Source organism: Gossypium hirsutum, chromosome A12 (assembly GCF_007990345.1).
Source record: "Gossypium hirsutum isolate 1008001.06 chromosome A12, Gossypium_hirsutum_v2.1, whole genome shotgun sequence".
NCBI classification, from domain to species: Eukaryota; Viridiplantae; Streptophyta; class Magnoliopsida; order Malvales; family Malvaceae; genus Gossypium; species Gossypium hirsutum.
Window position 1 is genome coordinate 106,631,299 of NC_053435.1, and position 143,646 is coordinate 106,774,944.

General features: G+C 30.9%; 13 protein-coding genes, 1 long non-coding RNA gene and 2 pseudogenes across 32 annotated transcripts in view; 6 read left to right on the plus strand and 10 right to left on the minus strand.

Annotated features, from left to right (window-relative positions):
* LOC107929551 (protein PLASTID TRANSCRIPTIONALLY ACTIVE 7) overlaps positions 1-455 on the minus strand; it is a 3,263-nt gene extending 2,808 nt beyond the window's left edge. For 3 of the 4 annotated variants that reach the window (XM_016861003.2, XM_016861002.2, XM_041083652.1), the window contains exon 1: positions 291-455. The gene's annotated coding sequence lies outside the window, so the exon portion shown is untranslated. The remainder of the gene's footprint in view (positions 1-290) is intronic. The other variant, XM_041083651.1, reaches the window with a different exon arrangement.
* LOC107929548 (RNA-binding KH domain-containing protein RCF3) lies at positions 342-5,184 on the minus strand. Of its 2 annotated transcripts, XM_016860998.2 has the most exons (8): positions 4,099-5,182; positions 2,486-2,959; positions 1,961-2,209; positions 1,597-1,830; positions 1,272-1,357; positions 985-1,093; positions 755-881; positions 342-672 (listed from the first exon to the last, which is right to left on the minus strand). In XM_016860998.2, the coding sequence occupies exons 1-8, from the start codon at positions 4,831-4,833 to the stop codon at positions 653-655; spliced, it is 2,034 nt and encodes a 677-aa protein (XP_016716487.2). In that variant the 5' UTR covers positions 4,834-5,182; the 3' UTR covers positions 342-652. The 2 variants fall into 2 exon arrangements, with proteins under 2 accessions (XP_016716487.2, XP_040939584.1); XM_041083650.1 differs by lacking the exons at positions 342-672; positions 755-881; positions 985-1,093; ... (2 more) ...; positions 1,961-2,209; positions 2,486-2,959 and adding an exon at positions 3,062-3,235 and having other exon boundaries at positions 4,099-5,184.
* A 3,276-nt stretch (positions 5,185-8,460) lies between these two features.
* On the plus strand, positions 8,461-13,827 carry LOC107929500 (putative aminoacrylate hydrolase RutD). The gene is made up of 11 exons (XM_016860935.2): positions 8,461-8,726; positions 8,823-9,021; positions 9,292-9,374; positions 9,518-9,618; positions 10,163-10,258; positions 10,733-10,786; positions 11,376-11,524; positions 12,419-12,536; positions 12,874-12,961; positions 13,317-13,500; positions 13,581-13,827. Exons 1-10 carry the CDS (start codon positions 8,609-8,611, stop codon positions 13,481-13,483), a joined length of 1,173 nt encoding a protein of 390 aa, XP_016716424.2. The 5' UTR covers positions 8,461-8,608; the 3' UTR covers positions 13,484-13,500; positions 13,581-13,827.
* A 952-nt stretch (positions 13,828-14,779) lies between these two features.
* On the minus strand, positions 14,780-18,523 carry LOC107929501 (protein ABIL2). Of its 2 annotated transcripts, none has more exons than XM_016860936.2 (10): positions 18,184-18,523; positions 17,577-17,707; positions 17,041-17,123; positions 16,808-16,958; positions 16,469-16,568; positions 16,291-16,383; positions 16,131-16,197; positions 15,596-15,690; positions 15,389-15,507; positions 14,780-15,298 (listed from the first exon to the last, which is right to left on the minus strand). In XM_016860936.2, exons 2-10 carry the CDS (start codon positions 17,670-17,672, stop codon positions 15,140-15,142), a joined length of 963 nt encoding a protein of 320 aa, XP_016716425.1. In that variant the 5' UTR covers positions 17,673-17,707; positions 18,184-18,523; the 3' UTR covers positions 14,780-15,139. The 2 variants fall into 2 exon arrangements, with proteins under 2 accessions (XP_016716425.1, XP_016716426.1); XM_016860937.2 differs by lacking the exon at positions 18,184-18,523 and adding an exon at positions 18,033-18,160.
* An 8,186-nt stretch (positions 18,524-26,709) lies between these two features.
* LOC107929541 (uncharacterized) lies at positions 26,710-27,757 on the plus strand. Its single transcript, XR_001692844.2, has 2 exons — positions 26,710-27,068; positions 27,430-27,757. It is a non-coding gene; the product is annotated as an uncharacterized lncRNA (long non-coding RNA).
* A 3,210-nt stretch (positions 27,758-30,967) lies between these two features.
* On the minus strand, positions 30,968-32,971 carry LOC107929504 (uncharacterized protein At4g00950). The gene is made up of 2 exons (XM_016860941.2): positions 32,212-32,971; positions 30,968-31,321 (listed from the first exon to the last, which is right to left on the minus strand). Exons 1-2 carry the CDS (start codon positions 32,794-32,796, stop codon positions 31,244-31,246), a joined length of 663 nt encoding a protein of 220 aa, XP_016716430.2. The 5' UTR covers positions 32,797-32,971; the 3' UTR covers positions 30,968-31,243.
* A 7,192-nt stretch (positions 32,972-40,163) lies between these two features.
* LOC107929589 (golgin subfamily A member 4-like) lies at positions 40,164-44,435 on the minus strand (annotated as a pseudogene).
* A 607-nt stretch (positions 44,436-45,042) lies between these two features.
* Positions 45,043-48,885, plus strand: LOC107929590 (PP2A regulatory subunit TAP46-like; annotated as a pseudogene).
* Positions 48,886-56,897: 8,012 nt separating this feature from the next.
* Positions 56,898-58,222, minus strand: LOC107929618 (phytolongin Phyl2.2). The gene has a single exon (XM_016861108.2). It carries the CDS (start codon positions 57,974-57,976, stop codon positions 57,215-57,217), a length of 762 nt encoding a protein of 253 aa, XP_016716597.2. The 5' UTR covers positions 57,977-58,222; the 3' UTR covers positions 56,898-57,214.
* Positions 58,223-62,057: 3,835 nt separating this feature from the next.
* Positions 62,058-65,327, minus strand: LOC107929576 (protein IQ-DOMAIN 1). 5 transcript variants are annotated; one of them, XM_041083657.1, is made up of 6 exons: positions 65,205-65,327; positions 64,931-65,058; positions 64,646-64,749; positions 63,434-63,727; positions 62,957-63,325; positions 62,058-62,863 (listed from the first exon to the last, which is right to left on the minus strand). In XM_041083657.1, exons 3-6 carry the CDS (start codon positions 64,724-64,726, stop codon positions 62,255-62,257), a joined length of 1,353 nt encoding a protein of 450 aa, XP_040939591.1. In that variant the 5' UTR covers positions 64,727-64,749; positions 64,931-65,058; positions 65,205-65,327; the 3' UTR covers positions 62,058-62,254. The 5 variants fall into 5 exon arrangements, with proteins under 5 accessions (XP_040939591.1, XP_040939587.1, XP_040939589.1 ...); XM_041083653.1 differs by having other exon boundaries at positions 62,058-62,866; positions 65,205-65,285; XM_041083655.1 differs by having other exon boundaries at positions 62,058-62,866; positions 65,195-65,225.
* Positions 65,328-73,513: 8,186 nt separating this feature from the next.
* LOC107929614 (protein DEFECTIVE IN MERISTEM SILENCING 3) lies at positions 73,514-78,186 on the plus strand. Of its 2 annotated transcripts, none has more exons than XM_016861102.2 (8): positions 73,514-74,157; positions 74,900-75,046; positions 75,212-75,326; positions 76,093-76,327; positions 76,684-76,875; positions 76,971-77,291; positions 77,637-77,862; positions 77,946-78,186. In XM_016861102.2, the coding sequence occupies exons 1-8, from the start codon at positions 74,137-74,139 to the stop codon at positions 77,970-77,972; spliced, it is 1,284 nt and encodes a 427-aa protein (XP_016716591.2). In that variant the 5' UTR covers positions 73,514-74,136; the 3' UTR covers positions 77,973-78,186. The 2 variants fall into 2 exon arrangements, with proteins under 2 accessions (XP_016716591.2, XP_016716593.2); XM_016861104.2 differs by having other exon boundaries at positions 73,953-74,157; positions 77,952-78,186.
* A 3,626-nt stretch (positions 78,187-81,812) lies between these two features.
* Positions 81,813-98,458, plus strand: LOC107929544 (CLP protease regulatory subunit CLPX1, mitochondrial). 9 transcript variants are annotated; one of them, XM_041083659.1, is made up of 15 exons: positions 81,813-81,949; positions 82,405-84,570; positions 85,056-85,198; positions 85,394-85,493; positions 85,839-85,971; positions 86,069-86,183; positions 86,644-87,349; positions 87,483-87,809; positions 88,666-89,127; positions 89,215-89,287; positions 89,368-89,453; positions 89,680-89,799; positions 90,360-90,430; positions 93,545-93,606; positions 94,101-94,202. In XM_041083659.1, exons 2-14 carry the CDS (start codon positions 82,453-82,455, stop codon positions 93,576-93,578), a joined length of 4,488 nt encoding a protein of 1,495 aa, XP_040939593.1. In that variant the 5' UTR covers positions 81,813-81,949; positions 82,405-82,452; the 3' UTR covers positions 93,579-93,606; positions 94,101-94,202. The 9 variants fall into 9 exon arrangements, 7 of the variants coding, with proteins under 7 accessions (XP_040939593.1, XP_040939592.1, XP_040939594.1 ...); XM_041083658.1 differs by lacking the exon at positions 81,813-81,949 and adding an exon at positions 81,997-82,208; XR_005906535.1 differs by lacking the exon at positions 81,813-81,949 and adding an exon at positions 94,564-94,609 and having other exon boundaries at positions 82,232-84,570; positions 94,101-94,201.
* A 1,202-nt stretch (positions 98,459-99,660) lies between these two features.
* Positions 99,661-102,703, minus strand: LOC107929581 (probable pectinesterase/pectinesterase inhibitor 34). The gene is made up of 3 exons (XM_016861050.2): positions 101,372-102,703; positions 101,013-101,149; positions 99,661-100,547 (listed from the first exon to the last, which is right to left on the minus strand). The coding sequence occupies exons 1-3, from the start codon at positions 102,337-102,339 to the stop codon at positions 99,850-99,852; spliced, it is 1,803 nt and encodes a 600-aa protein (XP_016716539.2). The 5' UTR covers positions 102,340-102,703; the 3' UTR covers positions 99,661-99,849.
* A 21,762-nt stretch (positions 102,704-124,465) lies between these two features.
* On the minus strand, positions 124,466-125,605 carry LOC107929617 (F-box protein CPR1). Its single transcript, XM_016861107.2, has one exon. The coding sequence runs from the start codon at positions 125,603-125,605 to the stop codon at positions 124,466-124,468; it is 1,140 nt and encodes a 379-aa protein (XP_016716596.2).
* Positions 125,606-126,647: 1,042 nt separating this feature from the next.
* Positions 126,648-129,050, minus strand: LOC107929493 (GDSL esterase/lipase At4g10955). Its single transcript, XM_016860928.2, has 3 exons — positions 128,889-129,050; positions 128,503-128,602; positions 126,648-127,798 (listed from the first exon to the last, which is right to left on the minus strand). Exons 2-3 carry the CDS (start codon positions 128,574-128,576, stop codon positions 126,805-126,807), a joined length of 1,068 nt encoding a protein of 355 aa, XP_016716417.1. The 5' UTR covers positions 128,577-128,602; positions 128,889-129,050; the 3' UTR covers positions 126,648-126,804.
* A 1,122-nt stretch (positions 129,051-130,172) lies between these two features.
* On the plus strand, positions 130,173-134,192 carry LOC107929622 (protein BOBBER 1). Its single transcript, XM_016861117.2, has 6 exons — positions 130,173-130,850; positions 132,492-132,664; positions 132,743-132,791; positions 133,136-133,302; positions 133,771-133,854; positions 133,984-134,192. Exons 1-6 carry the CDS (start codon positions 130,472-130,474, stop codon positions 134,020-134,022), a joined length of 891 nt encoding a protein of 296 aa, XP_016716606.1. The 5' UTR covers positions 130,173-130,471; the 3' UTR covers positions 134,023-134,192.
* The last annotated feature ends 9,454 nt before the right edge of the window (positions 134,193-143,646 follow it).

Below are 143,646 nucleotides of genomic sequence, written 5' to 3' on the forward strand. Positions count from 1 at the left end.
ATAATTACAATTTATAATATTAAAAAAATTAAAAAAACGAAAGAATTAAAAGGAAAATTCAGACTTTTCCATTAATATAAGAAGCTATTGGTAAATGGAGACTTTCAGACATTGCCAAAGGTTTTTTTCAGCTTCTACATGTGATGAAGTCAAAACAATGTCAATACATTGATTGCCTTGTCTGCCACATCAAACTTCATACGACAGTCTAAAGAGTGTTCATTTAATAACCGAACTAAACTACTAATAATCAAGTTAACCGAAATTATATGTATATAAGAGAAACTTACTGGTAGATGATGCAGTGGGCAAGTTCCTGTAAAAGTTTTGAGCAACGAAAATAACTGCAGTCTTTCTTCTTCATTCAGGAAAAAATTGAAGCATTGCAGGGAAAAAACCAAGACAGAGAGAACCCCTCATGTTCTAATTTACAATGGAGCACTCTCACCCTTCTCACAGTTCTTAATCTAAAACACCGATTTTAAAGACAAGACATATTCGTTTGTTTTTTATGCCCTACGTGACACTGAACAAATCCTCATTATAACTCCAGAACCATACATCTGGAGATAATCGGATAATGTACGAGAAAAAATTTTTAACATGCCATCCCCCATACAGACAAGACAGCTCCGAGTTCCAGCATTTATCTTTACGGTCCATCTTCTTGTGCTGAATCAAATATGGAAAGAGCCGAATGAGACATCAGTTTACAAGGAGGAAATGGGAGACATTGATATGAAGAGAGACTTACTGCTTAAAATGAAGCCTTGAAGCAGGCTTTGGGCTCTCTCAGACTGTTCCAGAGTACCTGATATTTGAATGATCTTTTGTGTCTCGTTTGGTCTGTCTTCGACCAGAGTCACATTGGCACCAGACAACTATACCGCAAAGTCATAAACCGAGAGATAAATATTACTTGAGAACTAGATTGAACCAAAGAGAACATAAATGAAATAGGTAGTAGAAAGCTATGTTGGTTACCTCACTGATCTGGGCCAGTTTGGTTTTCGATTTTGCTATGAGCTTGGGAACAGCGTAGTCAGGTATGACAACTTCGAGTGTACTCCTAGTAACAAGTGGTACGGCGATTCTAATAGAAAATTACAAGCAAGAGAGGTATTATTGATTAGAAAGAAGAGCCTTCATTCTTTATATGGAAATATTACCTAACAGCAAAAAGAGAGAGAGATTATGATGCAACCTTCCTTTTATACATATATATATTAAAAAGGACCAAATAAGAGTAAGATTACACAAAACTTAGTCACCTGCTAATTGCAATTGCACTTGGTACATCTTCTCGGCGTTCAGATTCAGTCTTCTTCACTGTTTCAGCACCAGATTTCACAACTTCCTATAAAAAATAATGAACTTTTATTATAATCATATTCTTAGAATCAGTAGAGGACCGCATATATCACATTCAAGATGTTCACCTTGTGCACTACATATAACAGTTAAAGAAGAAAATTTTGATGTTTTCGAGAACCATTTTCTCTTACAACTACATAAGCAACACAGAAGAAAACAAATGCCCACAAAGAAGCAGTGAAAGGAAAGTCAAAATTAAAAGAAAAGCAGCATAAGTTCAACCTTTGATGATGATGGTGTTGCTGGCGTTGGCATATTTTGATAGGTTCCGGGACTGGCAGTTTGACCATCACGAGCTGGAGTTAAGTTTGGAGAAACATTCCCCATGGACGCCGTTGCAATGATAGATGGTGCTGAAGGTGGAGGGTCCAGAGAGAAGTCCCTATACAAGTAACTGCGTAATCGTGATGTGATCTCAACAAGAGCATCTCGAGCTGCCTTTATCTCCCCCACAATCTGCAGAGTAAATCAATGTACTATTCAGAATATACAAGGTAAATTCATCCTATCATCTCACCCCTCATTCAGGATATACAAGAAGCTAAGCTCTCAATGCTTCGAAAGAATAGGAATCTAAGTAGCAAACCTGCACAATCTCATTGGGTCGTGATACACAAGACGGTAGTTCTTCCCCTGACAATATCTGTATGTTTGCACCAGTTAATCTTTTCAGTTCAGATAACGATCCATCTCTTCCCTCTAAACATCCAATTTCGGTAGATGGAACAAGTAGCCTAGTAGTTACTATGTTATCTTTATCAGGAACAAGGTCGACAATCTGAGTTTGGATATGCAACAAAGCCTCTTGAGCTGGAAACAACTCATCATCAGGACCCTAAGGACAAATGAAAACCAAAGATATGTTAGAAACCTCTGAATATGTAGAAATGAAAATTCAAAAGGAGATGAGCGATTTTATTTTATTTTTTTTAAATGTCTTTCAAGTTTTAAATATAGTTAATGACAATATCTCATCCAAAAAGCTGAAGTCAGATGGAATTTATCACCCGAAAAAAGCAGAAAACAAGATAAAAAAAGAGTGTAGGCTAAAGAAACAACTATCCACCCAAGTGATGGGATATCATTAAATAAACGGAGAGATGGTAAGTACCTCCTCGGAAGAAATGGTAATTATCTGCTCATCTGACCCGGCCATGGGATCAGCAACCTTGACATCCACACCGATTTCATTTTGAAGTAAATCTACTATGCCATCTGGCTCTCCAAAAACACTATCCACCTTGTCAATAGGGCAAAGTATTCTAAACACAAGCTCCTCACCATAAAGAGGCTGTCCATTGTCAGACATAGGAGCAGCCCCAGCTTCAATGAAGCCAGATGGACGTGAGGAATAATTGTTGCCTCTGTAATTCATAGTAGACATCCGAGAACCAAAAGAACCTTCCATAGATGATCTACGTGAAGCACTGTTTATGTTTGGTATATAATCATCATCAGGGAAAAACTGCTCTGGTGAATGCATTCGTCCGTGGAAATGACCACTGCGGTCACGATGCTGGCTCTCCCTTAAGCGTGATGAAATAATTGCTATAGCATTTTTTACAGCATTTACATCACCTACAACCTGCACGATAAACAACATTAGACAAATATCATAAGACCATTTCAACATTAGACAAATATCATAAAACCAGTTCAAACTTAATATGCATAAATAGATGTAAACCAATAAAGCTTTCCAGAATAGCCATGTACGGTAGGCAAACCACCCCTAATAGATAGCACCATAGAAGAATTATTCTTTGCACTGCAGTATTGACAGTGGGACACTATTCAAGATGCATGGATCTGAACTATCCAACTATTTTGACCCACTTGCAGCCTCAGCTGCATAGAATACCTAGATTCAAACTGCTTTGTCAGCAACCATTAAAATATGGTTCAGTAGAAAAATAAGATTAAGTGGAAGATGATAATAATTATGCAGCATTCATAGGAATGATTGATACTCAAAAATATTCAAATAACAGAGAAGCATGATGTTGAGAATGTCAAGATGGCATTATAGCATACGAATACATATCACTTAGCTATTTTTAGAGAAAAAAAACTACATTGCACACATTTTCAATGCCCAAGACTCCAAGTATCAACAAAAACAGAAAGAAGATAAATTTGAACCATGAATGAAGCAAAAACTTGAAGACAATTGAAAGCACAACAGATGACCAAAATAACAGGAATGCGATTGGAGCAGGGCAAAAAGTCTGAAATTTTGAAAAAATATACCAGCAAAAAACTCCATAATAAAACCTTCTGAAACCTTAAGCCTCTTTAGTTTAACAGCAGAGGATAAGCTATTAGTTTCAGCAAAGAGTAAATTGTTTAAAATGATCGAAAAATCAGAGCAGAAATCCGGCAATGCCAATGGCATCTACTAGTATTAGATTCTTAATAGAGGTTTCTCTAAGGGGAAAAGCAATGAAAGGAAACCACATTAGTAACTCCTATAATCCAGGGGTAGCATTCATTCAGATCAAGATTTTGGGTTCTGCTCCATAATCCCAAATCCGAGACCTAAAAATCCTTTAATCAGTACATAAACATTCAACCGCCCAAATCATTCCATTAAGCCATTGCGTTTAAACATATTATCATCAATCAAATATTGAAAACCCCAAGCTTAGTATTAGCATTTTGTAACTAATCCCCTTTTTAGTGTGTGTGCATTAAATGCAAATCCAAATGCAATCGGTCGCAGACCTGAACAATCTCCTCAGACATGGAAACGCAACGGGGCAAAGTATGGTCTCTAGGCAGAATCCTAATCTGAGTCTTTGTTTCGATTCTCATTTGCTCAATAATCTTTCCTCCTTTCCCCAATAAAGAACCCACATGCATCCTCGAAACAACCAACCTCGTCGCTACCCTGTTCCCTCCTCCTCCTCTCGCCACCGCTCCGTATTCCTCCTCCTCCTCTCCTCCGCCACCACCAAACCCAAACTGTGAATCACTCTCCAGAATCCTCTCATGTACAAGTAATAACGCCTCCTGAGCAGGCGAGAACGACGGCATTCTCCCTTCAGGGTCACGGCGACGAGTGTCAGATATCTCGATGATGCGTTCGTCATCACCAGGAATCAGCTCGTGTACGTTGATCCACGCGCCGGTATGCTGTCTTATAGACTTGATAATACTACCCGACTTACCGATTACACCCCCAGCTTTCATATCGTGACAAAGAATGCGGTAGCTAGTAGTGACCATAAGGGAAGAGTCTTGTCCCCCTCCGCCGGCGCCGCTACCACCACCGCTCTTATTCGGAGGTCGACCGTTGTTGCCTCCGTTGTTGTTGTTGTTGTTCGGATTGTTTCCACGGTGACGATGACTATTAGGTAGGTAGTGATGGTTGTTGTACCGAGGTTTCGTCCTACCCATGGTCTCCCCATCATAGTCTTGGTCATAGTAATAGTTCCTCTTGGATCTAGATCTGTCCATCTACACACACACTACTAAACTTTTCCTTTTTCCCCTTTTTTTAAGGTTCTCAAGCTTTCGAATCAAAAAGATTTCAGTTCTTTCCTTTCGTCAATGTTTTCTTTTGGGACGATTGATGGCTCAGCTCCTTGTCAAGGATCGGGTCTAGGGTTTTCAAAAGAAGCAAAGCTTTGCTCTTTACGCTGATGTCTTCGTCCCTCTGACTGTGCCTTCTTCAGTTACCTTCCGTTTGTTTCTCGAGAAAATGCAAGTCTTGGTGAGAAACCTAGCAAGAGACGAAGAATCTGAAAATGAGCACAGAGAGCTTCTTATGTTAGCAGTCATACGGAATTTGAGCTGCAAAGGTTTTTATGCACCTCGTCCAGTTAAGATACTTTACTTGTGGACAAATCACTAATTGGGCTTCAACGGCATCGTTTTCTTAATTTTCACTTATTTTATATTTTGGGAAGGCTTAATTTCACAAAACATCTCTAAACTATCGCCTAGATTCTAAATTAGTCCCTATATTGCTGCGTATTATAATCGAATCCTCAAGGCAGTATTGCATCAAACACGTTTTTCCATTAACCCAACCATCAATTTAGGTGTTAATTAAATGTAATATAAAACATATTTACAAACATGCAAGGGCGAAAGCAAAAAAAAGAAAAAAAGAAGAGGGGACAAAATTAAATTATAAATTCTTGAAAGGTCAAAAGATAATTTTACCATTATACTAATTTATAATTTTATAGATTTTCAAGAGACCTGAAAAACAATTTTAGCATTTAGGGCTAAGGCCATATCCATCCCTTTAGATTTGAATAATATCAATAAATTTATTTTTAATACGTAAAATTAATGTTGTTGGAAATAAATAAAATCAATCGATAAAATCAAATAATATATTAATCTGGATAAAACTATTTAACTTCCATTCAACCAACAGACCAAAAATCTGCAAACGACAATTGAATCATTTAAACTGAATTATAATTTTCTAATAAATAAATAAATGTTATTTGATGGGCAGTCAAATCACGTACCGATTTAATTAAAATACTGATTGAACCATTTATCTGAATTCTAAAAATATTACTTAAGATCTAAATTGTTATACAATAATTTACCATTTTTGAGGTAATGAATGACTAACCAATGTAAAGTAATGATGGAAGTCATAGCGGAATTAATTTACTACAGTCATAACGTCAGTCTCCCAGGTCACTTGGTTGGAAACTAGGGACACCCATTAATTAAAAACTTGACTATTTTTTTTTTGTGGTCCCTTATAAAAATTATTATTTTTAAACTATAAAATTAAATGTTTAATCTGGTGATTACTTTTTAAAAATTTTAATCTTATAAAAACTATTTTTTAATAATTTAAAATTATTTATTAATAAAAGGGGAACGAGTCTTAAAAGAAATAGTTATTGATGTCGTAAACTTTTCACGTAAGTTTACATGTTTGTTTTTTTTAATTAATCAATTAATGTAATTTTATTTCATGGAGTTAATATAAAATAATACTATTCAAGTATTAAAAAATATTTTGATAATTAAAATATTATCAATTTTAAAAACAAATCATAATTAAAGTCTAAATGGAAACATTAAGTGTTGTATGTTGCTTATTGAGTCTTTAGCTCGATTGGTATAGGTATTGTTATCAATATAGGAGCAGATAGGTTTAAGTGCGGTGAAGCACATTATCCTCCTATTTATGAGTTAAAGTGTAGAGACGAGTATCAAATGTGACACATAACAAGTTAAAAAAATACACTATCAATATATCAAATACTAACTTTACTATAAAATTTATCACATGCATATATATGTAGAAATTATATATTTAGAACACATATTTAAACTTACACAAATGTTTAAATAATATTATATATTTTATTCTATAAAAAAATAAATATTTTAACCAAAACTTCATCCCAAATATTTATGTAATTGAAAGTTGTATATTAATAGTATAATGATAAATTTAACTTTTAATGTTTACATATTTCGTAAATTGTCTTTGTTTTATATTTTAACCAAATTTGTCTAATAACATTTCAACAAAAGGTCAAATAATGTTAACTAAAATATTAAATTTTCAACAATGTTGATATGACGACTTGTGTGCTAAAGTGTACTTCATGTTGACTTTTCACTATTTATCTTATACTCTACATAATAAATAAATTAAAAATTATAAAAATATTCAGAAAAATAAAAAAAAGCATGAAATTCGCATAGATTGTCATGTTTAAAATTTAATGTTTTAGTCAATAATTTCCTTAAAAATATAACAATTAAACTATTTTTGAAAGGTCAATGATCAAATTCGATTCTTTTTAAAAGTGTTAACGGTCAAATTTAGCTCTAAAAGAGAATAAGGGCTAAATTGACAAAAAATATAAACATTAAAGACTAAATTTATCAATATGCCTCTATTAATCATAGAAAACATAAAATGCATTGTTTTATTTTTGGGTAAACTACACCATTAGTCACTAAACTACGGGTAAGTTTTCATTTTTGGTTATTTAACTAAAAAAATTACAATTTTGTTTTTGAACTATTCGAAAGTTTTCATTTAAGTCACTGAATTATTCAAACTTTTTTATTTAAGTCACTGGGCTGTTAAGTTTCTTTTCAAAGTTCAGCTAACGAGCTCCAAGTGACGATTTGATAATCGGTATGATGAATCAATTCCCATCAACGAGTAAAAAAATATATCTTAGATCCAAGTTATTGAAGCCGAAGATTTTTATACCTTTAGTTATAACCTCGAAGTGCCTCACGTTTAGTCCTTATTAGTGGATTAGAGACAAATGGTTAAGTGGTTTGCTATCATAGACTTGGGTAGGATGACGACTAGATGTGCTTTTAATCACTTCAAACGAAACGCGATAATTAAGGTTAGAAATGATGATTAATGAGTTGAGTATACACGAACATTAAATGAAAAAGTATTTTTTAAAAGAAAAGAAAATTCTTGCAATGAGTAAATCTAAAAAATTTACTCAAAAACTTATCTCCAAAAATCGAAAATATAACATAGTTGGATAAATAACAAGTATTAATGTTGTATCTAAACTTAACCAAATTAAAAGATTAAATTTAATATATATGAATTAAACTTTAATAATTATCGAAACATTAATGAAGATGGAGTCAATTCAATCACATTATTCAAACGTATAGATTTTAAAATCATCAATATCAACAACTCAAAATAATAAATGATTAAAAATTTTGTGTTAACGTATCAAGACCCAAATTTTGAGCCTTAGTATTAAGATCCCAATAAAAATTCTTATACTGCTGTGTTGGATAAAAATATATACACTGCCCCAAAGCATGTGTAATTCGTGGCTAAATTCATATATACTGATTTGATGAAACTGCGCAATAAAAAAAACCTATCCAAAAGCCTCCCACGTGTACGGCTCGACGAGCTTTAGTTTATGATGCCCGCGATCGGTGCGTTGCAATTGTAATTAGGAAAGGGATCTAAATTATGACCTTTGACCGATTTCGCGCCAATCAACTATCCAACGTGGCAACAACCAATAGACACTAACCACGTGGTGCAATCCAACAGCCAATACCCGTATAAGTATTCATCGTCCTTCTGCTCGTCTTCCCTCTTTATCTTCTTTTCATATTCTGGAACAGCAGAAATCTGAATAATCTCAGATTATACTTAAAAAAAAAAAACTGAAAATTATAATCTCTATCAATTACTTTTTTAATCCTCAGAGCATAAATTGTGAATCCAATCTACGAAACGATGCCGTATTGCGAGGTGGGAAAAACGCAGAACGCCGTCGACGCTGCTCTAAACAATGGGATCCAGATTTATTATCGGACTTACGGTCACGGCCCTATCAAAGTCCTCTTAATCACAGGTGATTTTTAATTTTTTTTAATTTTACTTTCAAATGTTCGTTGAATGTATCCTTCTTTTTGGGCGGTAGTTGATAATTTGGTGAATGAATGGTCAGGATTGGCGGGTACACATGATTCGTGGGGCCCACAAATCAGGGGACTGGCCGGAACCGATAGGGCCAACGACGATGAAACTATGGCGGTTGATCGGGAATCCGACGGAGCTAATAATGAGGTCGGCGGCATCGAGGTTTGTTCCCTCGATAATCGTGGGATGGGCCGGAGTTCCATTCCCACAAAAAAATCAGACTATTCGTGAGTCTCTTTTGTTTTTAGCGGTTTATTAGCATTCAATTTTTATTATGCTTTGACTTTCTTTTTCCTGTTTATAGTTATTTAATAAAGGCGCTTTTTCCTGCTTTTTACAGTGAACTGTAGCTTGTTATTTATTTAAAAATAAAGAAAGTCAATCAAATTTTTGTAATGTGTTTAATACTGTAAGTGACTTAAAAATTACTAACCCCGGTTGAAGAAGAAGAGCGAGGAAAGTGATTTTTCTTTCTTATTTCTGGATGTTGAGTGCAGGACGAGAATTATGGCAAAAGATGCAATTGCCTTATTGGATCATCTGGGCTGGAAGAAAGCCCATGTTTTTGGGCATTCAATGGGTGAGTGAATTCATTCGGATTTTCATTGCAAGAATGAAAAAAATCCAGGAAAAAGAAACTTTAACCTTCTTAGTTTGTATTAATGAAGAAATGGTAATCTTGTTTTTAATATAAAGCTTGCTTGAATTTGTTATCCGAAACAGGGGCTATGATTGCTTGTAAGATGGCGGCATTGGTGCCTGATAGAATTCTTTCTTTAGCATTACTTAATGTAACAGGTGGAGGTTTTGAATGTTGCCCGAAGGTAATTCTTTATTTTCTATTTGTGTTTCTGGGCATTTGGTTGCCTTGAATTGAGTTCTCTTCATTTTTTCATAAATTTGATGAGTTTTATGCATATCCATTATTAACTCAGCTTAAGAGACTTTAATGATAACTGTAGAGATTATGACACACTTTGGAATCATTTGCTAAACTGTAGAACACAGAGGATAGATTTTACTAATTTACAGTGGATTTCAGTATCCGAAAAGTTAAAGTTTATCATAGCCTGCCATTCTGCCAAGCACTTTCTCTCTCAGTTTAGAAAGACTCCTTGATCTGCTAAGTCTCCCCAGATATCACTTCTCACTGTTGTATCTTTGTTGCTGAGAAAGAAACATGACAGTTAATTTCCTGGTCATCATCCAATATGATGTCAGCAGTAGTACTGTTTATAATTATGTTCTCATACTGATATATAGTTAACTAGTTCTCATGAGCTGAAAACCAGATTCACTTTCATACTTTTGGAACTTATATTAGGATTTAGGAGCAGCTAGTAAGTAACTTGTTTTACTCTGTTGCAGCTTGACCGGAAAACATTATCCATTGCAATTCGATTTTTAAAGGCAAAGACTCCTGAGCAAAGAGCAGCGGTTGACTTAGACACGCACTACTCAGAGGTAATGTTGTTCTTTGTTAACAAAATCCTTTTCCTTTTTATTTGGTGATTGTGAACTATGTTGTTTCCAACTTTTTATTTTTTCATGAAATACCAATGTCTTATATTCAGATATGGTTATGGGCATGGCAATATGACTTTTCAGAAAAAAAGAAACCCTACTAGTATAGCAGTATCCAGTAATCACCCCATTATTTATATAGCTTAGAATGTGAAACTGAGGAAAGAGGATGATTAAATTGGCTTATGACAATGAGGTTTAATTTAGCATATATTTCATAACCCTCAGAACTAATGGCCAGCCATTCTGAATTAAGTGTTTCCTGAGTTCAACAAGGTCAAATTCAGCATCCAGTTGAAGTTATATCAAAGATACACTTTGGTTCTTTTTCTAAAACAAATGAGTAAATATAACCCTTTTTTTTTTCCATGCACAAAGGCAACTCACAGAGTTTCATGTTACATATGATTGCAGGAATATCTTGAGGAGTTTGTCGGTTCTGACACTAGAAGAGTAATTTTGTATCAAGTAAGTTACACTGAAGCTGATAGTTGCTGGATTTGAATGACAACCATATTAATCACTTAAGCCCTGATAAAAGTTACTTCTTGTTCACTATAAGTCCATAACCTAATAATTTCGAGTGGATGTTCTGATTTTCTTGGTGATGGATACATCATTCTGCACCATACCATTAGATGGGCAGCGTATTGAAGAGTAGCAAATTTTTTCGGCACACTGAAGCTGCAATTATCTGTTTGCTTTTGATTAATTTTGTTTTTTGAGCAAGTTTGCTTTTGATTGAATACTCTTTGAAATATACTTCATTTAAATTTTATAGTTCCTGGAAACCATAATGGTTTTTCCAATCGGAAATGCCTCTGATGAAATGTACTCATCCTGTTTATCTCAAGGATGATACCATGCCTCTGAAAATCGTTGTCAAATGTTTACATAGTCAACGATCTGTTATCATTGTTTATCAGAAGCTTTGATGTGAGCTTTTTGGCTCATAAGAAGATAATTCTATGAAGTTTTTGCAACAATATTACTGTTTATATAAACTGTAGATTAACTCTAAGATGCTAACTGCCAGATGCTTGCTTGTCCTTGGCAGGAATATGTAAAAGGCATAACAGCAAGTGGCATGCAATCCAATCATGGGTTTGAAGGGCAAATCAATGCATGCTGGAGACATAAAATGACCCGAGCAGAAATTGATTTAATCCGTTCAGGTGGATTTCTTGTATCAGTCATTCATGGCAGGTACTACATTTCATGACCCTGAAAATAGTTTTTATTATGCAAATACTTTCAAACTCCCATAGGATGTATCTATGCTTTTAGCCAAATATAATAATTTCTAGTTAATCGAGTTTTTAGATTTCAGTTACACTTAACATATTCTAGAATGTTCTCTTTTTCTTTTCCCAATGTAAGCATGTGGTGAGAGAGAAACTAGAGCCATCTTCTTGATAAACTTTTTATCCTCTATCAATATGGCAGATTATTTGTGGTTATGTTAATACATTGCCAGTGCTTCTTGTTCATGCAGAAATCAACTTGTTGGGGTTTCATCTGGTTGCTACTGATATGAGAATTAGATAATGTAATTACTAGGCCTAGTAACGATTCTCTTTCTTTAAAATGGGGTATAAGCCAGGCTAGTTAATCTCCAGGCATTCCCCTTTTTTGGATTTCCATGTAATGGGCTTGTTTAGATTTTTCGTCTTTGAAATAACAAAAAGTTATGGGAACTTCCTCTTAAAATTTTATTCTCAGTGTGCTGTATGGTTGTTCTGCTGTGCATGCTAGTGCAAGTTAAATAAACGATCTTAAAAATAATGTGCTATTTAGAAAGCTCACTTCTGATCTTAACAGCTCCAACTTCCAAGTTGAAGTTTGAAATAAATTCTCTCTTTTTCAGTTTTTCTTTAAATAATAATAATACATAAAAGAAGAAAAAGAAGCTACAAGAAGTTAGCAGATTTGGTATTTGTTGCATACTACTTGTATAAGAATATCTAGTTGCTATAGTTTGATAAGGATTATAGTGTGTTTTATGTATCATAAACAGCAACACGCTAATGTCTTTTATGTATCATAATAATTATCTCTTGAGATGACACTCAACTAATTTAACATTTTTGCAATGTGTAGGCAAGATGTCATTGCTCAAATAAATCATGCAAGGAGGCTAGCAGAGAAGCTACAACCTGTTGCAAGAATGGTAGAGTTTCATGGGGGGCATCTAGTAACTCATGAGAGAACAGAAGAGGTAATTTTTCTTCATCCGTTTGGAATAGGCATCGGGGGTTTTTTCCCCGAGAAGCTTTCTGTGATGGAAGGGCACTAAAATGGCACTTACGAAGGTTGAAAATGTTTGTAAGAATGAATTTTATTGGAAAAACGGTAACAAAACATGTTGAGCTTTTAGAATTGTGTAGAGAAGAATATCTGACTTGTGAAGTAATGGTTTCTTGATATCGAATACAAACTTGACAAAGTTGGTGCTCTTCCATCATTAGTAGATATTTAAAAGTATATAGGTTTTATTTGATTGTATTTGCCTGTGGAAAGAACCTTACAAGACTGAATTATTCACTAATTTTCAGGTTAATCAAGCTCTTCTCGAGTTGATAAAGGCTTCCGAAATGAAGATGAGCCCACATGACTGGAACAATTTCCCCAAGAAAAGATCGGGTGTGTACTTATCTGTAGTTAAAAGCCTTTTCTCCTGCATTGTATCATCAAAATGACTTTTTTTTGGTACAATGATTATTCAAACCCAGACTCCACAACTTGGGGTTCATCATCAAAATGACTTTAATGCAGTAAATATTTATTATTTCTATCTAATCTATCAACTAAATGCTTGGATATAAGAATGGTGCATATTCACTACGACTAGAGATCAATCTTCTAGGTGTTATTACAGATAAATGGATTATCTTATCTGATCAAACAGATATAGAAATGCTAGAATTCTCTTGAAACCTGTAGAATTCTACTTCTGTTTTTAATCTATAATTTTGCTCACTTCATTGAGCTGTAACAGAAGCGTCAAACAGAGCAACCGTAGAAAGAGAAACCAACATAATCATCGCAAAGATCCACGTGTTCCTAGTATGTCTAATCAGTCTATTTATGACGGTATTTAAGTATGGAAGAAGTTCTCTACAGAGACTAAAACCCGTTAGAGTTGGAGCCTCTTCCCCAAAATAGTCTCCATTTTTAAACTGGTAAATACTGCGTATATCTTTCCTTGTATTTAAACCAGGTCCGGTTAATTTGCTCAAATCATCTTCTTTTTTTTTTGCAGGTTTTATAAATTTGTCGCCATTGTGACACGACCCCATTTGGCTTTTTAACTGATTTTCATGTTATATCATGCAAAACCTACTGTAAATGGAAGGACATCAATATAGCCAAAACCAACAGGCCAGATAACACAGTGGAGCTGGAAGAGAGCTAAAAACTTTCCTTTGATTTTGTATACCAAGATAAAGCTGAGGAGATGCATTTTTATCAACCAACAAAGTATAAATAATAAATATGGCCATAAAACTATTAAAGTTGTCTCATGCATGCAAATATGCTGCCATGATTTCCGTTGATAATTTTTCCTGTTTTCTCTAGATTTAGTGCTCTTGTTTTTTTTTTTTTACAGTACTAAACAACTAGAAAGGTTTTAATACAGTAACACTGACTATACAAAGAAATTATGAATATAACATAAAAAGAGAGAGAAAGAGAACATGCCTGGCTGTTGTTTTCAGGTTGCCATGCAAAAGAACCTGAAGCATTTTAGCTTCTGTTCTTAAATTGCTATTTGCGTTCGCAATTCTTCTTTTCTTCTCTTATTTTCAAATAATGATTTCTTTTACAAAAAAAGGTTATGTATAAATATCATTACAATCACAAAGCCAATATAGGGGGATGCAAAATAAAGGAAAGATGGGATCATAATATTATGCCAAAAAAATATACCTTATGCCCCTGGAATATCCTTATAATATATGCTTGGAAGGCTTTATTTTTTTATTTATTTTATATAAGTTCTCGGTCTGCGTTGAGGGTCAAACTAAAAATTGTGCCAAAAGAAGTGGGCCTATGTAATTCTCTCACCACTCGCAGCAGCCCAAAACCAATGTATTCTGTTTTTGGTTAAAATTTGCTTCAGTTCCCAGTACTTTTTGCACATTTGAAATTTAGTCTCTCTTTTTTATTTTAAGAAATTTGATCTCTCTACCTTTCAGATTTGTTGATACACTTAAATTCAGATTTATTTATTTTCTTTTTCAAGTTATTACACTAATAATTTGAACTTTAATTTTAAAATTTAAAAAGTAAGAAATCAACCTCTGTTTTTCTTTCCTTTGCTTCTTTGCAAATTTCATGGCTTAACCAACATTTGTTGATATAGTTACTTTATTATAATCTTTTTATATAAAAAAAAAGTGTTTCACTTACGGCCCTTGGGGAACATCGGATAAAATTAGAACAATACACAAACTACGATACGAAACTGTTAATTTATAATGCACGATGAAATAATTGTAAAAGAGTTACATCATCCCTTTCATACAAAGTTACAAACTTCAAATAGATGCTCCACCAATGTCAACAAACGACATACATCTTTGCATTTTGCAGGAAAACTGTGAAATAAAAAAAATTATACATAGCTCGTAGGATGAAATATGATAGTAACATCGATACATTGTGAAATACATTTATAGGAAGAAAAAAAACCCAAAAATAAAAATGAAAAATAGAAAAACGTAAATGAAAACTGAAAGAAAAAAAGAAACCTCTTATCATTTGGCCATTTTTTTGGCCACCTATCATCCATATGTGGTTTGTTTGTTCGTTTGTTTCTCAGTATTCATCTAAATAAGTATATAACATCTCATCTTTCTTCGATTTCCGACGACTAAGCAATGCTTTCAGCAGTCTTTTACTTTTGCTTGGAACTTGTTCGATGTCTTTCTCTGTTTGAAGTCTCATCGAAGCTGATTTCCGGGGCTCCGAGGGATACTGCCAATGATAAAACAACAGCAAATTATATCAGCATCATTAACATCAAATGAATCATTTCCGGCATTAACAAAACTATTTTATGCTCACCCGCCGCCTTGCACCGGCTGAATTTGGAGTAGTCGGGCGGCTCTTATTTGGGGTCGTAGGCCTGCTCATTGATCCCGTACGTAAAAGCGGGAATCGATGCGGTGATACTGTTCGCTTCTCTGATTATGTATATAAACATCATTAGTGACTATAAACATGCATAGGATTGCAGTTCAAAAATATAATTTAGTAAAACATGCATCCGACCTAGTTCTTTTTTGGGGACCGTGGAAGTAAAAGAAAAGGTTGAAGATCGTTGCGGAGGCCGTGGAGAAGGTGACGGAGATCGCCCTTTTCTGAAACTGTCATTACAAGGATAAATATCAGTGTCTTCTAATTACACAATTAAGTACATATGGTTTATTTATGGTTAAAATTTGCCTATAGTCCCTATACTTTTCAAAAGTTAGGAATTTAATCCTATTACTTTTCAAATTTCAAGTCCAAATGTTAATACTGTCGAAGTTTTTTTTTTTTTGTTAACTTCAAGTTATTACAACATCTTTTTTAAATTACATAGCTACTAAGTGAGTAAGTTTTTTTTTTTTTTCAAAATACCACAAAAATAAATTTAAACAAAAAAAATGCAGTGTTAATAGCTGGACTTGAATTTGAAATCTGAATATTAGAGGACTAAACTCCTAGAAATACAATTTCAGGAACTAAATTCCTAATTTTCGAAAAGTACAAGGACTATAGGCACATTTTAACCTTTATTTATTAATGCAAATTTAAGCCTTACCTGGCCGATGATGTCGGAGTTTCCCGGACTGAAGATGTTGGTGTTTCTCGAATCGTAGCTCGAACGGCTTAGAGGAGTCATTACAAGTACGATCAAGTTAGATTATGATCTTGTCCAACATATAAAAAAATCGATAAACAAGGTTCGATAGAGCAAGTACCATTCTTGAACTGATGCCAGTCATCTTCGTCATCTAGACTACATCCTACGTATTTCGACATTGTAAGGTTTGCACCATGCATGGTCTCCCCGACTGAAAATTAATCAAAGACGTTGAAAACATTACCGCATATCATTGTCTCCGTAATTGCTAGAAGGAACAGAGAAGGGTACATTACCTGGCAAGATGTATCGTTTATTGTACTTTGGCGTATTAATCACCGATGACTGTTGTGAAATCCCTTCGTGATCAATATACTCGTGGCATGTTCGTAGTCTCTACAATACGGTACGTAAAATTTCAGTACTTCATGAACCATCGCATGATGAAGCAAAGCAAAGGGTGGTGTTTTTTACTCAATTTTGGGATCATGCATGCATGATACCCCATGCTTCTTCAGGGATATTTCCCTCTACAAGCATACTTTCACCAGCAACCAACAAGAAAGGGTCGTAAAATAGACTTGTAGTTATCATAGTTATCTCACTATTCAATGAAAATAATCTGAGCTGCTAACCTGTTCAATACAAGAGACTCGGAGCTCAGTTCCTGAAACCTCTTCGACTTTTTCGTCTAAAAGATCGTTAACCTTGTATGTCACAGAACCCAAATGGTCTATAGTATTCACAAGTGCTTTGATGGTATAATCTTTCAATGTTTCTACCACTCTGCATATACATGAGGATTTTATACTTTTTAGACAACAATGGCAACAATTTAAGGTATGAAACAGGAATTAAAGCAACTCACATCTGTTTTTGGTCATCATTGGTGTAGGAAAGTTCAAAATACTCAGCTGCTGTGTAGAGCTGTGATCTCAGATTTTTCAAATCCTGAAACAAAGAAACCGTGTCATAAAAACCACGGCATACAAAGCCAACAGTAATCGGACTCGCGCATGAATGTTGGAAACCAGTATATGTTCCCACCAGTATGTTCATTTTTTCTAATGTTTTCCATATATTTCGAGGCCCTTGTCTGAAAGTGTCAGACACGAGTAGTTTCACACTTGACTGACACGGATAGGGACTTAGCACCTTGAGAAACAAGAAACATCCACCACTAGAAATATTAAACACAAAAAAGAAATCACCCAAATTAGGCAATGTTTCAGCAACTTTACAGTAAAGGCGTAAAATTTCAAACATGATTATATGTAATCATGAGATAATTAAAGCTTGAAACCATTGTAATCAGCTTATAGCACAAAGCTAATGAACCTTTAAGATGCTTAACTTTGGCTAAGGGCTAAACACAAACAAAATACAAGCACTGTAACTAGGTACCTTAAGACTATCAGAGAACAACAAGCTCTGCTGCATAGAAATCTCATCATAATTCGATGGTTGTCGGGACATGGGAATTGCAGCAGCTGCAGCCATTAAACCGAGATCGGACCGACGGAGTACGCCTTGACCTGCATCATTTGAAATAATCAGAACATTAAAATCTCTTTGAGCATTTTAAGCTCAAGACACCATCAAGATAATCCATGACCAAAGGCTGCTTATAGACACTGTGAGACACTTCAAAATTAAGTTTCAGTTAATAAAATCAATCAAAGCAATTATTCCAACCAAACATTACTAAGTTAGGGAAATTAAAAAACAAAAATAACAAATCCAGACGGAACTTCAGGTACTAAAACAAGAAAACCCCATTTTTGTCTGAATCTTCAACAATACTAGAACACCATATTGAACATTTTAAGAACCCCCCAAAAAGCTTGAAATGTTCCATACCCTTTAGCTTAATTAACTAAGCCAAATAGACAAATGGGTCTAGATCAAAGCTCAGATGATTAAAACAAGCAATACCCTTGTTTTTTTTGTACAAAAACTTGAAGCTAAACCCGAAAAAAAAAAGAGTGGAGTAGAAATTGCAGAGACTAACCTCGTCTATAAACAAGCTTGTTCTTTTGCTTTCCCACTTGTAGTACAACTGAACTTAAAAGAAGCAAATAGCTTTAGACCCACTTCGCATTTAACCTTAAAAATCACCAGAAATTTAAAAAACCAAAGGCATAATGGGGACACAAACAGGGACTAAATGATTGAAGGAGACTAATAATATATATAAAATAAAAAATAAAATTTACTAAACATTAGAAAACGACAACGTCAACAGGCGTCTACAGGCTTTAAAAGAGAGAGAATGAACGGGGTTTGTTCCTTTTTCTTTTTTTGCTTTTTGGTCCTTGTTTGAACTTTGAGGGACTATAGAGGGAAACAAACAGGCAGGAAACAGAATTAGCACGCCTTTATATATACTTGATTTTTATGGAGTAAAACCTGGGAAATTTTAAAGTGTTCAAACCCCATTTTAGTGGGGACAAAACTTGCTTTTTTGCAGCAGTAATCAAGTTCTTATCTGATCTTAAGTATTTTCTGAACCATAACTACAATGACCAAACATGGTTTCATCACTTGTTTAAGAAAGGTCAAATTCTGCTATTGGTCCCTGTACTCCGTATAAATTATAGATTTAATCTCTATACTTTACTTTGGTCAAGTTAAGTCATTGCAATTTTCAAATATGTCAACTTTAGTCATTAGACTTCTCAAATTTTGAAATCCTAGTCTTGACCCAATGGTAGCAGTTAAATCTATTTAGTTAAATTTTACTATTAGTTTTGTATTATGTCTAAAGTTATAGATTAAGTCTCTATATTCTTCAATTATATCATTATTAGTCCCTACAATTTTTCAAATTTCAAAAATTCAAATTTGACACAAAAAAAAGGGCAACAATAGTTAAATCCATAACTAACTTTTGTGTAATAGGCGAAAATAGCAAGCTATTAAGTCATTATATATGCGATAATATGTTACCACATCAGAATTTATAAATAGTAAAACTTAATAAATTTAATAATTATTATTTAATTATATATAAAATTTTAAAATTCATAAAATATAGGGACTAAATTCATAACTTACATATACATATAGTACAAGTAGTAATGTCAAATTCTTAACCTTTAATAAAAAAATCTTTAAATCAGCCTTTTATATTTGGTTATGCTTGGACTTTTTTGAGTGTTATGACAGCTTCAAGCAGTAGGAAACACATGCATTTATTTGCAACAGGTCCCTGTCTGATATATATATAAAATATTATGACCTAAAATTCCATTGTTGACGTCTCTTGGTTTTGGAGATTATTTTAAATAATCAAATTTCTATGCTAATATTTGATTTGAAATGGAACTTCCAAGGACTTAAAAACAAAAGTTTGTTTAGTAAGGAAAAACAAAGTAAAGTTTGCAGCTTTCAAAGGAGCCGGTAAAGGACGTTGACTTGCTCCAATCATATCAAGGATTGCACTCCTAGTCTAGCTAGTCCTACATGTATGATGATTTGATTTTGGGTTATTTTAGTTTTTGGTACTGAATTTAGTAATTATATTCATTTTGGTCCATATATGTTTTTAAGCCACTTTAATATTTGAATTTGATAACTAAATCCAGTTTGAATCTTGAACTTGGATTTTGTCAATGTGTGATGATGCGGTACAACTGAAAAATAAAAAAGATTAAAACATAAGTCTTTGTACTCTTTGAAAGTTTAGAATTTAGTCATTATATTTTTTTTTCAAGGAAATTAGTCATTTGGCTTTTCAATTTTCAAAATTATATTGTTAAATCTAGATTCATTACAATGACATTTTTATAGTTACATGACTATTAAATGAGTAATTTTTTTCATTTCAAAATGTCAAACCAACGAGTTTTAAAAAAAACAGTGTTAACTGTTGAATCTAAATTTTTAATTTTAAAAATAGAGGGACAAAATTCCTAAATAAAAAAGTATAGGAACTCAATTTCAAAATTTATAAAGAGTACAGAAACTTATAACATGTTTTAACCAAATAAATATATTTATGGGTTTTTTTATTTTCAAGCGATAATTTTTATGAAATCCAAAGTCAAGTACCAATATAAACCTAGTTAGCAAGTTAAAGTACCAAATTGAACTTAATTAAAAATATTGGGGGCCAGATTTTACATTTGCCCTTTTGAGTTTTACCTCTCTCCCTTAATTTCCTTTGTTTAGTTGTTGAAATTGAAAGAGACTGTGTTTGGTTTGGGCCATTAATTGGGGGACCCCATCTCAACTTCTTCCTTTTTTTTTTTTTTTTTAGAGATATCAGTCTTTTCTCCTCTTGTTGCGGAGGAACTGATGGTTTAATTTCCATTGCCCTGATTTAAATTTATCTCATTTTAAAGGTCTATTTCTACCCTTAGTCCTTCAAAAAAAAAATGCCCTGGAAATATACTTTTAATTTTTTTATTTATCTAAATAAAAAATTAAAATCTAATTGATTTTTTTATTAATTATGAATATAGGTTATCAATTAATCTTAAAAATTTAAATCAAAGCTTTATATGTTAATAAATTATATTTCAAATTTAATATATATTTTTTTAGACCAATACAATATAGAATCAAATCAGTACAAACAGATGAAAAATTAGTCAAAACTCACACATGGTGAGACAAAAATCCATAAATCACAATTGTATATAATGAAACTCGAATCTAAGTAAAAAAAAATATAAAACCTTTATTTTTTTATTTATATATCTTTTAATCAAATTTACCCTTAAATTATAATAATCAGTATGTTTTAATAAAAAAATATATTTTCTCACTTTGATGAAAAGAAAAGTCGTAAGTACTTGTTGTTGTTCTAAAAATAAAATTAATTTACTAAAAAAATAAATTAATTTATTAATATAATAAAATATTATAAAATTAAACTACTGCATAATGTGTGATAAAAAGTATTTAATAAAATATATTTTTAAATAATCTTATATTAAATCAATCAAAACATTATATATTAACCGTACAAACCAAGCCAGACAATACAACATAACACTCAGATACCTCTTGAAAGAAAAATCTCAAAATAGATATTAATACTACACCTCTCAATGAATCATGAAAATGGATTCCATCTCAGCCTATTCTAAATTCCAACGAACAATCATTTCGTTCCCCATATGAATAATGGAAGCTGCAGTCTAAAAACAGAGAGAGAGAAAAATTGGAGAAATTAAAACTTCAAAGTTATTGTGATTTTTAAATGGTGGATTAAAAAATAATTTGAATTTGAATTAAAAATTGGAATTTTATGATTTGCAAAAGACGTGGCCTTAGTGATGTTTAATTTTTAAATAGGAATTAGACATTCATGGTTTGGTCGTGCATTTCAGCTACAACTAAACCAAGCTTATCATGACGATCCCAATTTTTATATTAATTTTTGGGTATGTTAATATTATAATTTTATTGTCATTATTGTATTAATATTACGAACTTGAAAAGTAGAACTATTCATAACTCTTTCTAATTTATAAATAGGAATAATGCATTTTGGGATACTCGAACTCACATTCTTTTACATTAACAATAATACTTAGCTTTAACAATAGATAATTAACTAATCAAGGCAATTTATAAAAATTTATTCTAAAACTTTTTAGTTTTGCAATACTAACAAATTGGCTTTTTTATTTTATTGGATTATTTTTAAAGATAAAAATATTTTTTGAACATTAATATCATTGTACGTTTTTATTATATCGACTTTATTTTATATAATGCTTAGAACTATCCATAAACTCTTCTCAACTTTTAAATAAGAAAATAATGTGCTTCAACGCACTCAAACTATTGTCCTCCTATATTGACAATAATAACAATATTAGTCGAACTAAAATTCAATAGATTATATTTATGCAAACTTTAACAATCTATGATTTTGTGTGTGTGGTACGTATGCATCTTTTATTAAAGGAATATTTCCTTCTTATAATGTGGAAATAGACTTGGTATTTTATAGAAATCGTGATTTATAGTGGCCATAATAATATAAATATTTTTAAAAGTGTATTTATCGAGTCGTGCATTAGTGGACCAATCAGTGGCGTGATTGGTGGGAAATGGGAATTGTATGTGCCCCCCCTCCCACTATGGCTGGAAAATGATTGTTTATTTATTTATTTCTTTTAATTTTCCCGCTTCTCAATTTCTCTATCTTATCTTCTTTCCGAAAAAGTCATTTTCCTGCCCCTAAGTCTAACTTCAGTTTTATATATTTATCTGCTTACACTAGTTTAAAATTTAAATAATTTTATATTTTTTTTCTAACTTTTTATATTATTAATATTTTAATAATTTAACTATTATATTTTATATTCGATTAATATAGACTATACATATTAAATTTGATATAAATTTAAAATTTTTTATTAAGTAAAAATATTTAAACGTTAAATATATTAATATATACAATATTTTAAATTAATATAATAGAGATATTATATTAATTAAAAAATTTACATTCATGATTAATACTAAAATATTAATAAATTTAACGATTAAATTATTAAAATATTAATTATATAAAAAATATTAAAATTATATAAAACAACTTAAATTTTAGACCATATATTATATTATTTATCGTGTAATTTGTATTCGATGAACAAATCTAGTTCATCATTGTACAATATCTAGTGGGTTGAACCAATTTGTTAGTCCCAAATCTCTTATGGACTTCCTTCAGCGGCTTGGTGAATTTTCACATTTAAGCTTTAAACCTTGTTATTTCTCGCTCTTCTCAATATTGCAATGAATAATTACTTAAAAAATATAAAAGTTATAAGTTGCAGTTGCAAAAGAAAATTTTGTCACCCTTTAATTGAATCGAGTGAATTATTTAAATTAGTCTAGCTGATAAGTTTTATTTTAACATATTAACTCATACAATAATAGGAGAATATCAATGTGGGAAGTTAGAGGTGATTATTCGATTGTTGATGAGTCTTATTTTATAATCCTAACTTAATTTAAAAGTTTTATAAAATAAGTTGAGTCAAGACAAGTAAATTTGTTCAAGTTAAATTTAAATATTAAATAAGTTAAAATTAAAATCTTGTTGACATGACTAATTTTCAAGTTAGAGCAAATGAATTTGATATTTGTATATATTTGAAAACTCTTTCAAGCAAAAACAAGAGAAAATAAGTTAATTTAGTATAGTAAACTTGATTTCATGATTTACTCAGGATGGAGCCTAAACTTTCTTTTTATTGACGTTGGGTCTTGAATTTGGCAATTGCTCCCACACTGGGGCTCAAACTTAGCAATTGTTCCCCAATTTGAGTCTAAATTTTAGGGTTTTCTAGTACCTTAGATAAAAAAAAAATTCAAGTCCTAATGTTGGAACGTTTTCCAAGTTCAGGGACTAACTTGAGCTAAAAAAAAGTTCAAGCCCTAATATGAGAACAATTATCAAGTTCAAGTCCCAATGAGAGAAAAATTACCAAATTTAAGCCAAAATATGATTTAATCCATTCTTTTTAGATGAATCAATTTATTTTAATTTTTAAAATTGATAGGAATGGCATGGATATTTATACTAATTTATTTTTCGATCTATTTAAAATTTTCATATTGTAAAAATTATACTCCATTTAAACTTGAAAATCTATTTAAATAAATTTAGAAAACTGACTCGGAATTATGGATTGAGATGATATATATTTTGGCTATTTGTTTTATCTTTCTTATCTTCTTTGGACCCAATGTGTCTTGAGTTATTACAAGTGGCCTTAAGGCCTTACTTACAATTGGCCCATTGCTCTGAAATTAGAAAAAAAAATGGCAATAGAATTGGTAAAAGATTTTAATCTTTTTCGTTAAGATTAAAGTAATTCACGTGTGAATCCTTAAAAAATGGAGCATAATGCAGATAAAAAAAGATGGATAAGCAAAATCCTTGGTATAATGCACAACCAATGAATACTTCATTATATGTAATAATTCTTAATCAAGGAAGAGAACGAGGAGAATTCACAATACAGTCGAAAAATAATTTGATTATTATATAGGATTAGATTGTATCTATTACTAATTGTTTAATATCATCTCGATATCTTTTTTTATGTTGTTGACACATAATCATTTAAGTAATTTTTTAACCTAAACCTTGGACCTTAAACCCTGAGTCATAGGTTTAAATATTCAAGGTTTCAAGGTCCAGGAATCAGGTTCAGGCCCAAGTGAAAAACAATTATCAAAGTGATGTGCTAATGACATGGAAAAAGATGTTGAAATGATATTAAATAATTGATAAAGGAGACAACATGATGTGGCATCTTTGTTTCTTACCATCTTTTTCCAATGAAGGAAAGGCTAAAACTTTTTATCAAGATCTATCTCTTATATGTGTAGTAATTAAATCACATCAAAGTCCACGTCGTCACTTCATAACAGGACTAAATCTTTTAATGATACATATATTTACCTTAAACTGATTGAAGAAAAAATACTTATTACCTATTGAGTCTTAACTTGGTTAGTATTGACATTATTGTCAGCGTAAAAGGATGTAAGTTCAATCATGTTGAAACACGCTTATTTCCTATTTAAAGGTTAGATAAGTTATGGGTAGTTCTAAATATTATGTCAATTTAAAAACTTTCAAAAAATTCATTATTATATTTATTTATTGTTCGGATTACATCCCAATATAATAATTTATTTCAATAATTGTAAGTGTCGAAACCATTTTCAAATCTAGTTTTGGAAAATGGGAATCGATTTTAAAAACGCAAACGGGAGTCGCCACCAATCTTTTTAGATGTGATTGGATCACCTTTAAAACATTTGGTTTTAAAATCATTAGTTTTGGTCCATGAAATAAAAGAACGGGTTCGGGAGTCGGTTACATACGAGGAAGGATTAGCACCCTCGTAACGCCCAAAAATTGGTACCTAATTGATTATCAAATGTCTTTAATGTCGAAAGAAAAAAAATTTTAAGATGTAGTCCTCCTTAAAATATTTTAACTTTGAAAATTGGGATTCACTAGCGTCAAAGTATTGACATTAAGTTATCCCTTTTTTGAAATTCCTATCTCGAAACAGTAAAACGCTATATCCAATAAGTTAGGACATATTGCTTTGAAATTCCAAGATAGTGGCTTGCATTTTGAAAACCTCTAAAAAAACTTAGAAGGGTACTTAATTATTCGAATTCAACGAGAAAAGAGGCAACCCAATAAGTTAGGGGCACTGCTTTCTCGAAATTTCCAAACACCAAGCATTGCCTTATTTGCAAAAAAATTTATTTCGAGGTAACAAATAAATGAATAAAACGAATAAAAAGATAATAACGAATAAGCTAGGAAATATTCGAGATTAAAAAAACTAGAAATAAACAAACAATCATTATGTAAGACTAAAGAATGATAGTATAGTGAAGATAATAATAATATTAATAGTAATAATACAAGTAAAAATTTTGGAATGATGTGTGAAATTATATATATGTATGTGAATATATAGATAAGTAAACAATATATATAGTGAGCAAAGAGTAAAAGGTAAAATAAGTGTATTTAAAGAGTAATGGGTAAAAATATAATAATAATATAATAGTAGTAATAACGTAATAGTATTAGAAATATACGATATATAATATTGAAGGTAAATACATAATATATACATATTAGAAATAATCATAATATTAGAAACAACTATTAATAATACTACATAAATAGATATATAGTAGTAGCATATACATGATATAATTAAAAATATATAAAGTAAGATAATATGGGAAATAAAAAAAAATATAAACGATATAATATTAGGGCATATGCAAAACAATAAAAATACAATATTAAAAGATATATATATAATGTATACATAATATAATATTAAAATATTTACATGGTATATACATAATAATGTAAAAAATAAACTATTAGTAATATTATAAATATATACATATAGTAGTAATAATAATATAAAGGTATTTCATATAAACAGGTATGCACGTAAAAAAAAGAAAAGAGAAAAATAATAATTACAAAAGTATGAAATCAAAATAATATGTAGAAACATGTTTATTCTAAAAAGAATAACTAAAACTTAATTGAGAGAAGAAACAAAATCCAAGAGATAACTTGCAAATAAAACAAATTATTGAAACAAAATTTTGGGCTAAAATTAATTGCGTATAAATGTCCGAGATCTAAAATTAAAAATGCCCCAAATCTTAAAATACCGCGCAAAAGGGGCAAATTGAAATAGCACACAGACTGCAGGGCCAATTTAAAATAATATAAAAAACTTAAATATGGCCAGATTGAAGGCTAGCACAAAGGAGGGGACCAATTGCGTAAATTACCCAATTAAAGGTAATATGCATGGTCCCAAGCAAAAAGCTGATTCCAACCCCCATGCTACTTTGTTTTATTATTAATCAAAAGCATTCCCCATGCTATTTTGTTTTATTGTTAATTAAAATTATTTCCCCATACTATTTTGTTTTATTATTAATTAAAACCATACTTTATTTTCTTTTTTTTTATCATAAAAAAAACCCTTTTAAAAAAAAAACAACAAAAAAAAGTTAAAACATCACCCTACCACCCTACATTCATTTTTCAAAATAGAGAGAAGGCTCTCAACTCTCTCAACCCTTCCCCTCCTCCGGTCATCGGACCGGCCATCAACCGTCACGCCGGTCACCGACCACCGACGGCGGCGCCGCCGTCCACGGTGGCCGAAAAAATCTTTCGAGGTATTTTTTCGCTTCTCTTCTCGAGTAGAGCCCAGATTTTGGGTTAAAACGACCCAAAAACCTTCAAAAATTAATGAGAAGCACCCTAGAACTCAAGAATCCATTCGGTTTCCGGTCACCGATCTTCGGCGGTGGCTTCCTCGGTCGTCCACGATGTTGGAAAACTGAACACCGGTAACTTCTTCCCTCTTTCCCTTTTTTATATTTTTTTTGCAAGTTTTTTTTGTTAAAAATATTTGTAAAATAGATAAAACGAACGAATAGAAAGAATATAAAAAATAAATAAATAAATAAATAAAAATAATGACAAACACCTTTTGAACTTATTTTCTCCTTTTGATTTCTCCCAAAAATCTCTGTAATACAACTCCCTCTAATACAATTTCTTCTCTCCAAAATACAATCGATTCCCCCCTCTCCCATGGCACAAGGAACATAGGGCTTTTATATAGCCCAAAATCGAAAGAAAAAATACAAAGAATTTTATTTTTTGGTGTTTTTCTTTGCTGTCCTTTTTTTTTGTCTTCTTTTGCAGGTATAGAGTGGTGGAGGCAAGTGAGTGTGCTGGTGGCAGACAACTGGTAGTGGCGTAGGTGGCCAAGGTGGGGTGACGGCTAGGGTTCATCACCACTTTTCTTTGCTGAAAATTGCTTAGGTTTGGGTAGTTCTAATTTGGGCTGGTTTTGGGTATTGAGTTTGGATAGGTTTAGTTATTGTAATTGGGTAGTTTTGATTTTTGGGCTGTTTAACATTGTAAATGAACTTAGAATTTGGTTATGTGAATTTTATTTTTTGCTTGTTTGTTTGGGCCAAAAATTGGCCATTACAGTTATATTATCTCAATTCAAGCTAATTCTTTTGCACATAACATTTTAAACCAAAATCTAAAATTTATAAAGTCTATGTTTGGAATATCAAATCAGTAAAGTTAAATAAAAAATATACCACCTTTTCAAATTCCCATATCCTTAGACCTTATCACGGATGATAATGGATATCCTACGCATCTTCAATTTTTTCCTAAAGTTAGGAGAAAAGGCAGCTGAATTTGACTGCTTTTTACTTTGAACAAAACCCCAATATTGCAAAGTTATTAAGATGCTTCCATTTATGTTATCTTCATAAAATTCCGGCTATATAATACTATTATTATACTTTATACAGTATATACTGCTATTTCTTTTGAACATTCAGGTTTCCATTCAATTCTTTCAACTTTACAATGCTTTTAAAAAGAATGTTTAAAAGCAGATTGAGTTTTAATATTGTTATCAGTATTAGAGGATGTGGGTTTAAGTATACTGAAACACATTATCCTCTTATTTAAGGGTTGAGGAGTGACTATGAATAGTTTTATACATTATATAAAAATAAAAATAAAAAATTGTTGATACTACACTCATATAAAAAAAAGTAATAATTTTTTTTAAATGTGCAAATTGTTAGATTTGATTATATAAGTGACTTTGCCGATCAGATTTTTGAGGAAGAAATATTGGCTAATGAAAAGTAGCTAAAGTTGATTTGGAGGGGTGAAATTGATAATAAGATTTAATATATTATTTGGTATTTTAGTTCGACATATTTTTAATGAGTTACTTGTGTTATTTTTTATTCAATTTGGCATTTATGTTTGACAAAAGTTATATATTTTGATACTAAAAGATAACAGTATTAACTTTTTAGCATTTAATTTAGATTTTAGGGTTAATCTGGTGAAATTTAATTATTAATATTATTAGGCTTGATTTTTTTCATTATTTGTTAATAGAATAAAATTAGTGTCAATTGTCAATTTGTTTAATTTTACATTTAATTTGTCAAATACGATTCAATTAATGTGATTTAATTTGGGTTTTAGAGTTGATTTAATAACTAATTATGAATTTTTATCAAATTTACTCTAAAACCTGAATTAAACACTAAAAAATTAATATTATTACCTTCAAGTACTAAAATGTATAACTTTTGTTAAATCTAAGGACCACATTGAACCAAAAAAAAAAGTACCATATTAAAAATATGTGTCAAATTTAGGTACCAAATTATGTCCATTAAGAAGCTTAAAATTAATGATAGGGTGAAATTAACCATTGTATCAGTCAGATTTAATATGGAAAAACAAGAATAATAAATTATGTATATATATAATTCTATTGGAGTAGGGTGAATTTTATCATTATATAATTTTATATAAAAATATATAATTGATAACATAATCAATCAAGTGTTGTCGTTATTGGTTTGTTTCTTTTTCTTTTTTCACATTAATCTTATTATAAATTTTTATCATATTTGTTTTTTTGATACAATACTTAGAATTGTCCATAATCCCTCCTTTATCCTTAAATAGGAGGATAATGTGCTTTAGCGTATTCGAACCCACGTTCTCCTGCACTAGTAACAATACCGATATCAATTAAATTAAGACTTAATCGGCTTTATTTATTTTTTTAACATCAATATCAAATGATTTTTAGCATATTGCGACCTTCAAGGGTTTCCATTATTGCATGAAGAAATAGACAATATATATTATATGAGGATAATAAGTATAAGAAGACTGCTCCAATGTGATAAATATGCATGGGATAATTAAGAAAATAAAATGATAAAGAGACAAGGGTTGGTTCGTTGTGCATGCTCCAATATACACTCATGGCATGAAGTATTGGTAGCCATTATATGTATAGGTATATATGTTTTTGCGTGTATACTTTATGAAACTATTCATGTCTTTGTACTTTATCATGGAGCTTGCTTTTAACTAATAAAAGATAGTGATGAAGGTGGAAGAGAAGGAGAGGAGTTGAACTGCTGCTACTTCTGGATTTGACTGAGATGTCCACCAAAGCTAAAGGCTGCCTTTGAGTGTCAAAGTCGATTACTAAGAATTTTTATTTTGTGTCATTATTCCACTCACCATAGCTACCTTTCCCTCTATGTATACGTCGAGTCCCAACCATTGTTGAAAATAAATGTGATTGGGCTGAAAATTTTAAAAATGTTTTTTTTTTCAAAAACGGAAATGTTGAAAATAAATGTATAATTATTTTATTTTATTTCTTATGTATTTATTATATAAAAAAATAACCAAACATGTTTTCATTATTAAAAATAAAATTTTATTTCTATTTGATAAATGTATTCTTCAATTTTAAAAAAATAATAAAAAATGAAAATAAAAATATTTTTCAAAAATCAAACGAAATAATTCTTAGACTTTTGAGAATAGTCACGTACTAAATTCAAAGTCTCATATTAATTACGAGTTTAGATTATTCGATTATTTTTTAAAATTATTTCTCAATTAAATTAATGTTTAATTAACTCGTGACATCAACTAAATCAGATTAATAGCCTAAATCATCAATTCTCTCAAACAAAAGCATAGGTAGGGGCTTGACCTTGCTTAGCGTTAATGGATATATTTGTTTTATAGCTCCTCTCAAATACTAAAATATTCAATTTATTTCTTTTCAACTTTGATTAAATGAAAAGAAATGTATTTTTAATACATTTAAAAAATTAATATAATTTCATTTAGAAAAAATGTTAAATTTAACTTTTAATGTTTACATTTTTTGTTAATTTGTTCATTATTCTTTTTGAGTTAAATTTAGCTTTCAACTTTTTAGAAAAGACTGAAATCACTTTTTTAAACTAAAATATGAATTAAAACACGCATGATAGTCCACGTGTATTTTATATTGACATGATATTTAGCTTATATATCATGCCAACCAAGAACTTAAAAATTAAAAAAAAAAAAGCTTTAAGTATATGTTGATTGCTATGTGAATTGTCATATTAACAATTCAACTATTTCTTAAATGTTGACGTCAAATATGACTTTTTCTTGAAGGTTGAAGATCAAATTTAACTGAAAAAATAAATATTAATGGTTAAATTTGAAAATTATGCCTTCAATTTTAAATTTTTTAACACATTTTTATCTTTACCCTTAAAATTTTATAATTTTTATGTTGATCCCTAAACAAAATTCTCAACTTGGTCCTGCTCTCGAAATTTCATATATATATATATATATACGCACACCAAAACCTTAAATATTTGTCGTAACAAATTGTTTCCATTAATGCTTTATATCAAATGATTTATGAGGAACAGAACAGCCAAATGAACCTCACACTGTACTGTGTGAAGAAGGCTTAGCCGCTTAGGGTTCTAAACTATTCATTATTACATGAAATTTGACCAAACAGAATATATTGTAAAATACCCTGAAATATAATATAATATAATATAACGTATATGTTCTTTGTTTTTTTCCCTATACAAGAGTTAGACTGATCTAATCTCACAAGATCAAACGGTGGGTAATGAGTTCAGGAGCCCTTCTTCTTCATTTTCCCTTCTCCACGTCTCCATGGGACCACTTGCTTAAAGCTTTCATAAATGCTTGCCTGCAGTTATTACATAACAGTGTCTTGCACAATTAGAGAACGTGTAATAATGAACATCATGTATGTAGTATAGAAAATAAGAAGTCAATGTATAATAAAAAGTATATCTATTAGCATAATTTCCTACCCTAAGACTGCATATTTTCAAAACTCATGTGGGAATATTGTTTTTAATAGTTTTTTTTTTAGACAGATTCTAGCCACTAATTTTTTAGAGGTAATCGATGAAGGAATTTATTACAGGTTTGGTAATAATATTAAAAATTTTAAATTTAATTCATGTATTCAAATAGATATATTAATCGATTCTTAATTTAATTGTTAATCTAATTCAATAATAGTAAAATTTTATTTTTAATATAATTTTTTACTACTAATTATTACCCCAAATCTTTAAATCGAAAATTATTTTATCGAGAAAAGTTTTAAACCTAATATAAGAGTAATAACTAATCTTGTCCGAAGAACATTCCTTTGAATTACGTTGGGGTTGAAAATGGCTTCTTAAATGCTTATTAATTAATTTGGTAGATAATGGCAATAAGTAGTACTATTGTGAATAGCATGATCAAATTATCAGTTTCAACAGTAACAGGTAACAATCTAAATGCATTATATGATAAGTTTATCTATGGATTCTTAGGGTTTTTTTAGACAATATTTAATGTATTTAAATATTCACAATCATTGCAATTTCAATTTTTCACTTTTTAAACATGAATATAAAATATGAAATGATCTAAAATTATATAAAAATTCGATTTGGTTTAGTTATATTTTATGTTTAATTTAATGTGGATTTTTTAAATATTAAAATATTGCATAAAACGTAATTTTATTTCAAGGATATTCATTAATCAGTGAATGAAGTACTGGTTTCGGGTACTTACCAATACGTGTGACCTAGCTTGAGTAAGGCTCAACAGGCTCCCTTTCCGCCTAACTCTCGTGATCTTCACCTGCGTACCGCCGCCACTTCCGCCACCATCACGGCCGTTAACCATCGGAGGATCTGAAGAGTCAAAACTACTTCCCTGAACAACTCGTCCAGCTTTTCTAAAACTCCCCCACCGACTCGACCCGAACAGAACTTTCTCCTTACTCAACCTCTTGTTATCAGGGCTCCTAAAAGACCCGCCTTTCCGAAACGACAAGGTACGAGACACAACCCGACCCGAATCAGGCCCGTCCAAGACAGTCGTTGGAGACGGCATGTTAGCAACCTTAGCCTCGGCTAACAACCTCGGAGGCAGTTCCAAGCATCTTGCAGTATGTGGCTTTGGTTGACTTTCAGCGGCGGGACAAGACCTAGGCTTCCCTGGCGCTTCCTCCCACTGGAATGGAATCGAAGCTGAGGTATGGATCGGCGGCGTCGCGATACCTGGAGGCTCTTCCGCCGCCTTACTTGGAAACGAATATAGTAAAAGCTTTGGTGTATGGGTTGTTTCACTTTCGAACTCTGCCACTGACCCCATTTTTTCCTCTAAAAAACTGATCAAATCAAAAAAGGTTTTCAAACACAGTAAAATAGTAACAAGTTCTTTAGATTTATAAAATGGGTTTCAAAGTTTATAGAGAGAACAAAAAAAAAAAAAAAAGAGTGGGTAAAGTAGATGCCGATGAATGTGAGTTAACGCTCCTGGCGCTTCATATACACGAGAAAATGCCAAGGTTCTATTTTTACCGGTTCGGATGTTGTGAAAACAGGTTTAATTCTGCTCTTAGCCTCTGTAGGTTTTGGATATTTGAAATTAGTCCCTACTTTTTCTTCCTCGAATTTAGTAACATGTTTGATTTAAAAATTAATATTCAATTTAATGACAGGATGTGCCACTAAGTTTTGAGGCACCTCATTAAAATTTTCGAAAAAATTAGAGAGTCTAACTAAAATTATTTGACTTATTGAAATATTAAAAACAAATTGTGGGTTTTAATTTTTTTTTTTTAATTTGAGAGGATTAAAGAGGATTTTTAATTTTCTTGGATGATCTAATTAAAAATTCTAAAAATTTTGAAAGACTTAATTAAAATATTCAAAAATTTGAAGAGCACAATGAAAATTTTCCATAATGTTCTGGCTTCAATGAGGCTGATAATAATGATAATTTATTTTCATTAAATTTTAATATATTCTATCAATCTTTAGTTTTTAAATAACACCTTTAAATATTAAATAGATGTTATTAATTCAACTTTGATTAAATAAAAGAAAAGGAAAAAAATTGAAATTAGAAAAGATTGATTAAATTTCAAAAATTGGAAAAGAAATAAATCAAAAGTATAATTTAACCAAGAAAATATAGCGAAAATCCCTTTGGTTCCACATATAGAAAAATCTTGGGGGGCTTTGATTGATGGAATGGGTAAAATCATTAGTCATTGATTAGTTTAAGAAATTGAGATCGATATCTTTGGAAAAGTCACCTTAGCTTAAGCTAGTTGTTAAAGTAAGTTTAAGGCATAAGGTCAAGTTATAATACACGTCATTCAAATCACAAAACGGTCCAAAAACTCCCCTTTATTCCTTTATATAAATATAATAAATATAAGTAATAATGTCATTAAAAGAATAAATATAATTAATAAAATAAATTAAAAGCAAAATGTTGGGGGGGTCAAAAGGTGTGCAAAAACTATAAAGAGCCGGATATTTTGAATATTCCGAACTATTTTCTTTCCTAAAGAAGACAAAAAAGATTTTTAAAAAATTAATTAAGGCATGTAGTTGATATGATGGCGACTTTACTGCGTCAGAGAATAAATTTTCGACTCAACTTTACCTAACGACGACAGTATTTTGTTCATAAAAAAAAAAACAATATTATGTGAAGATGTGTCAGGTCGTTCCTCGATATAATTTTAAGTTTGGATTTGAGTTAAAAATACATTTAAAATTTTGTCCGTAACTGATTTGAATAGAAGTGTTAAAATTTAAGTTAGATCTGATTTTTTCTATTAATTAAATATATTTAAAAATATAAATTAAAAATAAATTAATAAAATTATTTATAATTAAATAATATCAAAATAAATATAATTTAATAAGTAAATATTTTTAAAATAGAAATAAAATTAACAATAAAATAATAGTTATATAATATCTAAAATAATAACAATAAAATAGTAGTAATATAATAGTGAAACAAAACAACAGCAAAACAAGGAAAATAACAGGAAAAAGCAGCAGTTTTTTTTTGTAAATTCAAGTCGAGCTAGGGCTGGGCTAAAAAAATTTACATGAGACTCGACCTGTTTAGAAAACAAGTTTTATTTTTTAGCCCAAATCTAATTTTTGAGCCTCTATTTTTACCTAAATCATTTTACTTTTTAAATGGGTTGAGTCACCTGACCGGAATGTAAATTATTTTTTATTTAAAGAAAAAGTGATTATTAAATTACTAACGTGATCTTTACCCTACATGAAAGCAATTTTTTTGGGGGGGTGGGGGGTTTATTGTGAGTCAGCAGACTTTAGGGCCTTCTTTTAGAATTTTGCAAATTGGTAGTTCAAGGTGGCTTGGCAAATTTAGACTTTTGATAATCATGTACTTAATGGATACAATATCTTGAGAAATAATTAAAAAATCGATAGAAAAATGACATTACATGAAAAACAATTATGAATATTGGTAGAAATATTCGAATGTCTAATGACATAAATAAAATAATGGTTAAACCCGTTGTAAGCATCAGGTCTGAAATATTTTCTTTCACATTAGTCCTTGATCTTGATAATTTTTCACGGTTTCGACTCATATAATAATATCGACATCTAAAAAAATATTAAATTTATATTAACAAAAAGTTGATAAAGTGATATAATTTTTTGATAAAGTGATATAATTTTAGAGTGTCACGTTATCACATAGATTAAAATTAGAAAAGTTGTTAAATTCTAGAACTAATATGGATAAAAAATACTTTAGGGACCCAAGTTAGGAAATGTTGCCAAGTTCAGGTGCCAAAAACTTGAACGTTTAAAAACTATTAGGTCTTATTATTTTTCAAGTCCCTAAGCTTTTCACATATTTAAAATTTAGTAATTTTATTTTTCAATACTAGTAATTTAATTCGTTTATTCTTTTAATTTAATAATTGAAATCCAATGGATAATATTGTAAAAAAGATCCATTAAATTCCTGAATTATATAAAACTACAAACACTAAATTTCAGAAGTGCGATGAGTGAAGGGACTGAGAGAAGAAATAGACCAAATTTCTATTAACACCAATACGTACGTGGTACTGGTATTTATCTTGAAATGCGAGTGAGACATTGATCTCACCATCAGAGGGTCAAACAGCTACAGTTATGATCTTTTTGGTATATCACATCTTGTAGTATTTGCCTTTTAGTCCATGCCATGCATGCATGGGTTTATAATTTTTGGGGTCCAATATTTATGTATATTTCTTTTTCGCCCATACCTTTCTACAGATGACCATATTTATTCTTATTCTCTTATAAATATATCCCTCTCATATCAACATTGAATTAGGTTGGCATGTTGGTCCCCCCTACATTAACCTCTAGCGGTGCTATACACCCATCAAATCTAATTTAATTTTTAGGGAATTTACAAGTATAAATATAATACAATTATAAATATAAATATAAATATATGTATGAATAATAATAAAGTACTAATCAGATTAAGAATCAGAATAATTTAAATTAATCTCATACATGACATGACAACGATACATAGGGGATTGGAGATCCACACAAGGCGACAACTGCGGAATGTGCCATTAAATTTTGAGAGGACTTATCTAAAAATTTCAAAAAAAATTAGGAGTCTAATTTAAAATTCCAAAAATTTTAGGGTCAATTTTCAAAATATTTGGAACGTTTAATTAAATTTTTTAATTAAAAATCTTAAATAATATGAGAGGCATAATTAAAATTTCCCAAAATTTTGCCAATGAAATACCGACCATGTGTGGCAATCATCCATATTAAATTTTAAATTTGAATACTCAAAGACTCAAAACATGAATTTTTGTCAATAATGTTGAGATTTTATTAACAAATTTAATTTAAATTCAAACATTCGAATAATTAATTAAATTAAACTCAACTTAACTTGATTTCATCGGTTAAATTTCAACTCGATTAAACTTAAAGGGAACAATGGGTTCCTCGATTAAACTTAAAGGGAACAATTGGTGATGGAACATAATTAACAAGTAACGACTTTTTAAGTAGGAATTAGTTAAAGCCTTGTGGTTGAAGCATTGGGAGATTTAGTGAAATTAATGTGAGCTTGATGGAATAACTAAAAACGAGATTTTATTTGATTTTATGTTAAATTCTGGATTGGAACTCAAAACTTGTGATATTGGCAATAATCAAAGATGGCAAAGATCTATTTTATTTTATGAAGATGGTCCAAATGGTAACTACCTATGTAATTATATTACTTACTAATATAGGAAGATGTGAGTTTGAGTATGTTGAAATATATTATTTTTATTTTTATGGGTTAGGAATGGGCTACAGTGTAACAGCCTAATTTTCAGTGGTGTCGGAACAGTAATTTGAGATCATTAAATCCAACAAATGAGTAGAAAATATTATTAATTTAGTGAGTATAAGTTAAATGTGAAGTTAGGAAAATTTTTGACATAGTGAAATGTACAAATATATATATATTAAAATAATTAGAATTGAAAACGAAGTATCGAGACCTCGGGAATTTTAAATCGAGCCATAAATATTTTTATAAATATTTATGGAGTGTTAATAAGTTAGTATTAAAGTTTCGTCAAGAAATTTTAAAGTACTGATAGCTAATTGAACAAAAAGGACTAAATTGTATCAAATGCAAATTTGTGGGAAATGATTAAATAGCTTAAATGATAAAAGAAAGAGGGTTTAAGAGGGAAATAGACCCAAGGTCTATTTGGGCTGGACGGCAAGAGCATGAAATCACCAAGAAAATAAGGGCAAAATTAGAAAATTGCAAAATTTACTTAATAAAGCTAGGACTAAAGTGGAATTATCTAGATTTCTCTTTATTTTTCTGCAGTCTCATCAGCAAAAACACCATGGAAGAGTTCCCTTAAGCTGGTTTTTCATATTTTTACTGCAATTAAGTTCAATTCTTGACTAATTCTTGAAATTTTTGTGTTTTTTTTTACTTTTACAACTTGGTCCATTTGTTGAATTCATTAGTTTTTGATTCTATGAAAGAAATTGAAAGTTTCTATGAATATGTGCTAGAAGTATATGATGATTTGACATAGAATTAGAGCTTTAAATTGTTTATATGCTGATTTTATTGAAAGAATTGAATAGAAAGTGAATGTTTGGGACCTAAATTGTAAAAGAGTTTGAAGTTAGAGTTTTATGTGGAAATTCTAAATTTCAATAGTTATGAAATAACTTATAATGTCTAGAAAAAGTATTAATTGAGAAAATTATCTTAATTAAGAGGTTAATTGAGCAATGACTGAATTGTATGAATTGTGAAATTTGGGGTAAAATGGAAATCTACATTTTGCACTAAAACTGTTTTGGGCAGCAGCAGTAGTTTAACTTTGAAAAATCACAAAAAATTGTATAAATCGAATTAGAGGATGAATAAAATATGAAATTAAAGCTTATTGAGTCTAGTTTCTTATAAAATAAATTATGTAAGCAATGGAATTGTAAATCATGAGATACAATAACTTTTGTGAGACAAGGTCAGAATGATTTCGGGTTCCCCTGTTCTGACTTTGTAAAATCATAAAAAAATTGGAAAAAAATAATTAAGGGATTAAATTTATATGTTTAAAATCCTTAAAGAGTATATTTTCAATAGAAATAAGCGGGAACATCATCTGAATCTCGTACGATGAGATAATTAATTCTTAGTGAAGAAGGGTCGGAACTGTCAGACAGCAGAACAGGGGCAACTTTAAAGAATAAACTGTATTTATTGGCTAAACCAAAAATTCTGAAAATTTTATGGTAATAAGATAAGTAAGTCTAGTTTTAGGGAAAATTAGCGGATCTTAATTTTGAGTTCTGTAACTTAAGATATAAATAATTTAGTGACTATGATGCAAATGGACAGTTTTGAATATGCATAAGTAAATAGTAAAATTATTGATAATGTTACTTGTTGCATGTTATATAAATTAAGGATGTGGAATGGAGAGGAGGAGGAGGAAAATATGTATGAATATTCAGCTAGCATGGCTAATTTGTATGTTTTAGGTTCATGGACTAAATTGAATAAAAGTAAAATTTTATGGGTAATTTTGTAAAAAAAATGTTAAAAATGACCAATTTGCATGAAATGGATTATTTTATTATTTAAATTACAAAATTGAATGAAATTATTAATTTAGCTCAAGATCAGGGAAAAACATGTTTTAAGGATTAAATTGAAAAGTGTTGAAATTATGGAAAATTCTGACATTTTATAGAATTCATAGGTTGTTATCAAATTGTGTGAGAATAACGGCTGGAAATAAGGATTAAGTTGAAATAATTTTATTTTATTTTAACCTAAAGATGAAATCGTCATTAATTAAAAGTTTAGGGGTAAAATGATAATTTTGTTTAGAGCATTAGTTGAATGTATTATAACATGAAATAAATGAAAACGACGATCAAATTTCTTTATAAAGATCCGGATGGCTTGAATACGAGACTTGAGCGTGGAAAAGAAAAGATATCGGATTAATAAAATATCTGATAAATGAATCGGTAACTCCGGTAATGCTCCGTAACTCTATTCCGGTGACGGATTCGGGTTAGGGGCGTTACATACAGATAGTTATAAGCATTGTGTAAAAAAAATATCAAAACCTATAATGAGATTGTTTATATATATATATATGGAATCACACTATAATTTATTTTATTCCCTTTTCCAATTATAAATTTATTTTGGGATTCAAATTTTAATGTTACTGAATAATATTTCAATACTTATTAGATTAAGAGGTTATTGGTTTAATTATACATATATATATATATCAACCGTTTCAATAAAGTCAATCATTATAAGTATTAATTATAGTAAATTTTGGAAGAGAATATATTTATATAGGAGGTTTAAAAACATAAATTTGATAATAAAAACATGTATTTTTTATGATAAAAAATTTAAACATTTAGATTTTATTATTCAATAAAAATCTATAAATCTATAAAATTTTGTAATATTATGGTCAAAATCTTAAACTTTCTAACAACAAAGTAAATTTTGTTAAGTATCCTTAATCGGTTTAACAAAGTAATTTTAATTTTAAATATTTTATTTAATTAAAAATGACACATGTCATCATTTGATAAATTTCGGAGGTTTTTTTTAAAAAAAACCTAAATAGAAAAAATTGCATAATTTGAATACCTATTTTTCATATAAGCACTTTTAAATATATTAAAAATGATTTATTTGATATAATAACCTTAAAAATTTTCGGCCATCAACAGAGAAATGTCTCCTTTTATATGTATGTGTTGAGGGCTGAGCCCATATTTGTTGTTTTATGATTATCCAACAGTTTAGTGGGCTTTTTGCATATTTCTTTGTGAAGTGCTTTTAGCTTTACAAAGATTTTGTTAATTTAATAATTAAATTAATAATGTTTTTCTTCTTTAAAAATTTCCATCATTCTATCAAACCAAGCCTAAAACTTTAACTCCAACACAAGCAAAAAAAAAAAAAAAAAAGGACACAAGAGATTCATTTATCTGATTTCTTCAGAAAAACAACTACATATATTATACAGCGTTTTCTTTTGGCAAAATCATAAACTTCTAGAATTGAACTATTAAACTAATGCCATTTTGAAGTATATTAACAAATTTTTTATCATTTGGGAGGTCGAAAAAATTAAGTAAAATTCAAAATTATTCATGTTGCAGTAAATTGTATTGACTAACTTGTATATGTTGGAATACAGAGTTCAAGGAAGAACTTGGTATTATAGCTCTTACATGATATGATATGATATTACCTTCTAAAACGTATCATTCCGTCACAAGCCAATGTCCCTTCAAGATCTCCGATGATTCAAGCTATACGAACCTCGAGACCTCTTTGAACTTCCTGAAACAAAGATCTTACATTATCGGAGAACCGTTTCATGTCAATGGTATGTACCTTATCTAGCTCCACCCCGATGAACCCAGAGACTATTTTGGGTTGAATTTCCATTAACTTTTGGCCTGTTGCAACCATGTATCTCTGCAGTTGGAATGTCTCCTCAAGGTAATGTTCTAGTTTTCTAGTATCTCCTTTGCTTTTTTTAGTACTACTACAATCTCCTTGGTTCACGTCTATGTCATTGTCGTGCTGAAAATTGAAATCGGTAAAAATGATAAGAAAACAGGAATTACCATTGTATTGGCTATAAGCAGAAAAGTATAAGCTTTCTTACCATCCGTTTACAGAGATCATCGGTCTTCCCTTGAAGGGACTGATAGCGGCCGACTTGTTTGTTTAGCAAAGATATAGACAATAGAAAGCCTTTCATCCCATTGTCGCTGCTTCCTTCCGTGTCCTCTCCAGTTTCTTGCTTTCCTGTTAACCTCTCGAGCAAGAGAAGTTGTTGCTTCAGCCTTTTGATCTTGTAGGAAACTCCAAGAGCTTGAAGATCCATCCTCCATAGGGTACTTTTGGTTTTACTCAATGACTGCCTAGGTAATTCAACTGAACCGGCTAGTGCCGAACTATTAGTTTCTTTCTCGACTGGATCTGGTTTAGGAGTTTCTTTCTGTTCTTTGAATTCCTTTTCGGGTACTTGGACTATCAATCTGATGTTTTTGGTCTCCTTGTTTGATGGGATTTCTTGAGACTCATCAAGCAATGTTGTGTTTGTTTCTTGCTCCTTGTCGGTTGATTTTTTCTTTATAATCTTCACATTGGGCCAAACTGTATCATGTGTTAATAATGCTGGATCATGCAGAGATAAGTTTATTAGGTTGTTCTTGTGACAACTCAAAGGCTGTTCCTTCAAGGAGTCCAATTCTTCTTCTTTTTCCAGTAGCAAGGCTTCTAATTTCATATTGTCCTGTCTCAGTTGTGACATGTCCTGGTTCAATCCTTCAGCATGGGACTGCATCCGCTTTGATTCTAGTTCCATGCTCAGTAGCCGCCAACGAAAAGCCTCTAACTTCTCATCTTTCAGTCTCATTTGTTCTGCAAAGGCATCCAGTTCCAAATGATGCCTCTTCTCAATGACAGCTGCATACTTTTCTGCTTCATCTCGAACCCAATGTTCCAACCTTTTGACATCAGTTGTCATCACTGCTTCAATGCAAGAACAGAAAAACAAAAAGGGGGAATAAAAGCACAGAACAAACAAAGAAAATGATCTTAAGTTCATGACAAGTTAAGCATTTGACTGGATCTTGTTCTTACCCCAATCCTCACTCATTTCTGGGGAGTTACAATCCATAAGAGGAGAACAGATCGCTGGGTCTGTTTTTAGCTCTGAAAGGTCATATTCAAAACCAGCATCAGTCGGCAGTGATCTGGTTTTGGCAGAGTTAGAAACCTCTTTGGCACCAAAGGAAGCATCTAATTTTGCACTGGCTTGGTTAGCAAACATGGCCTTCAATGAATGTCTCTCATGTCTAGACTCAGATACTGCCCTCCACCTTTCTGTTTCTAGTTCAGCTTGTTTCTTCTTTGTCTTTGATACTTTAACCTCCTTCAAAAGCAATTGCTTCTCTGCGGTATCCAACTTAGTTTTCCTCAGCATTGCAGACAAGACCTTATCTTTCTGTTCCAAGTCCTTCCGCATTTTCGCGATTTCCATGGACAAATTTTGAGCCAACAAAACTGACTCCTCTTTTTGCTCTAGGACTGCATCAAGCTCCAGCTTTGTAGCTTCAACTTCTCTAAAGGCTCGCCCCATCTCTGCTTCAAGTCGCCGTTGGTTTGAAACGATCTCGATAAAGGCAGTTTTGTGCTTCCAAAGCTCATTAGAATGCTCTTGAGCTTCCCATTTTGCAGCTTCCTTCAACTCTTCCGCAATACTTTCAAATTCCATTACCTTTTCTTCTAATTCCTTCCCCTTTTGCTCCATTTCTTCAATTACCTTATCCTTAGACTCCACCACCATCTCCATTTCATTCAACTTTTTGTTCAAGTCATCGATTTCTTGGTCTTTCTTTTTCTCAAGGACTCTTAATTCATTTAAAAGAGCTCAATTTGCTGCCTAAGTGACTTTCTTTCCATTAACCATCCTTGCTCTTGAGATGCAAAGATGCTCACAACCTTTTCATTTGCCTTTGCATCTTCATGTCTCCTTTTCTTTAACTCCTCGATCTCTATCTTAGCAATCTCGAGCTTTCGGAGAAGCTCGCACTGTGCTTCATTGGCTTCTTCTCTCTGGATTCTCCATATAAGCAATCCCAAGAGTTGAGCACTTCCATGAAGCATTTTATCTCGGGATTCAGACCATTTCTCATCTTCCTTTTCGGGTCCTGTAAGGAGTCTGAGAGCAAAAAAGGCACAAGAAACACCAATATACATTGGATACAAGCTATCCTTTTTGTCTTCGGAGAAAATTGGATATGAACCAGAGATTCCCTTCTCATCCATAGCTGAGGAACTTGTTTCTTTCTTTACCTCTGGAACTGAAATTCCAGGCATTCACTGTTTTGATTCAGACCCATAAAAGAAAACATATGATATATTCATGGCAATATAGTCACTCAGAAAAGGACAAATAATTGAGCACAAAAAGGGATAACAATAATGGAGGAACAATAATATCCTACACAGTAAGCAGCACAAGGACACCTTATAAAAACAGGACAATCCATGACAAGAATAATGTAAAACTTACAAGAATAAAAGGTTGAAAGATGTCTTCAATTCAAAACTAGACAAAATGCTAGAAAGTAGAGCCCCCAATGCTGGTTTTCCATGGAAATCATGTAAGGGATAGCCAAAGAAAAAAAAAAACCCAAAGTCGCAATTTATCCTTTTTATAAAATGATCAGGGAATACCAAAAGCATGAACTTTTACATGTGAAAAACTCTGCGAAATCTGTTAAACAAAAGGGCAAACCTTTTACAGAATGGAAGGGCTTGTTCCCTGGTTTTCAGTGACCTGATAACCCACATGCTATCCCATCAACTTTTTTTAAATAATTCTTCTGATGGTTTGTCACCAATACTAACAAGGAAAAAAGTTTGAAGACCTTAAATAAATGTTTCCTTGAACAATCCTGGAAATATTTTATTGTTTCCAAAGTGTCTTTCAGTTTTAAATGCATGAACTTATTAGTTGAAAATTAAAACTGTAATAATAATCTGGAAAAGGAAAAGAATTGAAAATTTATTATGAAACTACTTTTCAGTTAAAATATAAATGTGTAATTTAATTCCATTTTTAATGATTTAGGACCATATGGAAAATTATGTTGTAGACTTTAGAGTACAACTCTTACCAGACCTATAATAAATCAAGCCAATACCTAAAGATTATATTGAAAATATCAACCATATAAGTATTAAGGTTGGACCGCATTATTTTGTTAGAATTGGACTAGATAAATTGGTTGGAATGAAAATAAGTTAGTATATTAGTTGGACAAAAAATTAAATTAATTTGTAAACAAATTACTCCGAACCGGACAAAAAATCAGCAGTTAAACCGATTTATAAAATTTTTTAATTTTATAACATTTTAATTATTATTAAATGGACGAATAAATTAATTAAACTGAAAAATCACCTAAAACATTGTTTCGGTTTTTAAAACACTGTTAAGCAAACAAAAAAACCTTAGACCAATGCATTTATCATTTATCGGATAATCAAAACTCATGAAAAGTTAAAGTCAAAGAAAAAAAAAAACCAATTCTATGTGGTTCAATTGCTTCCCTAAAAGCCTAACAATATCCCAATTCCCAACAATTAATACTCAAATCGAACCCTAATGCTTGACAATGTTAATGAAGACTCAATTTACTTAAACAGGATGGCAATTTGATACAATTTATTACCTGCGAAAGCTCCTTGGTTGACCAAAAATGGTGGCGAAGAGCATTATCTGTAAACAAAGAGAGGAAATCTTCAATGGGTCCAGAACTATTAGGGTGTTTCGATTTGCTTCCTTGGTTGAGGAAATGATATGCAAATCAATGGTATTAAATCAGTTTTGTTTTGTTTACATGATAAAAAAAGAAGTATATAAATGGAAAAGAGAAGAGCACTCACAGCTCCATGATTGTAATTTATATATGTATATTCCGAGATCTGCTTTTGGAATTTGGATTAACCCAGCACTTGATTATACTCAAAGCAATCAATAAAAAATAAATTATTTTAAAAAAATGTGAAGAATATGAGCTAAGTGTGACCCTACTGTGGATGTTGCATTGAATAATAATTAGAAGGCTTCCATTTCCATCAAAAGATTCTTCCTCTTGCATTTCTTATATGTATTTTTTTGTATATTCTTCGATCTAAATGATAATAAAGAAAATGTGAATTGACTTTTAAAATATCCATCAAACATGGCGAAATGTTTTTGAATGATTATAATATTTGGTGGAGTGACGTGGCATTCCGGTGAAGTCGCGGGGATTCCAGAAATTTTTTTCCATGAAAGGTTTGAGAACATGGAGCACTAGTGCAGAGGAAAATTACGGTAAAATTACTCTAAAACCCTTGTATTAATAGTTAGATTATATTTTTAATTTATTTTTAATATTAAAAATTAGTCCATGTATATTACACATGTACACATGGTACATTCAAATCAAAATCATCGCAAATTGTTAAATTCAAAATTTTGTCTCGATGAATTTGCGAAATTTCTAGGTTTTTGGATATAGATCCATGTGTGAGAGCAAAATGGAGGACATGCCATTGCCTGCTCTCTTCGAACAAACGAGTAAGATCCATCTGACGGCCACGGAGTCCGGTGCTGATCAGGTACGCTCCCTTCTCATGCTTGATTCAATGTCCCTTTACTACCTTCTTATCTGATAAAATTTGCACTCCGTGGATTCATAGGATCTGGTAAAGAAAGGATGCGAGGCACTGGGTAAGTGCGAGGACATGATAAGCAAGCTAGGACTTTTTTCATCAATGAGACCATTGATGACATTAGCACCACCAATCTCAAGTATATTCTGGTAATCTTCAATATTATAATTCCCTTTCCTTTTTTGATAAATCAGTTGTCCGTAGTATCTACATTAAGTTTCAAAAAAGAAAAAGCTCCATTTGAAATTTGGATTTCTAATTATTTCATAATGTTTCTGGAATTACTTATTTTTGTATTATGCTGTAGTTATGTCATAGCGTCAAGGTTTTAACGTTTTTTTTCATTTCAGGTGCCATTTTATCTTGCAGAGCTGACTGAAAATATTGTGCAGGACGATAGGATACAGATTCTCAAAACTTCACAGGCAAAATTGAAAGTAAGTTTAGTTCATAACATGAAGTGTAGTTGAAAGATTAGTCATAATACTGAATAGTGTTGCTTGATAGCTGTTTACTTTTTAATCTGTTTCAACTTGTAGTCTATAGTCCATCTAGTATGTAAATTGGAACTTATAGAAAGTGTGGTGTCTTCTAGGAGCTCATGTCTTTTTGCGAGGCAATGGAGCTTGTACCACAGGAAGAGTTGGAAGTCGCCGTACAAGGAGCATCAAATTCTTTTGCTGATCAAAGGGCCTTAAAGGTAGTTATGTATACTCCTGCTAACAGCATGATTTGTATTTTTTTGGGGAGGAATACATAGATTCGAATGGAAATTCTGTTGTGGTGTACGTGCTTTTTTGTGCCTGCAATCAGATTGCTCGGTTCAAACGCCAAAGAGCAGCAGAAGCAAAGCTGACAGAAATAAAGGAACAGAAGGAACGACGCGAGCGTTCAACAAAAGCTGCTGCCATATCCACTCCTGTTGAGCATGGAGAGGAGGATGTGCTGTATGACGACAGGGAGGAGGAACGAGAGGTTAGTCCTATCCGTACAATGGTTTTTAAACTCTTCTCTAGATGTGACATTATTGTTAAGACTTTCCTGTTTATGTTGTTATCATCTGAAAATCTGCAAAATCATGGAACTTATAGAAGCTATTGCATGAAATGTTGCACAAGAACCTCTAGCAACTCTTTTATATCAACTATATCAGAAAACCAGGATTTAGGGAGGTTTTAGTTAAGGTACTATAAGAAGATTTCTTTTGAATTTGTTTGTCGTTTGAATTACTTTTTGTGCTACTGCTCATGAAACCAGAGATCAGGGAAAGTTTAGTTAGGGCTACTACAGAATAAGATCCCCCCTGAACTGTTTCTCTGTTTGTTTCTAATTCTTGTACGATTTTCATAAGCAATTTCTAGCAAGAATTGTAATTGTGTTCTGGTTGACTATGGTGCCTAGCAGTTTGAAATGTCATGTGAGGTAATACATTGCTAAGTTATAATTTGAAGCTTTGTGACTTGAGTTTTACTTTATATGATGTGTGTAAGTGTTAGCATTTTTTTCCTTCCTTTTATCTGATCTACTATTACTAGGACTGAATTGGGATGGCCCTTCTTATTTCATGAAGTCTCTAGCTGATGCTAAAAATTATTTTGGTTATTTAGTTGTCAGAATAAATCTATTATGCGTTAAAGTTGGAACTGAAATATTATACCTAATGCTTATTGTTGAAAATATTATTTGTGCTTGTTTTGGTTCCACAAAACTTTCTGCTTTCTCTAAAAGAATGATATTCCCCTTGTGCAGGCTTGGCTTACCACCATCTCATTGGCTATTTGTAAGGTTAGTCTTATATGTCACTACTTCAAAGGTGTTTTCACCATATAGGGATATCTTTGTTCCACGAATTGTAGGCTTTTGATCTGCTTGAAATGCTAAAGAAGGAAGAAGAGATGCTTTCTGGCATTAGGGAAAAACACCTAAAGGTATTATTCTTCTTAAATTAGACTCTCCTTTTTTACTGAAAATTTTTGTTTCTTTACCTTGTTAACATTTTTGAGGTGAGTTGTGCTGAAAATTTTACACCACAAGAAGACTCGAAGCTTTTAAGCTAAGCACTACCTAAGCTCGACACCATACTTTCCACTTAGGAGGCGTACGGCATCACTGGAGTTAAACATTTTATGCTGTTAGGCATTAGAAAGGGAAACATAAATGAACAATGCCGAGGCTGACACTGTTCACCCCACTGAAGAGTTTGGTTACTAGATATTTCTGATAAATAGAAAGGGAACCATAAATTTGCATTGCCTTCATTCTTGATACTTGCTAGAAGTCCAACTGATCATTGATTTTGTAGAAAATTTGAGATTTTGCAATAAATTACTCGATCTGCTAAAACATTGTACTGTTGTTTAAATGATAAATTACTCGATCTGCTACAACCTTTCACTTATTATCGGACCAACCTTGACTTGTTACAATTTCTGACTGATAATATAACCAATTTCTTGTGAATTGCTTAGACCAGTGATGTTGGCCAGCTTCAGTCGGTAACTTGTGCTGAAAAAGATTCATTGTTTTTCTTTTCAGGGTTTTAGAAAAGTAATTGTTTGAAGCAATCATCATATTCATTTCTTACTTTTTTTGCTCCAATTTTGAAAGTTAAAGCCTAATGAACTACTTTCTAATGTGACTATGCATTGGTACATTTATATTTTTCCTTGTATACCAGGAAGGGGAAAAGGAGTTTTCTCAGGCTATCCTAGATGATCGCACCAAGAAAGCTGAGGCATGGCATCGTGATGCTGCAACTCGGGCTCAATATACTAAACCTGCACCACCTATCACGTGTGCTACATTTGCTCAAGATGTTATAGAAGGAAGGGCAAATGTTTCACAGGCACATGACCACAAACACGAGCCAATAATCTTTGGACCACAAAGCCTTATAGGTGGAAGCTTTACAAGTGAGAGGGAAAGGATGGCAGCCCAAGTTTTCCAACCTTTTCATAGGTAAATCCCTGTCCTCTAACACTACTTTTATGTATATTCTGTTCTGTTCTCTGGGATGATGCAGAGCTTTGAGCATCAAATTCTCTTGTTAAACACCTTGCACCATATCATGCCAAATTAACATGTGATGATGAGCAGATACTGATTGCGGTCATACATAACAAATTATCTTGTAGGATGCCGACGATGAGCATCGAGGAAGCTGGTCTGAAAGAGATGGAAATGATGAACAAATGGCAGGAGAGGAATGCAAAAATGTTCGAAGAAGCTAACTCGGCATGGTATAAGGACCGCCCGAAGTTGGGACAGAGTGAACATGATGAAGATGATGATGCTGCCCAAGAGAAGGCGAGGGCATGGGATGACTGGAAAGATGATAATCCTCGAGGTGCTGGCAATAAAAAGCTCACACCCTGCGGGTGAAAGCTGACAAGTAAGTTCTTATACTTTTCTTATAACGTATTCTTTCAGACCTAATTAATGGTGGTTTTAGGAACATTCTTCGAAATCTATATTTATTATAGATTTTCACTTAACGAAATTTTAGCAGTTTGCTTTGAGTAATGTATAAAATTCACACGTCAATTAGAACAAAATTGAAGTGCTTCGAATTTTGTCTTACTCTATTTATATTTGTCTATTTTTAACTAAGTCTATTTTATTCTTATCTATATTGCCACTTTTAATTTAATGTTTACATTCTAATATTATATATTATCATAGATCTGACTTTATGATAGAAATTATATAATATATAGAATTATTATAAATAAAATATTACATAATTAAAAAAATAGGTCGGATCGAGTTGGGCTTAAGCTTGATTCGCGTTTTAAATGAGTTTAATTTTTTAGTCTAAGATTATTGTAACAACCCCTACCCGTATCTGTCGCTGGAATAGAGTACGAGGCATTACCGAGAAACACGAAACAATTATAGATAATTTAAATGCATTTTCATAACAACTTGTCTTGATTTCATACTATTTCGTATTTAAGCTTTATTCACTAAAGTTTTTGAAATATCATCTTTATGCAAATAACACACATGAGGTACATAATTCCGTAGTTATAAATGAACACATTTATCAAACATATTCCATGTTTTTATATATATATCATAGTCTCAAATTTACATGTATCAATTACCATCACTTCCTCGTATTTCAGACAAATACGTGTAACAATTCATAAATATACAATTCACTAACTCTTCCTGCCAATCACGATTTAAATTGCCAAATCACTTATTGAGCCCAATTTCAATGTACACTAAAATCTATCATATAAATTTGGATGTACGTATTTATCAATAAATTCCATGTACAGATATCATCATCTCTTATTTCCACATACATTTACTTTCCACATTCATGAATTCAAATAGCATATACAAGACATACCAATGTATTTCAGGTACGTTTTCATGATATTTCATTTCGAACTTAGATTATTTCATACTAGAAGTTTTCTCATTAACTCATTTGGAATACCAATTCATACGGATAATACACTCAAGGCGTAGAAATATATAATCACAAATGAACTCATTCATCAATCGGGTTTTATGCTCATGTCTCATCAACTCGTATTTCCTTATGTCACATAATTCCATGTAATACTTACCAAACTTTTTCAAATTAGTGAACATCTTACGGAATTGGTCTGCACCGGTATGCACTGAATTTCACTGACAATCACTGATGCCATAGCATAGCTATGGTCTTTTCACTAGAATGCCATAGCTCAGCTATGGTCTTACATTTTATACACATATCACACCGATGTCTTATCCCAGATATGGTCTTACACAGAAATCACTTGTCACTTGTAGCCGAAGCTATCACTATTCACTGATTAGGTAGCCGGAGCTACCATTTTTCACTAATCAAGTAGCCGATGATCAGGTAGCCGAAGCTACCACTTTTCATTGATCAGGTAGCCGAAGTTACCACTTTTTACTTGCCATTTGTCCTTGATCAGATAAGTGTAGCTGAAGCTATCACTTATCAGTTTCATTTGTCCTTGATCAGATAAGTGTAGCCAAAGCTATCACTTATCACTTTCACTTATCCTTGATCAAATAAGTATAGCCGAAACTATCACTTATCACTTTCATTTGTCCTTGATCAGATAAGTGTAGCCGAAGCTATCACTTATCACTTTCACTTGTCATTGATCAGATAAGTGTAGCCGAAGCTATCACTTATCACTTGTTGCCATGGTCCAACCATGGTCTTTTCCTTCAATTCATCTTGTCACTGAATTGTAATGCTCAACTTGATCATTTATTCAATTTTCATGTTTTTACATTATTCACGATTTTATCATCAATACATATAAAATAACACATCATGAAATTCATAAAATTAACAAATGGTCACTAAAATTTAGTTATACAAACTCACAAGTACGATTTTTGTATTATAACGATATGCATAATTTCATAATAAATATTCCAAATAAAACATTATATCATTTCTAATTCAACATTTATCGATTATAATCGGGCATGTGATCAAGTCATTCATATATATATATTTACTTTTCCTCCTCCTCCTCTCCATCCACATCCTTAGTATAAATAACACACTTGTAAGTAACATCATCCATAATTTTCACTATTTACTTATGTGAATATTCAAGCTGTCCATCCGTGTCATAGTCACTAAATCATTTTTATCTTGAGCTACAGAACTCGAAATTAAGATCCATAAATTTTCCCAGAAACTAGACTCATATTTTTTCTTGCCATAAAAATTTCATAATTTTTGGTTGGGCCAATTAATACAGTTTATTCATTGAAGTCTCCCCTGTTCTGCTGTCTAACAGTTCCGACCCTTCTTCACTAAAAATTAATTATCTTCTCGTACAGAATTCGAATGATGTCCTCGTTTGTTTCTCTTGAAAATAGACTCATTCAGGATTCTAAACATATAAATTTAAGCCCCTAATTGTTTTTATCCAATTTTTGATGATTTTTCAAATTCAGAACAGGGGAACCCGAAATCATTCTGACCTTGTCTCACAAAATTTATCATATCTCATGATTTACAATTCCATTGCTTACATAATTTATTCTATAAGAAACTAGACTCAATAAGCTTTAATTTCATATTTTATTCATCCTCTAATTTCATTTTCAAAATTTTTGGTGATTTTTAAAAGTTAGACTACTGCTACTGTCCAAAACAGTTTTAGTGCAAAGTGTTGATTTCCATTTTCCCCCAAATTTCACAATTCATACAATTCAGTCCTTACTCAATTAACCCCTCAATTAAGATAATTTTCTCAATTAATACTTTTCCTAGACATTAGAAATTATTTCATAACTATTGAAATTCATAATTTCCACATGAAACTTTAACTTCAAACTCTTTTACAATTAGGTCCTAAACATTCACTTTCTATTCAATTCTTTCAATAAAATCAGCATATAAACAATTTGAAGCTCTAATTCCATGCCAAATCATCATATAGTTCCAGCACATATTCATAGAAACTTTCAATTTCTTTCATAGAATTAAAAACTAATGAATTCAACAAGTGAACCTAGTTGTAAAAGTCACAAAAACACAAAAAATTCAAGAAATAATCAAGAATTGAACTTACTTGAAGTAAAAATATGAAAAACCAGCTTGAAGGAACTCTTCCATGGTGTTTTTGCTGATGAGAATGCAGAAAAATAAAGAGAAATCTAGATAATTCCACTTTAGTCCTAGCTTTATTAAGTAAATTTTGCAATTTTCCAATTTTGCCCTTAATTCTCCTTATTTTCTTGCTGATTTCATGCCTTGCCGTCCAGCCCAAAGAGACCTTGGGTCTATTTGCCTTTTAAACCCTCTTTCTTTTATCATTTAAGCTATTTAATCATTTCTCACAATTTTACATTTGATACAATTTAGTCCTTTTTGTTCAATTAACTATCAGAACTTTAAAATTTCTTGACGAAACTTTAATACTAACTTATTAACGCTCCATAAATATTTATACAAATATTTATGGCTCGATTTAAAATTCCCGAGGTCTTAATACCTCGTTTTTCGATTCTAATTATTTTAATATTTATTTTTAGTATGCTATTCACTATTTAAAATTTTTTTTCCTAACTTCACATTTAACTTATACTCACTAAATTAATAATATTTCCTACTCATTTGTCGGATTTAGTGATCTCAAATCACTGTTCTGACACCACTGAAAATTAGGCTGTTACAATTATATTTTGGGCTTAATATTTTTATCTAAACCCTTTCAAATATCGGTTCTAATTTTGGATTTGAGCGAATGACTTACACCGATACGAATTATTAAATGTGCTAAAAATTTTTGTTTAAGATTTAAAGAAAATATTTAATACCCTAACAGTGGAATTTAAAAGTTTCACAAATAGAGTTAAGTTGATGATCAGTGTATATAGAGTATGGTAAAAAATATTTAAAAATAAATCTATAAAAGAAATGAAACATATGATAAATTTATAATTTTGCTTGTTGAGTCAAAAGAGTGTATTATTAGAATATCAAATATTTGCCTTGAGATTTAAGTGTTGGTATTATTGTCTAAAAGTGCTCTAAAAAAGTAAAATATCTATTTTAAACATATATTGTAAAGTTAAAAAAAAGTATTTAAATGATGTTCAAATTCATCAATACTATGATATTTTAATAAAAATATAAAAAATAACTTATTATTAATTATTATTAATATTTTATATATACTGCATAAACAATTAATGTTAATTATTTGTAAAATTTAATTTAAATACATAAATAGTGGTGTATACCATATAAATATTATACAAAATACATTAGATTTTAAAAGTGTTTTTTAATTAAAAGTTAAATTTCAGCTTTAGAAACCATAATATTTTAATTTAAATTTATTTAAATTAATTTTATATAAAATATAACAAACACCATCATAATAATATTTATTATTTTATAAAGAAAATTTTTAATAATTTTGAATTAAATATATAAATAAAGATATTATGAGACAATTTGGAAGACAAATATTTCAATTATATTAATTAATAATTTATAAAAATATTAGAGATAAATAAAGGATAATTTTTTCATATATGCTGGAAAAAAAAACTTATTTCAGAAACTATGTTGTTGTTGTTTTTTTTTTAATTTATCGATCTATATTATTTTTTAATAGAAAAAGGAAAATAATCTTACTGGACGTTTTTTCACTGAATATTGGCAATTCAACTCTTTTGATCAGGTAGTTAAATGTTTGAGCTTTTGTCCTTGAGTCCTAGATTCGATTCCGCTCCTACTCATTTATATTTTTTTTTCATGTTGTTTTAAGCTTTTATTATTTTTAATTAATATTTTAATACATTAGCTCTTTTTCCTATATGGTTAGATAATTGTGATTTCATCTTTGAGTCCTAAGTTCAATTTCTCTCATAAGCATTTTAATATGTATTTTCATTTCATGTTGTTTCAAGATTTTTTATTATTTTTAATTTATGTTTATAATTAATAAATATATTGTTTTCAAGTTTTTTTTATTTTTAATGCATCTATTTAGTTAATAACTCTTTTATTTACAAAATCAAATAATTATTGTAAATATAATTATTTTTAGTAAATATAATTTTTATATGTGTAATATTTATCTTTCAGTCCATATCATGAGTGTAGTAAATTGATATGTTATATATTTTTGTATGTGTATTTGAAATATTTTGTATATAAAAATATTTGAAATATCATACTCACAATGTAGATGAAAAAACAATAATTTTTGAAATATTTTACATATTTGAAATAATAATGATATTTGAAATGATTATTTGATTTTATAATATTAGAAATCACTGTACCCCACAATATAGGTGAAGAAAATAAATATTTGACATATAAATATTATATATAAAGAAATATATATCTAAAGAATTGGTTAATGTTTTTAAAAAATAATTAAATATTTATTATTTGATTTTATAAATAAAAAAGAGATGAATTAAAAAATTGAAAACAATATATTTATTAATTATAAAAATTAATTAAAAATAATAAAAAACTTGAAACAATATAAAATAAAATAAAAATACATAATAAAATGCTTATAAGAAGAATCAAACTTAGAATTCAAGGATAACATCACAATTATCTAACCATCTAACCACAAAAACCTAATGTGTCAAAAATATTAATTAAAATTAATAAAAACTTCAACAACATGAAATAAAGAATATAAATGTGAATAGAAGAAGAATCAAACTCGATATACAAAAATAAAAATATTAATATTTAATCATCTAACAAAAAATTAAATTAAACGTATTTTATTTTCTCATCCCGAAAAAACAATATAAACCGATAAATTTCAAAAATTTCAACTAACTTTCTCAATTTTTTTTAGCATATATATATAAATCACCCGATAAATAAATATACATAACAATTGTTTTAAAAGAAAAGTTTTGGTTAAACGGAATTTTAGTACGGAATTGTCAGTTTGGTCTGTTAATCTTATTTATTGACTATTCAAAAGTAGGGGGGTGCTCTCCACCCTCTTCTTTATTATTCTCCACCTTTGCAGCTATAACTATTCCTTATGGGTTTAATAATAATTAAGTTGCTTATTTATTATCCAGAGATGCCACACAATGCCAGCCTGTGACAGACAGGTAATAACAAACTACTTTGTTTTCATAAGAAAAACTACATGCAAATTCCAAAGTGAAGTTATAAAGACTGTCCCTTGTCCGGTAGGATTTAGGACAGCTCCTGTTTAAACCACGTGGATGTTTTATACTTTGTTTTTGCTGACTAATGATATCTCTCTTTAATTTTCTTTACAGGTGAAAAATAAAATATCATGAAAGCTGTTATGAGTATTATATTTTGGGTCTTTTATTTATTTTTATATGATATTTTTATTAAAATTTTATTTATTTATATTGTTAAAAATTAATATAGCTGATAAAATAAACAAATAATTATATGTACCTCATACTAATATATATGTATAAGGATCATCTTTTAATAATAGAAATAAATAAATTTTTAATAAAAAAATTTATTTACTCTTTGATCTAACGTATGAAAATTAATTTATTTAATTTTTTAATAAAAAATAAAATATAATCTGACTTTTAATATAAAAATTGTTTCTATGATAGTTTTGCCTTTTTATTTAGGATGAGTTTGGGACGGCAGTGCGGTGCGTTTAGCTTACTTTTTGTCTCACGCTACAGTATCTAATCTCACCGCCGCCACTGTTTTTATACTAACCACAAGTAAACGCACCGCCAATTCAAACTCACCCTTAATAAATATCTTCAGAAATGGGTTAGGGAATACACGTGCTACAAGACAAATGGGCAAGGAACATGACAGGCAAAATGAATGCACACCATCTTTAGCAAAATGTTGGAGAGAAATTGTATGTGCTTGATTTGGATGGCTTTTAGTTTTAGATTCAAAGACAGGCTTATAAATCGTAGACTCACTCATTGCTAGGTGATAAGCAATATTTTTGAAACCGAATAAGATAGGTGAATTAAATTAATTGGACAAAAAATTAATTAAGATACCGATATGAATAATTGATAAGTGAATTGCTTGAATCAACTTTTTAGATTTTAAAATTTTAATAATTTATTTAATTAAATTAGAAGGATCGGTGAATAGATATTTTGACTAGTTGTCGGTTCTGAAAATGTTGGTGCTTAGTTCCTAACATAGCTTTTTAAACACATACAAAAAGTCACCACAAGTATAGAACAATTGAGGTGGACTGGCTCTTTTTAAGAGAAGTTTTCAACTGGCTCTTTCAAGAGAAGTTTTCAAACAACTAAATGTATTCAAGAGAAGTTTTCAAACAACCAAATGTATTCCGTGTTGAGATTTTGTTCCCGCCAATTCATGTAGCTCAAGTGGTATCGTGGCTGCACAGGTAAGGGCCATATAAATCTCAAGTTGATATGATTCGAGTCGCCTACGCTCAATTAACTCTAAATTATTATTCACATGTTCTATACTAACACCCTCTCATCAATCTTAGATCATATCTCCTTCACGAGGACAATACCTTCAATTGTTAGGAGTCCGATCGGCTGCCCAACTGACACCTTGAAGACTTTTACTGGAAAAACCAACCCACCCTCAACAAAAACGTAATGCTACTAAAGAAAAACCAGTTCTGTCTGCAAAAGCCATTCAACATAACAATAAGATTAAGCCATTTTTTAACTTTCTTCCTTGAAAGAATGCATTCCTGGTGGAAAATTATGAAAGATAACAGCAGATTAAACAAGGTACCTATGTTACTTGGAATCGAGAGTATATGGGATAAGAATAATATCTCCTCCAATACGAGCATGTCTAACTTTTTCCGAGCTTTTCCTTGTATATTCTCATACTTGTGCTTGGATTCGAGTTTACCTCACACATACGAAGTAAATCCGTCGACAGAAAAGGAAATTTTTATGTTTCTAATCAGTATTGAAATATGACCTTAAGATGTAGGCTAGTCTTTTATGAATTTTTTTCCCACAACATAATAATGATATACAACATAAAATTACAATAAATTTTTTATTGAAATGAAGAAAATCTTAAATTATTCTAAAGAGAAAAACTAAAACTGTTACATTAAAAAAAATGGGAACCAAAGCTCAAAAAAGCAAGAACAAGATGATCCACAGCAACAATGCTATAGCAGAGTGATTTTTTTTTTAATTTATATGCTGTAGGGTATAAACAGTTTTTGGTGAAAATTACATGTAATTTTGCAAACCAAGAACTGAAAAAAAAAAAAAGAAGAAAATGTTCTGAAAATCAACAACAAAAAGACTTAATCAAGCCCAGAATTGAAAAATCCAGAAAAGATTCAAGCACTTACAATTACAATATTTTAACAATGCCCTTTTCCATTGCATTGTTCTTTGTTCACCAGCTAGATACTGCTCTTGTCAATGGAATTCATCACTTTTGACCATCAAAGTATACGTATTTTTAGCCATCAATGCATTGTAAGCCTCTGCAAACCCATAACCAAACCCCAAATAAAGTAGCACAAACAAGCAAATCCAATATTAAAACTACCCAAACATGTTTCCTCCATGTTTGTTTAGCCTTTTGTTTATCGCCGCCACCACCACTTTTTTGCATTGAAACTGGGTAATCTCTAAAATCGTCGCTTAAATCAACTGTATTCTCCATCCCAACAATCCCAACACCGCCGCCGCCGACTCCACCGCAACCATCTTTGGTTTCAACGCCGTTGACTTCCAAACCACCACCGGATCTTTTCTTCTTTTTCAAACCCCCTAACAAAGGAGCCACCACGGTTGGGTTTCTACTATCTTTTACTACTGGGGATGGAACAAAATCCAAACCCAAACCCAAAGCCTCTGAAAAAACGGGATCGAAATGAGATTGAAGACAATTTGGGGTCAAATTATCGGTACCCATAACCAAACCAGTGAGTAGAAAATCGTCCAAAGCAACTTTCAAGCGATTCAAGAACCAAAACGACTCAGATTTGTCGAGATCTTCATGGGATATGATGAAATAAACAAAAGGGTCATCGATTAAGAAGGTATAGGACCTTTGGGAAACTGTATGAGAGAACATTGAATGGTAAGGAGGGGCTTTCTCGATGCATGCCCTTGCTAATGGCTCGATCCCCACAGCTTCTTTGCGAGTGAATTCAGCTACAAGTGTGGGTCCTTTTGCAATGCAAGCATATAGTATCAGCTTAGGATCGGAAATCATTTGATGGGGGTTCTTTAGAACTGTGGGTTAATTTCTTATTTGATGCTTATTTTTTCAGCTTCTGTTCATAGATCGTATAGTGTTTTTTGCTAGGGTTTTTTTTGGGGGGAAGAGGAAGAAGAATAACGACAATTCTTCCATTCCTATTGCAATTAAGCATTAACCAGTGTTTTTTTTTTCATGGAATTATAATAATAATACCCTTGTTTAAGGATTCAAATTACGGGCAATGACCTTGAAGAATTTTATAATGGCTTTTATCGGGCTTTGTGTCGCATCACCAACCTCCAATAATACAGTGTACTGTAGCAGATCTGCAGTTTAATTATTAGTAAACTTCGACGGTGGGTTTCTCAGTGGTGAAATTCCCCAATAAGTCCCTCTATTATAGCGATAGAATCAAATTAGTCCCTTTATTATTATGAAATAAATTAATTTAATCCTGTATTATTAAAAGGAAGAGTAAATTCCATTAAACGTCCCTGAAATATGGCTTATATTCTAAATTAGTCTCATACTTTAAAATGTTGTAATTACATTCTTAAAAAATATATATTTTCTGATTTTTTTACTTTTCACTCTCATCACTGTTTGAGTTCTTAAATCTCGGTATGTGGTTTCCCAATTTTTTTTCTTCCTCATACATTTTAGGATTTTATTTTTTAATTTTTTTTCTATTTTACAGACAAAATCATCTTCATTCCTTGAAAAATTACATCTTAAGAGACTAACACTCTCATATTTTATTTTTGGGTTCTTTCTCCTTCTCCTCCTTTTATTATTATTCATCAGTTTATTTCTAGTAAATGATTATTAAATTTAATTAATTCTAAAATTAGAATCAGACCCTTAAGTATTGAATTTAAATATTAGTTGACTCGTTTTTTTATCATTGAAAGTTATGTTTTATTAAAACATTTTTAGAGTTCGAGAGATTAGCCAAAAATGAAAATAGATAGATAAACAAGAACTAAACCTATGATATACCCATTCATTTTTAGCAAACATTTTTATGCCTGCAATTGAATTATTTGATTGAAATGTACGGTGCACTGATCATTTGTTGCATCATAATTCTTTAAACACGTGATGAGTCTACAGGCAAAATTAATATTTTATGTATAATAATACTTATATTTTACTTGTTTAACGCTTTAACCAAACAAAATAATATATATTTATTACATTATTAATAATTTACCTATCAAACAATGGGCTGTTTATTCATCATGTTAGTACATTACTTTTTTCCTGTTAAAACATATGTATTAAGATTTTTTTTCTTAAATAATTTAAATGATTATTAATTTAAACATGTTTTTTTTAGATTTTTTAGGTGAATTATAAAAGTAGGATAAAGCCTTAACAATAACGTAATTAATGCAACTCAAACCTAAATCACACTTAGACGGTTATTAATATTTTTAGAGCCCTAGGCGAAAAAATAAATTGAGCTCCTTTTAAAAAATTATAAAATATAATATCCAATAAATAAAGTATTTATAGTAAAAAATTAAAAATTCTAAACATTTAGTTAATTTATTTTAATCTAAAACTTTTTTTCCCACATCAAAAATTAAAAATATTATTTTATTAAACCCCTTCTAACTTTAGGTCCCGAGCGACTACATTCTCAAATAACTCTCAGAACGGGACCTAGTGATGAACATCATCACATCTTCATCTTGAGGCCAAGGCACTGCTATTTTGAGATTTCAATTTTAATAAAGTGAAGTAATTAAATATGGAAATTCGTTCTTTTCTTGGACAACACGTTAGTCATGCAGATCCTGCTACAAACACAAGAAAAGCATATTAGAATAATTTGGTATTGCACATGCACTATTTTACAGTTTCTATAATAATTGAAGGAAATAGCTTTAACTTCGTGTATGTTATGGGTGGCATTTGATAAGTCATGCCCTTCTGTCTTTCATAATCATTACACGTATCTTCATTCCGGATTAAATTGAATCAGTGTGTAGAAGTTTTCTTTTCTTTTTCAATCAGAGTTAATTTAATATTATATATAAATATTAAGAGTTAAATTTACTGTTTTAATAATTTTAAAAATGTCATATCGTCTTTTCATCACAAATTTAACTGCACTTACAGGAATTGGATAAAAAAGACAAACATAATTAATTGAGTGATCGTTTTGTAATTTTTTATAATTGAGTGACAAAAACAAAACTTGAACATAGTTGGGTGACTTGTAGTGTAGTTTACCCTTATTATAATAATAATTTTGAGTTTGCAAGAGAGATGCTACGGCAATGTATGTTGAGTCGAGTGATAAAAAATTCGATATCCCTTAAATAAAATTTTGTGCTTAAATGTTATAAATAAAAGAAATAGAATCAATATAATTATAAGACAATACTATGAATTAAAAAAAACCATGTTTAGGGTTGAGAAAAAAAACTAACCAATTTGAGAAATCGAGTTGAACTGATAAATTCGATTCAATTTTTTTGGGTTCTTTTTATAGTTTAGTTCGATTTCGATTAGATGATATCATTGAACCACAGCAATTCTGATTAATTTCGGTGGACATCAAAAAGTCAAAAAAAATCTGTTAATTTTTTTAAAAGCTAATATTTTTTTTGAGCATATAAACCCAATATATAAACTCATTTAAAATCCAAAACAAAATCATTGCTTTCAAGTTCTAAATATAAATTTTATTATACTTTTACGCATTCTATAATTAAATAAAAAATAAACCCTAAATCTAATTTCAATGTTAGTCTCTTACAAATTCACTGCTTATTTATTATTGTTGTTAAAACTTCCAATAATTCGAGTGTTCATCTATTTTTTATTTAATGTGTTATTTTTCTATATTATTGTTCTTGTTAAAACTTTTTAAAATGTGGTTATCGTTTGCTGTTTTTTTGTTGTCGTTAGACGTTAATTTGCCTCGTTTAGTTACTAGTATAATAATATGAGGAAAAAAATTATTTATCATGTATATATTATAATATTTAGACATAAAATAAATATCACTTAGTACAAATTTAAACTTGAAATTAGAAAAATCAGTAAAAATTCTTGCCAAAAAAAAAAGACTTCTTCAAAATAGGAATAAAATTTTTAAAAAAATTATTCTCATTGCTAAAATAATTCATGAAAGTGGCTAAATATTACAAATTGAATTAGTTTATTACTAATTTATATACTAAAATATGTGTAAAAATAATATGATAGTTATAAAATATAAATAATATAAATATATTTGATTATGTTCGGTGAAGATTAAGAGTGATTAAATTAATATTTAATTAAATTTTTAATAAACATTTATAATTATAAATTTTATAAATTATTATTTAAATAAATATATTACTTGAAATTTTAGCATAATTGAAAAAAATAAAATTGGCAAATGAGAAAAGAAAATTACAGTTCATTTCTTTGCTTCACTTGAGAGATTGAATGGTTGATAGAATTTTGCCACGTCATTGATGGAACGGGAAATTCTTGTTGACGTGGCAATTGCGGACGTGACTGTTAGAAAGGTCAAAACTCAAAAGTAAACAGAGTTACTATTGGAGCTATTTTATTTCTATTTTTTAAGGGGCCAAACGACGCCGTTTAATTTCTTTCGTCTTTCCCAGTAGATCCACGTGAACTCTGTGCCTGCCGTAGATGATAACTTACTTACCGGTGAGTTTTAAGACCCGACCCGGTTTATTGTTTTAACCCACAACAATCAGGATTACAAGTCTTTCCATTCGGATCCAACAAATATGTTTTTTACATTTGTTTTTCTTTATGATTGTCTAGGTTTAGTGTCCAAAATATCATATTGATTTTTATATTTTAAAACAAATTTATTTCAATCCATCTAGAAATATCGAATCAAATAAATTTGAGGGTTTTTTTTACAAATTTTATTTTGATTTAAATTATATTTAATTCTGTCCAAAATTATTTTTATTTAAATTATGTTTGATTTATGTTTTTTAGTGATTATTTTCACAAACAGAGTTAAGTGAAGTTTAAATAAATTGGTTTTTATTGAATTTTGTTAAAAAAAAAATTCACTCCCTCATGAACAAGGTCGCAATAGTTAATATAGAACTGAACAAACAATTATCATATTATAGATAAAGCTTCAAATAATGGAGAGTTTGCAGTTTTTATATTATTACATCACTAATATGAATGCCAGAGCAAATAAATACAGAGAGCAACATATGAAGAAACAAACCTTCATTTCACACTTCATAGTGGCATTTTCTGAAACACAACATATAAAAACCAAAATCATTTTCACCAACCATGACTGCCAATAGGCAACCTCCAATCTTCTCCACCGTGGCCACCTGCGGTATCCGGGCTACATCCACCTAGACGTCTAGACGGTATGCGAGCACCGTTACTCTTTTGGCCAGGGCTCCTTGGTGCCTGGTAGACTGTTGTTCCTCCACCTGAACTTGATGAATCACAACCTGGGGATTTTTTTGTTGATGGGTTCCATTGGGGTGCATGTGGTACACGTTGCTGCTTCATAATCATAGGTCCTTGGCTTCGAACCTTGGCTTTGGCAGATTGGGTTGGGGCCATGTAGCTAGGTACATTACTTGACCCTGATTGAGCCTGCTGCAGGGTTGAGTATGAGCCTGAATCCATTGCTGTCACAACATCCATTTCAACAGTTTTCTCAGACATGTTATCGGTAACGGTAGTGGTTGCGGTGGTGGTCGGCAGTGTCATGTAAGAACCTTCTTGATGGCCTAGTTGACGAGCGTGGTACGGTTGCGATGACATCCAATGCTCGAGCCAGTTCCAACCCCATTGTGCCTTCTCGCGATCATTAAGGTGGACTCCAACATCTTTGCCATTGGGGTGCGGTTGCATGAGTTGTTGCTGTGGCTGTAGCTGCTGATGCAAGAAAGTGAATTATATGACCATTTAATCACTAAAAAAAGTATTTTTCGAGTGCTTACGAGTTACGATTTACCATGAACCAACCTGATAGCCATAGGCATAAGCAAGGGCTCGTTCTCGTCTCATCGCAGCATCATGTTTCTTCGAAACACTTTCCTTAACCTTCTCCGAGCTTTGCTGTCCACCATCCCAACTGTCATATCTCTTCAACAGGCTCCTTGGCTTTCGTTCTACTTCTCCCGTTCCTTTTTTTTCTTCATCGTCTTCGTCCGATCTCTTGGGGATCTTATCATGATCAGTTAGCTGCAGCCTACGAGCTCGAACTCTTGCCTGCACCCGGACTAATGCTTGCATGCACCGCATTGTCATTTGCGCTTGTTTGCGCACGTTATAACCTCTCACTAGTGCCTGCAACCTCACCAGTCCCTTCAAAGCACGCAAAGCTGTCCGAGCCTACAAACCATCAGCAACAAGAACCACCTTAGAGAACAATGTTCCATAATACGATTGTATAAGATGCATATAGACATGGTGACAGATTGAGACTGGGTTTGTTCTTACCAGATAGCCTCTATAATACGACTGTATAAGCGTTGCAGCTCTTTCTTCCTTAGATTGTCGTCCATAACCCGCCAACCGGACGACTTTAGCGGCAGCTTGAGCTGCCGCAACAGCTGCTTCTGCAGCAGCAGCAGTTGCCATGGCGACAGCAATGGCATGGTTCCTATCTTCATTCAGAGGAGTCGACATGGCACTCTCATTATTCGTGATGTCCGGTGAACTCTCCGCCGGAAAATGTTCAAACGACACTACATCCGGGGCCTCATTTGGCCATTTCTCCACATTATTCTCTCTCTGAAAATCACATCAGATGTTTCAGTTTCATTAACATTTGCCTTGAACTATGTCAACCAATGAACAAACAAAAATTTTACAGAGCAGATTATCATTGATATGGAATGATGGAGATCTAACATTTTCAAGCACATGAAGAACAAGTTGAATGATGTGATGGCTTAGGTGGCATGAAAATTATGTGTCAAGGTAGCAACCACGTTGATAGGGGACCAGTGCCCCTTGCTTGGGTTCATGGTCCTTCAAAACAGTGAAAAAGGGGAAGCCATCAATTAGCATTTAGCCCCCTTTGAAAGAAAAAGCAACGCTCTTACCATTTTCTTTTCTGATAAATTCTTTTCACCAAATTAATTTACATATATATATACACGGTTATACTGCAAAAGTAAATACTGACAGCAGAAATGATTATATATTTAAATTTTTCCTTTTTCAAAAATGAGAATTATTTGTTATTTTTATTTTGTCATTTTCTGTTTCATATATATCAAAACTAAACTATCCTTTCTTCTTGTTGGTATCATAAATTTTATAACCTATAAAATGAAGCTCGAATAATAATTCAAGAAAAATGAAGTTCGGGTGTAACAGCTTCCTAGTATTATGACCACAAATGAGTAAGATCAAAGAGAATTTGTAATGTACTTGCAAACCTGGGCACTATATAGTTAACCTAAGTTCTAACAACAAAAAGATAAGAACCCAAATAAATACAAGCAAAAATCCAGATGTTTGTGATGTAGATGTTTGCTCTCTCTTTTTTTTCCCTGCATTTATTAAAAAATTGCCTTAAAATGAAAAAAAAACTTGAAAGGTGCCATTGTTTTTGCTTGGAAATATGGCAATCAAATCAACCTGCTAAACAAACATCAAAAGGCAAAAAAAAATAATCTAAAAACCAATGAAAAAATACGTTACTTTTTTGTCAGGCAAGTCTTTGTGAGAAGATTTGAACACTTTCTTCACCGTCGAGAACCATCCACTCCCTTTCTTTCCCATGGCCGGTCAAAAAACAGAAGTTTCTAAAACAGATACAAAAAATGGCAGATCGTAAAACACCGGATTTTTTAAACTAATGAAACATATTACACTCGTTAAAATGTTAGAAAGAACGATACATAGAGACAAAGCAACAAACACTTATATGCCATTTTTCAAATTCATGTTAAATGAAAACAGAGAATTCATGGCAGTGGATCAAACCTGAAACGAAGAAGAACAGGTAGGTGATGAAATGTTATCGATTGGCTTGAATTCTCTTCATGTTTTCTCTGTATCATATTCCATAAGGTATAAATTACTTGAATCTTTTTCTTCTTTATTTGTTAAAGCTGAGAAAAAATGAAGTGAAAATAAAAAATAAATGAGAAAAAAATTGTGATCTTATTATGGAAATAAAAAGGAGACTGAAACAGAGGAGAGCTAAGAGAGTAGTAGTAAATTTGAGAGAGAAAAAAAGGAAGTAACAGAAGAAAACCCGTGCGAAGCGATCGGCCGATTGCTTTTTAATCAAATTCACGGAACGTAGAACATATATTACGGTTGGATTGGGCCCAATGATATTTTGCCACGTCATCTTAACGCTTCTCCTCGTAATTACAAGCCTGCCCCCACCCAGCAATACTTTTATTTATTTATTTCTGTTTTTGTTAATTGCAATAGACATCCCAAAAATTCTAATTTTATCCTTAAAAAATCGTTATTATATCAATTAGACCCATTGAAAATTAAAAAATTAAAAATAAAGTAAAATTGAAAAGAGAAACCGATAAAGCTTTTGTACAAGCTTTAAAAACCTCAAAACTAAAACTTATATCTTTTTTTGCAATATTCATTTTTCTTTAAACTTTTCAAGATAAACTATGTTACATAAGATTTAACATCTCATTTAATGGTTAAATTAATGGTTTTAGAATGGGAAAACTTAAAATTAATGGTTTTAGTAATGAAATTACCTTATTGATATAACCTCAATAGTTTAGGGATGTAAATAGGATATTTTAAAGTTTGAGGATCAATTTAAAATAAATGTTATAATTTGAGAATGTTTGATGCAATTAACAGTTTTTTCAATTGAGAAAATTATAAATTAAAAAAAAATTGATTTTCTCTTGATTGTCCTTTTTAAGATTTTATATTAATTTAAGTCAATATTTTTTGAACTGAATAAATGTTGAACTGATCACACCACTAGTTTTAATTAAATAAATTATTTAGAATTCATAAAAATTTATTTAAAATGTTTTTAAAAAATAAAATTTAGTTTAATTGTTAGTTCAATCGATCTTTAACTCAACTTAATTGATTCATACTACAGTTTAGCCAATTCTTTCCTTTGCTCCGGACTGGTGTACCTATCAGTTTCTAGTCTGATCCAATGTCAATAGTTTTAATTTAAGTTCTTATAAATTTCATTAAGATTTATTTTAATCTAAGTTTAGATACATTTCAATTTTTCAATTTTCAATACAAAATGTGGGAATGGAAGCAAACATGGGAATTATTCCCACAAACCATAAAGCTCGTCCAGCACGTAATTTATATTTGTTCTTTTGGATGAGAACTTTTATGTTCTTCTCACAGTTGTTGTTAAATAGAAAAATGTGGAATGTTTGATATATTATATAAAATTAAGGTGAGTTTTGGATGGACCGTTGGGTGTGATGCATTTAGTTTATTTTTTGTCTCATGTTATAATATCGTTATAATATCTAATCTTATTATCACTGTTATTTTTATATTAACTACAAATAAACACACTGTCTATCCAAACTAAGCTTAAATATGAAATATAAAAGAAAATATTAATCTAGTATTTGTTACTTAGAACAATGTATATAAAATAATAAATGAAAAATGTGTTTTTTTTAATGCTACTTTTTTATTTTGTTTATTACTTACTAGAAATGGGTTGGCATTTTATATGTTACAAATGGTAAAATTTTATCCAAAATTTATTTATGGGGAAGAGGGGGGTTTAATGCGTCGCTGTTTTAGGGGGAGTTGGGGTGTTAGTAAATGCAAAAATAAAAGTAGTGATAAATGTCTGTATCACATCTAGAGAACCCTAACACAAAGGGAAACTTTGATCCATCCACAAGAAAAGAAAAGAAAAGAAAAAACCTTCATTGCCGGCTTAGCTGTGAATTGTTGTAATATATAAAATATAAATAAACAAATAAATACATCAACTTATTTTTTTACAAATTTTAATTATTTTATTTTTTTCATAAGTTAACATTTTTATTTCTGTGCAACCAATTTTAAAAAATTTAATAATTTTTTTTTTGGCAATTTTCTTCATGTCATTAACATGTATTTTTGAAAATTATTTTATTCTAAATCTAGAACCTTAGACTTTAAATTTTGAATCCCATATCTTAAGTTTTAGGTTTTGGACTTTAAATTTAAGGTTTAAGGTTTGAGTTTAGAGTTTCATGTTTAGGTTCAAAGTTTAATGGTTTGAGGTTTAGTGTTTGGGTTTAAGGTTCAAGGGTTCGCGGTTACATGTTATACGTTCAATGTTCAGGTTCAAGGGTTCAGTTTAGTGTTTGCTTTCTATATTTTGGGTTCATGGTTCAAAATTTTAGATTTAGGATTTAGGGTTAAAAAATCAAAATTGTGTGTCAATGACATGGAAAAAATTATTTAAATGTCATTAAATAATTGGAAAGGGATCACGAATAATGTGGCTGGAATGATCCATAAAATAATTTCTTTATAAATGAGTATATAATAATAATTTAATGTCTTTAAATTTTGATGATGTGGCAAAATTTTTTTAATGTCTAAAAAACCTTAGTTTTTAGAATATCGTTGTGTAAATTATTCCCATAAAATAGTACATAAAAATATATAAATACGACATATATGTATAAAAATTAGGCATAACATCAAGCCCTCAATGTTTATATATTTTGTTAATTTGGTTATTATTCTTTTTGTTTGAATTAAATTTGATGGTCGATCTTTTAAAAATAGTCGAATTTGTTAATCAATCTTTAAACATGGTTGAACTAATTTTTTTTAGTTGATACTAACTAAACATTAAATTTTCAAATATGACAGTTCGTATAACAATCAATGTGTACTCCGTTCTATTTTTTATAATTTTTTGATTTTTTATATTATTTATTGATGTGACATATAAGACGAATAGTGTCATGTCAACATGAATTATAGGTGGACTGTCATGCTAACATGGTTAAAATTTTAATGTTTTAAGTAGTATTTTTCGTTAAGAAAAAATAAATTTGACTCTTTTTAAAAGGTTGATAGCTAAAATTAGTTTCCAAAAAAAAGTGTCAAATTGGTAAATGATGTAAACATTAAGGACTAAATTTGATATTATGCCTAAATATTATCACAACGATGAACAATAATACTTATACTTTAAGAATTTTGAGATTTTATATTCGATTATCACCTTTTGTAAACATGTAGAATATCTTTCAAATTTATTTTGTTTAGTTTATTGAGTATTTAATTTGATGATTGTAATGATTGATTCTTATTAAAACTATAGATATAGTTGGTATAAATGCTAAAATCTAATCCATGTCTATATATTAGTCATAAATTTAAAATTTAATATTTTTATTTTTATTTTCAAGAATGTAGTTTTATACTTTTCATGTTTCAAAATTCAAGTCAAATTGTTAAAGTCGCATTAAAATTATTTTGCCATAAAGTCGCATTAAGTTAAAAAAAATACTCATTTTGTAGCTATGTAACAAAAAGAGCAGCGTTGTAATGAACTTGAACTTTATTGAAAAAAAATAGTGTTAACAATTGAACTTACATTTTTAAAACTAAAAAACAAATTCTATAAAATAAAAATAAAAACTAAATTCTAAATATACGAAAAATATGAATCTCATTACAAAATTTAACCCAATAAAAAAAATAGAAAAATCTATCATTCCTACCCCTAAATAGTTGGGGATTAAAGTGGAACTATGTTAGATGCCACCCATTTGCTTGCATTAAAAGAAAAAAAAAAGTTATACATATTCAAGAAGGGGGGAATTTGTGCTTTGCAGTTGGGAAGGAAGGAATCCAGTCATCTTTGTGTTGTACCCTCTCTCCATAAAAGGTAAATTCAAGTTAGATGACAGGTAACAAGTGGCTTTCAAATTTATTTTTATTTAATTTTGTTTTTATAAATTATTAATGCATTTGTACATTTATAATTATTTGCAATAACTTGCTATAATTAATTGTTGAATATTAAAAAAAATGAAAGTGTTTTATTATTTACACGTTTATGGGGTATTATATTTATCTTAGATTCAAATTTGGTTTCTAAAAAGCATAATAGATGAAAAATTAGAAAGAATCGAATCAAATAAAGAAAAACGGGATAAAACGCACGTGATGGAACGAGAAATCCATACATTGTAATTATATACAGTGAGAATAAGTCAATACCTCATTAACAGGGGTGTAACTAAAGGGTTAACAAGGCTCCCGACCTTCGTAAAATTTTCCGGCTTCACCTCTGCTTATTAGCGACTCGATAATATTGTTAATTACTACATTTAAGGTGATACTGATGTTATCAATACCGAGCTATCAGTATAAATGCAATAAATAAATGAATAAATACATGAGTTTGAGGAAAGTAAAATTTATGAAAATAAAGGAAATTAATAAAGATATGATGGTAGCTATATGAGATGAAGCAGAGACATCGTTGTGAAATGAAAGCAACATGGGTTTGAAGGAGAAGGCACCAACAGCAGCACCACCAATGGCTTAAAAAGACGAATTAAATTCAATAAATGTGACCAACCACTAACATCAATCATGACTCAAATACATTTCTTTACATCTCATTAACGTTTGGTGCAACATTTCCATTTTACTCATTTCATACTTCTTCTTTTTTATTTCTTTATTTTTTTCAATTTGGAATCATTAGTATTGATTTTTAGAAAATTCAAACATATAGTTAATAAACTAGAAATAAAAATAATAGGGTAAAGTATAAGAATAATCACCCACCAATGAAATTCATTCTATTTTGGTCACCTAACTATTAAATTTTTCGATTTAATCACTTTACTTTTTGAAATCAAATATTTTTTTCACTCTCTTACTGGACATGCCAGCTTTATGTATCCCCTTTGATATTTTCGTATTCGAGAATCAACAAATTCAACTCCACATTGTTCATGAAATTTAGGGCCCTTTATAAAAAAACTAACATCGATAATGGCAATAGAATAATTCAAAAAATAAAGAAAAATAAGAACACACACAGATTTTATGTGGAAATATTTTCGGGAAAAAATCACGGGCAGAAGAGAAGAAATTCACTAAGGTTAAAAAACGAATGAAACAAGAAGAATTTGACTACATGTAATTAAAAATTGAAAAACCTTATTCTAATCAATGTCAAATAGAACCACTTGTTTTACCACTGTATTTTGTTTCTTTAACAATGATTCGGGTCACACAACTCTAACACCCTTATTTTCATTTTCAATTACTCAATAATTTCCACAAACGCAAATTCCACTTTTAATAGGTCCAAAAATTCCCTCACAAAATAATCCATCATTTTCCGGTTTATTGATTTTGTAATGAAAAGTATAGGATTTTGTTACCTCTCCAACAATTTCTCCATTAGATAGGATTTATTTATTGGGAAGAAACTAATCCATTTTGGAGTTGTTGGTGCTTATATAGATAGATTATAGAAGAGTTGTTGGTGCTTATATAGATAGATTATAGAAGAAAAATTCGGATTGTTACTTAAGGGATGGAAAGTTAATGTAGGTTTTTTATATTGGTTTAATAATAAATTCAATCATAAGACTTTTACATATTATATCTATTTGGTCACAATTTAAAAAAATCAACAAATTCTATCAAGAATTGGAACCTCTCTCGTTCTCAACAATACACCCCCGAGCCTCCCGTCAAACACCATACACGACACATCACCATCTTCAACTCACCCTCACCGGCCACTGGCACCATCGGGGGTCTCCTCTCTACTTTTTATTTTTAATGAAAATCAGTGAAACAAACAATTATTTTAATAGCCATAATGTGATATTTTAAAAAAAAAACACACAATTATATGGTAAGAGATGGGTGAGGCTTGGTTTACTATGGGTCTTGGATAGGTGGTTAGAAGGAGCGGTGCAAAAGAGTTGAGAGGAAAATGGTCAATATAGTAGCGTCGCGTAAAGGAGCGAAATGGTGAGTTCGTGAGGTTTGTGGTTGTTTCAACCGAAATTGTCTACTGGTTTTGGATCAAAGGAAAGGTGATCAGGTGATGGAAACTTCAGTGTTCGTTGGGTATTAAGAGAAAAGGAAATGATGATGGTGAGGGTGAGTTGAAGATGGTGGTGCATTGTGTATGGTGGTTGACGAGAGTATTGGGGTGTGTATTGCAGAGAGTGAGAGAGAGTTAAGATGTTTCTTGATAGAATTTATTAAATTTTTATATTTAAGATCAAATTAATAAAATATGAAAATATTAGAAGGTTAAATTTATCATTAGCTCAATTATAAAAATAACCCACATCAACTTTCCATCACTCAACTAATGGAAAAGCGATAAAAATATTTAATTTTAAAAAGATGAGTGACTAAATAAAAATAATTAATAGTTGGATGACCAAAATAAAATAAACTGTATAGTTGGTCGGCTATTCTTATACTTTACCCAAATATTTTCGTAGGAGAGAAAAAAGAGAGAAAATTTAAAAATTGGATCAGGCTAGACCAAAAAAATCAATTCTTACGCCTCAGCCCAAAACGGTGCGCAGCCCGTTATCAGCAATAAGACGATCCCATCCCTGCCGATCGGGCCAGCCGGCCAGCTCAGCATTTAACTAAAATAACGGGTTCAGTTTTTTTGGACTAATCAAATCCAGCCACGTGTTAAAAGAAATAGGATTCCACGCAATCTAAGGTTTAATCTTGGTTTTAGTCCCTTTACTATATTAAAATTAATAATTTAATCCTATACTTTAATTGGACAATTTAACATCTAATTTTATAATTTTATTAGCAATTTAAATTGATAATATCGAAAATTTAAAACTTCAGTTATTACTTTAATGATATGATTTTATAAATTCAAATATTGTATTATAAAAATAAAAAATTAAAATTCTATCAAATTAAAATAAGGGATTACACCTGGCCGCACGTGACTGGTTTCCTCATGCTCCGACTTGGTCAACCCAAGGAAAAAATCAAAATCAAAAGGGTTAATGCAATATTTGGTCCCTAAACTTGATAACTAAATACACTTTGGTACATATGCTTTTTTGTTCATTTTAATACTTGAACATGGCATCTAGGTCCACTTTAATATCTAATTTTAAATTTTGTAAATGTATGATGATGTAGCAGTCTAAGAGTGTTCCATGTTATCACCTAAAACTTAAAAAAAAATGTTATTAAATTATTAAATCAAAATTTTATCATTTTTGATGGTTAAAATATAATTTTACTATTACTAATTTAAAATTTTATAAATTATAAAAAACTTAAATGGAAAATTTTTCCAAAAATTTTAGGGAGATCGGGCTTTGCCGGTTCCCTGACTTCACCATTGAAAATAATGAAATTTAAGTACCAAAATTCACACACACAAAATAAGTACAAATATCAAAATGGACTTACGAAATAAATAAACTGATAAATATATATATATCTATATTTAATGTTATGATTTTAAGAGAAATGATTAAAATTCGAATATATATGGAAATGAAATAATTAATTGAAATTGCCAATTACTTGCCAGATATAACTTACTCCTTATTCCCTTTTCATTGCTTTTTAAATGGAAGTTGGTCCAATTAATTTTAAATGATTTATAGAAAGTAGCAGTTATGAATCATTAATACACTTATTAATTATTAATATTTATTATAAATATATATATTATTTTAAATAGTTATGAAAGCACTCTTTCTTTCTTACATTAATTTCCGTTTTCTAAATCAATTTTTTTTAAATTGAGTTAATATATCACTTTGTACGTGAGTTTGGTTTTAATATTTAATTTGGTACATAAATATTTTTTCCAAATTGTTACTTAAGTTTGGTTTTAATGTTTAGTTTGGTATCCAGATCAAATGACTTCATGTGACCTAATGAATATTTGATACATGTGTTCAAGAAAAAAAAACATAGGTACTTAATTGGAAAAAAAATTCATGTACCAAACTGATCAATAAAGCTAAACTCAAGTGCTTAATTGGGACAAATAGAAACTCAAGTATCAAGTTAAAAAAAAAAGGTATAGATTTGAATATTGAAATCAAATTCAAGTACTAAATTGAATATTGAAGCCGAAACTCAAGTACTAAATAAAAATATTAACCCAAGAATTTAACTCTTTAGTAAGGATGGCAAACAAAAAACCCAAATCCAATAGGTTACAACCGACTCGATCCGTTAGGATCGGATTCTTTTTTTGAAAACTTGGGTTCGACTGGGTCGAGGTGGGTGATTTTAAAAAAAATATCGGATTAGATCGGGTTTGAGGTAAATCTGTCTTGTGCCATGATATCTACAAAGAACACCACTAATATATATTGAGAGTTTTTGCTTTCAATAAATAAATTTATATTAAGTCTAAATTCAAAAAAGAAAATCTTATTTACTTCAAAAATAAAATAATTTAAAAAATATAATTTTATTTGCTTTAAAAAAAATCCGATCAAGTCGTGTCAGAATCGAATTTCTTATTAAATTTTGAGTTTAGGTTTAGAATGAATTTTTCTCTTTAAGAATCGCGATCGAGTTGGATTGTGGCAGATTCATCAAGCTTAGGGGCAGGGCGGGCAAAAATACAACTTGCCTCATCCCCATCTTTACTCATTTAGATTGTTTTAAATGCAACACATTAGAGTGGTATAACTTGTTTGGATTTGTTTGAATTTGGACTTTAAATTTAACTTGGGCTTCTCACAAATGTACAAAGAGAGAATTAATTATGAAAGCATCAAAATTAATATCGTAAATATTTTTTTATAGAGATATATCGATTGAGATAAAACATAATTTAATTTAAAAAAAATTTACGTCCAATTCAATTGAATGATATATTTTACTCTTTAAAAAACTAACAAAATATTAAAAGTATAACACATTTGTTTAAAATAGGACTTATTTTTAAAAATGTATTTTTTCCCGAATAATTTTCTGTTTTTTCCACAAAAGTAGGGTTTTGGGAGTGAAAGAAAAAATTTCTATTCTTTTAGGGGAAATATGATATTTCATACTTCTTGGAGAGGTTGTTGATATTTTTTCTGAAACAACAAAACCCGATTCCGAGGTCCAAAATTCCAAATTAAAGTGTCACTGCTTTCAATTTTCCCAAAAGAAAAAGGAAAAAAGAAAATCCAGGAAGTGAGTCAAAGCTAAATTCAGCAATGTTTCCGTCCAACCACCAGGTGAGTTCACTCTGTCTCGATTCTGTCTCAATCACTCAACACTCTGTTTGGTTACTCGGAAAATCTCTTCGGAAGGGGAAAGCACGAAAATTTAAATTCTATTTTTTCTTTTATGAATTTCACGCACTGGTTTTCGGCTTCTCGCATTTATGCTACTTTAAAAAAAATGCAGTTCTTTTATGCGTCCTTTGTTCCCGATAATTTATCTTGTATCAAATGGGTGTTTAATAGGGAATTATTTTCATGCATGCATGTGTTCCCCCCCCCCCTCCTGTTTATACCTATTTACCGCTTTAATTTCAGAGTTAGGCACTTCAAGAACATAAAAAGGAAAAAAAAATAGCAGCTTTTTAACTTTCGAGGACAATTTTGAAAGAAAAAAGATTTTTACTTTTCTTTGTAGCAGGCTTTCTTTTCTTGGGAAGATTTGCTGATTTCATGTCTTGGGTTAATAGTATTTATTGTTGGAAATTGGAATACCCATTTGCATTCACTTTGATTCTGTTTAAATACTCTTAATAACGTTATTCCTGTATTATTATTTTTAATTGAGAAAAGTTTTGGGATCGACATAATTTATTATCAGTTGGTGCATTGCAATATGTTTCCATGTTGAAGACAATTTTTTAGGTGTTTTTCTCTTCAAAATGTTAAAAGCTTTAAGTTGTTTTTGAGTTTCTAGTGTTTATGCCTTGAAAAAAGATATCTTTAGATGCAAGTTAATTACTCTCACTCTTTGCAGTTTTCGGGTCAACCGAGGGCGTTAGCTGTTGTTGAAACCACCACAACTTCGATTCAAGTGGATCTGAACGAAGCCTCTTTGGTTTCCAGGGATGAAGTGCAAAATGGAGGATTTTCAGAAGCCAAATCCATCATGGAGAGCTCCGAGGTTGTTTTGGTTTTGAATTTTCTTTTTACAGTGTTTTGGTAGAGGTTAACTGTGTCTATTCCCATATGGGTCTTTGAGACAGTAGAAGTCATAAAATGGTTAACAGTATCTATTCTTGTATGGTTCTTTTTTAAGGTAAAGTTTGATATAACATGATCTATGCAGAAACTTCAAGATGATCTTCGAACGTTGGGAATGAAAATCAAGCAGCATGAGGATAGCTTAAAACTTCTGAGGAATCAGAAGAACAAATTAGATGATACCATACTTGATATGCAAGGTATACTTTTCTTATTATAAAATGCATGCATGACATAAAATTCACTCGCCATTCAAGAATGGAAGTAAAGATATTGTGATGTTTGCATCGATTGCTATGGGTGACAACCAGAATGAGTTAATATACAGTTCATAGATGACAAGAAGCTAATGACTTTTTGTTTAGATTTTGAGTATCAGGGAGTAACAGCCAGCTACACTATGGCGTACTATATTGTGTTTAATTGCCTAGATGCTCTGTAGATACTCCACCCATAGCTACATGTTATCAATAATCTGATATTGCTATAATTTGGATGTTCCTCATTAAGTTTTAAGGATGTTATCAGTGCAAATAAAGGTATCCTGTTAGTATTAATTATTTTTTAGTGGGATGATTTCGAGTTTATCAACACATGTTACATGGACTTAGTACTCTAGGGTCCACACTCCACCCAATACAACACGGCATTGGGTGTGGAATACACGAATGATATTGCACTGGTTTTTCATGCTTGGCTGCCTCTTGTAAGTAGAGATTGGAAAAAATCAATCCAAATCGACCAAGAAAAAAATAGTAGCATTATTATATTTCCTACCATTATTGGAAGGATTCATACATCCATATGTTATCTTCGGATGTTTTTTAGCTGAATCCTCAAATCTAACACACAGTCACATACCCATTCAGATACCCATACCTAGATCAGAGTCCATGTATCTTGATAAACGTATATTGTTGCATATCTATCTTCCATTTCTCTGGCTTCAAGATGATTTTTTCTCAGTTAAGCTTGGCAAGTATCATTCTTCTAGTTTGCCTGTTGTGAACAAGGACGAGTCCCACCTTCAAAGTGAGCATGAAACAACTGAACAGATTCTTCGGCACGAAAAGTCAGCAGCAGGAATTCTGTGTCAGCTGAAAGCTCATCATGGCTCCCAAGCTTCTCATCTGACTTTGACAAAGGATGTACTGGGTGTTGTTGCTACACTTGGAAAAGTAGATGATGAAAATCTTAGTAGGTCTGTTTGAATGTCTTTGTTTGTTTGTTTTTCTTCATCATGCCAAGCAGCATTTAATTTATCATTCGTCTATAGTTTCTAACATTTTGGATGTTTTTGCATGAGAAAGTTATACCTTTCTCCTTGCCCTCTGCTGGATACCTTATGTACGGGTGGGTTAGTTTCATCGCGTCTTGTGTTTTTGAATGGTGATGGTTGAGGGTGATGTGCTGCATTATAATTTTTGGAATTTCTAGGGAGTAGCTCAGCTGTTCATTAAATTGATTACAACTGGGTCTTGATTGAAGGTTTTATGACAACTATCGATGCTTATATGTAGTTGCGGTGTGGCTTTATGTTTCTCTATTCAAATGTAGGATTTTCTCGGAATACCTAGGAGTGCAAACTATGTTGGCGGTTGTTTGTAATACTTTTGAAGGTGTAAAAGCTTTGGAAACATTCAACCAGGATGGTTGCATAGATAAAACTTCTGGTCTGCACGGGCTTGCAGCTTCTATTGGGAGGTCTCTAGATGGCCGATTTATTGTAATTTGTCTTGAAAATTTAAGGTATCAATCTCTTGCATTTGTTTCTGATTAAAATCTGGTTTATTAATGATTATTGTAAAAACCATTTCCTTTTTGATCGCCTCCTTCTCTTGCAGACCTTATGCTGGTGATTTTGTAGCTGAGGACCGCCAGAGGAGACTTGATCTCTTAAAGCCAAGATTACCAAATGGGGAGTGTCCTCCAGGATTTCTCGGCTTTGCAGTGAATATGATTAATGTGGACAGCTCAAACTTATCTTTTGTAACTGCTAGTGGGGAAGGCCTTAGAGAGACCTTATTTTATAATCTGTTCTCCCATCTTCAAGTATACCAAACCAGGGCCGAGATGTTTCGTGCTCTCCCTTGTATAAGTGAAGGAGCAGTCTCTCTGGATGGTGGGATGATCAGAAGTAATGGCGTATTTTCCCTAGGCAGTCGGTAAGAAGCTTTGTCTGGGAAGCTCTGAATTTCACTTTTATGCACAGTTTGCTTATGTCTTAGGATATAATAAGAATGTTGAAATATATATATGTAAATGTATGCTCATACTGCATTAATGATACTATTCAATTTCTAATAATATTAAACTACTTTATAGTATAACAAATCATATATTCTCCATTTTTGTCAAGCATGTTCAAAAGCAAAGTTGAACTGTAGAAGGCATTTGACTAGTTTAGGAAAATTTTACCACCAGTGGAGTTTTTAGATTCCATAAGCAGGGTTAGTAGGGTCGCACACAAAAATAAAAAACATCATTGTTTTGACTCTGTTTGATATCAGGGAAGAGGTAGACGTGAGATTCCCAAAGACCTCTACAATGTTAGAAGAGCTAGAAAGCTACAGTGAAACCGAGAAGCAGATGATAGAGATGAGATGGCAAAAAGAAAAGTTGGAAGAGGACATCAAGAGGGAACTCGCGTTGCTGAATACTGCCAAGTTCAATTTCGAAAGAAAGAAGCAAGACTTTGTCAAGTTTCTTGCTCAAAGCTCAACATATGCAACTCAGGTAAATCCGAATCATACTCTCAACTGAAATTGCAGTATCAGTCATATGTTTTTCTTATCCATAACATCACTTTTTTATGACAGCATCAGTTTCAGGCAGGAAGAAGATAGGGTTGACCCCAAGATGACAATAAGAACTTTTTAAGTAGGGGTGCAGAATCAATGAATAACTTGAGAAAAGGCAAAACATGTATGTGCTTTTATTGGGACTTTTTTTTTATACATGCTTTTCTCATGTTGAAATGGTGCTAGTAGTTGTTTCTCAAAATGTAGACCCAGACACCAGATTTGCATGTTTATATAGTAAATTCATTTATTTTCTCTATGTTTGCATCTTTTTTAACACCATAATTGGTAAACATTTAGTGGAAAAAGAAGCTTCTCACCTGAAATCAGAGGCTTAAACTGAAAAAGCCAATTTCATGTTGCCCGTTTCGGAGATAAAGTTCCATGGAGGCTCCTATACTAAAAGTCGGAATGTATTTTGCCCATTTTTTTAAAAAAAATTGGTAAATTGGTTCATATATTTTAGATCAAAGAGCAAAATGGTCATTTTGTTAAAATTTTTATTTATTTTTACGGTTACGTTAGTATGAGATACACGCTGCACATACATGGTATTGTTTGGTCATTTCATCAACCACATTAGTATAGGCGAATAAAATTTTTAACAAAAATAAAAAATCAACTTGTTATTTTATCAAATTTTTAAGGGGTAAAAAATATTATGATTTTTAGTATAGTGATTTCTATACTTTTACTAGATTTTTTAATAATCTGGAACAGACAACAAAAAATAGTCTTCCACTTCATTTTTAGTATGAAAATAAAAATTCTAAGAATCAATTAGGTTTTGGATCTTTCAGCCCCCTTTTCTTTTTTATGGTTTCATTTTGTGTAAATTTGGATTTTTAGTTCAAAATTTATTTCGGTTTAAAATTTAGTTAGGTTCTTCTGCTTGTGATTTAGCCATTGGTTTCTACATTATATAGAATAACGATGTTTTAATTATAGTTGTACCTTTTTAAATAATTAATGGTAGTATTTATTTATTTATAGATTAAATAGGTATCCAATCCAATGTGGTCCATCAGTAAGAGAGCTCTTAAATTAATACTCACCCAAACCGAATAATTTTTGAATAAGATGGATCGGTTGCATGAAGGATCGTTTATATTGGTATGCATCGATTGATTGGATTAAAAAATTGATTGAATCAATGGTTCAAAGGATTGAATTATTATTATTTTCTTGTAAATTTTTTAATAATTTTTAATTGAACCAATCGAGTAATCTAATTTGTTTAATTATTAATTTAATTTTAAAAACATTGTTTATTTAAGTTAAAAATAGTTAATATGTAATTTATCTCACGAACTTATCCAAAAGTAGGGGTGTGTAAAATTCGGGTAAAACTGAAAAAATTCGTTTAATCGATCAAATTCGGTTAATCCGTCGGTTAACCAAATTAATTCAGTCAGAGGTCGGTTAATAATTTTCTGAGTTTTTGGTTAACGGTTAATTCGGTTCGAAGTCTGTCAGTTAACTGAATTTTTTCGGTTTAACCAAAAAAATTAATAAATAAAATTATAATATATAAATAGCTCACTATTCACTCAAACACAATCCAACATAAACCCAAATACCCAATCTAATATATATTAACCCAAGTACTCAACCCAACCCAATCATAAAAATTACAAATAATTTAATAAATAAAAATAAAAATCTAAAACTAAAAATAAAAATAAAAAACATATAATTTTATACAGATAATTCTGTTAATTCGGTTAATTCAGTTAATTCGATTAATTTGGTTAATTTTATATTTATTTTAACCAAAAATTAAAAAAAATATAGTTTTCGGTTAATTCGGTTAACCGATCGAATTAACTGAAAAATTTTTGATTTGGTTAATTTTTTTGAAAAAATTTCGGTTCGGTTAACGGTTAAAATTTTTGAAAGGTCGGTTAATTCGGTTAATGTTATTTTGGATTGGTTAACTGATTGAACACCCCTATCCAAAAATACTTAGTTGGTATCTGAATTTTATTAAATTGTGAAATAATTTGAAAGAACGATATAAGCAACAAAATATGATAATTTTATCTAAATCTCGTTATAATTGTATACATGTGTAAAGTTACAATAATTTAAAATTGCGACTGAGTACAATTCTATAGTATTGAGTTCATAATTAAAATTATGTGGAAAGAATATTATTGATAAGGACTCATTAGAGAACAAAAACTCAACTTCTCATACTTCGAATGTGTTATTAAATACGATAAATTTAAAAATAAACTTTATATTAACCCTAAAAAATTAATTCTTTTCGAGATGCATGAATCCGTTTTCTGTTTTCTGTGAGGCTTAAAAAATCTCTAATTTCAAATTTTCGTTTTATATCAATCAATCAATCAATTTCAAAAAAAAAAAAAAGAGTCATGAAACCCTAATCAGATACTTTGATCTCTGCCCCCAACTATGCGGCAACTACCAACAATTTAAAATGAGCCGCAAAGTAGATGCCACTGGAATATATCTCATCCAATCCAATCAAAGCATTTAAATGTTGTCCCTCAAAAAACGAAAAAAATGCTAAATTAAACTTTTTTATTTTTCATGTTGGGCTGGTAACTATTTTTCTTAATAATATTATTTTTAATTGTGTGACTTGAAAATATTAAGTTAAATAATTGGAAATAATATTAATTAAATTATAGATATCTTGCCTAAAGTTAAAGGTTTCGAGGCTTTGGATTTACATGCGAGTTTTTTTCATAAATTATTTATTGTTTGAATGTATTTCAGTTTATAATCGGTTAAATATATATTAGTTTATAATTTAAAGTAAATTTATCATTCGAAAAAGATAAACATTCTATTAATAAGTTATAATTTAGATTTATTCGTTACATTTTACATTGAATTGTTTTTAGTTATGATTAATACTTATGATTATACTTACAAAATTATTTAAGAAAAAGTTAAAAAAAGAGATAATATAACATTTAACCATTGAATTTGATAAAATTTCCTAAATTGATCTCTAATTTTTTTTTCTATATTAGTTTCAGAACCTAAATTTATTTTATAATTTGACCCTTGAAGATAAATTACTTTAAAGTGTGAAAATTTGAAATTTTCAATTCAAATAATGTGACCGTAAAATTCAAATATTGAATATTACTTTATAAAAAATATAATTTTTTTTCACTTCACATGTATTTCAATTTTCATTTTTTGAATAATTAGAAAAAAAAAAGAGTTAGAAATCCCAACATATGAGTATACATGTGGAACTTATGGATTTACAATACATATGTGTGTTTAAAACTAACATTCAATAAATAACGAAACATATTATTTGAAACTAATTAATTATAATAACATATAAAAATATGTACAATATAAAAATAAAAAAATAGATTAAATTGTGAGTAATTTAAACATATAAATAAATTGAAAAAATAATTCTAAATGTATTGTAATTGTTTATCATTGTGCTGTCATCAATAGTTAGTGTTGAGTTGACTTATAATACCAATTCAATTAATAATATTAAAAATGTATAAAATATATTAGAATGAAATTTAGATAAATTTAAAATTTTACTAATTTAATTGAGACGGTTTAAATTCCTAATTATGCATATTTCTTTATTATTAATTTTTATTAAAATATTCTCGAATAATATAAAATATTTTAATTAAAAAATAATATTTTCGTAATTTTTTTAATTGTATTGGTGTTCAATTAAGTCCTAATACCTAACTAATCAAAGATTTTATTAATAGCATAACTATTAACAACAATAAATTGTGTATATTAAATAATCTGTTCCATTCCAAACCTAACCAAAAAAACAAGCGCATCTTTTACCCTTTAATTTCTTCACGTAAGGCCTTAATGATTCTTTATTTCCAACCCACACTCTCTAAAGAAAACTCTTCTTCCTCCTATCTCTACGGACACACAAAAGAAAAAAAAGGCATGAAACCACCACTTGTAGGTTATGGTCATTGTAAACCCAATTCTATGGGCTAAGAGAGAGAGTTGGTGGAATAAAATATCAGCAGCTAACGGTACGTATACACCATCAGCGAAAGCACAAATCGCTTAGGAATTGTAACCAACAAAAACAAGTACTAAAATTGTCTTTAATGGTGAGTCGTGGGGACATCCCTTACCAGAACATAAATAACATGTGTTGGGTTGGATTCCCTTTTTTTCTTTCCCAAATTCAAATAAAACATACCCACTTCAAGCCTGTATTTTTGATGTCACCGTGTCACTCTCTCCATGTCTCTCGATAGGTGCAAACATTTGCGGACCACTGACACAGTATACTCCTTAGTCCTTCTGCTGTTGTGTCTATTATTGTGTATATAGGAATCGCCTTTCTTTTTTTGCATTTAAAGCTGTTGCCTTTAATTTCATAGGGTGTACATTAGCCGTCAGATTTCAATTTCTTTTATTTGCGTGAAAAAGGGAATAGTTTTGAGTTAATTGAAGTAACAGGTTTTTTTTTTTTTTAAAGATCTTCATTGGAATATGATTTGAATGGATAGTTGCTGGAGGTGTAAAGATGAGTGAAAGTGGAATTAGTCAAAGGAAGAAGCGAAAGCGTTTAATTCCGGTGGTGGAGGAAGTAGGGAAAGATGGGGATCAGCAAATTAAAGCTGGTGATGGGAATAGTGGTGACCAAGGAGATCAAAGTTGGCTCGGTGAAGGTGGTGGTGGTGGGGGTGTTGAGAGTGTTTTGCAGTGGTTTGGCGAAGATGGTGTGAATGGAGGAGGTGAAGGTTTTAAGCTTTGGGGTGTTGGAAATGAAGGTGGGTTTGGGCTTGGGATGGATGGGTCTGGTGAAGGTGGTGCTGGATTTGGCGATGATGGTGTGTTTGGGGGTGTGGGTGGGTCTGGTGGGGTTGCATTTGGTGGAATGGGTCTTGCAGATGGTCTAATGGAAGGCTTATTTGGTGGAGTTTGTGAACCAAACAAGGGTTTCATCAATGTTGGTGGTGAAGTAAGCCAGTTGTTTGCCGGTGAAGCTGAGTGTAGCAATGTGGGTGGTAATGGTATTCAGGGGTTTCTTGATGAAACCCTTGTTGCTGGTCTGGGAAATGAAGGCAAGCAGGCTAAGGGTAAGCGTGGTAGGCCAAAGGGTTCGAAGAAAAACAACAACAAGAAGAAGAAAACTACTGGTGGCGAACAGATTATTGAAGGGTTAAGTGATAACAAGGTTGAAATGGAAGATCCCTTTAAGCCTAAACGTGGTCGGCCAAAGGGTGCAATGAACAAGAAGAAGAAGAAGAAAACTATTGATGGTGAACAGAGCATTGAAGTGTTAAGTGATAGCAGGGTTGAAATGGAAGATCCCCTTAAGCCTAAACGTGGTCGGCCAAAGGGTTCAACGAAGAAGAAGAAGAAAACTATTGGTGATGAACAGAGTATTGAAGGGTTAAGTGGTAGCAAGGTTGAAATGGAAGATCCCCTTAAGCGTAAACGTGGTCGGCCAAAGGGTACAATGAAGAAGAAGAAGAAGAAGAAGAAAACTATTGGTGGTGAACATTGTATTGTAGGGTTAAGTGATAGCAGGGTTGAAATGGAAAATCCCCTTAAGCCTAAACGTGGTCGGCCAAAGGGTTCAACAAAGAAGAAGAAGAAGAAAACTATTGGTGGTGAACAAAGTATTGACGGGTTAAGTGATAGCAAGGTTGAAATGGAAGATCCCCTTAAGCCTAAACGTGGTCGGCCAAAGGGTACAATGAACAAGAAGAAGAAGAAAACTATTGGTGCTGAGCAGAGTATTGAAGGGTTTAGTAATAGCAAGGTTGAAATGGAAGATCCCCTTAAAGCCAAGCCTAAACGTGGTCGGCCAAAGGGTTCAAAGAATAAACAGAAAAAGCTTGCTAATGGAGTTGGTGCTGATGACAAAGTTGGAAATGAGATTGTTTGTGCGATGGAGAAGCAAGGTCTTGCAATGGGTACTAGTGGTGACAATGTGCAGTTGAACAGTAGGAATGGTAAGCCAAAGGTTTCTAAAAATGAGAAGGAAATCATTGTTGAAGAAAACCAAGATATGTCTGGCGAAATTGGGGGTGGTGAAGGTCCAGATGGCATTCATAAGAGAGATAATGTTGTTCAACCAAAGAGAAAAGTAGGCCGGGGCCGGCCAAAGGGTTCAAAGAATAAGCCGAAAAGTAGTGATGAGAAACTTGGACTGTCAAGTGAACAGCAGACCTTTCCAGTTAACATTATAGGGGGTTATTTTGTTGATAAAGGATTTGGTTTAGTGAGGACTGCCCATGTAAGGGAGGAAGATATGGTAATGCCTGTTGAAGCTGTTACTTGTGGGGATGCTATTGTCAAGAAGATTGATGGTCGAAGGTGGAATCGTGGCCGACCCAAAGGTTCAAAGAATAAGAGAAAACGTCCATATGTCTTGATGAAAAATAGTTGTAGAATTAAGTCTCAGGCTGAGAGAAAATGGTTTGAAGGAAATAATTTGAAGATGAACAAGGGTATTTCAAGTAAGCATCTTCGAGATAATTTAGGCATGCGGAAGAAAGTGTTAACAGCTGGTGTTCGAGGCCATTTAAACAAGAGAAGAAATGTATTAACAGCTAATTTTGGCAATTCTCAAAGGAAGAGTAGAATGAGGAAAAAGAATTCTAGCAGTCAATCAGGAAGTTCGGATTCAACAGTGAGTTTTACTTTAACTATGTTTTCAGATTACTGATGAGATTTGTAACCGGAATAACTAAACCACTAAGCATTACGCGCAATATGCTAATTCATTAACTTATAAATTAGACCATGCTTTGTTGTTAAAAGGAAAGCAGTTATAGTTTCTTTACTTTGCTAAATGTTTCTTGTATAGTGTAGAACTGGGTAAAGAAATAAACAGCTATTGTATGGTGGAGAATTGCATTATTTCTTACAGAGTATCTTTTTTTTTTGTTCTTGGAAGTAAATTGAGTTCTGAGAGTAGTATGAGATGGGAATAGATATCATAAGCTGTTTGGTTATGGAACCATCAGGAACGGACCACATTTTATCTATAAAATGACTGGAAAAGTTGTATGCACTTTGAAAGTTTCTATTCAATTGTCTAGGCTAAATTTCATGGTAAGATCACACTGTTTGAATGTCTTGATTCCAATTCCTGGTGACAATTTATTATTACAGCTTGATTATGCAAGCCAGAAGAGAGTGAAGAGGGCTTTCAAGAGGGGTTTTATGTGCCACCAGTGCTGGAAGAGTGGCAAGAGTGTTGTCAATTGTTCCAGTTGCAACAGAAAACGATATTGCGTTGAGTGCCTTGCAAAATGGTTATTACATCTTGAAAAACTCATTTTCTTGTTGTATAGAAGAACTCTTAAATTCTTCATCTGTGTATTGATATTTCATCAGACCATTGTTTTATGACCAGCTTAACTCTGATTTTCTTTTTGCTAATCAATTCTGTAAATATGGAGTGGGTTTTATCTCCTGTTTCTAATGCCACTACAAATGATTGATTACAGGTATCCGGAGAAAACAAGAGAGGATGTAGAAGTTTCTTGTCCATTTTGTCGAGGCAATTGTAATTGCAGATTATGCCTAAGGGAGAAGTTAGCTGTCATGGTATGTGCCTTCCATTAATTTTCTTCTTTCTGTTCCATTTTCTAAACTAAAGGGACTTTACATGCTGATGCCAACAATGAAGCCTTGTACTACTACTTGGCTCAAACTCGAAGCATAGTGCTCTACTTAGGACCATCTTTTAGTAAGAGCAATACAAGCAAGGGCTTTCTGAATAGTTCTGTCTCATGTTTGACATCAGCATAACCATCTTTGACATCAGCATCATCCATAAAATCATTTCTCCTAGCATGAGCATTTGTTAGGTCTTTGTTTCATGTTCAAGCTACTTTAAATTTGTCTCCCAGTATATATTCTGATGTCAAATGAACCATGCTAATTTGACAGGATGAGCATGAGGAAGCAGATACAAATATTAAACTGCAGAAGTTGCTTTATTTGCTACACGAAATTCTGCCTCTGCTTCGACACATACAACAGGAGCAACATGCTGAACTAGAGGTGGAAGCCAGTATACATGGTACTGTAATGTGATATGTCTGCTTTTTGTAAGTTTTGGTTTTTATACTAGATGATGCTTCGAAATGCTAAGTGATGTGTGCCTTCCTTTGCCATAGGTGTGCAATTGACAGAACAGGACATAATGGTATCAGTGGTAGATGATGATGATCGAGTGTATTGGTATCACCTCATGCTCTTTGATACCAAGGAGAAACTTGTGGTTTTTGTTATGTTACGTTTTTGCCCCTAAATTGAAAATCTCATGTCATATTAGTTACTTGGAAACAGCTTACATTCTTTACCATATTAATCGGTATGCTTATCTTATATTTAAACTAGTAGGAAGATGTGAAAAAGGGTTATCCTAGGATAGTGCAGATTTGATGAGACTGATTCATAAAGCTTACCTTATATTTTGTTGTGAAAATCAAAACCAATTCACACCATTAAGAAACTTAACACTTATTAGTTGATCTTTTCTTTGTAGTTCTTAGTAATGGGTTGTATATTGTTAATGATATGCATCAACCTTGATGGATCTTGTTGTCTTCTACTATCGTGAATATTATCATGTGGTTATGAATTTGCATCTAAAGATATGCAAAAGGGATTTTTATAGTTATTAATAATTTGCAGACATGGCTATTGTTTTTCCTACTATAATGACTATGAATGTTTCCTTCCTTGACAGTGACAATTGCAATACATCCATTGTCAATTTCCATAGAAGCTGCCCTGATTGTTTATATGATCTATGTATCACATGCTGTCATGAACTTAGAAAAGGGTCTCAGCCTGGAGGGAATGAAGCAAAATCTTCTCACCAGCTGTCTGCTAAAAGAGTAAATAGTCGAGCTACGGGTTCAGATGACCAGATTCCTGCAGTGGCAGCAAGAAATGATTGGAGAGCTGAGGAAGATGGTAGGATTCCTTGTCCTCCAAATGGAAAGGGTGGTTGTGGTCGTGAGACACTTTCACTGAGACGCTTATTTGAAACTAATTCAGTTGAGCAACTGATTCAGAGTGCTGAGGAGCTCACCATTAATTTTCAGTTACCTGATATCGAGTTTTCTCAAGGCTGTTCTTTGTGTCTAACCAGCTGCTCTGCAGGAAATGAAGCAAAATACTTTGAAGTAAGGCAGGCAGCTCATAGAGAGAAAAGTCATGACAATTTTGTGTACTGCCCGAATGTAATGCAGTTGGAAGACAATAGCATTCAGCATTTTCAAACTCATTGGATGCGAGGTGAACCTGTTATTGTTAGAAATGTCCTTGAAAAAAGTTCTGGTCTTAGTTGGGAACCATTGGTTATGTGGAGAGCTTTTATAGGTGCAAAAAAGATATTAAAAGAGGAGGCTAAGAGGGTTAAAGCAATTGATTGCTTGGACTGGTGTGAGGTACTTTTTTCATCTTTATTATGTTTAAAGGCGTCTTTTGTGATTCCAGGGTTTCTTTTTACTGGTCCTCTAATTTCACTTCTTTCCTCGTTTTTTTTCTTTTTTTTTTTGTCTTTTGTTCTTAATACTGCAGGTTGAAGTAAATATTCTTCGATTCTTCAAAGGCTACATGGAGGGTCGGTGGTACAAGAATGGATGGCCAGAGATGTTGAAGTTGAAGGATTGGCCTGCTACAAATTCATTTGAAGAGTGTTTGCCAAGGCATGCTGCTGAATTTATTGCTATGCTTCCTTTTAAAGATTATACTCATCCAAATTCCGGCATCCTGAATCTTGCTACCAAACTTCCTGCTGTGTTGAAGCCGGATTTGGGACCAAAAACATACATTGCTTATGGATCTTTGAAAGAACTTGGCCGAGGTGATTCGGTGACAAAACTACATTGTGACATTTCTGATGCGGTATGGAATTCTCTTTAGAATAACGGTAAAAGCACCATAGAGGCCCTTGTAATAAGAGTCAAATTGAATTTTACCTCTTATACTAAAAAATGGGCAAATTATTCCTTATACATTAGATCAAAGTGCAATTTAGTCCTTTTTGTTAAAAATTTCATCTATTTGTACCGTTAAAAATTGGTGTGTCTGATGAAATAATCAGGAAGTGAGACTTGGCGTGCTACTTGTACTTCATGCTGACGTACAGAGACTAATTTTTAATTGTTGAAATGGATGGAATTTTTAATAGGACCAGTTTGCTCTTAGATCTAATGTACAAGGACTAATTTGCCCACTTTTTTAGTAGAGGGAGCAAAATGCAATCTGAATCCTATTAAGGGGCCTTTATGACACTTTTACCTTAGAATAATTCTTGCTAAAGTTTATATACAAGGCATTGTTGCTTCCACCAAGGTTTTTAATTTTTCTCATTGCTATTCTTTTGTTCATTTACTTTTGACAGGATCAACTTGTTGATTTGAGATTCACATATAAGAAAAGCCTTTTCTTAAATTGTCCTTAAGTTTTGATTGAACTTTCATGTTCCAAAGCACACACATTTGGCTTTTGAAAACTTCAAATTTTCAAACTAATCCTCATTCCTCGATTTAATCTATGACTTGCTAAAGTTACAACTTTGTCCTGGAATGATTTTATTTCACTATAAAAGTTTGAGCAGCTTTTCTGTTTCCACTCCCTTTTTTAAGATTTTGATAATCATGGAAGTTGACTTTTCACATTAATGTTATTGTCATATTTCTCTTCTTTTCTTTGCCACTTTGGATCATAAATGCCCAACTTTTCTCATTTTCCTATGTAGGTTAATGTGCTAACTCACACAACCAATGTGAATCTGCCATGGCAGAGCAAAATCATAGATGAATTGCAGAAGGCATATGATGCTGAAAACTTGCGTACACGCCATTGTGGTCAGAGACGAAAGGTGCCACAGATATTTGGAAGAAAGCGGAAAAAGAGACGTCATAAAGATGAAAGAAAGAATCCTGAAATGATGTGTAATCAAGAACATAATGACAACATCGTGGGAAAAATGCATAATTCCGATGAGGAAAGTTCTCTTAATGGAATTGATGATTTAGGGTCTGTAAGACCTGATACAAATATGACTAGAGAGTCTGTTACAGAAAACCTGTCTTCAGAGAATGAACTCGGTGGTGCTGTTTGGGATATTTTCCGGAGGGAGGATGTACCCAAGTTAATTGAGTACTTACAGAAGCATCACAAAGAATTCTATCACATCAGTAATCTTCCCGTGAATTTTGTGCGCATCATGCCTTCTTATGTCATTGTCCATTAGGATTTATATTTTTAGAAATTATTCTAAATTGATGTGCAACATGTGCTTTAGGTTATTCATCCTATTCATGATCAGACCCTTTATCTCACTGAAAGACATAAAAGGCAGCTGAAGGAGGAGTTCAGTAAGAAATTTTTTTATTTGAAAGTCATTTTCATTACATTAAATCAACTGTTATCTTTTTAATGGCAAGTTGGTGAACAGATGTTGAACCTTGGACGTTCGAGCAACATGTTGGTGAAGCTGTTTTCATTCCCGCGGGATGCCCTCATCAAGTAAGAAATAGACAGGTGAGGTCCTCTGGTTTTCACTAGGCCTCGTAAAACCTATCTTTCTTACACGAACTGGTTGTAGCTTTTCGTTTCTCTGAGGTAGTTTCGAGTGTCTGAGCTCAAACACTGACCTCTATTTAAATGTTACAGATCCATTTGATTATATAATCAGTATCCGTAATTCGGCATAAATCTCGTTCACCTTTTGATGTTGGCTTTATGTGTTACTTCTCGTTTTTTCCAGTCATGCATTAAAGTAGCCCTTGATTTTGTGTCCCCTGAAAATGTGCAAGAGTGTATAAGATTGACGGAGGAGTTTCGCTTGCTTCCAAAAAGCCATAGAGCTAAGGAAGATAAACTGGAGGTACATGTAAATTTTACACTACATATTAAACTCTCTGCTCAGAAAACATAATGTGTACAGGCAGATGAAGGTAAAAATATCATGGAGGTCCTTGTACTAGGAGTCAGATTGCATTTTGCCCCTTTTATTTAGAAAATGGGCAAATTAGTTCCTTACGTTAGATCAAAGAACAAACTGTTGTTTAAAATTTCATTCATTTTACTGTTAAAAATTGGTTCTTGTACGTTAGCATAAGGTACACCTAACATGCCATGTGTAACTATCTTGCTATTTCATTGGTCACCAGTTTTTAAAAGTAGAAGAGGATAAATTTTTAACAGAAAGGACCAATTTGGTCTTTGATCTAACTTGTAGGACTAATTTGCCCATTTTTTGAGTAAAGGGGGCAAAATGCAATCCTAATACAAGGGCCTCCAGAGTACTTTTACTTATTATTGTTCATTAGACAATTGCAGATGTTTGTCAACTGAATATGAAATCTGACATTCTTTTTCGGGGTTTAATTCCATGCAAAGTTGACTGCTTTAATCAACTCACTATAAAGAAGTTTCTTTGTATAGGTAAAGAAGATGGCGGTATATGCAGCAACCCTTGCAGTAAGTGAGGCCAAAGATCTGAGTACAAAACTCAAGTAAGGTCATGTTTGCTCTTCATTCACCTCTTATATCCTACCGTGATTGTGTAGTTTTTGTAAAGAATGTGCTTTTCGATAGTTGTTAGATGACCTGTTTAAGTAGTAGCAGCTACGCTGAAGTCGCTAGCCAGCTCAAATGAATGTGTTTTTGACTCGAGTAAGTTCACCATTTCTTTACTTAGCACTTAGCATGGAAGCTTCACCATCTGCAAAAATACGCAGATTCCTTAGAGAGCTTCCTTTTAACTACTAGAGGGAATTTTCAGTATCTGAAAAAATTTAAGATTCCTTGAAGCTTTGCTGTTACTGCAATTTGACGGTAACCAATTATAACATAAATGCAAAGAACTTGTTTCATGCACAAAGGCAAAAATGACCATAAATCCGACATATTTTGATACCAGAAAGCCAACATGGCAATCGATACGTTCTAATTTTCAAATACCATTATGTTTGAGTTATATTCAAATGCATTGTCGTGTTATGCTCTGCTTCGAATCATTTACAGGCGAACTCTGTATGCATAGGGACTTTATTGAAATGTTGAATAGTATACAAGCCAAATGGTATTATTTGTTTGCCAACAAAAATGTCTTCATGCATCCATGTTATCTTGTAAAGAGCATCCTGGTCTGTTTTGTAATGGATGTGGATCAAAATTGTAAAATTCAAACTTGATTTGATGGAATCAATGCTTTACATACATGGAAAAATAAGGGATTTGCTACTTTTATTACAGATTCCTACACTTTATTTGCTGTTGTCTGCAATTCCCATCTTTGGTTAGTATGTTAATTAAGACGAGAAAATCATTGAATTGGCTTGATGGGTTTTGTTTTTTTTTATCCATTCTAGTCACTATCCGAAAATAAAAGGGGTAAGCTATGAAAATCCTACCGACATAAATAAGATCCATTACCAGAATCCTAATCTTTTTGTATGTAAAGCTTGGACCAAAATGTTAGGCTGCCAAATCCCATGACGATTCAAAAGATTAGGAATATATCCCTCTTGCTAGGCAGACTTTTTGGCCATTCGATTATAAAAATGCAAATTAGACCTTAAAGAAACCATTTTACAAAGCAATGCTCAAATTATATCCGATGAAAATGTGGTTATTTTGGGTAGAAGTATCAAATTGATTGTATTTTGTCTTTTACATTTAAAAAATAGTAAATTAGTTCTTACATGTTAAATTAAAGAGTAAATTAGTCTTTTCTGTTAAAAATTTCATCCATTTATATCATAAGAAATTGGCTAAAAATTTCATCCATTTATATCATAAGAAATTGGCGTGACTAATGGAATAATTAGAAAGTGGCATATGGCGCACCATGTGTATCATATATTGATATATAAGAACTAGATTTTAACAGTAGAAATAGACAATTTTTAATAGGATTAGTGTTTTTTTCATTTAACATATAAGTATTAATTTTTTTTTTGAGTAAATGAGGTAAAATACAATTCCACTTTTAATATACAAATCTTGATGAATATTTTTTTAAACACGACTTAGTTAATAGTAAATTAATTGTATTTGATTATTTTTAATTATTCACATTATTTGTTTTAAATAAAGATAAATTAAAAAAATTAGAGTTTTACTCGTTTTTTAAATTTAAATTTAAATTTATACTAATTAAAATTTTATGTTATTAACTTATTACAAACTATTTTAAATTTTTAATTCTTATATAATAATTAAATTTATCCTAATATGTAGGCTACGTAATGAGGCATAAATGCTATGGTTTTAAAGAAATGCAATCCATTTGGGAAAATTAAAATAATACAGAAGTTTTAATAAATCCCAATATTTTATTGTTTGTATACGACGTCGTATTTAAGCAGATTACCCTTTTACCCCTGGATATCTGGACAGAAAATCCAAATTCATCTTGTTCACTTCAATGTCTTCTTCCCAATTTATCTACTTCGAACAAAAAGTCCCATTCAAGTACATGATAATTCCAGAATCTAAGCAAAACCCAATTCAATTGAGCCTCAAATTCTCAAATCCCTCTAAAAAAGATTCATCTTAAGGAACCTTTCTTATGAACCCTAAACTCTTTACCATTTGACCCCCCAATTTCTCAAACCCTCTAAAAAGGATTATCTTTTTTTTTTTCCATGGCTGCATTCAGATGCAAACCTTCGGCCGAAACAGCCTCTTTAACGGTCTCTCAGTTCCGGCATTTTCTATCTAATTACATGCACTATGGTCGCATGGCTAGTTCCTCTCACTGTACCACCATCCGCAACAAATGGGATGACCACTTTGTCAACACTCCTTATCATTTCACTTCTTTCAAGCCCGTCTCGCTTCGTGGCGAACTCGTCGAAAAGGGTTCTCGGTTTTTGGATATTAGGAGGAACTCCCACGATTTAAGCAAGGATGTCGATAGAGAATTGAGAGAGAAACTGGGTTGTAATAGTTTTAGGGTATTGAGTTCTTATGGGGACCCACCGGAGGTTTGGCAGCCACCTGGTGATGGGATTGCCATTCGGGTTAGTGGGGTTAATTTGGGCCGTGGCGGCGGCGGCGGCGGCAGAGCTGGAGGAGGAGGAGGGCCAACTGCTGGTTCTGGAGGCGGTTTTGGGTCAGATTCAAAGGATGGCTGTTGGGGAGGATCCAATTTGGGGCATAATTTTCCTACACCCAAAGAGATTTGTAAAGGATTGGATAAGTTTGTGATTGGGCAAGAGAAGGCAAAGAAGGTGATTGTTAATAAATTGTGTTATTGGCATTGGGGTTATTGTTTTTATTACTACTACAGTTCAACAGAAAATGGGTTATTGAAAACTATGAAAGTAATTGGGAATTAGAAACTGCATTGATTGATAAGTTCCTTAATAATATTTGATTGGTTTGAAGTCATATACATATCATTATCTTAATTTGTAGTGATATTCAGTGATATTCTAACACCAAATTATGTTATGCATTTCTCTTAAGGTTTGATATTGCCTTTGTTGGGTATGGTTTTGAACTTATAATCATTGATTAGGTGGTAAATGTTTAATAATAACAATGTTCTTAGAGCTACGTAGGATGTAAACATTCTTCTACATTTTGTTTTCTGGTCTAATGTTATGCCATTAATGCAGGTTCTATCAGTGGCAGTGTACAACCACTATATGAGAATCTACCATGAGTCATCACAAAAACGGTTAGTTTGGTAACTTCAAGATATGCGGTTCTTGTTTTAATCTGCTTCCTTCTTTTCATTGCTGCAATTGTAAATTCATCATATAGATTGTTAAGGAAATTAATTGTTAAACATGCAGCTCTGCATATGTCCAAAAACAATTCTAGTTCTCATTATAAGATGAAACTGTGAGAATGTTTAAAATTTTGAGGAAAAAAGAAAAGAGAAGGAAAGGAAAATGACATAGCAATACACATTAACATTTAGCATATCCAAGGTCTTTAGATATGGTTTATTCTAATTAGTTGTGATTAGTCAAGTTGCTATACCGGTATTGTCTTGTGAGTTTCGAGCATAGTATGGATACCTCTGAACTACCAAGTTACCTTACAAAAGTTGGTAGCTGTGTTTTCTTCTAGTGTGTACATCCTTTGTCTCTGTCTCTGCATGTGCTTCTTGTTTACTGTGTTTCTTAAGGGAATATCAGTTATTAACATGTTTCCTTGGTAAGCTAGGTCTGCAGGAGATTCAGGTAGCGATATTGCATATGTATTAGATGATGATATAGTGGAACTGGAGAAAAGTAACATTCTTTTAATGGGGCCAACAGGGTCAGGTATTTTTTTTTTTCATACTTGGTGTTGAAGTTGAAATTCTACTTCTAAATTTGCACTTTGTGATTGTTAACTGTTTGTCCTAGGTTCTTTTCAAGAGAGAGATTCTTTTTTGCGTTGCATTTTTCTTTATATATCACAATGTCTTTCTCTTTATTTTATCAAAACATTTAAATTGAGGTGTGAGAATTCATTGACCTCCCACTTTTGCTTTATTATGTTTTACTACAATTTTTATGTTTTTACTTGTTTTCTAGCTAATTCTACAATATTTTGGGTAGATTCAGTTTTTATTTGACCATAAACATCTCTATAATCTGTTACTATTCTCACATGCTCCCTTTTGACGTTTTCTCAAGGACAGGGAAAACATTACTTGCCAAAACCTTGGCCCGCTTTGTGAATGTTCCTTTTGTTATTGCAGATGCTACTACCTTGACACAGGCAAGCTGCTGATTCTTGATTGTTGTTAATAAATGTTCTTGTACTTACCTGCTTAAATGAATTTATTCCTCTAAATGTGCTTTTCACTTTCATTTTATTAGCTGTGAAATAAGCAACTTTCGTTCCTTAATTTAGTGTAAAAGCCTTCACAAGTCACGGATTTTTTTTTTTGTGTGTATTTAATGTGCTTCTAGGAATAGGATTCGTTATTTGTTTTCTCAGTGTACAAGCCTAACGATCTTTGTTTAGTATTATTTAATACCAGATTTTGATGCTCTTTTGTCAGTGCCATGTGCCCCCCTCCATGGGGTTTATCTTTTTGCCACACATCAACTATAGACAAGTCATGATAAATTTGAACTTCATCAGCTTTTTTTATTTGATAAATACACATGTTTTTATATGTCGTAAAAATATTTCATCACTGTTTATTCCTCATTTTTGAAATTTGGTTATTTATATTTATGTTGCATGGAACTGAGTTATGTTTTCATATGCTATATGCAGGCAGGGTATGTAGGTGAAGATGTTGAATCTATATTATACAAGCTCCTTGTGGTAAATTCAAAAGCCTTATGTACACTAAATGAATTAAAAGCTTTGAAGTGCAAGTACTTTTTCCATTTTACAGTGCTTTAATGGCATGTTTTTGCTATCTTCAATGGGGTTAGCTTTCATATCTATGGAAGAAAATAAGCTTTGGCATTAGATAGGACTTCATACAATCAACTTTAAAGTTGCATTAGTAAAAGTGAAAAATATTAAATTCAATTGTAGTGAGGCCAGTGTAATATAAATGGGGTTTTGTTTGCTCTTATGCCTGTTCTTGATTCATAACCCCTCTATGAATTTCCTTTTGTGCGCCTTTTCAGGTTGCTGACTATAATGTTGCAGCTGCACAGCAGGGCATTGTTTACATTGACGAAGTTGATAAGATCACCAAAAAGGTTCTTTTCCTCCTCCTCTAATTTCTATCAGTTTTTTGCTGCTCTATATTCATCTCTTACGTCTTGCTATTCAGGCCGAGAGCCTTAACATTAGCAGGGATGTGTCTGGGGAGGGTGTTCAGCAGGCATTACTAAAGATGCTAGAAGGAACAGTAAGTGCATGATTTCCTAACTGCAAAAATATTATATTGTAAATAATTTAGAAGTTGCAACAGCATGGTGTAGGATCCATGTCTCTGGCATAGACCAGTTTGGTATTAGTTTCATAAGCCAAGCTAATAATCACCAATTCTAATTAGTATTTACTCAGGTTGGTTTAATAAGTGATTCACTATCCTGACCCTGGTTGCTTTATTTGATGGTCCAGATTGTTAATGTTCCTGAGAAGGGAGCTAGAAAGCATCCTAGAGGTGAAAATATTCAGGTATACACTCAGAGTTGCAAGTTTTGATGGGTGTTTACTTTTTTACATTATGCATTATTTTGAGCTCATGGATATGATATTTGTGTTTTTTTTGAACATCTGATTAGGACTCCATAATGGCAAAATCTTTATGACTGATTTTGCTAGGCTCTGCATTTTTATGTTCTTTTCCCTCTCTATAGGAACACGGTGTTATTGTTGATTCTTTTTTGTATTTCTTCGCAGATTGACACAAAGGACATACTCTTCATATGTGGGGGTGCTTTCATTGACATAGAGAAAACAATTTCAGAAAGGTTATACCAATATAGAAATTACTGTATTTGTCTCCAGTACTTTTTAACATGTACAATTTAAAGTTTCTTAAATGTATTTCAGACTTCAAGATTCTTCAATTGGTTTTGGAGTTCCGGTGCGTGCAAACATGAGAGCTGGTGGTGTTACAAATGCTGCCTTGACATCATCTTTAATGGAGACCGTAAGTTCTCTATATAGTATTTGGGATGACATACCATTTTAGATTCTCACATTTCTATATGAAACATTTTTATTTGGCAGGTTGAAAGTACTGATCTTGTTGCATATGGTTTGATACCGGAATTTGTTGGGCGATTCCCTGTTCTCGTCAGTTTATTGGCTCTGACTGAAGAACAACTTGTTCAGGTGAATGTTTGTCTTTAGAAAATGTAATGGGAGATTACTGTTGTATGCAAGTTATTCAGTTAATTATGGTCTTTGAAAGTGCAAGTTGCAACTGTTGTTATATTAAAGGTTCCTTTCTTGCACAAGTAATGTGATTGTTTAATTCAACTTCTTATATGGTGCAACTGTTGCGACTATTTTAGGTGCTAACAAAGCCAAAAAATGCCCTATGCAAGCAATACAAAAAGATGTTCCAAATGAATGGAGTAAGTTCTTTACATAACCCTATTTTAAATGCTAATTATATTTGTATTCAGTACATTTAATTTTCCTGCAGTTCTATACACCAATTGATTTCACTTTATCTTCTTTCCCCTTAGGTCAATTTGCATATCACAGAAGGTGCTTTGAAATCAATTGCCAGAAAAGCAATAACTAAAAATACTGGGGCCAGAGGTTTACGAGCCATCTTGGAGAATATCTTGATGGATGCCATGTATGAGGTAGCAATGCCATGCTATTCTGACTTTTTTTCTCACCTGCTATTGACTATAGAGTGATATCCGAGGTGAAAAAAGTTATTCAATGTTTATTTATGCATGATGTGGCCTGTTTATTACATGTTTATATGCTATTCAAGAAGTTCCGAACACACAAACTGCTATACTTTCCCTAAAAGCAATGCCGCAGATTGAAGTAGGAAATCTTTATCAGTGCTAAAAGGACTACTTCGATACTTACATTGGCTTGCATTTGGGAACCTTGCAAAATATAGTAGAAAGCCTTGAGAGTCTAGGCTTTCGGTTTAGTGGATTAAACAAAGGATTAATATAATATTTGGCCCTGAACTTGGCAATGAGTACCTAAAACTTTTTTGGTCCACACTTGTCTTGCAACTTGATAGCTTTTTCCCAATTTAATTCCTGAACTTGGATTCTGTTAAGGTGTCATGACGTAGCACAATCTCAGTGTCAATCACTAACGAAATCCAAGTTCAGGGTCAAATTGGGAAAGTTGCTTAGTTTCTGGATTAATGTGGATCAAAAGAAAGTTCAGTATCAAAGTGGACCTCGTTGCCAAGTTCAAAGGTCAACAATTACATTAACCCTAAAAGAAAGACAAAATTACGACTAGATCGGATTTAGAACAAGGTGTCACTAAGATTTCATCTTTTGTACTTTCCAGTTTCTCTTCAATTATTTGTTTTGGACCAATTGGTTTTAGATACCATACAACACAAACTTCATGGATTTTCTTACATTTCTGCTTTGCAGATACCGGATGTTAGGACTGGCGATGACATAATAGATGCGGTAGTAGTCGATGAGGAAGCCGTTGGACTTAAAGGCTGTGGAAGCGGCGCAAAGATTCTTTACGGTAAAGGTGCATTGGACAGTTACCTTTCACAACAAAAATTGAAGGACTTGGAGGTATGTGTATATAACTTGGACCATTGTTCCATTATATGAACGGAGTATTTTGTGAGTAGTATTATATTAAAAAATGTTGCGTTTGCAGACAAGTGGGGAAACCGAGGTGGAAACAGAGCTTCTTCCTTCAGTTGTTGCCAGTATGTAAGGATTTGGATGTAAACTAAGTTGTACATAATAAGCTGACATTATTAATTTAATAGATGATTATTATTTATTATTATACGCATAAATACTTGGTCAACTATCATTTTATGGGGGAAAAAGAAATGACATGGAGAGATCTAGTTTCACTGGGCATGTATCATGAATCAAGTAGTAATCAACCCCATCCACTCCCAAATCATCAAATAATAGTGTCATTGAAATTCAGTGTTGTATGAGTTTTATGTGCTGTTTACATGTTATAAAATGTGGCGCTACTTTAGATGGAGATTCCATATTAAAAAATCATTTGCAGGTTGGAATTTATTCCGTTTTTGAAACTGGGCTAGTTGGGTTTTTATTTTATTTTATGAATTTATTTACTGATTAAAATTGGCCTCCCTACCCAATCTTAATATAGTTATTATAATATTAATTTAACATAATCTAATTCTCTTGTAATTAGACTAAATTATTGAAAATTCTGTAAGCCCATCGATTCGAGATTTTTTATATATCTAAAGAATTCTAAAATTTCAATCTCTACTAATGACATCTCTCTCCGTACAAAAGAAAAAAAAAGTGGTTTTTACTTTTATTATTTTTCCTTATAGACTTTCTTTACCTCCAAGGCTTGGTAGAAAGGAAAAATACAACAGCATTGTAAAATGTACACCATACTAGTTGAATGCTGTACTTTTGAGATCCATCAAGGAATTTCGGATAAGAAGATGATAAAAAGTGAGAGATGGACAAAAATTATTCTACGCAAAAAAAAAAGTCTGTACTATGAAAATATCTGATGCACTGATATATTATTTTCACATAATACTTTTGAAATTAATGAGAATAAACAACTGTCATTTGCATCTAAGCTTAAATTTCAAATTTTGAAAAATAAAGAGCTAAAATAATCTAATTGGATCATATTAACTAAATTTACAATTGTATTCATGATAAAATATTAGTATTCGAGTTTAACCAAACAAATTTGATTAAAATTTTAAATTTTAAAATATATAAAAACTCAATTTCCATAAAATACGAGCAGAATTTTAGAAAAAAAATCATCTTTAAGCCATTGCCCCAACATAGCTTTACTTTACACTGCTAAAAGCTAAAAGACCCCCCCAAAAAACGAACTTTTCTTTTAAAATTCGAAAATCCACATCCACAAAACTATTTCATCATAAACAGTTGTCACTCGTTTATTCTGCTGTTACCATATGGACCCAGCACGTACACTGCTCCAAATGGTTTTAAACCGCCGTTGGCCTTACTTTGATGACCAATACAAACACATCAACATTGCACTGGCCAAGGGTTTCTCAGCACCGACACCATTAATTTTTTTTTAAGGTAAACATCAGCCTCACACATACCCTAAGAAGATTGGTACGCCAACAACCCACCAAGCAAAAACAGTATAATTAACACTTGTAATTTTATGTGTTTATATTGCTGACATTTAAAAAAATACGAAAATACAATACACAATTTTTTATATTCTATATTCTAGTTCTAACCTTCTAGAACATGTCGGGAGTTAAAATTTTAACAATAATAACGACAATTATTACAATATCATGGGTAAAAAAAATTAGGACGTAAAAAAAAAATTAAACTTGTAGGCCAGCTAAGAAAGCAACTCCGGTTGATGGTAACCATGAAGTTCCATAGATGAATTTTGCAACGGTGAATTTACTTGCTTCAACTTCTGAAGTGATGATTCGATACCCAGGCCATCTTACTCGTTGTCCGACCGCCGCACCCGGGCCGGAATTCATGTATTCGCCGTAGTATAATGTATCTAAAGCGAATGTACCGCTCCATTCTAACCATCCCCTTGAGTGAACGTGGTTGCCCATGTATGATAACATGTATACGGTCCTTGAATATAGCTTCCACGGACGGCCTAGGTATGTTGGGAAGCTTGATTTGGCGGCAGCGAGTTCCGGTGTGGGTAGGATTCGACATGCATGGATTGAAATACCGGTGTTTTGGTTCGGGTCTTTTCGGTTTTGGGCTGTGATGGTGTTTTTTTGTTGGGACATGGGTTTCCGGGCGTAAAGGCTACAGTTTTGGAGTACTACGGCGGCGTTGCCGAAAATGAAATCAACTGTTCCGTAAACGTCGCATTCGCGGTAGAATTGACGGTTGGAGTGGACGTATAAAGTGTCTTGGTAACCGATGATGTTGCACCTGTATACGACGGCGTGGTCAGCTCCGACTCGAAGAGCCACTGCTTGGTGCTTGGCGGGTCCGGCATAGTTCTCGAATGTCATGTCCCTTGCAATAAAACCAGCCCCAGTTGCCGCTGAAAGTGAAAACAAACCAATGAATGATACAGCTTTCTTTGAAAATGAAGCAAATTAGAACGTGATTAGCTACGAAATTTGTGGGAATTTTTTTTTCGCTTTGATAATAATAATTATAACATGACAAGTAATTATGATACGAATAAGAACAAATTAAATATTGCATAATATATGACCACTTTATAAACGAAAAAACTAATTTAGACAATCCCTACCTCAATTTTTATTAAAAAAAAATAACACAAGGTTTGTAATTTCCAATTGTATGGACAAGAAGTATATAAGATAAAGTGGCTTAAGAATCTAGGGCTTTGTCTGTCTAATAACACCCCACGTGCGATTTCTAACATCATGCACCATGGACAAGCTTAATAGTTTACTATTTTATTTGATAATTTAATTATTTTAATTATATTATAATGTATATTTTGTGGAGGAAATAAAATAAGAAGGGTGAAACTGACCAAAGGCAGCAGTGTGGAAAGTAGTCATGTGCTCGGCTACACTTTTTCCTCCTGTAATCACTGTTTTACCTTTTCCGTCACCTATAAACATCAAGTTTATTTTCTTCCTCCCCACCTTCAAATTATCCTCTTCGTACCTGTAAAAATTATATTTATCATAAAAATTTAAAAATTTAATTAATTATCCAAAAACCAATTAATATTGATTAAGATTATCCAAAAAGAATATTACATGACACAATTAGATATTTTTAATCTGTAAATATCAATAGCAGTAACGTAAAGGTGATGTCAGAAAAGCCAAAAGGGGAAAAGTTTGTAATAAAATTTGACTTTTTTATCATAACGGAAAATTTTACCTTCCTGCCTTCACGTAGATGATGATCCGACGAGTACTATGCTCCGGCGCCTTTTTAATCGCCTCAGCAATCGTTTTAACGGTGCCGCTTCCATCTTTCGAGACGGTTATATCGGCCTGGATCCCCGACACGGGCTTGTTCAGCAGCTCCCTCTCTTTTCTCCCCAGCCATTTCGGGAAATTCTCCTCGTCGACATTCCCTCCCGATAAATCGTCATCCGCCGATAGCAGCCTCCGGTTCTGAATAGGAACTCCGGCGAAATCGTCTCCGCCGCTAGCAGCGAAGATCGACAGGCAGTTACTTACCAGCTCCGACAAGTCCTTCAGTTTGTCAGTCACTTGATCCTTCACCGTCCCGCTCACTCCATCGAATCCCTCCGTACACGTGTCATGGTTCGTCAGCGCGGCGCTGAGCCACGTCATCACGTCCTGGGGTGATCCTCCGCCATTGTTTCCGCCGTCCTGGGAGGGAATAATGGACGACAGGGAACGGGAGAGCGCGTCGACGGAATCATCAAGAAGCTCGAGGCAATCGTCGTACGCCGACCGTACACGTGGTTCCATCTGGACGAATGAGATCGAGTTGGCCATATAAAGCGCTTTACTAAAGTGCTGCAGCGTCATATTGAATGAAATGTGAACCAGGTCTTGCTCATTAGCAGTGAGCGAGCCAGGGAACTCGAGGAGTGAGTTGACACAGAGGTTCGGGAACCGAGTCCTACTACAAGTTTTAGAAATAGCTTGTGTCGGCTTACGTCGGACTTGGGTACCGACGGGATCAGCACCGGCTACACGGAGACCAATCACGAGTCCGGCACAAACAGCCGAGGCAACGATCATCGTCAATGCAATAACCGAAAGAATAACGATCTTTCTCTTGTTGTTTTTGGCTTTGGGTTCTTCATGATTTTGTTGCTGAGTAACTCCAGAGCTGCCGGGTTCCGATGGTCGGAGCCTGTCATACGCCATTGCTGTTTCTTTTTCAGGTGGTGGCTGCAAAAATCAGTAACAAAATGTAGATAGCAACAAAAAAAAGGCTACTAATATCACTACAACAATATAATATGAGTTAAATGAGAGAGATGGATTATATAAAAGAAAAAAAAGAAAAGAAAAAAAAAAGTTGGAAGTGAGTGAGTGTGTATGAGAGAGAGTAATAGAGAAGGTTGTTGTTAAGTCCATGTCGTAAAGCATGAGCTGTCTTCTACTTTCAGCTCTTTTGCCCATTGGAGGGGATGAGCTATAAACCATTTTAACTCCCCTTTTAAAAACTCGTATTTTTTAAATTTATATGGATTTATATTTTTTATACAGTAATAGTTCATAAATTTTAACAAATACTCACTGTTTCGAGTCTACCAGTGATTTATCATATTTTATATTATATTTAAATAGGTAGATGTATCATGAAAGTTTTTATATTAGAAATTAAATTACCTTTTGTCTCTCTATTTAAAAAATACGTAAAAAAAATTATTTATCAATTTGTATTACTAAAAGTTAGTGTGACAGATGAAATGAGTACCTCATAATAAGATCAATTTTTGACTGGATGACCAGTTTACTCCTTAATCTAATATGTAGGGACTATTTTATCTATTTTTAAATAAAATAATAAAATATAATCTGACTTTTAATACATGATTCTCTACGATATTTTTACCTATTTAAATTCATTCTTTTTGTTTTTATGATCATCTTTTTGATATTAAATAAAAAAAGAAAGTGGATGTGGATGTGGATGTGGATGTGGAAAATAATATATATATCTGATTCATTATATGAATGATTTTATTTTGAAAGGATATATGAATGATTTAAGAGAAGAAAGTTAAAGAGAACTTTTTGCATGCTTTTAAAAGCAATTAAGTAAATGACTTAATTAACAAGTTTGATTAATGCGTGGATTTGTTCCATAAAATGTCAGTTAGTTATGAACATCATTCGACTTAAAAGATGTTTTTAATATTATTTCACCTTTTCTTTTTCTGATATATTTCCGACAGTATTTGGGTTTTTCTGATGGCATAAAAGTGTTTGTGCTTTCTTTGTAATGACAAAATCTGATGTCAATCTTATTCTACACAAAAATTAAAAAATAATTACAGAGATATATACATATTTTATTTAATACTGTACGGGAATTGTAATATAATTAATAAGGTGTACTATAGAATATATTTAGAAAACCATAAATATATACCACACGTATTTTTCAAAGGGTTTATATAAATTTAATTTTTGAACTTTGTAATTAGGTACATTTTAGTATTTTTATTTTATATTTATTTTGGTACTTAAACTTGACAACTAGATTCGTTTTGATCTTTGAACTTCAAAAATATAAAAAAAAAAAAAAAAAATTGGTGTGTGGCACTATGAGATTGTGACACATCATCACTTAAAAATTAAAATTTTATATAAATTTTCAAGTAATGATGTGATACAATATTATAGTGTCACATGCGGTATTCGAATAATCGGACCGATGATTAAATCGGTTGGACCACTGATTTTCGATTCAATTGATTTGATCAATTCAACTGCTAGACCAATAATAAAAAAATAAATAAATTGCTTTTTATTTAATTAGTTCAACCTGTTCAACTATTGATTTTTGTCCCAATTTTAATTTTTTCCCGCTTTCAAGCAATTCCCAATTCAACCCTTTTGCTTGGATAAATATGCTGGTTGATTCCTAGTTTTGTTTGAAGAACACCAATTACATCACCAAATCTTGACAGAATATAAGTTGAGGGACCAAAATGGATATGATTACCAAATTTAGGGACCAAAATGAACCAAAAAAATTACAAATACTAAAATTGGACTTAATTGACTCCCTTTTAAAACAATGAAAACTTACTTAGATATATATATATTTAATTTCTGTAAAATTTATATTTTTTTTACTTAATTGACTCCCTTTTAAAAAAAAATGTTATAAATTGTATAGAATTATAAAAATATGTCATTTCACACTAATACATATATAAATAAATACTTTATTTTAAAAAAGTGCTTGGTAGTTTTCTTTTTTGCTTTATGCCCTTCTTGGGAAAGGAAATAAAGTAATTAAGCAAATAATATAATTTAGTGGTTCATCAAGATTATTATCCAAACATGTTCTAAGAATAAGAATAAGAATTTTTTTTTTAAAGAATCTCAATTTATTTAATTAAATAAAAAGAATATTTTAAAGTTCAATTGGATAGTTCTTCAAAAGAAATTTTCAATTGGATAATATAAAAATAAACCTAATGATTCGTTTACATATTTTAACTGTATAACATTTTAGGTTATTATCTTTATGGGTATGATATAAAATAAAAATGTTTAAAGTGAATTATTGATAGTTTTAAGCTTTATATTAAAAAAATTAATATATTTTTAATTAATAAAATATATATGTACCAATTATGAAATCTAGTTTTAAAAAAATCCTTTTTTTTTTGGCCAACATAAAATGAATTCCTTTTCGAAAAAAGGAAAGAAAATTAAAAAAAAAGAAAAAAAAAGGAAAAGAACAGCAAAAGGGAAGAAAAAGATTTGGGAAAGAGGAGAATGTTCCATTAACGAATATTTGATTAAACTTATTCGCAAAAAATGAATGAGAAAAGGACGAAAGTAATATAAAAGGAAACTTTCATAATGAATGTTATACATCCTTAATTGATGTTGAATTTCGAGTTTAAATTTATTATTATTTGAATTTAATTCGGTAAGATTATGACCCTAGCAGTTAATCTTATGGTAATTTATATATAAATAAGATATTTTTGGGGGCAAGGTTAAAATATAATTTTTGTTATTTTTAAATATAGATAAATTAGTCTCTTTATGTTAGATTAAAGAGTAATTCCGTCATTTCTGTTAAAAATTTCATCAATTTCTATTGTTAAAAACTGGTGTGACTGACGAACTAACTAGAAAAGTTACACATGGCATGATACATATATGATATACCTCATGTTGACGTACAGGGATCAATTTTAACAGTAGAAATTAATGAAATATTTAATAGAAGGCCATGTCTGCTCCTTAATCTTACATATAAGGACTAATTTGTCTATTTTTTTAGTAGAGGGAGCAAAATACAATTTGAATCATAATACAATCCTATTTTTATGAGCACTGAAATACAATTTCATCGTTGTATTGATACACATTTTGTAACAGCCTAATTTTCAGTAGTGTCAGAATAGTGATTCGAGATCACTAAATCCGAAAAATGAGTAGGAAATATTATTAATTTAGTGAGTATAAGTTAAATGTGATATTAGGAAAAATTTTGAAATAGTGAAATGTACAAAATATATATATTAAAATAATTAGAATTGAAAACGAGGTATTGAGACCTCAGGAATTTTAAATCGAGCCATAAATATTTTTATAAATATTTATGGAGTGTTAATAAGTTAGTATTAAAGTTTCGTCAAGAAATTTTAAAGTACTAATAGCTAATTGAACAAAAAGGACTAAATTGTATCAAATGTAAAATTGTGGGAAATGATTAAATAGCTTAAATGATAAAAGAAAGAGGGTTTAAAAGGAAAATAGACCCAAGGTATATTTGGGCTGGACGGCAAGAGCATGAAATCACCAAGAAAATAAGGGTAAAATTGCAAATTTGCAAAATTTACTTAATAAAGCTAGGACTAAAGTGGAATTATCTAGATTTCTCTTTATTTTTCTGCATTCTCATCAGAAAAAACACCATAGAAGAGTTCCCTTAAGCTGGTTTTTCATATTTTTACTGCAAGTAAGTTCAATTCTTGATTATTTCTTGAAATTTTTGTGTTTTTGTGATTTTTACAACTAGGTCCATTTGTTGAATTCATTAGTTCTTGATTCTATGAAAGAAATTGAAAGTTTCTATGAATATGTGCTGGAAGTATATGATGATTTGATATAGAATTAGAGCTTTAAATTGTTTATATGCTGATTTTATTGAAAGAATTGAATAGAAAGTGAATGTTTGGGACCTAAATTGTAAAAGAGTTTGAAGTTAGAGTTTTATGTGGAAATTCTGAATTTCAATAGTTATGAAGTAACTTATAATGTCTAGGAAAGGTATTAATTGAGAAAATTAGTTTAATTGAGGGGTTAATTAAGTAAGGACTGAATTGTATGAACTGTGAAATTTGGGGCAAAATGAAAATCAACATTTTGCACTAAAACAGTTTTGGACAGCAGCAATAGTCTAACTTTGAAAAATCTCAAAAAATTGTATAAATATAATTAGAGGATGAATAAAATATGAAATTAAAGCTTATTGAGTCTATTTTCTTATAGAAGAAACGGTGTAAGCAATGAAATTGTAAATCATGATATATAATAAGTTTTGTGAGACAATGTCAGAATGATTTCGGGTTCCCCTGTTCTGACTTTAGAAAATCATCAAAAATTGGATAAAAATAATTAAAGGATTAAAATTATATGTTTAAAATCCTTAAAGAGTCTATTTTCAATAGAAATAAGCAAGAACATCATCTGAATCTCGTACGATGAGATAATTAATTCTTAGTGAAGAAGGGTCGGAACTGTCAGACAGCAGAACAGGGGCAACTTTAAAGAATAAACTGTACTTATTGGATAAACTAAAAATTCTGAAAATTTTATGGTAATAAGATAAGTAAGTCTAGTTTCAGGAAAAATTAGCGGATCTTAATTTTGAGTTCTATAACTTAAGATATAAATAATTTAGTGACTATGATGCAAATGGACAGTTTTGAATATACATAAGTAAATAGTGAAATTATTGATAATGTTACTTGTTGCATGTTATATAAATTAAGGATGTGGAATGGAGAGGAGGAGGAGGAAAATATGTATGAATATTCAGCTAGCATGACTAATTTGTATGTTTTAGGCTCATGGACTAAATTGAATAAAAGTAAAATTTTATGGGCAATTTTGTAAAAAAATGTTAGAAATGACCAATTTGCATGAAATGGATTATTTTATTATTTAAATTACAAAATTGAATGAAATTATTAATTTAGCTCAAGATCAGGGAAAAACATGTTTTAAGGATTAAATTGAAAAGTGTTGACATTTTATGGAAAATTATTAAATTAGTCTCTTTATGTTAGATCAAAGAGTAATTCCGTCCTTTTTGTTAAAAATTTCATCAATTTTTATTGTTAAAAACTGGTGTGACTGACGAACTAACTAGAAAAGTTACACATGGCATGATACATATATGATATACCTCATGTTGACGTACAGGGATCAATTTTAACAGTAGAAATTGATGAAATATTTAATAGAAGGCCATGTCTGCTCCTTAATCTTACATATAAGGACTAATTTGTCTATTTTTTAGTAGAGGGAGCAAAATACAATTTGAATCATAATACAATCCTATTTTTATGAGCACTGAAATACAATTTCATCGTTGTATTAATACACATTTTTATAGTTTTTAAAAAATTAAACCAGAATTTTATCATTTGGGAGTGAAGCAAACTATAATTTACCGTATATTATATTAAAGTAAGTCCTTGAGGTTAATTTACATAATAAAAAAAAAGGAGAGTAGAACTTAGTTAATTCATATAATATTTAGTAAATTTGAACCAATTTCAGATTGTCTACCTTGTTGAAAAGAAAAATTCCTTGAAAATATAAAACAACAATTTAGTTATTAATCCTTGAAAATCTCTTAACTTTTCATTCTGGTCAACCTTTTCTTTCCCCTTCTAATGAAAATGCCTTTATAAATAAAGTTAAATTAATACAAACAGTAAGACGGTAAGAGCTAATATGATAAGAAAAAAACAGAGAAGGGGACCCATTGATAAAGTGAGAAAACGAGCATCCCACCGACAGTTTTTTAGTCCATAAATCACAGAAACTGAATTTTTTATTAAAATAATAATTAAATAACCTTTAATCAAATGTTTATGTTAGTACTTACGGGTATCTGGTAGCAGTAACAGACTTGATGATATCGTATTTATATATTTTTACATAATAATATTCAATTTAATTTATATTGATAAATCCATATTAATATATTTATATATTTTTTAAGATAATTATTTAGTACACTGTCACGATTTTTTTTATTTCTTAATGTATCTACTGGAGCGAGTTTAGTAACTAATGCTCAACATTTTTTAAGTCCATTAAGGGGTAGATGTTGATCATAAGTTTTAAAGTTGCTCCATACCTAGAGCAAATATCAAACTCTCGATCACTAGTTAAGGTAGGAGAGACCATTGCCATCTCACCTAACTCTCATGGTTACTGTCATGAAAATTTTTAACTCTACATGTAAGTAGGGATTTTCCTCTATGTCCTTAAGTTGTACTTAAAATATTAAGACATGATAAAATCTCAATCTTATTTATGCGGTTAAAATTATCAATTGTCGATGTGCCAAATAATTAGCTTTTTTATATTATATATAACCATATATATTATGAATTTTTGCACTTTAATTAGTCTATCTAGCTTTTCTCAATTAAAGTATTATAAATTAGGTCCTTATAGTATGAATTAGATTGCATTTTGTCTTCTTTTACTCAAAAAATAAGTAAATTAGTCATTATCATTAGATCAAATAGTAAATCGGTCTTTTTTAATTAAAAATTTCATTCATTTCTACTATTAAAAAACTGACATGATTAACAAAATAATCAAACAGTTACACGTGACGTATTAAGTTTACTATATGCTAACGTACATAGACCAATTTTTAATTATAGAAATTGACAAAATTTTTAACCGTATAACTAATTTACTATTTAATCTAACGTACATGAACTAATTTATTAATTTTTTAAATTAAAAAAATAATAAAATACAAACTAACTCTTATTAATTTAATTAATAGTGTGCACATAAAAACATTGAATTTACAAATACAAAGTATTTCTAGAAAAGAAAAACACACACAGAGCAAAGTTGTCAGAAACTAAGATGATGTCGTGTCAACGACATGCTTAATAGTATGTAAGAAACAAATATTACATTGGGTACATTGTACAATATTCAGTCTTTTTGTAAATACATGGTATGGTTCCAAAATTTTACTTTTGTTGCCTTTTTTTTTAAAAATTTAGTTACATTTTTTCTTTAATATTAATTTTTCATGAAATGTTTAATAGTATATTGATATTTTCTTATTTTTATAATTAAGTTTGGGATTTAATTTTGCAGCCTCAATTTAATTTAGATTTGCTGCACATGAAAAAAAATCATCTTTTACATAAAAATTATGTGTTTTTATAGCATTTGTTATGACATTATTATAGCAGTGTAAATATAGTCAATATTGACTAATCAATTGGTTTGAAAACCATTAATCATTTTATTTAAACATTAATTATTTCTTTTTGTTAATTTTGTCCTGCATACTGTCCAAAGGTAATTTTGAAGTCTTTATTACTAACTTAAATTACTTGGTTGAGTTGACGTGATAAGTAGGAATGAAATTAGGACAAAATATTTTGAGGGCCAAATATAAATAGTAATAAAATGTAATAACACTTGTTGGTAAAATAAATTTAAAATACATATCGGGAAAGTCATTTATAAAGTGAATTGGTAGGGCTAAATTGGGAAATTGAAATGGACTTAAGAGGCATTTAAACAAAATAATTGGGAAATAAGCTCAATTTATCTAATTTTAGCATTGACAGGGACCTAAAAGGCATTTAAATCAGAAAAAATTGAGGGAGTTAAGGCTCAATTTGTCCAGTTTCAAAATTAGGAGGGATCTAAAGGCGTTTAACTCCCAAAATTGATGGTAGACATGGCTCAGTTTGTCGAGTTTCGAAATTAGGAGGGACCTAAATTTAACCCCAAAAAGTTGGGGGGCAAGGGCCACCACTGTCCATGTAGTTTCGTCGCTGGTCACAAGTCAGCAGGTCAACATGGCTAAAAACTCCTTCTATTTTAAAAATATAACAAAATATTCTTTTCATATTTTTTATTAAAATTTACAAAAGATAATTTATATCCAAAATAAATTTACAAATAATGAGACTTCAACCTATAATATTAAATTCTCTAAATATTTTAATTTTATTATTTTAACTAAAATTTTATTTATTTTATAATTTAAGTATTAAAATTGTTAAAATTTAAAACGTGAACTAAAAGTAACATATTATTTATATATATTATAGGCGAAAAATCATTATATATTATTATATATTATCTAAAAAATTTAGGGACGAATATAAAATTTCATGGTTGGTTGGCTTTAGATTAGTAATCAATGAAAAGACACTGAAAACGAAGAAGGTTCCCGCTATGCTTCCTCTTTCTTTTAGTCAAATCATCTTTTAACTCTTTGATACGATAATGTGGGACTTATATTTAGTTCTAATATTTAATTTGGTATCTAAATTTAGTTTTTATGTTTAATTTAGTACCCAAACTAAATAAAATCATGTGGTTCAATAAGTATTGACATGTGTGCTCTAGTAATAAAAATCATAGGTACTTAATTGAGACAAAAAAAAATTTAGGTACCAATTTGAATAATGAAATTAAATTTAGGTATTGTATGGGGCAAAGAAAAACTTAAGTAATAAACTGAATATTAAAATTAAAGTAACAAATTGGGACAAAAAATTTAGATACCAAATAATATATTAACCATTTTTATATAACAAAATTATGAGAATTTAAATGCTATCACTTTGATTGTAAGAGGCAAATTAATATTGTACGTACATGTAAAAAGATGCTTTATTTTTTATTTTTTATGATTACACCTTTGTCATTTTTCAATCCTCAAAACTCACCTTTTCCTTTCACTTTTCTCTCTTTCTATGAGATTTCAAATTCCGAATCTTTCTCTCTAAAATCTGTTTATTTTTTTTATTCTCTATTTAGGAAATTGAATATTTTTCATTAGAACTATATGTATTATGCATAGCCAGTTGTACATGGTGAAGCTAAACAGAAACAGGAACTCCTTCATCTTCAACGAACTCATTGACTTTTTTAATGAAGATAAAAATATTAATTGTTACTTTTTCAACGTGTCAGTAATTCCACAATAAAAGTGTTATAGAGGTCCCTGTATTTAGCTATAAATATCCTTCGCAACGATGAGAAAGGGATTTACTTGCCCATTAGTAACCTTGAGCACCTACTTTCTATACTTAGGTTTCTCAACCTTCACAACAATCTTCCTCCTCATCTTGCCCCTTTTCGACTCTCCGTCTATTTAAGTGAACCGACCCCCTTTGCACCACTACCTTCTCCTCATTGTTTCCTCTTTTGTTGATACCCATCATTAATAATAAAAAAGATTTTGAATACTAAATAATATCCAAAAGCCATAAAATAGATTTAGTTTTACCTAATAAGTCCAAAAACCCAAAATCTAAAATTAGCACCGAATTTTCATAGACTTCTTGAAATTTCTAAAGAATTCGATTAAACTAAATTGAATTCACCCATAATGTTGGACCCTTTTGATTAAACGAAATAATAACAACTTTGATCCCTCTCAATTCACAATAGTTTAATTTAAATCCTTTTAAAATATTGAAATTTCTACCTTTGACCCTCAAACTTATGTAATTTTATTTCAACCTCTAATACCAAATTCCTAAATCCCCCTCAATATCAAATTATATATATATAATTACAAATACTACATATTTCAGAGCTAAACGTCACATGATATATATAATGCCTTTTTCTTTCACAAAAACTCTTGCACAGTGTTTGTTTGTATTTGAACGAGGACTGAGATGTTAAAATTCATCTATTACAGACCAGCCAAAAATGTACTTGGGGCAACAAGTTCTTTTATTTCTCCAACTTTGAATGACTCACAAAATTTGTCTTCTCTCTTCCCTTTTTGTCCATGCCTAGTTGAAGAGTGTTTGTATTCAATGCATGTATAGTTTAGGAAAATACACTTTCTATATTTGTTTTCAAACTTTTCAATGCATATGTTGATTCATTGTATATGTGAGGATAATTTCGACACTTCTTAAATGTGAAAAAAAATATACATATCTCACACTTCTAAAAAAAATTGTCTTTTGACTTGTTCCAATTCACGATTAGACATTTAACTAAGGCTTCCTTTGCAACCCCATTTAGCATAGTACAATGTATTTTCTATTGATTTATGTGCAATGGTAATACAAAACTTACTTTGAATGACAAGGCTTTAGTGCGGTGGAATTGCCACACCCCAAAATTTTCATTGTTCCATTTATGTCCAGTTGAATATTCAAAGCCGCAAACGAAAAGAAAAATAAATTGAATAAAGAAAAGTAAAAAAAAACACGTCGAAAGAAAAAATAATATTTTATTATCAATTTACTTTCTAATATTTTATTAAATGAAGTTATATATGTGAATATATTTAAAAATTTTGTAAAAGTAAAATAATTTTAAAAAATTATAATCTAATGTATTTAATAGTCACCTCATAACTATAACTGCACTTGAATCCAAACACATATCTCATCGCTGTTTCTAACCTCATTACTACAGAATCCAATCTCATCGCTACAATAATTAATCTCACCGCCACCGTTGTTTTTAACCTTTTTAGAGTTAAACGCACACCCCATCCAAACTAATCTTAATTGTACCATTAATTAGGAGGAAAAAGGTAGGTAAAAACACCTTTTTGGTTCCTCTCAATTTCAATATTGACCAGTTTGGTCCTTTTCAAAAAAAAAACTAGCACAATATAATTTCTAACTGTTTTGAAAGTGAGCAACTAAGTATAATTAATTATAATGTTAATGTTTTCCGTCACTTGTACATTATTTTGGTTAGTATAATAACAAATTTAGACATCAATGCTTATATATTTTGTGTAAATATTGCATAATAAATTTGTTGAATTAGAACCAAATTGATAGCATGTGTAAATGTTGCGGGTTAAATTTGTTAAATCAAGACCAATTTGACAGAAAGTATAAACTTTGAAGGCGGAATTTGTTATTATACCAATAAAATGGACAAAGAAACACTAACGCTATGATTAATTATCATTAGTTGGTCACTTTCGAAATTAGCAGACATTAAATTACTCTATTTTTTTTAAAAGAGATCAATTAATTTAATATAAAAACCGAGAAAGACCAAAGAAATCTTTTTACCTAAAAGAGTATTATGTTGCAAAATATGTGGTTATTTGAACTGAAGCACAAATACAACAAAAGCGGAAGAAGTGGGGATACAAATTATCCAAATGGAAAAAGAAAAAGAAAAAAGCGGAAAATGTGGTGCAAAATTTGAGGTCCACACGCGTTAGAAAAGGGGCAGAAAAACAAATGTCCAAAATGAAAAGGCAAATGAAGTAATGAAGCAAGTGGGTACTTCCATGGTGGTAGGAGACAAAGGACCTTATTTTCCCTAACACTTATCAAATTATTTGTACTATCAATAGGCTGCTTAGCTATTTTGCATTCCAACCATCACTTTCTCATTACCTTTTTCCTTTTTTTTTTTAATTTGATTCGATTAATACATTTAAAATATTTATCTTTTCGAAATTTACTACTATTTTTAAGATTTAAACTAAAATAATTTCTTTAAAAATATAATATATCTTACCAACACATTTAATGTAGGTTGATTATATTGATATATTTTTTATAATAATAATTAAATGAATAAAGAGTTATTGTATATATCTAAGTGGAGCCAATATTAAATGTGGGATCTAAAGGGTAGGAAATTTCAATCACCAATTAAATGTTGAACCCCATCCAAATTAGTACTCTCAAAATCCAAATCTCATGCACCATAAAGGGTTTTCATGGAAAAACATTTCCAATTAAACATCTAATCTAATCTGTGTGCCAACTACCAATCACCCATGTTCAACATACCACTATAATAAATTCCCATTCTTTCTCCAATAATTTGTTTGTTAACCATCATCAATGACACACATGTCATGTTTTTATTTATAACTTTTTTTTCATATTAAGATAAATTGAGACGAAAATAATAATCGTAACACCGAATTAAAATAAAAAACAATTCACGTACTAAAATGAAAAGAAAATATAATTCAATACTAAATTGATAAATGTTTTTTTATAGCAATGAATTGACTATTATTTCCCCTTTAATGTCCTAAATTACTATAAAAAAATCTAGTTAATATCGTTTACCAAATATGATGAAAATTGATGTAGAATATAAACATTGAGAAAGTTGACAAAATACCCCCGCCGGTCAACCCTATGAGCCTTGAGGCGGGCGAATTTAGGTGATGGTCCTCCAAAATCGTCAAATTTCTTCCTAAGTCGTTTAAAGATAATAATTTTTTTTAAATTTATAATTCAATTTGACTACTAAATTATTTTCCAGCTTTCTCCCCGGCCTTGTGACATCATCGACAACCGGCAATTTCCATGAATTACCATCACAACAGTCATTGACTCAGGAAACATGCGGAAAAAAAGTTAAAATATGATATAAGTTTTTATACTTTCGAATATTTAAAATTTAGTTCTTATATTTTTATGTTGATTTAAAAATTTTGATCTAATTGTTAATATTTTTTTATTAAATTTATTTGTGTGACATTCTGAAATTAAAAAAAAAATCTTACTTAAGAGTTGTGTAATTAAAAAATGATATTATAATTAACTTGAATTTAACAAAAAAATAACTAGATTAAAATTTGAACCTAAATTTTAAATTTTAAAAAAATTAAAATAAAAATAAATTCTTGAAAATAAAAATATAGAGATTAAATTTTAAAATTTTGATGACAGCAAATACTTATAAGATATTTTAAATAAAAAAACTTTAATAGCATGCCACATGCATAAAAACAGGTGAAGACGAGCCATGTAAGCCCAACCCAAGGCATTATTATTCTCCACCGCCTGAATAATGTCACTATTGACGTGTTTTAGCTATGTATATATTTTGCTGTTAATCCCTGTACAATACATAACTTGTCAATTTAATCCTTATATATTTTTTTATTAATTTTAATTTTTATATTATTTAAATATGTCGATTTTAGTTCTTATACTTTTAAAATTTTAAAATTTTAGTCTTGATTCAAACGGAAGCGGTTAAATCCGTTTGGATAAATGTTGCTATTAGTTCATATTCTCCAATTTGATAATTCTTAGTCCATATATATATATTGAATTTTAAAAATTCAATTTTAACGCAAATGACAGTTGTTAAATTCTTTAATTAATTTTTTCGTGAGTAATATATGAAAATAACAAGTTGACTTGGCATTACATATATGATGATATATTTGCTGCATAACATTTTGGAAATAACAAATCTTTAATTAATTCAATTGCTACCATTTAATCGAGGCAAAAAAGTTAATATTCGAAAAGTATAGTAATTAAAAATAACTAAATTAAAGTATAAGAACTAAATCCATAACTTAGCATAATGCAAGTACTAATAACAAAATTTAATCTATATAACTTCTTCATTCATATGACCATTATTTACAGGACAGCATGACTCTTTGTTGTCAACGGTCCTTTTCTTTTGCCCTCTGACTATATTCACTTGGTATATAAGATAATTCAGTTATATTTTAGTCACCAAACTTTAAATGGTTATTAATATTATCAAATTGTAACATTTTAATCACGGAACTTAAAAATTTTCAAGAAAAAAATAAATATAGGGACTATCTGTGCAATTTGACTTAAAATTTTCACTTGAAATTATGATTTAACATGCCACGTTAACTTTCCCTAACACCGTTAACAACTTAGTGATCAAAATGTTACAAATTAATAATGTTCATAGGTATTTTGCAATAAATTAAAGTTCAGTGACTAAAAAGTAATTTAAATCATACATAAGTAACTGTTTTGTAGTTTACCCTTTTTGAAAAATTGTAATTAATAGATTAATGTTCGAATTTATACAATTAAAAATTGTCGTTACATGCATTAAGGAGTGCATTAGTTGCTCCCCAACAAACAGCAAGAAGGTTAATTACCACTAACGGTGGAGAGCTTAATTAACCAAAACCATCATAATCATGGTGTTTGCTTAATTAATTACTTAATCAATGAAGACTGCAAAAATTAGAAGTTAATTAATTTGGTATTTGACTTTGTGAACTATTCAATTAATTTCTAGGTAAATTACACCCAAGGTCATTAAACTATTAGTAAGTTTATGTTTAAGTCATTGGGCCGTTAAAATCATTGTTGTATGACCTTCTCTGTTCACACTGGTTGCAACAACAAAAAACTCTCTTTCCCCCTGTCTTCTACAGTTTAATTTTTTTTTTTATAAAACAACTTTAAATGTCACGAATCATATTGAATTTAAAATACGTTTTTTTATTCATCGATGGGTACCGGTCTACCATATTGATCTCAAATCATTGCTTGGAGCTCACAATTTTATAACTTATTAAAGTTGAGTAGTTAAATCGAGCGGAGTTTACCTTAATTTTTAACTTTTATGTTTCTTTTGCTCTCTATACGAATAGAATCTGTCCTTTCACTCTACCAAATTACCAATCCACATTTATAATTCATAATAATTTCGTATTAAATGCAATAATTATCAATAATTCATTTCCGTATGAAACATTGAAGGCTTATGAGCATGAGAAAATAAAAAATAAAAAAAAACTAAAAAAAAAACTGTACCAATCAAATTAAACAAATTGTTAAATTATTACATCAACTGGAAGGAAAATGTCTCACCGACCAGACCTTTTTTCAATTTTTTGTTTTAGGAAAAAAATTATTATGTTTGTCTACAATTGCTGTATAAGACAAACGTAGATGAATTTTCTATTCCTTCTTCCTCTTTAGTCAAAACCCTTGCTAAGAGAAGAAGTGAGAAATTGTATATATATTTAAAAAAAACAATGGATACAGTAGAAAAAAGTTTAATTTTTTTTAAATTTAAAAATTTGTATCATATAAAATTTAATAGATTGTATATTTATATAATGTTTTGTGTATATTCATAAATTATTATGTGTCGTTGCCAACATCAACCCTATCACCAACCAATTTCTTCTCTTTTTTTTTTCCTTGTAATTCTTTGTTTTTTTAATATTCAATTGAAAAACAGCATTGCAAATTATTTTGAGTGTTTACATCTTGAAATAACTCATCATCTGCCTCTTTTTAACATTATCTACACGTTTCATACAAGCTCCCATGTGACATGTTTCAATTTTTAATTGGGCTGTTTTCTGGATTGAAAAAATTTGGAATTTTAAAATTTTTGAATATTATGGGTTTTAATTGTTTTGGGTTTAGTTTGTTTGTGTTTGAATATCGTGTTTTTTTAAATAATTAAAATTTGGATTTGAATTGTCGACTTTTTATGATTAATTACGATAAAATTTGGGTTTTTAACACTATCTACACGTTTCATACAAATTCCCATGTGACATGTTTCAATTTTTAATTGGGCTGCTTTTTGGATTGAAAAAATTCGGAGTTTTAAAATTTTTGAATTATTATGGATTTTAAATGTTTTGGGTTTAGTTTGTTTGTGTTTGAATATCGTGTTTTTTTAAATAATTAAAATTTAGATTTGAATTGTTGATTTTTTATGATTAATTACGATAAAATTTGGGTTTTTAACATTATCTACACGTTTCATACAAATTCCCATGTGACATGTTTCAATTTTTAATTGGGCTGTTTTCTGGATTGAGAAAATTCGGAGTTTTAAAATTTTTGAATTATTATGGGTTTTAAATATTTTGGGTTTAGTTTATTTGTGTTTGAATATTGTGTTTTTTTAAATAATTAAAATTTAGATTTGAATTGTCGACTTTTTATGATTAATTACGATAAAATTAAGTTTGAAATCAAATTATTGTTATATTAGTATTAACATGTTTACATATAAATTAGATATCCCAAAAAAATTCACAATTAATATTTCTTTTTTATACATACACAAATGGAGAAAAAAAGATTATAATTGATGAAATTTCAATGTACGATGTATCCCGTAATTTAAAGCCGAGTATTGGGTTTCATATTTTACTATTAGGTTTATATTATTCACAAATTTAGAATTTAATTTTTATATTTTTATTTTTAAGAATTTGGTTCACATTTTAGATTTTAAAATTCAGGTTCAATTGTTTTTTTTTTGTTAAATTGGTTAATATGATATTTTGAAATAATAAAAAAACTTATTTGGTAGCAATGCGATCAAAAAATGAAGTTGCAATGAATCTAAATTTAACAAAATATTTTTAATAGTGTTAACAGTTGAAAATGAAATTTGAAGAAAGACTAAATTTCTAGAAATAAAAAAAGGACTAAATTCTAAATTTATAAAAAATACAAGGACTTAAGACATATTTTAACCTTTACCACTGTTTTTGAGCTCTAAAATCCAAGGCACATAAAGGGATGGGGCCATGGGGAATTGGTTGGGTAGTCACATACACTTCAATTAGTGAAAGCAATGGTGTTATCTTTTAGCTTAAAAGGTCAAATTTTTCTAAGAGGATTCTCAAAATGAAAAAAAGGGCCAATAAGTTCATTACCCCCCACACAAAGCTTCTAATTACTTCACAATGGGGGAAAGATAAGCCTCCATTATGACAAAAATTGGGTAATATTTTAATCCCTACTAGCTAGCTAGCTCAGTCACCTAGCCTTGAATTTTGCTGGTATGTATGTACTTATCATATTTATGTCAAATAATTTTTATGTGGGTTTATTACAGTATTGTTATCAGACCAAAAGGTCCACCATTTGGGTTCTTCAAATCATAATTAATTTGCATTGGAAATTGTTTTCAACTATTATCGTTACTATTAATTATTTTATTCATCCAGTTTACCACCACAACTAAATTTACACGTAAATATATTAGTAAAAATATTATGGTTGTTTTTATTAAAACTGAGATTTATATTTTTGTTCAAAATGAGAAATTTAGTTTTTACACATTAGATTAAAGTATAAATTAGTTATTTTGTTTAATTTTTTATTTATTTTTATTGTTAAAAACGGATGTGACTAACAAAATAATTAGATAGTTTTTTACACGTTGTGTGCTATGTGTAGCCCATGCCGATGTACGAGGACTAGATTTTAACAATTGAGATAGATAGTTTACTCTTTAATCTAATGTATAAGGACTAAATTACATATTTTTTTGAATAAAAAAAATAAAAACACAATCAAACACCTAATATAATAACCTTCATGATACTTTTACCAAATTAATGTATCATAAATTTGCATTATTAGCGTAAGGTGTTCTAAATCATAAAAGAATGAAGAAGAACCCTGTGCATAACATTAAGATTGAAAACAACAAATGTAAAAGAGAAATTTAAAGTTTTCTTTTGGTCAATTTATAGTTTTGGTACTTTTATTATACTCAAATTTAAGATTTAATATTTATACTTTAATTTTAGCATAACTTAGACTTATATTTTTATAATATCATTAGTTCATCCAAAAAAATAACATCATTAATTATTCTAGTTAGAATGGCGACGCGATTTTTTTAAAAAATAACTTTTCTAATATAAAAAAGACTATCAACTTAATGAGATGCAATAAGTGCCTTTGACAAAAAAAGTAATATCAATATTTTAATCGAAATAATTAACTGTATTGGCAAAGACAACCCTAAAGAACAATCAGGTGCCCATAAATATAGTTTAATCCTTTTAAAAATTGTAAAATTTAAAGTTAATATATTAGTAAAATTATATTTTGATCCATTCAAAATTTTAACAATTCAATTTTAACTCTCCAGAGTACATATGCGCATACATAAACTCCCTAGTGCTACTCACTACCCTTTAGTCTAGTCGTTGTGGGCTAAGGTAAAATAACTCCCCATTAATTGACCTCTATGATTCATATAAATGGCTTTTTGAACATTAATCTTATTATAAATTCTTATCATATTTGCTCTTTTTGATATAATGCCTAGAACTATCTATAGCCCTTTTTAACCTTTAAATAGGAGGATAATGCGTTTCAGCATACTCAAACTCAAGTTTTTCTGCATCGATAATAATACTAATACCAATTAAACTAAAACTCAATCGACACTAAATTATAAATTTAAATGTAATAAAAAACCAAAATCATAACTTGAGATTATCTTATAATGTATGTGCGCAAGCAAAACTCTCTAGTGCTACTCACCCTTTAGGCTAGTTGTTGTGGGGTAAGATAAAAATATTCCATGTTACTTGACCTATATAAATATACATATCATATGGTCCATATATGGAGCAAGGCAATGAATGTCAGCGTATGTGACATTAGGCTATAAACATAAGGTCGGGGTTAAAAGCCATATATGGTCCTTTCCTTTGTTGTCAGTGATTGGTATCACCCTAACTTAACTAATATTTTCAAGCTCAAAGCCAGGGAGATGGCGGCGATGGCAAAAGCCTATCATTGGTTTTTTTAGTAGCCATGTTTATTGAGTCCTAAATGAGTTGAAAAAGGTATTACAAAAAAGGTACTGTTAAATTGTGGGTCCTTTTTTTTAGTCATTTAATTTCGGAAAATTATGAAATGTTCATCTAATTATTTTAATTTTTTCTTTTTCGGTCACCAATTAATTAATGTAAAAACGGAAGCACCCAAAAATTCAAGATAGTTGAGTGACTAAAAAAGACAAAATTAAATTGTTGAGTGATCATTTTGTAATTTTTCATAGTTGAGTGAATAAAAAAAGAAATTTACTAGTTGAGCGAACCATTTTGTAATTTTCATAGTTGAGTGACCAAAGAAGAAAAGAAAAGACTATAATTGGATGACTACTAATGTAGTTTATCCTTAAAAAACATAAAAGGCATAATACCAAATTTAGTCCCTAACGTGTTTGTTTCTTTGGTCAATTGGTCCTTAATATTTTTTTAACTAAATTTGACTTTCAACATTCCAAAAATAGTCGAATTTTTATTTTTTAATGAAAATACCGACTAAAACATTAAATTTTTAAATATGAAAGCCTGCATAATAATCTAAATGAACTTCATTTTTTTAAATTTTTTTTAATTTTTAAACTATTTATTAATATAACATATAAAATAAAAAATATCATGTCACAATAAAGTGCAAGTGAAATGATAAATAAATTGTCATGTTAAAATTTTAATATTTTAGTAAAGGTTTTTTTAAAAATTAATTTAAAAAATATTAAAGCTCTAAAAACCTAAGAGAATTACTCCACGTAATATACTATATGATTGGTGCAAATCATTATCCTAAAGTCACTGTTTAATACTGCTGCACATAGTACAAGGTCGTTCAATTTATTTATTTCAATAATTTTCCTCTTTTAAGTCAGTCACTAAATGATCTGCCACTTGTGCCAGCTGCAAATGGTTCAATGGGAAATCGCCATCTCTATAATTTTTATTTTTTATTTTATCTTGGCCATTATCATGTTCCATCTAATGAGCAGTGGCGGAGCTTACTAGAAATCAAGCATCTTTAAAATTTTAAATTTTAATAAAATTATATTTTAATTTCTCTAAAAATAATATAAATTTAATTTAGTTTTTTAAAATTATAAATATATAGACTATTAAAATGATAAAATTTTATTTTTAGTATCGTAAATATATACAATTTAATTCTGACCCCTCCCTCGCCAAAAAAAATATTTTCTGTCTCCACTACTGTAAATGAGATAGTAACTTATCATCGCCTCAATTGCAATCGTCATTATCCACAATTTAATTTTGATAAAGTTTCATAAGAAAATGAAAAGAAAAAGTGTTTTTGTTTGCATTGATGTAAATTAATCATGTTATAATAACAAGACACCTTGGAGATTAAGACAGGCATATCACGACATCAATTGTCCATCTTTAACAACGACCTGTTTCACTGTTTCTTAATGCAAGAAGATGATTTAATTACTATTCCTTTTTCCATTTAATGTAAGAAAGGGCGTGAGTGAGATCATATCAGCATTATTCATATACATGTGTGTGAGAGAAATTATATCTTATCAATGGATGATTCAAAAATAAGACAGTATATTTTATGGACTTTAGAGCCCATATGTTGATAGGAATGCCCATCATCTCTTATGAGGGGAACTATGTCCCACACTTGGCCATCGTTGAAACTTCTAAGTCGTCATAGATGTGATAACAACAGTTTCTAAATAATCTTCCCAAAAACTTGAAACACATCCTTATAACAATGATTGCTTCGGGGAATGTAAAATTACGTTTTGTAATGAAATTACGAGAATGTAAGATTGTAGATAGTATATTACAATACATTGTTTAGCTCATTTAATGCTACCTCCACCAAATCAATAGAGATTGCAAAAATTCGACAAAGTATTATAAAAGTTAAATTTTACAAATTTATGAAAATTGTGAATTTAATTCATAAAATTTAATTTAATCAATTTAATCATTATATTTTTTGAATTAATCAATTTTAATCTAATCTATAGCATCAGATAAATATGTTTGGTTAAATTTGATCACTAATCTTATATTATAAGTAAAATTGTAAATTTGATCAATATTCTCCAATTAAATCGTTCTAAGTCTTGATACCTTTTGAATTTGAAATTTCAATATTGACACAAACAACAATAGTAAATCCATTAACTTGTTTTTTAGTGAATAATACGTGAAATTAACAAGCTAATATGACATTACGTATGATAATATGTTTGACACATCAAAATTTAGAAATAGCTAATATGACATTGCATATGATAATACGTGAAATTTAATGATTACCGTTTGATGCTGACTAAAGTTTTAAAATTTAAAAAGTATTGGGACTAAATCTACAACTTTCTTTCACAAAATACAAAGACTAATACTAGAATTTAACCTATCATAAAAGTCATTATATATCTTATACTTAGGGCCAATGAAGAAACTTTAGAGATTGTCCCGCATGGTGAACTGCTAGCTTCCAGAGAAAAAGAGGTCCGGGATGGGATATTCTCCCTTACTATCTCTACTGGACACCAAGGTTTTGGAATTGAGGTTGAACCGATCAATCCACCGGTTTGTCAATCCAACTGATTTACCAACTGATTTACTCGGTCCACTCAGTTTGATTAAATAAAACATTAAAAAATAAAAAAAATCCAATGCAACCGCCATGCTCAACCAGTCTTTTGCCCGATTCAAACATCATTGCAAGACCCTTTTCACGGTATTCAATGAAAAAAACGTTTGCTTGAAACTAAAATCAAAAGTCAACTATAAACTGACAGATTTAGCAACAGGGAAGACTAGCAAAAAAAAAGTTAACTACAATGGATCCCAAATAGCAAACATAGAGAGAGAAACACACAGACAGCAATGATGTCATGAGAGAAAGTGAAATCAATTATGCTTGAAGAGTTTTCATTACACAAAATAATTCAATCATCTTATGAATTAGTTTGATTGGTTTATGCTTCCCCTTTTAAGGTTCGAACATACGTGTTCACAATAGAGAAAAGTCAGAAATTTCACAAGGAAACCACAATTATATTAATCATACATACTTTATAATAACATACTAACTAATCATTTCCAAAAAAAGAAAATAAGCCTATATGAACAAGGCGTTCATACATTGAAGAAGAAAAGACAAGTTGATGATTTCCCCTTAACAAAATTTGCTTAGAATAAGGGTCCCAAACCTTCAACTCCGAGCTATCGACGAGCTTTTTAGGCTACTCTTTCCTATTGCCTGTAAAAAGTCACCAATTTATTGGGATAGATAATCATTCTCTAATAAGCCTTGGCCATTTCTATATATACCCATGAAAATGTAAAATTTTTTCTCTACATATATATCATTTCCATACCCTACAACCAATATGCTCCGAAGATCTGAAATCCGGCTTCCTCTACGTAAAGGCTCTATATACGTCAACAGGCATATGGAGCAAGTAAAGCTAACAATGTAGGGTCTCTCATCAGAAAACATATATAATTGCAATGTTCACCATGTACTATACTGAAACTTGAAGTCAGAAAAGGCATGATTATCTACTCAATATCCATCCATATTCATTTATAAAGCGAAAAAAAGACACTTGAACATAAAGTCTTTACCAATTTATAAAACTAAAAGCCTATGCAAGTTGAAAAACGACCAAGCCCAACCTAAAGTCTTGAAAGCTTTGCTTCAACAGCATCTTAGTTTCTTCCATCGACTGATACCAAGCTCTCCACATGACTGTAACATTGTAAATATAAATCAGCACAATCGATCGGAAGCCTTTTAGTTCGTTCGTCGATTGGATCATACAAGAAAAGCTTCGGGTGATTGTCTCGATCACCCATTTGTTTAATCATCAGTTCACGATCTCTCCAAGTTCCCATTGGAACCAAAAACTTTGAGAAATTCTCAGCCAAAACAACATTAGTCCAATGTTTCCTCCCATCCTCGCAATCACTCAATACTGAGAACTCGAAACGGTTCATATTATTACCATTGGCTGCAAAAACTAAAGGGTATACAGCAATAGCTAATAATCCCATGTAAGACATCACTTTAACATTGCCAATTCGAGTCAGTGCTGGCAATGGTATTGTCTTAAACACTTCCCTTCTCATATCAAAAGAAATCACGACCTTTCTATCGGCATATCGTTGTAATCCAATGGCTACCCAATTCAAACTACCATCAACAACAACAACACCATCTTGTCCTCCACATATTATAGCTGAATCAAAGCATACAGTATCTTCTAATTCCTTCCAAATCCCTTCTTTCCATGAATAAACTTCAGCTCTCACAAAGGGTAAACCATCATTTCTTTTAAAAGAAACGATCCTAACTAGCTTATAATCATTATTGAATGAATCAAACCCAAAACCAACAAAGACTAACCAAATAGGGTTACTTCTAGTTGAAGCAATCAAAGGGAAAGGTAAGTGTTTGAATTGTTTAGTCCCAGGATTCCACAAAACAAAATCAGAAGCATAACAAGGGGAAACATCGAGACAAACCAAACCACCGATTGAACCCACGATTTTCGGGAACAGAGGAAGCGGTTCATCCAAAGGAACAGCCAAATGCCGGCAAGCGAAATTCTGGGTCGGGTCAGTGATCAGCAAGATCACAGAGTCGAAGCCGGATTGGGTATTGTAACAGCGGACTATTAGAGACGGGTCGGAAGAAGAACGGCGGAGATGGTCGGAAACGAAAGCTGGGGTGGAAGTGAGGTAAGCCCAGTCCTTGGAAACGGATTTGAATCGGGTCAAGGACTTAACGGGTAATCTAGAAAGGATATCGGAAATGGTAGTTTGGGGTAATGACAATGAGGAAGCCATAGTTCTCAGCCTTCTTCCTGAACAAGAAGAATTCATTCGAGGGTTTTTATTTGTTCTTCTTTTGTGGGTGTTTGGGTCAGTTTTTAGTCTACTCCCCCCATCAACGGTGTTGATTTTGTGGGGGAAAGAGAGCAAATTTTTTTCTCCGTTTTCTTTAGGCTGTTAAGGGATATATTGATAATAAAATGATTCTTATTAGGGTTTAAGGAGTTTTTAATAATTGGATAATTATTGTTTTATTCTTCTAATATGTGATTTATCTTCTTTTTTTTAACTATTTGATTAAATCATTAATTTAAAACTTGGAGAATTTCAATATCTTTTAATTGATTTTGGTAAATCATTTGACGAATTTTCTAAGATTGACTTAATAAAATAAAATTTTGAAATCAAATATTATAGTAATTAAATTATAATTTATTGATTATATATTTAAATTCAAAATAAAAAGTGAAAATATAGTGAATATCAATACCATTTATTATCTCTAACAAAGATTTACTAAATGTTAATACTAATCATTCAATTATTAAAATATATTTTGATCACTCAATTATGAAAAATTATAAAATAATTATTAGATTAAAATTTTATTTTTTGTCACCTAATTATAAAAAGTTACAAAATAGTTACTCAATTATTTAATTTTATCTTTTTTATCATCATAAGTAAAATTGACATAATAATAATTTAACTCTTAATATTTAAATAAAAAATAAAATAGTATATTAATATATATAAGTAATAAAATTATAAAATAATATAAATTGACATAGGTGGAGAAGATAAATATTTGACATATAAATATTATATATAAAGAAAAATACATTAAAAAGATTAGTTGATGTTTATATTATATATAAAAGAATTATTAATTTCAAATATTTTTAACATAATGATATATAATAGATAATTATTATATAAATACATATTTATTAGTTGATTTTATAAATAAAAATTTATTAATTAAATTTTTTTTGAAACAACATGATTAATCGACTAATAAATTTAATTAATCAAGGTTTATTAATTAAAAAAATCAATTTGTTTATTTTGTTTAAAAATAAGATGGATTTGAATTCCTAGATGAATATTTACAAGTATTCAAGAAGAAAATTCGAAGTTTGTTATTAGAAATACAGACAAATATATGAAGAGAAAAAAGAAATTAATTTTGTTATAAATCAGTGCTCTTTCTCCTATGCAATGTCAGGAAAGAACTTGCAGTAGCTATGCTCATGCAGTTCAGACTGGCCGTAGAAATTCGAATCCCACCACTGGTGAATCCCGTGAGCTCGTTTAAAATCCGAAGACTTGCTCAAATTTATAGTCAGATAGGCAGAAGGAAGCAGATGCAGAGGTTCCGGATTGTTTTCCGGAGAAGTTGACAATGAACTCCCTATGGAATTCCATGTTGCAATCCTCTCGATTTTCCCGGCTCCGATCTCCTTCAACTTCTTCCTGTGTTCAAAATAGGCGATATAACCAGAGCATATTTTATCTGCAGGATTCAAAAACAGGAATGGTATCCATTTAGAGAGTAAAATATATGGATCATCTTGTTGAGGCTTTTGATGTCGACCCTTTGTGGCAACGGCAACTCCAGCTTTAACTAAGCTGCTTGTAATGCGAATCCCGCGCTTCAGCTTTTCATTCTTGATTATTTCTATCGGGGTAGAGAACGGTGGATTGAAGAGGTAAGCTTCGATGTTGTAACCAGTCTTAATCACATTCTTCCCTATAAGCAATGAAATAGCAGATCCGAGCGAATGACCAGCCAACCAAATATGTGAAGTACCGGCAACACCAATTATACTTTGCACAGCCTGCATTGCTAGCTGAAAACGATAGCTTTCATGAAGTTTATTTCGAACGCACATGAGATCCAACTTGAGATCAAGAGACATGGTGGCGGGTTTACTTATAGTGCCCCGAATTGCAATAACATAGCTCGGAGCATTTTGAGCTGAATGGCTGGAATTGGAAGTAAAAGACTTGTTTTCATAAATGGCACCAAAAATGGAGTTATCAACATCATCTACGAGAGGACGGATCAGTTGAAAATTGAAGAAATCCCACCAAGGTGACGCATGAGCTTGGGCACCTCGGCGATTCTCCTGGCGATCGCGTTCTTGAATGTACACTCCTTGGACCAAGCTTGCAGCAACCGATCTTCGGTGATGAAAGTTATTCCTATCAAAGTAGTACACCAAATAACATCTCAAACATAGGTAAAAGTGCCATGAAAGTTTTCATGCTAGGAGTTGGATTACATTTTACCCTTTTTATTAAAAAAATTAGGCAAATTGACTTCCGTGTATTAAATTAAAAAACAAACTAGTCTTTCTGTTAAAAGTTTCATCCATTAAAAACTGATCTGTGCATGTCAGTATGAAGTATATATAACACACCATATGTAATTGTTTGATTATTTTATCAAATATGCTAGTTTTTATCAGTAGAAATTGTTGAAAATTTTAACATAAAAGACCAATTTTCTCTTTAATTTAAAGTACCAAGACTAATTTACTCTTTTTTTTAAGTAAGCGGACAATTGCAATCTAATTTCTAGTACATGGAGCTCCATCATATTTTTACTCTCGAATATACTATCAAAACCCTTGAATTTAACAAGGAATCCATCCAAAAACATGGCAGCTGTGTATCATACAGGTTAAATTGCTACGTACAAGTTTCGCCGGTGATCCCAATTAATAAAAGAAGCCAATTGGGGTTTACATTTTCAGGCATTATTAAGAAATCTTATAAATTAAAATGTCAATTGCTTGACAAATTTCCACGAATTTGATAATTTCCTACGTTACCAAGTTTATCAATTACCCAATTGCCTTTGTATCTTGCAATGAATGTGAAAAAAAAGAGAAGAAGCTATTTACCAGTCAATTGAAGTGAGATGTAGAGGTCCTGAGAGGTTGAAAATTTGTCTTTCAGATGCTGGTTTCCCTTCCATATATGTCAACAAGAGAAAATAAATTGCTACATACAATTAAAAAAACGAAGATTCCCACAGTTAATTTAGTAATGGAGACATTTAATTTAAGTACCCCCCCCAAAAAAAAATTCTCTTGGAAAAAGAAAGAAGATCAAATCAAATCACAAATACCCAATCCTTTTTGCTTCTTTTTCTGGGAAAGATAATCCAAGAAAGAACCCAAAAAAGAAAAGGAACAAGAAAACCCGTAATTGGAAAAAGAAAATGGAAATCATTGAATTACCAAGATTTAATATTGAAATTCAAGAAACTGAAGGGAAATCAATTTACCTTAAAATCAAATCAGCGAAGAACGATTCCAAATTCACCTTTTTTCACTTTTCTTTTTGCCAATCTTTCTATATTTTCCGTCGAGAAAATACAGAGAGTTGACGTGGGGGAGCACTATTTTTAACAGTATGTATGAATACAGCTATACAAGTTGCCAAAGTTTCCCTTTAATCCTTTTTTTATTATTATTGTCAAAAACAAAAATTTTAAATTTTAAATTGTTTGTATTAGTTATTTAACAGGATTAATTACACTAAAAGTTATTAAACTATTAGTAATTTTTTTTCATTTAAGTCACTAAAATATTCAACAATAGTATCATGCATTTCACGTCGTACGGGTACACCCCAATCTTGACGAGTTTGGACCTGCAAACCCTACACACAAAGTAAAATTTCAAGCTTAATCATTCAATAATCTTTTAATAAGGTTCTTATATATAAACACATCTCATACTTGATATTTAACCAATGTGGAATCTAAACTTTTCTTTTCCTCAACAAATATTTTTAAGTAGCTTACTTTGAGCATCAATTTTTCATTCATCACTCAACCATTTTAAGCATATGATATACCGTTGTAAAGGTCTTATAAATTAGAATATGGAATCATAATTTTATGATTCAACTCTTCACCTTTACCTATTGAGAATATGCTTCAAAGTTCCCATAAAATAGAATTTTTCCAACACCATCTTGAGATGTGTTTCAAAGAGATGGAGAGACTTGATCCTTAGTTAATATTGGCATGCTTATGGTCGAGACTATAATTAATTTGAAACATGGATCTATGTTCTATGTCGAGACAATTTTTTTCAGACGTGTTGTTATGTATTGGATTCCAATTATTCAACAAGGTCTTAGAAACGATTGCAGTGTATATACCACGTTATATCTTAAGCTGATTTGATTTGAGATGGATTTAGAAGTGTTGGTGAGGAAACTCTACTGGATGGGTGGCCGTGTTTGGGACCGTACATGGTGTAAGGATGCTATTGTTCCTCAAAAACACCTATTGTTATGATGCTTCCACCAACGCTTGTACAAGACATAGGCATAAAAAGACCACAAATCAGTACAAGACATAGACACTTAATTTTATTTTATTAAAATTCATAATTTTTTGAAGTTTTCCACAACTTATTTGTTGTGAATCCAGTGATATACATCTCATCTAAAATTTGAATGACAAATGTTCACCTTAAGAAACAAAAGAAAACACTATAACCTAGAGATGTTTGATGGGTGATTTATATATATATATTATCCACAATTGATCATTTATATGTTTAGATATTTTATTTAAATATATAATTTTATATTTTTGTTATCTATAAACAATAAAGGACGTTTTAGTAAATAAAGATAAAAAAGAAAGATGATCTAGCAAATGTTACGATTAAGCAACTTGGAAAGAAAGATTCTGGAAGTCTCGCTCGAAAACTCCGGATTCTGGAACATCTGCCCCACCCTTTCCGTATATATAATTAAACCCTGACGAAACTTCAAGACCCGACTGACGATTCAACTCTACGACGCACTTTTGCCTGAGCCAGAGTAAGGTTTTTTCTTTTTTGTTATTGAATGGCAATAATCTCCGAGTTCCAAGAAGACGAGGCTAAAAAGCCCTCGCCTTCTTCGTCGCCGGCTTCTAAACCGCTGCTGTTTAGCGCCACTTTGGATCCGTCGAACCCTGTTGTGTTTTTGGAGAAAGTTTTCGATTTCATTGGGAAAGAGAGTGATTTTCTAGTGAAAGAGAACGCCGATAAAGAGATCGCGGCCATCGTGAGAGCGGCCAAGGAGAAGAGCAAGAAGAAGGCTGAAGAGATGGCTCGGAAGGTGGAGACCAAGAATAGGGAAGTGAAGGAAGAGAAGGAGATAAAGAAAGAAGTTAAGGAGGAAGCAATGGAGGTCAATAAAAAGGAAGAGACTAAGGATGAAGAGACTAGCTCCTGTTCGAGAGGTATATATATATTCCATTTTTTTCTGTTATTATTATCGTTTGTATTTTTTTTTATTTGCATGCAAGGTTAATTGATGATGAAATTTGGGGAAAAGGAAAATTGGGGTTTGCTTTAGATTATGGCAAATGCTAAGGAAGATATATTTGTTTAGGGATTTAAATTGTGTTTATAGCATAAGTTGCTTGTGTTTGTGAACCGTAGAGTGAAAAATAGGCAACATACTTCTGTTCTGAATCAGAAGCTTTTGTGTATAGTACTAGTAAGTAAGCTTGAGTAAGTTTCTACAATTGAGCTAAATAGTCAGCTTGAGCTTTATTCTTAGCTCCATCATGTTCCTAATGATGGTTATTATGTAATGCTGATAAATGAAGTTAATTTGTTGTCCTTGCTGGGAGGGGTTTTTTAGCTGTTTGTTCTTTAGGGAATAAATGGAAATATGTATTAGGTGGATTTCTTTAGTTGACACATGTTTTGGATTATGGTGCATGCTGGTTAGGGGTGCAATTGAGCCGAGCCTGAATATTGCCAAGCTCGAGCTCAACTCAAAATTCAGAGTTCGATACTCGGCTTGAGCTCAATCGAATATCTATTTTAAGCTTGATTTCAGCTTGAGATATAATGCGACTCGAATTTGAGCTTGATTAAGCTTGTTTACCAATTTTTGTACTCAAGCTTGGTTCGATGATTAAGCTTAGGGTTAACCAGTAGCTCATGTACACCCCTAATGCTGATATCTTGGGTTGAGTAAGCTCAATGTTATTTTGTTCTAAAGCAGGGCTTGGTTTACTTGTCCCTGAGCATGGGGTCAACTTGAAACTTTTTGAAAACTTTCAGAAATGTGGTAGTAGAAGATTTCAGTTAAAAGGCAATGTTTTGAAATTGAAGGGGTTGAAGATCAGGTGTTGTACTTGGTTGAGTGACACACTGAACTAGTGCTAAATTCTTCTGATTTTGGTTGTTTTAGATTATTCTATATCTACTTTACATGTTGATTGCATTTGGTAGATGTTTTGGGCCATTTACATGTTTATTCTCCCAATTGGGGCTAATGGCAAGTGTAATGGTATTATTTGATTGTATGTTATTGTGTATATTAATTTTAGGGTAAACTACATTAGTAGTCACTCAACTATTAGTAAATTTCTTTTTCTGGTTCTCTAACTATGAAAAGTTACAAAATGGTCACTCAAGTATTCAATTGTCTTTTTTGGTAACCCAACTTGGACTTTTAGGTGTCTTCATTTTTATGTTATCTCGATGGTGACCAAAAAAGACAATTGAATACTCGAGTGACCATTTTGTAACTTTTCATAGTTGGATGACCAAAAATGAAATTTACATAGTTGAGTGACTACTAGTGTTGTTAACCCTTAATTTTATATCAGTTGACTAGGAAAGGATATGTATTGTGTTGGAAAGCTGGCTAAAAAGCTACTCATTGTTTTGTGCATTTGTTCTTTTTCATTGGTTAGTGGGGATGGGGGTTTTGTAGTTGTGTCATAATGCCTGTTGGGGTTAACACGTGATTAAGTATTGCATGGCAGATTTTTTAATTTGACACTGCTAGATGCATTTGATCGTGAAACTCAAAGAATTGTTAGATTACTAACTTTAATTCATTTTTCTAAATGCTTGGATAGTTCCAAACAAGGGCAATGGTCTTGATCTGGAGAATTACGCTTGGACACAGTCCTTGCATGAGGTTACTGTTAACGTTCCAGTTCCAAGTGGAACAAGATCAAAGTTGGTTGCATGTGAGATAAAGAAAAACCATCTAAAAGTGGGACTCAAGGGCCAGCCTCCTATTATTGATGTAAGTTAATTCATATGATGTTCAAACAATTCCTAGTTGGTTTACATTGGAGTAATGTATATTTCTTTATATTTTTAGGGGGAGCTTTTCCAAGCTGTCAAACCTGATGATTGCTACTGGAGCATCGGTATGTTAACTCAAATGTAATGACACAAATACTGATGATTGTTCCTAGTTGAATTTGATATTGCATTTCAGTCTTTTTAGATGTAAATTTCACCTGGTGTTTCCTTTGTTTCTTGACTCTTGTAGTATCTCTGTATTGTTGATCAATTATTTCTGCATGATCTAGTTATTTTAGAATATGAATGACTATAATTGATAAGATTGTTCTAGTTCTTTGGGCAATTTGCTGTGATTGTGATCTCCGATTTCCATTTGAGTCTTATCAGTTTTATGGAAATTAACTTTGTTTGATGCTAAAAACATATGCTTTTGTTGGTAATCTAAAATCTCACCATGCTGTTGTAGAGGATAACCGATCAATCTCAATCCTTTTGACTAAGCACAACCAAATGGAGTGGTGGAAATCATTGGTAAAAGGAGACCCTGAAATTGACACTCAGAAAGTTGAACCAGAGAACAGCAAACTATCCGACTTGGATCCAGAAACACGACAAACTGTAGAGAAGATGATGGTAAGCAGTTCTAACCTTATTATATTTTTGCTTCTAGCTAGTTTCTATCTGCCACAATATCTCTTTTTCTAGTCTTATTTTTAGTACGGGGTGAAGTTCAAAGCCATATATTAATTTTAGTCCACCGTGCAATGTTATAAGTAAAATTTAATTCTGTGCGATTGTATACTTGAAGTGTTGATTTAACTCAATTTTGACAAACGATTAACAACATTAATGATATAACATTGTTATTATTATATGTCTACAAATTGCATACACAAATAATAATACTTATCCAATATAAAAATAAATTGAATTAAAATCAAAGTTTGTATATATATTTAAATCACAATTGAAGTTTCATGTGTACAATTGCATCGTTTTGACATTTATCTCTATTGGCACTAGCTTTATACATTTAACATTAGAACCTTCCTTTTGTAACTTAAAGATTTATCATAATTGGGGTACTTGTTCTCCATGCAGTTTGACCAAAGACAGAAGGCCATGGGCCTTCCAACCAGTGATGAACTTCAGAAACAAGAAATCCTAAAGAAATTCATGTCTGAGGTAACTATTCACTGACCTAACTGCATGCGTGCATGCATATTGCCTTCCCCTCCTTGTCTATCATTTCCCAATCTCTGTTGGAGTTTCAGCTGGTGAATTTTGTCAATTCTTTTTACTGGTTTGTTGCAGCATCCTGAGATGGATTTTTCAAAAGCAAAGCTGATGTAAATGGCAGTGAACCATACAAACCCCATATCTTTCTACTTTCACGGATTGTACACGCCTTCCTGCATTTTTCCTATGAACATGTTTAAGGAATGGTTTTGAGTTGGTAAGGAATATATTTGCAATATCAATATTTGTAAGACTATTTTATATTAATTTAAGCTTTTATCTGATCTCCTAAGCTTCTTCAATTCTTACAAATATTACCTTCCCTCTGTGCATTAACAACTGAAGGGAACACTGATTGCATTCTCTCTCACTAAATATACTATTGGTGGCTTAATGCTTTTGGCTTTTCTGTTGTTCTGAAGAGAAATTTAATTATTTAATGGGATCTTTTGTTTGTATACGATGATGAACAGCCTAGAAAAAAACAATGAAACAAATATCGAGTTCACCTTAACCGCTTATTTAAATTAAATTAATGATGGTTTTGGCCTAATTAGACCATTTTTTCCCCTGCATCACAATCAATCAACTTCTACTGTGTCCTATTAAGATAAAGGTTAAAACCTTAAATTATAAGAAAATCCAACACTCAGTTGTTGAGTGTGACTTGATGGTTTACAATGAAGCCCTTTACTAGAACATTTTTTGTCTTGTCTCCCTTGGTGGGTTTTTTTTTTCAAAGGAAGCCCAACAGTTCTCAAAAAAAAAAAAAGCTTAATTGCAAACCATAGAAGAACACGCCCCCACTAAAAAGCAATGGCAGTCATCTTCTTATTGCCCTATTTTTCTTTTGTCATAAAATGTTGGCTTCACTCTATAGTCTCGGCCACCTACCGCCAACTTGTCACATTCCAAAGGTTTTCTTTCAGCTTCAGCCATTTTTCTATGTTATTATCATTAGTAGCTCTTTCGTAAATCTGCCTTTCACCCTGCACTACTCGCTCCATGCCCAAACGTTTCCAATAATTGATCCCTCATTTCCATTACAATTATTGGATTTTTTTTTCTGCATAATTAGTATTTGAATTTATTAATGTAAAGTATTTATTAAGCATGTAATTTTATTAATTGATATGATATTTGTATTATATTAATCTAAAAAAATTATTAGTAGAGTAAAATAGGTTTTTTTTTAAACTTAAATCCCATCTCAATGTCGTTTATACATATCTTAAAACCAATTTAATCTTAATTTTAATATTATTTTATTCGTCCTAATATGACCCCAAAAACAAATGATATACGCCATCACAACCGGATCGATTGGCAATCAAATCAAAAGTAATGGTATGGTAGATGTATCCAGAAAGAAGAGGTGGAAATCTAAAAATATCACTAGAAAAAGAAAATTTTAGGGGATATAAAGGAGGTGCGAACTTAAGAACTTATCGTATCTACCGTAAAGCTTTGTATAAAAAGGCTCCATTTTCAAAACAAATTAAAAAAAATTCAGTTTATCCGTATGGACATATATGTGTGAATATTTATGCAAATTTTAAGAAGAAAATAATTAATAAGATCCATAATTTTGGAATGATCTCAAATGTGCTTCAAACAGACCCAAGTTTTCGTGCTCCAAATCGATGAATACATAAAGAAAAACGTCATGGTATAGAAAAGAAGCAAACTATAAAAAAAGAGAAGCATAAATTGACACCAACATGATGATTAAGAGATTAATCAATAATAATGAAGGCAAAGATAATATGATAACTTAATGAAATTTATTAGCATTGAGTTGCTTCTAGACTTGATGACAAATTGGGTTTAGGTCGGGTCAAGTCGATATAAATTTTTTAGGTCCGAGTTTGACCCGAAAAATAGATTTTAAATTTTGTCCAAACTCTGCTTAGATTGAAAATGTTAAATTTGAGCTTGACCCGGTCCGTCCGTATTAAATTTTTTAGATTATTTTTATATAAAAATAAATTTAAAAATATAATATATATAAAATACACTAAAAATATTAAAATAAATATTTTCTAATAAATTAAAAATAGATTAAATAAGTTTTTGCATTAAAATAACATTAAAATAATTACAATTTAGCAAGCAACTACCTCTAAAATAGTAGCAGAATTAACAATAAAACAATATTTATACAATAACCAAATAATAACAACAAATAATAGCAATATAACAGCGAAATAACAACAAAACAACAACGAAATTACAGCAAAAAATAAAGTTTAGGCTGGTTCAAGTCAAGCCAAGCCCAAACCAAAAAAAATTTTACTTGAGATTCAACCCGTTCAAAAGACAGACTTTAACTTTTATTTAAACCCATCTTTTAAGTTTATATTTTTATTATATCTTATAATTCATTATATGATTTTATTTTATCAATAGTTTATTACAAATTATGGGTTGTCTTTTACGATTATTAATATTTATGTTACAAAATTTATTATCAATATTTATTCCTACTTTTTTTCTGTTAATTATAAAAAAAATTGAATTAACAAATTTATTCAAAAAAACGTTTGCAATATTAGACATGCAATTTAATTATCTATATTTGTGAAATTATTAAAAATTGAAAAATATAAAAGAAATTAAAAAGGAAAATCCTAATTTTAATTAATATTTCATAATATTAATTTAAAAGAATTTAGAGCAATAATTAAATAGTTTTTGAAGGATAAAAATATTTTTAATTAATATTTTATAATCGTACTTACAAATTGGCAAACAAAGGTGGGTTTAATTTCACTTAAATCGAAAAATCATTCAAAGGATTTATCAGTACACGTGTTAAATTGAAAATTTGAAAAGTGGCATTTAAAAAAATTGACATTTTGTCAATCTAAAAGAAAATTCCAAATGGCTTTCACAAGCCACAGCGTAAGGAAGAAAATATGATGAACCTTGTTTTTTGGGTAAAGTACAATAACAGTTATCCAACTATAAATTTTGTTTTATTTTAATCATTTAATTATTAATTTTTTAAATTTAATTTTTTAATTTTTTAAAATTAAATTTTTTAGTCATTCTTCCTTTAATTGTTGTTAGTATAGAGACGTGAAATTTATGTAGACTTTTTACTGGCCTAATAATAAACATATCTCTTCAACATTTATGCATTCTATTAATTTTATTTTAAATTCGAAAAAATTAGCAAATTATATAAGAAAAAACACCCCTGGCCCTCCCGTCAATCACCATACTCGATGCATCACTATTTTCAACTCACCCTCACCCTCACCATCATCATTTCATCTTCCCTCAGTACTCAACAAACATCAAAGCTTCCATCATCTGACCACCCTTCCTCCGAGTCAAAACTAGTAGCCAAATCCGATTGGAGCCACTAACGTCACGAATTTATCATCTCGCCCCTTTTCCTGATGCTATCACTATCACCATTTTCCCCTCACATGTATGGTGGGTGTATTTGCAGAGATTGAGAAAGGGTTTAGCTGTTTCTTAGTAATAATTTGTTAATTTTTTTTATTTAAAATTAAATTGATAAAATATATAAATATTGGAAGGTTAAATTTATTAATAGGCCAATAAAAAAATTCATATCACATTTCGGTCCCTCAACTAACAGTAGCTAACAAGTGAATAAACTATTTAATTAAAAAAATTGAAGAGCTAAATCAAAATAATTAATACTTAAGTGGCTGGAATAAAATAAAATGCATAATTAAATGACTATTCTCATACTTTACCTTTTTTTTACTTCTGCCAGGAACATTATTCATGTACACATCACAAAAATTTATAAAAAATTATAAAGTTATTAAAATTTTAAAGAGGTTCATAAGAATTAATATATATATATACATAGGTTGTAATGCCAATAAATGGCAGAGCCTAGTGGAGATTCGGGGGCCATCACCCCTTAAAATAGTAAAATTTTAATTTAGGCTTTTTATAATATATAAAATTTTAAATTAGTAATGGTAAAATTATACTTTGACTCTCTAAAATAATAAAAATTTGATTTAATCTTTTAAAAATTAAAAATATATAAACTATTAAAATGATAGAATTCTATTTTTACTATTGTAAAAACATATAATTTAATTCTGCCAAAAAAAAAATTCAAGCTCCACCACTTATGCCAATTCCATTAAAATTTTAATGGTTCAGTTAATTTTTTCATCCAAAGAAAGACAAATTTACCAAAGGTTGAGGCCTAAAGTATTAAAAAATAATTAAGGTCAAGATGATAAAAAAGATAAATGTTAGAGGTTAAATTTGTTATTTTATCATTTTTATCGTAAAAGTTTAGGCAATAAAAGACTATTTCAATCCAAGGTGAGGATTTAGAATAGTAAAATTAGTGTTTACAAATTTGGTACCGTAGGTGGGAATAATGAGGTGGCAATAGAACAAATGTAAATTCAATTTGGATGTCTACTTATATAAGGTGGGAATATCACATTATATCTGTCGGTTGAGTTTTAAATTGGTTGATATCGATATTATTATCAATTTAGGAAGACGTGGAGTCAAGTGCACTAAAGTGTATTTATCTTCTTATTTAAGAGTTAGGAAAATGACTACAAGTACTTTTAAGTATTGTATAAAAAAAATCACACCATATCTTTGACATATTTGAAACATAAAAGAAAGGATTTCACTAAACATTCTTAAATTACCATCCGAATTTCAAATTAGTGAGAAAACTTCAAAATGTTCTAACTAAATCATTGAGATGTTGGTATTATGGCAACTAAGTTATTTCATCAGTCTAGTTGTTAATTTAGGGTTAAATGTCACTTTGAACCTATATTGGAGTGTATGAAAACTACATTAATCAAAATACTAACGTGTTAAAAAAATATTTTTAATAAATTTACGAGTGTTAGTTTTTTAATACGTTATGTAACACCCCTCACCCGTATCCAACGTTGGGACAGGGTTCGAGGCGTTAACGAACTTAAACATTCACAACAACACATAACATATTACCAACCATGCATGGCAAACAAGCATATGCACATCACCAAAATCAAACATAACATAAATAGCTAGATTTATAAGTCAGAATCATTAGCTCACTAAAGACCAATATATTTGGCCAAATTATAATAACACATGTTATAAAACTAGGTCCCTATACATGCCACTCACTTGATAATTCTAGCATATATGTTTATACTGTCAAGGTGTTCGCTTGATAGTGTGATGCTGCCTCCGACGATCTCCAACCCTGAGCTAACCTGACAACACTAAAAGAAATGGAAAGGAGGGGGTAAGCTTTATGCTTAGTAAGCTCACATGAAATAATAATAAGCAGTTTACTACCATGCTTTCCATAGTAAAACTAACCCAATTGTACATTTACACATGTTCTGGTTGAGCTGCTTTCTTGAGTCACAGTCACTAAATCATTTATATCTAGAGTTACGAAACTCCAAATTAAGATTCGTAAATTTTCCCAGAAATTAGAATCATATATCTTTCCACCATAAAATTTTTAGAATATTTGGTCTAGCCAATAAGTACAGTTTATTATTCAAATTCTCCCCTGTTTCACTGTTTGACAGCTTCGACCTTTCTTCACTAAAATTTATTTATCTCATAGTACGAGACTCAGATAATGTTTCCGTTTGTTTCTATTAAAACTAGACTCGTCAAAAATTCTAAGCATATAAATTATAACCCGTAATTATTTTTCTAAAATTTTTAACAGTTTTTCCAAGTCAGAACAAGGGATCTCGAATTCATTCTGACACTATCCAACAAAAATTAGAATATCACAAAATATACAACTCTTTTGCTACCCCTGTTTCTTTTATATGAAAATAGACTCACTAAGCTTTAATTCCATAATTTATTTTAAATTTAATTCAACTTACATAATTTTTAATGAATTTTCAAAGTCACACAACTGCTGCTGTCCAATACTATTTTACTACTAAAATTCACTATTACATAATTTTACTTAATCCATTTTGTCTTATCGAAGTTCACTCAAATATCGAGCATATTGCTCAAAATTTTCTTAAACATATGCCTGCACTTATTCATCATATAATCATGTTCACATGTATTTTTACTTAATCGATTTTCTCGTTGAACTCTTCAGAAAAATAACTGATACTCAGTTGCTTGCACATATTTTCACACTTCTAGCCAAAGCTATCTGGTATGCATAGTAGCCTGCACTTAGTACTACACATGCGACCAATTATCCGGTACACGTAGTAGCCTGCACTTAGTACTACACACGTGACCTAACCATCTGATACACATAGTAGCCTGCACTTAGTACTACACACGTGACCTCACAATAGATCATTCGTATCGTTTCTATTCCGAAGGCTCAACTGGGAAATTTCTCACTTTCCAACATTTTACAATTTATTCATAGTCCTTTTTCAATTTGCAATTTACAACAAATAACCATTCTATAGGCAGCCACGATTCATATAATAACAAAATATAATAAAATAAAAAGAATCGATAAATTATTTACGTACAAACTTACCTCGGATTCAGAAATGGCAATTTACCATTCTAGTCCATAACCTTGTATTTTCCCGATTTAAGCTTAAATCTCGATTTCCTTGATATGTAATATCACACTTAGCCTACTAATTAGTCACACTATTCATATGGGTCTAAAAATCATTTTTTTACAAATTTTCATTTTGACCCTTAAACTTTTGTATATTTACACTTTTGCCCCAAGGTTTGGAAATTAATCTTCTTCTTATTTTCTTATGTTTTATGACATGCTGATCATTTTCCCCTTTTATGGGAACATCAAATTCTCACTCTAACATGTACTTATGAATATTATGTATTTTTACCGATTATACCATTTTACTCGTTTTCACGTAAAATTGCTTAGCAAAAGTTGTTTAACACAATTTCAAGCTTCGTATTCTACCATTAAATATAAAATACATGCATATCATTCATGGATAAATTTTCAAACATAAATCCTAGCTCAAAATAATGGTAAAAATGAGCAGACCATGTTACCGGGATTTCAAAAATACATAGAACATTAAAAACGGAGCTCGGAATCACTTACTATTAAGCTTGGAAGCTTGGCCAAACCCTAACCATGGCTGCTCTCGGTACATTCTGCTGTAGCATGAAGAAAGGGACACATTTGGGGTTTAAAATTTGTCTTTTAATTCATTTACCCCTAAATGACCAAAATGCCCTTTTTACTGTTCTTTCAAATTTTACTCAATTAAGGTCATTTTTGTCCAAAAAGTTATACAATGGTTTAATTGTCATTTAAGGACCTCCCATTTAAAATTTCATAACAATTTGACACCTCTATCATATGAAACTCAACTTTTTCACTTTTTACAATTTAGTCCTTTTTACTAAATTGAGTGCCCAAATGTCGAAATTTTAGAACGAATTTTTCACGAAATCATTCCATGAAATCGTAGACCATAAAAATATAATAAAAATGAAATTTTCCTCATCAAATTTGTGGTCTCGAAACCGCTGTTCCGACTAAGCCCAAAATTAGGATGTTACACGTTAGATCAAACTAATCATGTAGTTGGTGGTGTGTACATATTTAGATTTGATCCATATATTGTAAGTATGATCCATATTGCTAATTTTGTTTTAGTTCGATTGAAATCGATATTGTTGCCAATGCAAGAGGATGTGAGTTTGAGCTTGACCTAATCATGAGCAAGGCCACCCGCTTAAGCCCGAATGGCCGTTCAAAAAGTGGGAGGGTTTGCGCAAAAATATAGGCCCTAAAAATGGGATTGGACAAAAAAATAATGCCCATTTTTCAAATGGGTTGGGCCTCAAGTAATTGTTTTTGGCCCAGCCTGAATTTATCTTAAAAAAAATTCACTACTGTTTTACTATTATTTTGCTACTATTGTTTGAGTATTGTATGACTCTTATTTTATTATTAATTTTGCTACTATTTAGAGGTATATGCTTGCCAAGTTGCAACTATCTTAGTATTATTTAATTATAGACTTTTTTAATGTATTTTCAATTTGTTGGAAACATTTATTTTTATTTTTCTAGTGTATTTGATGTATTATATTTTTTAAATTTATTTTTATATAAAAAAATAATATAAAATTTTAATGCGGGTGGATTGAGATCAAGTTTAGCATTTTTTATCTAGGTTGGGCTTGGGCAAAAATTTAGGCCCAATTCTTAGGCTGGACTCGAGCCTAGAAAACAGGCCTAAAATTTTGTGTTGGCTTGGCCCGACCCATAATCAGGTTTAGTTTGAGCGTGTTTAAACATGTTTTGTCATCTTATTTAAGGATTGGAGAGGGATTAAGAAAATAAATTGTTTGAAAATCAATTAAAGTTTAATTGATGGTGGAATCCAACCCTAAAATAAATTGCTTTTTAAGCAATAAATTGTTCCCGAATGATCGTGTGTTACAGGGATAAATCTCAAAATTATATATAAACTTTGATTTAATGTGCAAATTGAGACATGGACATTGATTTAGTGTAATTATATATACATGAAACTTTGATTGTGGTTCAAATATATACACGAAACTTTCATTTCAGTTTAATTATACACATGTAAAGAAATAAATACATCAAATTATTTTTATATTAAACAAATATATTTATTTTTGTATACAATATATAAACATAAAATAATGTATGTCGATAATTATATCAATAATTCGTGAGAATTGAATCAAATCAAATTTTTATGTGTAAAATTAGACATTAGAGAAAATTTCATTTATAATTTTAGTATTAATCTTGTATGTTATGCCAAGAATAACTATTTCATGACACGTGTTCCGGGACCAAATTTGATTTGATATTTTAATAAACCATAATTTAGAAAAATAAAAATACTAAAATTTAAATATCAAACACATCGATTTTTTTAATTTTAAATTAAATTTCAAATCAAATACATCACCTCAATCGAAAATTTAATCTTTTAAAGTTTTAATAAATGCAAGCGATTTAGTTTTTAATATCTCTATGCTCTATTCCATAAAAAAATAAGCAATTTTTTTTAACAATCCTATTATAGGTTTTTATTATATTTCGATTTTTTTTATATAATACCTAAAATTATTTATAATCCCTCCCCAACTCATAAATAAGAAGACAATACGCTTCAGCGTACTCGAATCAACATCTTTCTACATTGACAATATTACATATACCAATCGATCAAATAAGCGATATTTTGAAGTTATCAATTTCAACTTGCATATAAACTTACATTTAAGAAAGAGAAAAAAAAATCAGAAATTTTAAGGTACGGTATTTGAAATTGAGGTGTCGAGTTTTTAAAATGTTGAGTCATTATAGAGGATTCAAAAGTGTTGTTGGCGTTTATCTTTATTAGTTTCCAACACTATTTTACTTTAGGAAAAGAGAAACATTAATTTTTAAAGCTACATTCCAAAGTTTTGAAATAATCATAAGGTATATCTGACACATGTTATGTCGTATGATAAAATTTCGATATTTCTTAATTAATCATATTTGAGTCTCGTAAATGAAAAAGATAATATAAGAACAACGTTTCTTTTTTTAAAAGAAAATTATATTAATGATCGTTCAATTATTAATTATTATTTTTTGTCACTTAATTATAAAAAATTATAATATGATTATCTAATAGTTCGATTTTATTTTTTTGGTCACTTGATGTTAAATTATTTATCAAAAAAATGATATATCAATTTTTAAAATTGGCATAATAGCAAACTTAACCATCAATCATTTATA

Bases quoted from the DNA above. Each gene is read 5' to 3' on its own strand.
- LOC107929548 (XM_016860998.2), bottom strand. From the start codon at position 4,833: ATGGACAGATCTAGATCCAAGAGGAACTATTACTATGACCAAGACTAT. The intron at 1,358-1,596 runs GTTGAACTTATG...TATTTTTTATAG, and splicing joins CAACACCATCATCATCAAAG to GAAGTTGTGAAATCTGGTGC. The intron at 882-984 runs GTAACCAACATA...TTTGCGGTATAG, and splicing joins AACTGGCCCAGATCAGTGAG to TTGTCTGGTGCCAATGTGAC.
- LOC107929500 (XM_016860935.2), top strand. From the start codon at position 8,609: ATGCCGTATTGCGAGGTGGGAAAAACGCAGAACGCCGTCGACGCTGCT. The intron at 9,022-9,291 runs GTGAGTCTCTTT...TGTTGAGTGCAG, and splicing joins ACAAAAAAATCAGACTATTC to GACGAGAATTATGGCAAAAG. The intron at 12,537-12,873 runs GTAATTTTTCTT...ACTAATTTTCAG, and splicing joins CTCATGAGAGAACAGAAGAG to GTTAATCAAGCTCTTCTCGA.
- LOC107929501 (XM_016860936.2), bottom strand. From the start codon at position 17,672: ATGGCTGCAGCTGCTGCAATTCCCATGTCCCGACAACCATCGAATTAT. The intron at 16,384-16,468 runs GTAATGTACCCT...ATTAATTTTCAG, and splicing joins TAAACGATACATCTTGCCAG to TCGGGGAGACCATGCATGGT. The intron at 15,299-15,388 runs GTGAGCATAAAA...TATCATTGGCAG, and splicing joins CAGCCGGTGCAAGGCGGCGG to TATCCCTCGGAGCCCCGGAA.
- LOC107929504 (XM_016860941.2), bottom strand. From the start codon at position 32,796: ATGGGGTCAGTGGCAGAGTTCGAAAGTGAAACAACCCATACACCAAAG. The intron at 31,322-32,211 runs GTAAGTACCCGA...TAATAACTGCAG, and splicing joins AAGCTAGGTCACACGTATTG to GCAAGCATTTATGAAAGCTT.
- LOC107929618 (XM_016861108.2), bottom strand. From the start codon at position 57,976: ATGATTTCCGATCCTAAGCTGATACTATATGCTTGCATTGCAAAAGGA.
- LOC107929576 (XM_041083653.1), bottom strand. From the start codon at position 64,726: ATGGGAAAGAAAGGGAGTGGATGGTTCTCGACGGTGAAGAAAGTGTTC. The intron at 63,326-63,433 runs GTAAGAACAAAC...GATGGTTTGTAG, and splicing joins CGTATTATAGAGGCTATCTG to GCTCGGACAGCTTTGCGTGC. The intron at 62,867-62,956 runs GTTGGTTCATGG...TTCTTGCATCAG, and splicing joins CTTATGCCTATGGCTATCAG to CAGCTACAGCCACAGCAACA.
- LOC107929614 (XM_016861102.2), top strand. From the start codon at position 74,137: ATGTTTCCGTCCAACCACCAG. The intron at 74,158-74,899 runs GTGAGTTCACTC...CACTCTTTGCAG, and splicing joins TGTTTCCGTCCAACCACCAG to TTTTCGGGTCAACCGAGGGC. The intron at 77,863-77,945 runs GTAAATCCGAAT...TTTTTATGACAG, and splicing joins GCTCAACATATGCAACTCAG to CATCAGTTTCAGGCAGGAAG.
- LOC107929544 (XM_041083659.1), top strand. From the start codon at position 82,453: ATGAGTGAAAGTGGAATTAGTCAAAGGAAGAAGCGAAAGCGTTTAATT. The intron at 85,972-86,068 runs GTACTGTAATGT...CCTTTGCCATAG, and splicing joins GGTGGAAGCCAGTATACATG to GTGTGCAATTGACAGAACAG. The intron at 86,184-86,643 runs GTTACGTTTTTG...CTTCCTTGACAG, and splicing joins AAACTTGTGGTTTTTGTTAT to TGACAATTGCAATACATCCA.
- LOC107929581 (XM_016861050.2), bottom strand. From the start codon at position 102,339: ATGGCGTATGACAGGCTCCGACCATCGGAACCCGGCAGCTCTGGAGTT. The intron at 101,150-101,371 runs GTAAAATTTTCC...TAATTTTTACAG, and splicing joins ATCTACGTGAAGGCAGGAAG to GTACGAAGAGGATAATTTGA. The intron at 100,548-101,012 runs GTCAGTTTCACC...TTTCACTTTCAG, and splicing joins TTTCCACACTGCTGCCTTTG to CGGCAACTGGGGCTGGTTTT.
- LOC107929617 (XM_016861107.2), bottom strand. From the start codon at position 125,605: ATGGCTTCCTCATTGTCATTACCCCAAACTACCATTTCCGATATCCTT.
- LOC107929493 (XM_016860928.2), bottom strand. From the start codon at position 128,576: ATGGAAGGGAAACCAGCATCTGAAAGACAAATTTTCAACCTCTCAGGA. The intron at 127,799-128,502 runs GTAAATAGCTTC...CTACTTTGATAG, and splicing joins CATCTCACTTCAATTGACTG to GAATAACTTTCATCACCGAA.
- LOC107929622 (XM_016861117.2), top strand. From the start codon at position 130,472: ATGGCAATAATCTCCGAGTTCCAAGAAGACGAGGCTAAAAAGCCCTCG. The intron at 132,665-132,742 runs GTAAGTTAATTC...TTATATTTTTAG, and splicing joins GCCAGCCTCCTATTATTGAT to GGGGAGCTTTTCCAAGCTGT. The intron at 132,792-133,135 runs GTATGTTAACTC...ATGCTGTTGTAG, and splicing joins TGATTGCTACTGGAGCATCG to AGGATAACCGATCAATCTCA.